General features: G+C 37.8%; 1 protein-coding gene across 1 annotated transcript; it reads left to right on the top strand.

The window, feature by feature from the left end:
- Positions 1–80,660: 80,660 nt before the first annotated feature.
- IGF1 (insulin like growth factor 1) lies at positions 80,661–141,049 on the top strand. Its single transcript, XM_063320692.1, has 4 exons — positions 80,661–80,837; positions 85,169–85,325; positions 122,663–122,844; positions 132,741–141,049. The coding sequence occupies exons 1-4, from the start codon at positions 80,775–80,777 to the stop codon at positions 132,798–132,800; spliced, it is 462 nt and encodes a 153-aa protein (XP_063176762.1). The 5' UTR covers positions 80,661–80,774; the 3' UTR covers positions 132,801–141,049.
- The last annotated feature ends 3,130 nt before the right edge of the window (positions 141,050–144,179 follow it).

Raw genomic sequence — 144,179 nt, 5'->3', positions numbered from 1 at the left:
GATCTCCTTCTATGACAAAGTGACCCACTTAGTGGATGAGGGAAAGGCTGCAGATGTTGTTTACCTGGACTTTAGTAAAGCCTTTGACATGTTTCCCACAGCATTCTCCTGGAGAAACTGGCTGCTCATGGCTTCATGGGAGTATTCTTTGCTGGGTAAAAAACGGGCTTGAAGGAGGGGCTCAGAGAGTGGTGGTGAATGGAGCTAAATCCAGTTAGTGGCAGGTCACAAGTTGTGTTCCCCAGGGCTCAGTATTGGGGCTGGTTCTCTTCAATATCTTTATCAACTACCTGGACGAGGGGATCCAGTGGACCCTCAGTAAGTTTACAGACGACACCAAGTTAGGCGTGAGTGTCGACCTGCTTGAGGGTAGAAAAGCTTTGCAGAGGGATCTGAACAGGCTGGATCGATGGGCTGAGGCCAATGGTGTGAGATTCAACAAGTCCAAGTGCCAGGTCCTGCACTTGGGTCACAGCAACCCCATGCAATGCTACAGGCTTGGGGAAGAGTGGCTGGAAAGCTGCCCAGCAGAAAAGGATCTGGGGGTGTTGGTTGACAATTGGCTGAATATGAGCCACATGGTGATGTGGGGGTCCGTCTCTTCTCTTCTTTTCCAGGAAAAGAGGAAATGGCCTCAAGTTATGCCAGGGGACATTTAGGTTGGATATTAGGAAAAATTTCTTCACTGAAAGGGTTATCAAGCATTGGAACAGGCTGCCCAGGGAAGTGGTGGAATTGCCATCCCTGTAGTCACTTAAAAGGCAGGCAGACATGGTGCTTAGGGACATGGTTTAGTGGTGGTTCTGTCAGTGTTATGTTGATGGTTGGACTTGATGATCTTAAAGGTCCCTTCCAACCTAGGCAATTCTATGATTCTATGATTCTACGCACAGCAAGGTGCAGGTGTTATAAAATGTGCATGCAAAATAAAAAGGCAATTGTAGAACAAAAGGACAAAACAGAAAAGACAGTGGGAGGTAACAAGAAATGTCCTTACTTGTACCTTTCAGGAACATCATATTGATATACATATTTTGAACATCATATGTGTCAGAATGCTGGTCAGAGGAAAAGAAGTATTTGTTATGCCTCAGAAAGATGTAGTACAGAGATCTTAGTCCAAGAGCACAAACCTGCCACCAAGAAAGATGAACTTAAGTCCTTGGAACTGCAACTCAACCACAGCCTGTAAATCGTGGGATTGAGGTCCAAGGTGCATATATATTTTTAGGTGTATCTGTGACAGAGGCCATGAGACAGAGGCCCTGATGCAAAGTTATCAAAATAAACAGATGTCGCCCATGGAGGACTATTCAGTGCACTTTAGGGACTGGAGTTCAAAACTCCATGTCATGGCAATACTTTGTTTTTCCTTAGCTATGATGAATTTGACCCTTTTCGCCTCCTCAGATAAAATAAGGTTTGCAATCTTCTTTCAAAATGCTCTGATCAGGTACAACTGTTGATCAATACACAGAATTAGTTCAAGTTACCGACAGCAGTCTATTGTGAATAATAATGTTTTCTTGACTTTTTTACCTTGTTGCTTTCCCACATTGTTAAATATTAGGATGGTAGAAGATAGAGGATTTTACACCTGTAAAAGCTTTCTTGAAGTGTTTGGTTTGAATCATTTGGGATCTATGTGATTCATTTTTGCAACAAAGAGCTACCACTTCTCTATCCTGCCATTCATTAGCTGAATGCACTTACAAAGTGCATGATTTCTTTTGCCCTAGCTCTGTTAACACTACTTTTCACAGGAAAATTTGAGGTGGTCACCTCTGAGGGCAGAGAAATGCAATTTATCCTGAAAAGGACTCACAAAGTGAGATACATGGAAGCATGTTATAAAACTTTGACAATATATGTACTAAAACCAAATTGAACAGAGAGAATAAAGTCAGAAGACAGCTGACAACTCATTCAAATCCAGATAACTGCCCATCGTTACAGTTTAGATTATTACATTGTCTAAATTATCATTAAAAGTGGTAGCAAATCTTCAAGCAGCTCTGCAGGGGCTGTGCAGTTTTGGATCCCTGCTGTTCAAGCCTGCTTACCTCTGCATAGGTCTGCCTCAAGTGGAATCTTGGTCCTTCGCATTTTTCTGTCTAGCACATATCATTTCACGTCAAAAGTGTTTTAAAATTAACTCCTCCTTGGACCCTGAAGAAAAGATGATATCTGATGTGGAGGCGCATCTTCATCAGAACCATCTGTGATTACATCTTCTGGAAAGGTACAGTTTAAACAGCAGGCTCTGCCTAATGACCCTCTTTAGCACTCCACATTCTTTTGAAGAATGATAAACAGAAAGGCAGCTAAAATACCATCCTCACAGAGAACATTGTCAGCTAGAGATTAGTGTCAGTGACACCGATTTTTTTCATACTTTAAAAATAATAATTCCCATGGTTTTATTTTTAGGTCTGCTGAAATGCAAAACAACAACTAAAAAAACCCCAACCTTTTTATTTTACGTAATTACATAAAGATTTATTTATAAAAAAGAAAATAAAGACATCTTAAGCTTTACTCTCTATTATTTAACCTAAATAAACAGAACTAAACCAAAGCAATGCCTGCCTGCTGCCCCAGGGTTTAAGATAACAGTTTACACCTAAGTCAGAGGCTTAAAGAAGACTAGTCTACTATTACCCTGTGAGTTTCTGAAGAAAGCCTACTGCAGCTGCCTATACAATGGCAACCACAAATGTCATTCAGCACTTGAAACACTGTATGGACAGCAGGAACGGTTGAACACTGGAATAGGATGGCAAGCCTATGACATATCTGTTAGCTGAGAATTTTAACCAGAAGGCAAAAAAAATGTTTGTCCAGAAGGACACGTGGGTCTGGTCTTGGGTCAGAAGAAACAGCCTGGATGGCCTGTATGAAGTTGGTCTTAGCCTATTTTCAATGAATTTTTTGACTAAAATAATAGATTGTAATTTTTTTGCAATCTTTGCGTTTGTGCTGGATATGACTATGTTTACAATGTCACCTGCTACACCAATCACATAGAAAGGTCAGGAAATGGGACGGGATTTCCTGTATTGTGAGTATCCAGTATCTTGCATTCGTGTGCTTTATATCATGTGATCTTTTTTCATAAGCCTGTTGACAATCATCATTAAACCAGTTGGTTTTCTTCTTTACCTTCTCCCTTCCACTGCCCTTTTAATTATCAACAATACAGAGGCGGCTAAAACAGCTTTTTAATACTTCAGTGCAGAATGCAAGGCTAGCAAGAAGTAAACTGCCAGCAATAGTACTGAAAGGCCAGTTTTCTGAGTTTCCAGAGAAGGAGGATGTGTGGTAGGCTGGTCCCAAATGTGAATGGAAATAGAGTCATTTGCCTGTAATGGATTATTTGGATTGTACGTGAATTTATACCTATAGGTCAGATTTACAGGTATTCTTAGTTTAAGAGCATTGCATCACAACCACAGCTGTGCTTGCAGGCTCAGCTCACAGGCAAGAGTAGTTTAGTGGATGGAAAATGCTGCCAAAGCATTTATCCCCCTGTTTGTTTGTTTATTTATTTATTGCTGATAAACACTGCAGTGCAATGCCGTAGAACAATTTTACAAGGGAAGCTCGAGAAGGGAAGGGTTCACAAGGTTATAATTGTGGTTTAAATCTTCCCTGAGAAGATATGATACTTAATAAGTTTACCCCAGCTGAGTTCTAGAGAAATTTTTCTGCAAGTCTATAAATCAATGAAGAGTATTAACATTTCTGGAGGAATCTAGGACAGACCGTGAATGCGATGATAGAGAATAATTTTCCTGATAGAATATCCTATATGTTCTTAAGCAAGATTATCATTCCCCAATAAATTCTGCAGGACTTTTCCATAAGAGGACATTATTAAAAGAAGTAATGGTACATACAGTGCTGGCCATATCAAAATGAGAATAAAAATGGCTAGATTTTTTTGAACACATATCCAAAGCAAATTCTCCACTGATGTAAATTATCCTGAATCAACTGAAGCTGATTAATAGTAGGTTAGGAACCCACTCCAAAATTCTATATTATTGGCTCAGAAAAGGCTTGCAATATTTATTTTTCTCCCTAAAGACAGGATTCATGTAAGTTGAATTTTTAAGGAAGGCCAACACATGGAGTTGAAGCTGACATACTGTCTATTTGAAAGACTGAAAGTGATCAAATAAAGATTTGTTTATTTTTGTTAATCCCAGAAGATGAGTTTCAGTGGGTTAAGCCTAGCTACAGGATCCTAATTTATAGCATACATTTCACAAACTCCTTGTGTCGTGACTTTTTTATATCTACAAATTAAGTGGCACTTGAAAAAGGTGCTCCCTTGACATCGCAAGACCTCTGACTCTTGAAAATGTTTCTGACCCAACGGGAGAAATAAAATGAAAAAGTAGAAGCAGCGATATTCATGTCAATTCACTGGGGCAATGAAGGAGGAACCAAACAATGAATCTGAACTCAAAATGAAAAGACAAAAAAGGGGACAGGCCTTGTACCCAAACACATGAGACTAATCCATCCTAACAGTCCAGGAGTTGCCAAAGGAAGGAGAAGATGAAGATGAGGTGCTGGCAATGGGTCAGAGAATGATTTTGGAAGCACGAATACCAGAGTGCTAGATGAAAGAAAATTTAAAAGCAGTGGGAGTAAAGTATTGGGTCACAGAGGGAAAAAAATGGGCTGGAGAAGAAAGGCACAGAAAAAAACATCTGCAAGCAGCACTAGTGATGGGGGAGAAAAGAAGCAGGAGACACACACCCAGGTGCACCATTGCCAAGCAGCCTGAAACAAAAACCAGCATCATTTGTGTGGGTTTTTTTTCTCTCACTCGCTCTTTAGATCAAAAGGAGAGCAGCAATGCAATCTGCTCTTTGCGCAGAGCACTTTCAGCCAAGGGAAGGAGAGTGCACACACTGGAACATCTGTTCCAAGAAGCCACTTGAAAAATAATCTTATAATAGCATGGGGAAAACATCTGTGCAGCATGCACCAGACCACCAGTAGTGCAGCAGTGGAGGAGTAGAAGGGGGAAGGAAGACAGGAGGGAGTGAGGGAGACAAAGTGGAACAGGATTAGGTCAGGGGCAAGTACCCCAGTGAGGGGCATGACCCACATGTGAAGAAACTGCTCATTTGGTGTCTTTTGTCTTCTAATCCTCAGCAAGAGGCAGACAGATTTCTCACCCACTGAGCTGTGTTTATTGGCAGATATTACTCAACATGTGCAGCTTTGAAAAATCCCAAACTACAATCAATGTGTTCGAGAGGCTGCACGAAAAGCTCCCTGCCCTTGGCCTCTAGTGTAGTCCCCACCTCTTCTTCCTCTACTTGCTCTATCTCTGCTGATACAGGAATAAACGTGCTAGAAAAACAGTCACTGCTAGCTCAGGTGGGGAGGACTAGGAAGCCAAAGCATATCTACATTGTGTGTGAATTTGACCTGCTGTGTCTTTAATAAGACAAGGCCACTTGTTTTCACCTTCAGTCTCAAAGCAAACAAACTCAGAAAAAAACACCCTAACCATCTCACAAACATACACACACACATGCAGCATGCAGTTTGTTCTTGGTTTCTCCCTTTCATCTGTTTTATTTCAAGAGAACTGTACACTCACAGCCACCCCTATCCAAGCATCAGTAGCATGACAGCAGTCAGGACACTTCTTACCCCCACCTTGTGACACATTTTACAGGAGTTTTTTAAGAAAAACACTGTCAAATTTACTCAGACATTGTTTGATTCTAGGTTCTCTAAACAAGAAAAGCCTTCCCAAATGTGTATCTTCTTGAAGATGAGAAAAAGAAAGAATCAACAGGTCTTAAACATAAAACCTGCATATAAACATTGTACGGTGGTGTGACTAGGCACTGGGGAGATACTAGGAGTTGAAGTACTACCTGTAGGTAGGTGCAGCCTTCCGTTTCGGTGTGGACAGGAGAAAAAGGCCAGCCTCTCTATCCACCACGTAATCAGATTTCACTGCGGAAAAAGTGATCGGGAAATGAGAAAGTTTGAGTGATTTTAGAAGTTACTTGTTAGGCGTAATTAACTAGATACAAAGACACATCAACAGTGGGAGGAAGAAGACACAGTACATATTAGAGACATAGCAAATATTGGGTGTACTGATCCACAGAGGCATGCATGGATGGGATATAGGGTAATTAGATTGCTACCTTGGAACAGATCCCTGGGCAAAATGTACACAGTTATAGTTAGTGAAGTGCTCCGTGCAAAGCTATTCTTTATACCAGTCTTGTCTTTATGCTGCTCTACATGCCCGTCTCTTCTATACTATGCCTAGAAAGGCAATAAGCAAAGAGACAAAAAATAGCAAAGACATGCTGGGAAGTTAGGAAGAGGAGCTCAGCAAGAGAGAGAGGAAGAGGCAGCTTCCCTCCAGATCCCAGACCAATAAAAAAATTAATATGTAGGCAAAGTGTGAGAAATCAGGGAACACCCAGGATCAAGACTCTCTTCTGTTTTATTCACAAGGAATAGATCTTTTTATCATGCCCCACTGTGACGTTCCTGGTGGAGGTGTTTCTCATTTCTAGCAATGCTCTGAGAGCTTTATTTCGATGGGAAGATAGGATTTTTCATTTTTCTTTTGAAATCTCAAAAATGTACAATGGAAGAAAATTATTTTCTTTTCAGTTCTAACAGTCATATTAGCTCTCAAAATTGTTTTATCAGATTAGCTTCCATATGCCAATGCAAAGTAATGTATATATCATAAGCTTAAACAATGATAAAAGGAATACTCCAAAAGAAAGCTGCCCTGGTTTGATTATATTGGCCTAAAATCTTACTTTCAGTAAGGCAGGTATGACTTGCTATGGAAACCAGGGTTTTGATTAAAAGCAGTTCCACTCCTGTCTTTTCTTTTGTGGGCCACAAATCCTGTGAACTGAGGTCATTTCCAGATAAGGGATGTGGGAGGGGGAGTCAGAGGAAATGAAACAGGGTATGTAGGCGGGGGCACACAATAAGGGCGTTGTAGGTAAAGATGAACAGCTTGAATTTGACATGGCAAGTGACAGGAAATCAATGGAGTGCTAATGTGTGGGAGGAAACGAATATGACTTTAGCAGAAACATTTAGGACAGATGTGAGGGAGAGAACAGAGGAACCGTGGGGCCAGACAGGAGAAGCTTACAGTAACCAAAGCAAAAAACATCTGAGACACTGACAGCATCCTATTTTGGGAGTTTCCTCTTTTCTCTCTCACAGACAAGTCAAAATTTAAGTGAGCTGTTAGGTGTTATGTGAGCTCTAAACCTTTAACAGCTCCAGGACTAATTTTATGTTATGGTGTATTGGGATTGTGCCATGGGTTTTCAAAGAGAGAGTATCATTCAAGGCCATATCTCCCCTATTCCCTAATCTCATTCATCTGCATGGTTATCGACTGGAACGTCATCCAAGAGATCAATAATCAGAATACTCTCCCCCTCTCTTAATTAGTAGAAGTATCAGAAATCCCACTCTTTAATCCCTTGGTTGGGAAGCATTTTCTCAGGGTGAGTCACACAATGTATTTCACCAGCATTAGTGTTATGCCTGTTTTTATCTAACCCTGAAGAAGCCTTCCATTAATCTAATGACTGATATTCCATGGAATCAGCATTTGGCAACTGCCTTGCACAATACCTCTAATGCAGGCTGGGCTCTGGCATGCTGGACATGATTACCTGCAGGAGGAAACGAACACATCTCCACCTCATTTGCATGCTAAAAGAACTCTTAGCAAAATGTGGATCCACAACATGATCTTTCAAATCTTGGTAGATTAGATTCCCCTTCTTGTATCTTTAAATTGAGTCAGAGGACAGAAGTTGAGCAGAATGTTTCTACCATTAGCTTACTGCAACATAAACAAAATTGCTTCTGAAAAAAATTATTTGTTGACTGACAAAATAAAAAAAATATGTTATAACCGCAGCAAATCTATCAAACTTACATTCCATACAGGTCTACTTTTTGAAATGGTAAGGTAGAGAAAAAAGAGAGAAAAAGTATGCAGTTCTGAATGTGAGTTATTAAAGAACAATTTTGATTTGACTCAGACATTCATTGATCCATTTTTTTGAAGCTTCTCAGGCTATTCAGGTTTTACTCATGGATTAAATAGCTGTAAATTTTCACAGACATACTTCATTTGACTGTAAAAAAAACAGGTTGAATGAGTTTAAAACAGAATACAACCTTCTGCTCCTCCATTATGATCACAAAAGCCCAAACCACCTTATGAGTTTCTGGAACCACTTTAAATAATCTTCTCAGGGTCGGGAAAGACTACAGACTCATCTCGAGGAGATGAACGTCGTAGATTCTGAGCATTGTAGTTCATTAGATCGCACTTATCTTTAAATATCCTTGCTGAATAAGATGGGTAACAGGTTGTAAGGCTGTGATCACACTGCAGAACCCTGGCCACTGACTTTTCCTGCCTGTGGAAAAGACTAGGGATAATAAGATCTGTAGGCACACAGAAGAGTGGACCCTGAGCTCAGGGAACTGAGTATGAGAGTCTTTCTTCTGAGAATCTCAAATGCAAAAAGCACCTCTTTGCAATTCTGAGGAGCTAAGAGGAGTCAGCTTTAGTGATGTTGTTGTGAATATTGTAAAACTTGTTCCTCACTCAAGGAGTTCAAGGAGGGGTCAGAAAACAGGAAGCCAAATGGTAGTGATGAGGTACCGTTGCTAATGAAGACTTATGCAGCGTGTACCGTTCTGTGACTCTGTAACTGTGTAGGAAAAACAGCCTCAGAATTTCTTTCGTTATGGTGAAAAGAGTGAAGAGAGGAACTGAGTTTGATTCTGGCAAAAGAAGGAGTTTTTCTGATCCTGTGAAATGTCACTAGAAGAATAATTGCCAGCGGCTGAAACAATGTGGAGACCTGTCTCTGAAGGACAGTCGGTCCCTGTGCAGTCACGGAGTGACAAAAAGGATCTATGCAGTTCGATCAATAGTTCTCAGAAGGTACAATTTTTATTTCGGTGGTTCAATACCAAAGGCTTCCTACTGTTCCTGATGATTTTGTATCATCACAGGAGCCCACTAACATATATCTGGGTTGAGTTATTGATACAAACGTACATCTGAACCTCCTCAGGAACAATATGGCTACAGCTGCACTAGCAAATAAAACACCCCAGGGACCATTCCCTGGCCTTTAGAACAAGTGGCATGTTCTCAAGAGCAGACTTGTGCCCTCATAGCTACACTCTATACCTACCCAAAACAAGGTGGTCTTATCCGTATTGTCTTGTAGGAACACTCCCTGGCCCTTTTTATCCCCTGAACCATAAATGAGTAATACTTTGGAGAGTACTAGTTGGCATGCATCTAAACTGTGCGAATAGTGTGTGCTATCAGCTGAACAATGTGGATTGTAAAAGAATGGTAGTCAAATCCCAAATCATGGCCCTTTACAGTATACTTCTATAGATGTAGCCTATGGGACCACTAAGTCATGGAATTTAAAAAGCAAGGAAGAGACAAGAGACATTTAATTGAAGAATTTGGATTGAATTATCTTCCTTGAACTCCCTATGCACTCTGTTGCACCAAAGGAAAACTACTCAGACATTAATGAGAAAAAAGACTTTCCAGTCATGGAGTCCTTGCCCTCTGAATTGTCCCACTGGTGTCTGAAGTTGTCCTCGCAGATTTCCAGTTAAGATAAAGAGACCCCACTCAAGATCTTTTCTAGCTGAGGAAGTGAAGGACCTGGAGGTAGCAGAATCACCAGAATAAAGGATTCTTCCTGACACGTGCCCTCAGTACATGTGATGGGAGGTGCAAGTTAAAAGACCTTGTCACGAAAAAGCCATGTGGGATAGGGGACTAAACTGTTCTGAGGCAGAGAACTAAAAGGCTATTGGAATCCACGTGGCTTAACTCAAACTGAAAATCTCCTCTTTTCCCTGTTTGCCAAGAGGGAAGTTCTTGGCAACAAAAAAAGTCCAGGAAAACAAAGAAAATTGCTAAGTAACTAATGAACAAACTAACAAGCAAAATGACAGAAAAATGATCACAAGGCCAAAAACATTGCAGCCTGTAATGAGAGAAGAGCTACATCTGAAGCCAAAGGCAGTTGAAGCAAACCAAGAAAGAAGAAGCTCACACCACTCTTCATGACCTCAGTGCAGACCACAAATAGAAATAGGGCATATATATGCTGTTTGGGCACTCACAAGGCACTTTGTCATCTCACAGTAGATACACACATGGACCAACAGTGGAAGGAACGATACGGTGTTTTACTATAATAGGAAAAGGCTCAGTTCTCACTGTAAGTGTAAAACAGAATGCAACCTTAAATATGGCCTCACAGTGGCTCCACCATAATTGCTAGCTCCCTGCTGTGCTCTCTATACAGCAGGTCTAGTACTGACATCTGGTACTAATTTAGGGTTCATCCGCTCTACAAAAACAAACATATTGTGGGGCCTCGTTACAGCATGCTTGTCCCTCAACTTGGTTAAACCCCGTTCCATCTTGTAAAGTAGATGTGACATAACTGTTTGCATTTTGGCCCTGAACCACACTACAGATGTTGCAATGTTCAAGAGCCTGAAGTGGCTTAGACGGCAATGCTGGGGATCTACTAGGAAGCAGCAGTAATTCCAGCTCCTTAAAGAGAGTGGCATTAACCCCTTCCCCCCACTCCGTGAGACTATTCCCGTCTCGTTAAATGTACTGATCAGCAAGAATCTAACATGAGGTAGCTTAATTTTAGCCATGTTTTAAGCCATGGTTATTTGATATAAGGCCAGAAAGTTTTATGGGAAGTTATTTTGGCCCTGCACTTGAACACATTTGCCATTTATATGTGAAAGGCTATACACAGAATTTTCAGGCAAGAGGGACATGGATATGGAGATCTCTCTCCATTTGTTCAGACAGCCAGATATACATATTCATTTGGATTTAAGCACAAAAGAACTGAGATTTGGGGCCAAACGAGGGACTGCATGAAATGCGCAAAACTTCATAGAGAGCACCTGAGGTGCACCCACCTGCCTTAGCAAAGGATTTATCCCAAATGCCTTTTTGAGTACCAGAAAATTCATTAAGATTTCATTCTAGGATATTTCAGTGTGTACATCCCCACTTACTGCTCCAGGGACTGCATGCTGACAAAGCTGCTCCAGTTCCAGCTATTGCAGAAACTTCTCACGCTCTGCATGCTGTTCATTCTCATGTGGCATTCTCTTTCACTTTTTTGCTCCAGCTACCGTTTCTCTTGCCAATAAAGATTAGCATAACCTTCAAGAAAATCTGGCAGAAGGTCACGGTCATTTCAGGGAGAAGTAAACAGAGTGAGAAAAGCATAGAATGGGATTACTAGAAGAGTGTAAGAACTCTTTGCCCACTATGTATAGGTCATGCTGTTAAGCAAGAATATATTGGTATTTAACTCAGTCAAAACTTACATAAACTCTGCTAGACATCTGAGAAGTTGCATGGGTCTGGAATTCAGGACTGCATTGGACCTTAAAAATATTCATAACCTACAGCCTCTTACTCAACACGAATTGTTTTTCCATTACTTGGGGGGTAAGCAGCAGAAGAAAGAATTTGCAAATATTTGGAATGTTTCTATTCGTCATTTTAAAATCAATACATTATCTTGTTATTCTCCATAGGGTTTCTCTCTTCCTCTTATGTAACTGGTAAAGCAGATTTTTATTTTCCCTTTAAGAAAAAAGAAGTTGATCATATCAGTCCAGGACTTTTTCCAAAAAACCTGGAGGGAGTGAGGTTTCCATATACAAGGGCCAAAATACAGATGTTTGGCCTAAAATTGGTTTTATTATTTTTATTTTGGATTTTGGAAAAACAAGCACACAAGTCTCCACAAAAGAACACAAGTACATGTGTTCTCTCTATTACACTGGAAGAAAATGTAGCAACTGAAAAGGACAAAATGAGCAGGCCTGCTTTCTCTAAGCAGAGCTCTCACAAATGGAAAAACCAAGCAGGCAGAAAACAAGTGTAATGAAGGGACTCTGACCCCGCAAGAATGTCCATTTTTTCCAAATGAACCAAACGGTTTAATAAAGGATATTACCTTCCCTATAAATCTTGCCTCGCAGAAAACAAAGGCATAATGATTTCAAAATGCTTCCCCAAAAAGGAGCAGAACCAGGCTATAGAGCAGCCAGGGCAGTAGACAGGGAGAGACCAAAGGTGGAGTTTAGGTGGTTTATCATAATGAGAGGAAAGAGCTGAATACATGGCCCAGCAAAATCCTCCTGTTTGGATCTTTTATGAACAATCACAGGAATGTATAATTGATTTTCACGCATACCGCCTAAGGTGTGTGATCTTCATCTGGTGTTTGAACTTTGCTGACAATTCTTGACACAGGATGGGACTGACTTAAACAATGAATAAAAGATAGCTAGTACAGACACTGGGAAGTATAAATAGAGGAGCTAGCAGCAGAGTTTCCATCAGAATTTGCAGAATAGTGTTTACAAGCTTTGCTGTATACATGTGGTTTTGCTATAGCAACAATTATGAACAGTCATCATTTTCTATGACCAACACCAAATCTAGCATTATCTGTATCCTGCCTTGTGAAGAGAAATTATTTAACCTCTACATGAGGTTCAGTCTGGTAGGCAAAATGAGGAAGAAGTCTGTGGTACTGAAGTTCATACACTGTTCATATATGGGATTTCCCAGTGGATCAGCTGGGATCTTCCAGTCTTCCAGTGACAAATAACTAATTCAAGTGAGAAAATACAAAGATTAGTCTGTTCTCACTGCGAATTTTAACAGTCTCTACAGTCTATTGTCCCAGCTGGAAGTATCAAATAACCACCTGATGCCGAGTAAGACATCAGAAAAGAACAGCCTGTAAGAACTAATGTATCAGTTTAGCAGAGGAAAATTCAGAAAGATGATGTTCAGCTCAAACCAGGGTACTCAGAAGTGCCCCAGCAGTATCTTGGGCATGTACCTAAGATATATTCCACAGTACACCATATGTGGCAGGATGCTTTCTCCCATCCCCACTCCCAATTGCCCACTAAAGGCAATTAAAGGGCTTTGAAGAAAGGAATATTTATTTATTTCAGGTAATTTTCAGCCACTAACAACACTCTTCAACCAGGGAGCTGAGAAAAGCTGAAAAAAGTTAACCCAGCCAAAACTTTAGAAATGTTAAGCTGTTTCTTAAGATGAAAAAGCAGGCAGAAGGTAGCAGCGTTTAATAGTGGAGGTGATAGATGAAGTAACGGAAGATTTTGGTTCAACAACAAGGTGACCTCTAAGGAAATAAAAGATCATATGTTTTTATGGCCTTCATCTCAGCAAAATATGTACCAGTCTTCCGGTTGACAGATGAAGTAGTCAGGAAGACTTAATCTACTCAAACTACATGAAAAGAGAGAATCATGATGACGGAATAAGACACACATATTCAAGCACATAAGCCAACTAAAAGAACAAATCTTTATGACAAAGAAGTATGCTGAGAGGTATTATGAATACTACTATGCGGAGCCTGGAGAGTCAATAAGAGTAGTTGGAAGTGGTCATGTAGGAGAAGATAAATGATGTGATTAGTAATAGAGAAACTTGATGGGGTATGTCCTATGGGTTTTGGAGGATTGCATTTCATGTCTGATGTGTTCCATAAAAGCTACAATGGAAAACCGGGTCAGATGGTGGTGATATTTTGTACCCAATATCCTGTTACATGATTAGAAAGTCACAGATGACTGAGTGGACTCCCCAGTTTTTGTGGTTAAAGTATTAATTAGTTAAACAAAAAAAATCAAATCAGGAGGTATCTGTAACAGACTACCACATTTCACAAAAATATAGGACGAGCTTCCCCTCAAAATATCTGTTTATTAAGAGCAGAAAGGAAAACTTTGCTACCATAAGTGTCTTTCATCCTGCAGGTCATTTCTCAGTCTACACAGCCAGTAACACAAGTTCAGAAATTTCTAAAAATAATGGATTTTTTTCTTAACAAAAAAATCCTGCATGGGATATCAAGTAACTCAGTAATGTCCATTATCAATTACTCACCATAATGGACCTCATTATGATAAATAAGGAACAGTTAATGGCTTTTATAAAAATTGAAAAATTGAAAAATTGCCTGATGAAATGAGGTTTGATTTATTTAATGCAAACAGGATATGTCACCAACCTGAAATATCTCTTGTTGGATCTTTTAAAACCTGCAGTTTTTGAAACTTAGAGGAACAGCTGAGATTAGGGTTGGGAACATGCATTTAACTGAAGAAGTGCTAAAACAACTGGGAAATTTTCAGGAACATCTTGCTGGATGCCCAAGAAGCCAAGATTCCTCAGACTCAAAAAAAAGATACTTGAGCCAAGAAGATATATTTCTTGGTGAAAGCAATGACAGAAATTGTGTATTTACACCTATATACACACGCAAGTATATAGTACATGTGCATATGTACATTTATGTGCATACATATATGGAGAGGGAATTCAAAACCAATAAAACAAGAATTATTGTAAACTACAAATAGAAATAGGTGTTTAACAAAGTCAGTAAGTCAAATGAATGAATGAATTATCATAAATCAACAAATTTTAAATAGTAAGGCATTTAAAAAACTTTCCAGAAGAAACAAAATCAGTGAATTAAGTCAATTAACTACATTCACACAGCAGGATGCAAGGAAAAGCCGAAATGTTCCCTAGGTATTCCAGTGGCGTTTGGAATGAATCAAGTTATGTACCTACTTCTTAAGGTATTACTGATAGATCAAAAAATTTGCCATGAGTAATAAAGGAGGATGTGAGGTAGTCTCTGTGACAGCTAAACATTTACAAAACCACAGATTCAGGTATCTTAGGTTCAAGGGTGTTAAATAAATTTGCTGAGGAAACCTTTAAATTACTAACATAATTTTCTGGCAAACATTGAAGAGCACTAGAAAAATTCCAGAAGATGGAGAATTAGTCAACATGGTCATATAGAGAATCCTCATCCTGAACAAAAAAGTGAAATTTACTAAGGCAAAATACTATTTTGAAAGTCATCTAAGATGAAAAAATGTGAACAGCAGACACCTGAATAGTGGCACTAAAGAAATTAATAACTTGGCCTTAGAAGACAAAATCAAAGGAAAAATAAAACAGCCTTGAAAGAATCTCATTGATAAAGTGTTACAAAGCTAAGCAAAATAATCATATAACCTCTACAATAGTGCTGATGAAAATAGCTTAATTAAAACAAAAATCTGAAACATCATAGTATTATATAGTAATCAAAGACAATCAGAGTGGAATTGAAAAAAGAAACTGAGACTCTTTCAGAAAGAAATTACGACTCCAATAATTACATAAAGTAAGCATAGACATTTGTCATGAGTTAATCCAATAAGCTGTCCTGTTTCTTTTCACCATTGCCTCTTAGAAAATCTCAGAGCCCTCAAGGTGTCACCTAAGCCTCCAAGGACAAGACACCTGTCAGCCTGCACTGTGAGAGGTCCAAATGTTTCTCCAGCAGGAGGATTACCCAGTAGAAGTGTTGTGACTAACTGTACAACTGCTGCTGGATCTGAAAGAACTGGTGATCAATGCTCAACAATGCTCATGAAGACGACTGGCATTTTCCTGAAGGAAAGGGTAACAAAGAGATTTTGGAGACTGTACAGCATTCCACTGCTACCAAAAATCTTGACCTTTTCTGGTTGGGAGCACTCCACTTACCCTGACATCTCGTTAGATGTCTTCTACCCTGTCTCGCAAGATCTTCACATCGGAGACTCTAAATAACAGTGCAGCCTTTCACACTGGTCTAGGAGCCCCACTACCAGACCCTGCACAACAGCCCTGCAAAGAAAGATTAACGCTTGGGAAAGCCTGCTCCTTGACGCAGACAGTATCAAGAACGCTGTGACAGTGTCCAGGATTCCAGTCTGGGTAAGGGTACATCTTCTTCACACATGTTCCTGCAGTGGAAGGAAAGGATCCTGAGAGATTTCTGGTAGAAATAAGGCGTTGGTCTTAGACTGGCAATGGAGATTAAAACCCTGAGTTTGATCTCATAGCTGACCCTGCTTTGAGCAGAAGGTTGAACAGGATAACCTCCTGAGGTCCCCACCAACCCTAATTAATCTATGATGCTATGATTTTTATTTCTTTGCTGGGGCTTTAATGCCTTTGCACTCAATTCAGTTAGTGGTGTGGGAGTCACCTTGCATTCAGCAGCTAGCCATGTCAGAAGCCATTCCTCACCCTGTATGAGTGCTTTTTTTCTGTCTCAGTGACTGAAAAAGTCACACACAGAACATGCCATGCTAATGCAGTGCCCAAGATATCTTTCCAAAGATCATTACCCTTCCTAAACACAGCACAGCACAAGCTTTAGAACCTACTGCTGGTGCAGGGAAGGTCTATAGGCAACATGGAATCAAGGACTAACAGACTTGCTTTCCTTAGTACCTGAGAATTCTCTGCTGAAGAAGAGCTCCTCCTGGCAGTCTCTTCTCCATTCCAGAAGTTTAGCCTCAGGGCCCTGATGCAGTACTTAAGACCTGAGTGTGCTGAGAATGGTGGTAATAAGAGACATGAGCAGCAGACTCCACAGCAGTTCTTGGGCCACCTAGAGAATAGATTACAGCACACTTGCCCATAGGCTTGAGAGCAAGATGCTCTGGAGAAATTGTGCGAGCAGTAGCTCCTGTGGTCTCCCTCCAAAACCCTGCTCCCTGGCTAGAAGAAATGAGCCAGCTGCAGGAGACACCAGAGGAGATGGGTCAGCTGAACCCTGACATGGGATCTCCATCCCCCCAGAATGAATGCTATCCATCCTCAGTTCTCAGAAACACTCCTTAGGCATCCAAATTGGCCCAGGGGAGCAAGGCATGTCAACAGGCTTCAAACAGCAGGGCATCTGCTGGGGCCTTCCTAGCCCTCCCAATAATCATGCATGTGTAAGAACTGCTACACTGGCATTTTAGGGGTATTTTTAGTCCTTAATGGGCCATGCTATCTTACCAAGGAATTTCTGAGTGGTGGTCATATTGGCTTCCCCAGTTCCTTTTCTGTCTTTCTCCTATTCACTCACCCTCCCAAAAAATCTCCCTCCCTCTTCATCCCCTGACAAGTTATGGGTCATGTTGGCCCTTTCAGGGAATAAAAATTTGTTGTTGTTTGAACACTTTTGCTGACCCATTTCTGTTGAGCTGCAGGTGTTCCTCCCACTCAGATTTTTGGCTGTTGCTTAAAGCTGCATGCCTGGGCCATGGGCTGTTGAACAGTGGTCCCTCTCTGACTTTGCAGGGGAATAGGCACGCAGAGAGCTTGGCTGCTGAATGCGTTGTGAGTGGGAGGATGGAGGTAGTTGCTGGGACTGAGGAGGTCCAGCTGTGAGGACCTTTAAGGCAGGGTATGCAAGCCATGGGGTGTTAATGGCCCATCATTAGGCTGGAAGGGCCTAGCAGCTCTAGGAATAGGTGATTCAGCCAAAAGCATAAGCACAGGACAGATTAATCATTTCACTGAAGTACTGAAAAAAAGAGGAACAGAAGGAGAGAAGCTCTTGCTTCAGTTGGGCCAAAAGGTTTCCTTTTTGAGGGTACCTTTCCACCCCACAGGGAGTAGTCAGATGGCTCTGTGCAGCTATCTTTTTTAAAGTCTTACACGAACCAAAAACAATACTTGCTTTATCCCACTTCCCTGCCCTCACACCCCGTTGTCCCCTGCCATGTGCCAGTGAAACGAAGAACAAGAAATACCCCTCCCCTCCTCTCTTGCTTTTTTGGTATGCTGCATTTTTTTCCCCTCAGTAAACATTCAGGCCATTATGGTTTTGTATAACCCTAGCTGTCCTGGGCTGGACATTGGATTGGAATGTGCATTCTGGTAACGCCATCCATAAGGTGCAGGAACAGATAGACAGTGAAGGTCTGTCTTTCAGATTGCTGTTTTTCAGATCATATGGTTTTGGTCCAGGGAACCTTACTAAATCTTGTCCAAAGTGAGATCTTGGAAATGTGGATAGTATATATGTTGGGTTCTCAGCACAAAGTGCTTTGCTTTGCATTGCTAATCTATTTGTGTAGCAATGCATACTTGCTAAAAAGACAGTTTATGAAGTACAGGGGATTCCAGTGCTGGATGCAGTACTGCAGGTGAGTCTCATGAGAGCAGAGTAGAGGGGGAAAATACCCTTCTTTGACCTGCTGACCACATTTTCTCTGGTGCAGCCTAGGATATGATTGGCTTTCTGGGCTGTAAGTGCACATTGCCAACTCATCTCCAAGTTTTCATCTACGAGTAGACCTAAGTCCTTCTCTGCAGGGCTTCTTTCAATCCATTAATCCCCCAGTCTATACAGATATTGGGGATTGCCCTGACCCAGGTGCCAGACCTTGCACTCAGCTTTGTTGAACATCACAAGGTTCACACAGACTTAGACCTCAAACCTATGAAGTTCCTCTGGATGGCATCTGTTTCCTTTAGGGAATCAACTGTACCACTCAGCTTGGTGTTGTCTGCAAACTTGCTGAGGGTGTGTCTATGTCATTGATGAAGATATTAAATAGTAATTGCCCCAGTACAGATCCTTGAGGGACACCAAGTTACTGTTTTCCAGTTGGACTGTTACTGGTTTCCAGTTGGACACTGAGTGATTGAATATAACTCTTTGGACGTGGCCATCCAGCCAATTCCTTATCTGTCTAACAGTCTATCCATCAAACCCATATATTGCCAATTTAGCAGCAAGAAAGTTGTTGTGAACCATATCAAAGGCCTTACACGGGTCTAGGTAGATGAAATCCACAGCTCTTTCCTTGTCCACTGATGCAGTCACTCTATCATAGAAGGCTTGTCATGCTCTGTCTGAGCCTTACATTGATGAATGTCAAGAGATACAATCTGCTAAAGGTTTCCATACCTACTTAGTGACATTTGCTCTTGTATTTTCAGGCCCTTCTCTCCCTATTTCCAGAGCCTTCCCGGCTCAGCGCACCTCCATGGTCTCCCTGTGCTGCTCTTCTCTTGCCACCTTCAGGATTCTGACTGTACACCCCTAGCCTCCTCTCCTCTGTCTTGTACGCCCTTCCTCCTCTCTACCTTCTCCACGCTGTTTCAGGAGCAAGAGCAAGATTATGGAGAGTACAGATAGGCTGTGGATATAATTACAGCAGGTAACGAAGAGACAACTAAACTGTAACTACCTAAGCCAGGATCAGCAGCAGTGCAGGGCAGCCCTATGTAGAGGCAAGAAAAGCTATATTTGCCCTATGCAATGTAGATATAGCCAGTCATTTTGAGGTAGCATGGAAACCACTAACAGTTTGCATGATGTAGACACTGTTCTTCATGCAGTGTCCTGGAAACAGCTGCATAGGGAAACAATTGGAATTATTTCCTCAGTGAGATTGAAGATGTTTCCAACAGTTTTAATTGTCCATTGGCTCTCTGAGCAGACAAGGCATGCCTAAGACATGGGGAATATTCATAAAATGCGTGTAAAAATTTGTTAACAAAACAGTACTGAGGATGTGTAAATTAAGATTATTCAAAGCATTACTCGTTGGACAAAACTGGACAAATTTTCAAGGGCAAGTAACTATCCCTCCCAAAAACTCGAACACTTCTCCTGCACAACAAGTCCCTGCCCCAAAGTACAAACTCGTGATCGCTGTCATGGCAACAAGTGTAAGACAATGTGTAAAGCTTATCTTTTGAGAAACTGAAACTTAAAATGAACAAAACCAGACACAGTCAGACAAGGGTTAAACCCAAGCAGTTAAATTTTAGCAAAGTTATAAACAATTAAAAAACGCATATTATAATGGAAAATGACAAATTTTTTTTGCATACAATGCCTCTAATACATCAAAAGAGCTTAAGCTATCTGTACTTCCAATTTCTGAAGCACATGACTAAGTGACAATAATTTCTTTGATGCTGTACAAAACACAAATAATTTTCCTTCCACATCTCGAATCACAGTGCAGAATTTAACATTGTATTATTTGATATTTATTGCATCGCATTGTTTGTAGTAACTTGGGTATAAGTCAAAGAGAATCCCTGACTCCAAAAATGATAGTGTTTGTAGATTCTGTGTCAGAAAAGAATAATAAAGGTGAAAGCAAGGCGAAATTAGAATGAAAAGAAAAAAAAATTCAGTTGAATTAGAATAACATCGAACACCTAAGGGACAACGCAGCAAATGAAAATATGAGAGATAAGAAGGGAAGATAATTTCACCTTTCTTCTGCACATGTCAAAGGATTTTATAAAAAAAAAAAAAATCCCACAAAACCCCAAAAATGTGTATTAACCGATATCACTACTTTTACATCCAGGAATATTTTCACCAATTTGCCTCTGTTCAGAGACATATTTAAAATAGCAGAGTGTCACACCATACACTCTTAAGTCCTATATTTAATTGCACTCTCCTACTCCCAACCTGTGTATTTGTCTGAATCAAAGGTCTCTTCCAGCATATATTTCATTATGTTATAAAGTTTCTCTTTTTTAAAAAACAGAGGAATTTGCATCCAAATCACCCCACTTTAATCAGTTTAAATTAACAGTAACTAAAAAGAACTCATAAAAAATGTGAAATTAACACTGATATTCAGCTTTTAGTAAGGTTCTTGTGTCATTTCATTTTTTCTATGCATTGAAGTAATCTTCAGGAGCAATAGAATAAATCTTTGTCCATTATTTTGTAACTGACTGAAGAGCTTTTTAGAGAGAGAATAGAAGTTACATAGCAATTTTCCCTTGGAATATGCTAACTTGCAAATGGATATAAAGTCCTTTTTTAAATAGAGGGAGAAGGGCTGAGAGTTATTTTGCCACTGATTTCCCCTACAGTTTTGTCTTTGTGAACGCACGTAACAATTTAATTATGAAGTAGCATCAGATTATTACAGAATTAATCAATTAATAAATAAAAAGGACTCTTTTTTATGGTATCCATCAAGCCTTGCAGCTTGGAAATTGTAAAGAATGTAAAATTAGTACCCTAAATAATTATAAATAAGTCATATAAATTTAATAATCTTCCAGTGTGGTTTTAGTAAATGGAGCCATGTCACACTCATAAATACTAGCATGAGAAGCTTCACAGCCAAAGAACACTGTAGCAAAAATATCTGAGCATAGAAGCCTTGAATCATTAAATCAGATTCTAGAGGGTGAATTAGTTAGTTATGTTATTAGTTACTTATTAGTTAGTGGATTAGTTCAAACTCTGACAATTAGTTTGAAACATGAAATAATACGAGATTTCTAACCTGAAGTAAGATTTCATGCTGTCCCTTTAGTGTCTTACAGACAGGTGTAACCTTGAACACAGTGAAGCTCAGTTGATCTGCACCGTATAAACCTGTGTTTAGAGCTTAAGCCAATGAGCAATCTTCACCAAAAGTGACCAAAAGTATGAATAAAAGTTATACCTCATGTAGAAGACCATGGCAAGAAAAAACCCATTAAATTCTATGTCAAAGATCAAGTAGGATTACTTTTTATTTTCAAAATTAATCACTAAATAATCAATTTTGAAGGCAAGAATCAATTTCCTAATTCTAGATTATATCTAAGACAGAAATATGCTGTTTGAAGTGCAAAACCACACTATAATTCATATGTTTTAAACATTTACATGTGGAAGGTAGTCAACATCAGCTTGGACATCATATGGTAACAATATCGTCAGTTAATTAGTATTTCAGTTGAGAATTTTCAGTTAATATTCCAGTATGTATTTAAAGGTTTTCAGTTCAGAAAACATGACAATGCCCGGTGTTGGCTCGCTATCAAGACAGAGGTAGAAATGGGCATTTGAAAATAAGCTTGAGCAAAACTAGGTTTTAACAACATAATATGCATAATTTAATATTAGCTGTGAGGAAATGAGAAACAAAGGTATACATCTGTCTCTTAGGCAGTACTTGTCAAGCTAGATAGTGGAGCTACAGTGACAGAAAATACTGACAGAAACCTTTTTCAAAAAGTATTTGAAAATCTCACCAGGAACAAGTGAAATTATAAATTCAAGGCTAGTAGCGGTGAAAGTACACACTTTTTTTCATATCAATGCTATTACCAGAACTAATACCATAGCTAAACTAAAGAATATTCTCAAGAGCTTTAGGAGATAAAGGGTAGCTCACTGTCTGTAGTTTGAGAGAGGAAATGAAACCCTTTCATTTAGCTGCTTCTAAAGCCTACTGAGTAAGTAATTTTGCAAAAGATGCTGTGGAGATAGTTTTGAAAAATCAGTGTAGTGCATCGGAAATGGTTACAGGTTGATTTTTATGGAACCTAAGGGTGAAATGCTGGTGCCACTGACATCAGCAGCAAAATGTGGATTTAATTCTAAAGGACCTTCGGCTTTACCTGAAGACTTTTTCTTCCACAGCACGGCTATAATACGAGCAGTAATAATGTACATCTCATTCCTGTCTGTATCAAACAAGAGACCTCAAAACAGTGGAGATAGAACTGTACTCTAGAGGAAAAGATAACTGTTTCTCCTTGATTTCTGGTGAACTTTTCAATTAAGGTTAATTCTAATAGCTCTTTGTACTGCATTCAAGTTGTGGGCAAAGTTCTCGCACAGTAAATTAAACTTCTGATTTCTTTAACTGCTCTCCAGATAATAAAGCATTTTTGTTGCTACAGAAAATTCAGTCAGCAACTCAGAGCTGAAAGACTCATTATACAGTAATAAAACCCATGAGATTATTCTTTATGAAGTTCTAATATCCATACTTTTAGAAATCTAGGAAACAGCAAACCAGCTGCAGGTTTGACACTTGTTGCTGCATGCTGCATGGTGTCTAAGTCATAGATTATGTCTAAAAAGTATAAAATTTACCCCGAAGTGTTATTTATTTGAAATGTTCTGCTAAAATGTACTGCTATAACTACAGTACTATGGCCTTTTACTGAATTATGGAACTAATATATTCCACACGTTCCTGGTATTCTCTTTTTCAAATACAAAAAAAAATTTAAAATAGACATCATACTTTCAGGTTTTTGAGGTGGAGTTAATTTCTGAAGAATTTGCCAAGATGTTCTGCAGATTTTTGCTGGTGCTGCACTTTAGCAGCAGAAGTAAAAAAAGATTTTTCAACAGTTTAGTGGAAAATCAATTATAAATTATGTGAGGTACCTCCAAAATTTTCCACAGAAATGGGAACATATCCATTCATTTTCTGTAAAACAAAATGGCAAAGTTCCCTGCAAATTTCTTCCAATTTTTCACCTCGATTTTTAACTAGACTCAATGATATTCTTGTTTCATTTGGGCTTCAGACATCTTTTTACAAGACAGTTTTGTTTGTTTTTCATGTGATGTTTTCCCACTTCACTTAGGTGGTAATTTTACTTAAGTAATGCCCATGAAATCTATTAACTCCAGTCTTTCTGAAATTGGGTTAACCTTTGCAGTGAATACCACGTGGATATTTTGGATACCTGGACAACACAGCTTGTTTGAATATTCATTCGAAAATGAAAAAAAATTAGACTTCACGCAGTTTTTGTTGTTTTTTTAATCGCAGTGTGGTGGAGGTCAGTAAGTTTGAAAGAGGCAGATGAGAACTTTGCATTTCAAATTGCCAGAGAAGAAGAAAAATATCTGGAAACAGGGAATACATTTATGTGCCTTGTCTGCCTGAAGAAATGATATTCATTCAGGTAATCTATTTATCCTATGAACCTTCATAGCTCTTTTTCAAATAAATAAAAATCCATTGTAATTGTAATTGGAGTCCATATAAGCAAAACGAAAAATAATCTGCAAATGCAAGTCAATGCCTTATACACATAGCCCTGGTGTTGAAGAAATCGAAATCTCCGGTTCTATCGGCCTAGAACAACTTCTGCTTGTATTGATGGGGTAATTTTAGAGCAGGCAAAGTTCCCCTTGAGAAGGAATCACAACACCCGGTCATAAGATATATGGATGTAGACTAGATGTATTCATAATATGAATGCAAGCTAGATATATTCCTTGTATGGTGGCCTAGAGATACTTCCATAAGGGCTACAGCTACTATATCTTCAGTTTGGTAAGTGTGCCGCTATTGCTGGTATGCTTACCATCAGTTTATTTGGGAAGACAGAGCAGTCACCCAAAATTAATAGAAAAAGAAAAATGAAGCAATATCAAGATGGGAAAGGATAGCTGATCTTGGAATCAAGCTTCAAAGAGATGAGAGGATAACTCAAAAGATTACTTCCTGCTTAAAATTGAGTTTATATTTAGATCATTTATGAAAAAAAAAAAGTGATTATTAAAACCCATGCTCTTTTCACACAGAAATATAAAAGAGCATTTAAAATACAAAACACGAGCAGATTAGAGGCCTTTCTCCCTCTCTGTCTCTATCACGCACAGTTTCAGGCTTTGTATGTCATAGACATCAAACTAACATAAATCCACACACTTCATATGCTAAATTACTTCATATTTTGAAAATGAAACATTTGTATTGACAGATTATTAGCTTCCAGTGTCACCAAAAGGAAGGAACTGCCCTGGTGCTGTACAAAAATTCACAGTTTCAAAAGCAATTCTACAAATCATACAAAAATAATTCTGCATACCAGGCCATGAACACAGCATAATCTTCTTGGGTGGTAGCCTACTCTTACAGTTCCAAGTCTTCAGGGATTGAAGAGAATATGAACTGTCACATTCACCCCATTCCCTCCAGTAGGAAAAGTTAAAGGATCCTCCGACTGAGGTTTTATTTACTGCATCCATTCCCTGTCTAGTGTAAACACTGAGGTTTTCATTGCCATCTTCAAAGCTTGTTGTTGTTTGAACGCTCACACTTTGGACAACTTCTTTTCAACAATATTCCTCCAACATATGTATCTTAATTCTGTTCTGAAGAGAACAAAAGTCAGGGATCTGCCTTTCTTCAGAAAAAAAAAAAAAAAGAAAGAAAAAGTTCTTCTTAACTCCAGACAGAATGAAAACAACCTTTTTGCCTAGACGTCTCAAAATGATGCTATGCCTAAAAGTCCGTTCTCCAGGTCATCTTTCATACTCCACCTTTTCTGTTCTTCCATGTTGCTAAATCCTTGGTCCAGGCCCTCATCATCTCATATGGGGATTTACTTTCTCCAACTATGGCCTGCTGAAAATTTATCTAATCCAAACTACTTGTTTTTCTTCTCTATATATACTTAGGGTATACAGACAGGTACATGTTCAGAGACAGATTCATCTCAGCCCAGAAGGGAGGTCTCAGATGGCAAAGACACATGCAGAGCCTGGATGTGAAGATTTGGAACAAAGCCCAACCCAAAGGTTATGCCTGGGTTCTGGGACTAAGTAAACAGATTAGCATTGCTCATACCGATTAGAACGAAGGTGAAAGGGATTAACAGGGAAAAGATTAAGAGTCTTTGTTTATCCATATCAGATTTGAAGTAACATCTGGAAATTGGTAGAAAGTTCTTAAAGAGACAGTAATTAAAGTCAGTAAAGTGAAGCACGTTTTAAAATATCTAGCTGGAGTGTGACCTTAATGCTCTGGCATTATTTTTCAAATTCAATATTTATTTTCATATAAAACGTATATTGGGATATTATAATAATTATCATCACCATCCAATGCACAACTACTACAAATCGCTTCTTTCTTCCAGATCCTTTCTATTGATGTCCAATGCACAGACATTTTTAAGACCTGGAAAATAAGTTCATGTGGCTTTGAGGAAAAAATGTTTTGGTTCTCTGCTAGGCAACAATATATATAGTTTCTTTCAATGTTTTTATTTAATCACTTTAACTGGCACGTCTCCTGTGTCCTACCACTGAAACTGTGTCATTAATCTGGAAAAGGTCAACCACAAAGTAAAATTTTAAATTGAGTTAAGCACTGTTCAGTTATATTATTCTATAAAAACTGTGAGACACATTCAGCACACCGAAGATTCATCTAACCTTTCTTTTATCTTTCCTCCTCACAAAATCCTTATGGGTTGGTGTGTCCCAGAGAGTCTCTGTTACAGTTCCTAGGTTTAATGCACCTCTAATCCATTGTGTCTTTTTCAGCGGCGCTATTGAAGTCTTAAAACCTTGAAATGAGACAAGTTTTTGGTAATGAGCCCTTTATTTCCCCCCATTCAGGAGGAGATTGAGGCTGTGGGTCTTTGAGATGATCTCTGCAAGTCTGAGTTCAGGGAGGATCTCCTATCCATGTATTACTGGGACAATGTCAGGATTAGTCATCTGTAACAGTGCTAGCTATCATCTACTCAGTACAATAAAAGCTTCAGAGAAAACAATTCATAAAGGAATGAAGAACTTCTATGCAGATCTAGTTTATCAGGCAGGCAATCATCTTCTACATGAGGAGTCCATATAGAAGTATTGGAGAGCTTGATTAAATTACTTCAGAACTTTCACCTATGTCTTTCTCTAATACAGACTTTTATCCTATTCTGGAATACACAATGTCAACTTTTCATCCATAAGGTTTGGTACAGACAGTTTTAAGATCACGACCTGCCAGACCTCTTTACTCTAATCAAATCAGTATGGGTTATTTCTCAGAGAAAAAAGGCTATGAATCACCCTTGGCAACTGAGGTTAATCACCCTGACAAGCCTCCCTGAATCCATGAACTTTCCCCTTTCCCCAGTAACCTTAGTACCAGCAGAAAATGTTCCTTTACCACCGCTTTTACGCAGGAAGATAGTTCCTGGAAATCTCTTAGAGGTATTTGACAAGCTTTACAGCATTAATACGATGCTTTGCACACACCATGCTTCCAAAGTATCTTTTTTTGCCTTCAATCTTCAATATGCCAAGCTCCATGAATTACAAGACAATGTCATATTCTAGGATATCTTCATTACTGGCAGCATTTTAGTAAAATTACTTTGTTAATACAGTAATTACAGTAGTATTAGTAATTTACTTTAATATACACTTGTGTTTTTTTTCCCAGCAAAATATGCATCAGCTTTAATCTGGATAGTTTAGAATGTTGCAGATGGTGTTAATTCCTGATTGTTCATAGGCTCTGTATCAGACATACATACCTCTGAGTTTACCCCTAGAAAAGCAGATGGGAAGGCTGAAGGCTTAAGATCCATCCACTCTGTTATGCAGAGTGTTCCCATTGCAAACAAGAGAGTTTTGTGTGAAGACTGAGTTACTGATTTATTTCTAAAACTCAAGAATACTCTTCTTTCATTTTCAAATGGAATGCACAGCACAGATGACATTTGACCATTTTGCATCAGGCTAACACTGTTTCAGCTTCCTGAAGTGGGAGAAGAGCTAGCCTTCCACTTATGTGACACTGATGACTATTGCTCGATTATAAAACAGTATTTGCAGTCAGCCTTAAAAGAGACAGATTCTAGCACATCCCCAAATTATACACTTGGCACAATGCCCATCACCGCAAATGATATCCTATCAATGTTTGCATGAAACAGAAACCAAGTCTAACGGTATTCTTCTGGCAAAACAAACAGGCAGAGATGCTTCCAAGTATTGCTTCTCTGATACTTACATATTCTTTTAAGTCTTCTGTCAGTTGGCTACCAGGCCCAAGCTGAAGACAGTTTTGTTCTGAACTAGGTATCAAAATCAGAAGTAGTTCCCAAGATAGATCAGTCTCCTGTTCCGCTGCCCCTTCTCCTGGGTACTACACTATTGACACTTGGTTCACCAAGCAGCAACTTTCTCTTCCTCTGTTCCTGTCATCTCAGACTTTTTACCTGAAGGCCACTATTTCCTCCATGTAAGTAGAGGACCAGTCCTCACCCTCACATCCCCATCTCTTCTGGCACCACCCAATATTGTTTTGACAGCAACCATGCTAAAATTTGGTTCATAAATTTCATCTTGTAAATGATTCAGCTGTCTATATCCTGCATAACCAAAAAAGGAATGATGGGGAGGGGAAGAATACTAGGTGAATCCTTTGATAAGGCTTAAAATCAGTGTAGTCCCAAAGCAAACACTAATTGTCTTTAATCAGCTTCCAAGAAGCATTATAGAACACTTCTAGCCATTAAGCACTTCTGTTCCTAGATACAAGAACAGCTATCCTAACATAGTCTGATGCAATGTGAAAAAAGCTTTCTCCATAAAATATTTAATAAATCTACAAAAGCAGAACAGCAGATAATGGGCTACCCCAGTAAATCCATGAAAAGTAGGATTGAATCATTAGATTTCATTGCTTCTTGACTTCCCAAACAGATTGTCCAAAAAACACAGCCTACTGCACATCAGAAAAAATAACCACATCCTAAAACTGAGATGAAAAAATATGTGGGGATGTTATTATAAGAATTTAATTTGTTTTCTTTACTAATTTGCAAAAATAGATTAGCTCCATCACCAATGAGATGAACAGGTTTCAGTTCTTGTTGAAATTCCTGGAAGGTCTACATGGATAAAGAATTATTGTGGTTATAAGTACCAGTATAGTATTAAAATATTGCCTATATGAATTAATTCAAGTAGGATAAATGTATATTATATGTAAAAATCTCTCCCATATAAACTAGATATTGAAAATAATCTTGCTCTGGATAGATATAATCCCTAAGGCAATGTTTGCTTACTTTACTCATCCCAAAGCAAGAAATGTGATAGAAGTTCCAGTATTCTACATAATGACACTTGTATAAATCAGGCTGGATTTGCCCCTGAAGTTAAAATGAAATAACTCTGAGAAGGACAAAGTAAAATAATTTACCATAGAACATATCCAACAATCAATAACGGAAAATCTCCTTAGTTTCCAAAGTCTACCTTAGAAGTTATGCATATTAGTTGGTTTCTCTTCATAAAGTTAGATATTTCTTTTAAATTCAGTAAGAACTGTGAATTTCCTAAAAATACTTATATAACATGTAAGAAAGGGTTGAGGAAAAAGTAAAACCCCTGTGAGCTGAAACTTAATAGATTGCAGTTGGTTGCTCCAAACTGTTTGTGGTTAAAAGCATTTTAAAAGCACAGTGTTATTACACTATGAGTAAGTCAGGTTTTCTTTCTTTTTTTGTTTTTCTTCTCCAGTGTAATTTTTTACCAGGAATTGTCACCTTGAGCAAATCTTACGTTAACCCGAAAGCCAGATGTTAATTTCCCTAAACTGTTTTTGTGTGACTGCCTTTCCCGAAGTATCATGGAAGCCATAAATCCAATTTCAGGGGTACTGAGCACCCAAAGCTCCAGCTAAATCAGTGGTGGTTGTGGACACTGGGTGGCCTTTAAAAACAGGTTATAAGGCAATGCTGCTGATATAAAGTATCCCTGGAAGCTCCTAGCACAGAGAACACCCATTGACTCATCTGGTATTTCCATACATGAAAGCTTGGAAAACTGCTTTCTGTTCTCAAATCTTTGGAGGCTCTGGGACTTCATTCAGTCTTATTATGGATTTTCTTAGTTTCCATCTCACCAATACACTTATGCATTTTAAAGTAAATTAAAACTAACCTCTGTGTTTGTGTGCGTTTCGGTGTCGTTAGATCTGTGTACATACATACACACATTCCTCCATATTGTATTTTGAGGTAACAAAGATAAACTCCTTTTGCTACTTAGAATCCAGCCCAAAAGAATGGAAACAACATGCATGTATATATTTTAATACCTTTGGCAATAATGAAGAGACGATCTGTCTCTTGGAGAAAGAGCAAGATAACAAACTTACTGCTGCTCACCTGCCACAGTATCACCACTATCATTTTGGTGAGGTCTTCCAGCTTTGAGAATCTGAGTAGATGTCTCTCTACTGGGATGTCATCTTATTTTTGGCAAATTCAGAGTCTTGCAAACTTTTGCTGTTCTCAGCAAAACTATACAGATGAAACAATTAAGTTTAAAGTAGCTTGCACCAATATTACTAGGAAGCTATTTTTTCAATCCGGGATTGCTAGAGCCCCATGCACATTTCTGTTAGCCACCAAAAAGGAAGAAAGGTGGAAGAAATGTGTCTGGTAACCTGTGGTTCACTATGACAGCTTTATGTGCATTTGGAATAATACAACAACTTCTTTGCATTGTCAGAAAAGTACAAGGAAGTGATAAAAGGGGTAAGTATGTGGACCTCAGAATAGGTGAGAAAAAACAGTGTCCAATAAGATGACAAAAAAAATTGACACTTAATCTGCCAAATGCCTACTATTATATTTCAAAACTCTGACTTTCAAGAGCAAAAAAGGCATTGTTTCTCCACTTACAGATGCTCTACAAAGTGAAAGGTATTTCAAACAATGTTTTAATGGAGAAAAAAACCTAAGACACCTGCAAAAATGAAGCTATCTTAAGTGCTCCTTAATTAAATTAGACAGTATTGAGCTGAGACCCAAATAGGTGTAAAAGGGATTTCTCATGCAAATATAGCCCTCACATAGTGTTCTGAGCAATTCCTTTTAGCCAGTGGCTGGCACAGGGGTAAGGTGTTCCAGATCTTTTGAGAACAGGCCTGAAAATCACAGCCCCTAAAATCTCTTATCTCAAGCTGCTTTTAAATGCTGATTTACACCCTTATGAAAAGATAAGGAACCAAGTAATTTGCCAACAGTTGCCTTTCCAAAAATAAGTCAATGTTTATTGGCTTTCTGGATATAAAACAAAAGCTTTTGAGTTACAAAAGTCACTTCAGCAAAGTTTTTGGTCAGACAGAGAGCAGGTTAGCTGTTCAAGATTTTTTCTGATCTCTCTGTGTCTGGAATACTTCCTTTTATCCAGCTTCTCTATGTGGCTATATGCAAGTTGTATAAATGAATGCTTTATGAATGCAAATGTTACAGTTCATTCAGTGATAAAGTAGAATTACAACGTTCCCGTCCACTCCCCTCTCATTCTTATCTCAACTGTTTATGGTGCTGCATTGTAAACAGATCACTGAAACAAACAAAAAAAGGGCACCCGGATAGCTATATCAGTGCAACAGGGGGTGAAGTTCCATACTTTTTTAGTCCAACTCATATGCAAGGTGGTATGGAAAACGATAGTGGAAAAGGTAGCAAAAAAGGGTCCATCTTCAGCCAGATTAGTTCACTGAGCTGATTTACTGAATGAATGGTCTCTCCCTAATGCCTGTAAAGGGGAGGTGGCAGGACAGGAACATAGAGGCAGAAGGCTGGGAAGGGAGAGATTGCTGTTTCAGTGACAGCCCTCACTCATGTTCCATTGAATTGACCCTAAAATCACTCCCTGAGAGGAAAACAGTGTACGGCATAGTGGTAGGGTGAAGCTTGGTTTTGGAACTTCCTCTTCTCTGCTTGTATAGGGACACAAGTAGTACCCATGGACTCTGAAAGATCTTCTCTTTCTTCTCCATTTGTCCTTGCCCTGTTCCCCTCACTTATTTTCTCCCACAGATGTCTCCATTCCTTTGGTTCTCATGGGTTCTATCCATATAGGAGAAGATCCAGCACCTTCCTCCTCAAGGAAGAAGCATATGGTCTGGTACATATTTTGTTCTTCAGGCAGTCAATCCTACACAGGATTTCTGTGGCAAGAATAGGGATTTTTTTTTTTTCAAAATTAAAAAAATCTCAAGCACATATGCAGGAGGAAGAGGATTCTTCTGGAAGCAATTTCACTTCCAGCAACAGAGTTCAGGTGTGTGCCCTGAGCACTCATCAGGAGGCAGGACTTCAACACAGGATTTATGTCAACATTCACATGTAAGCATGAACTTATTCTGCTATGTGATGTAATGTTACTCAAACAACTAAGGCCTATGGTTTCAATATGAAGACATATTAGACTACTTATAGGTAGAGACAGGCAGAGTTTTGTCAACGCGAATGCAGCCTCTAGTATTTAAATGTTCAAGCATAGAATAGAACAACTATGGAATCAGCAAAGGAAAATTAAATTAAAAAATCACATAACTGGAATGCTGTCATGGATGGCTATGTCCTTTTCAGGAAAGACAGGCCAGTGAGGCATGGTGGTGGAGTTGCACTCTATGTGAGAGAGCAACTGGAATGCATCAAGCTCCCACTAGGGGCAGATGAAGAGAGGCTTGAGGGCTTATGGGTAAGGATTAAGGGTCAGGCAAATATGAGGGACACTGCTGTGGGTGTTTATTACAGGCCACCTGATCAGGATGGGGAAGCTGATGAGGCTTTCTACAGACAGCTGAAGGTAGCCTCGCAATCACAGGCCTTGGTTCTCATGGGGGACTTCAATCACCCTGATGTCTGCTGGGAAGGCCACACAGCCAGGCATGCACAGTCCAGGAGGCTCCTCCAGTGTATTGACGATAACTTTTTGGCACAGGTGGTGCAGGAGGCAACAAGGAGAGGAGCACTCCTGGACCTGATACTGCCAAACACAGAGGGACTGGTGGAGGACATTAAGGTAGGGGGCACCCTAGGTTGTAGTGATCATGAAATGATAGAGTTCAGGACCATGGGTACTAAGCACAAAACAACAGGATGTAAAATTACAACCTTGGATTTTAGGAGGGCTAACTTTGACCTCTTCAAGAAACTGCTTGGAGAGATCCCATGGGCTAGGGCTCTGGAAGGCAAAGGGGCTCAAGAGAGCTGGTTGGTATTCAAAGACCACTTTCTCCAAACTCAGGATCGGTGCAGCCCTAAGAGCAAGAAACTGGCCAAGGGACACAGGAGACCTGCATGGTTGAGCAGGGATCTTCTGAAAAAGCTCAAGTGGAAGAAGGACGTTTACAGTAAGTGGAAGAATGGACTGACCCCTTGGGAGGATTACAAGAATGCTGCCAGAGCGTGCAGGGGTGAAACGAGGAAAGACAAGGCCACCTTGGAATTAAACCTGGCAAGGGATGTCAAGCTCAACAGGAAGGGCTTCTACAAGTATATTGCAGGGAAAAGGAAGACCAGAGAAGTTGTGGGCCCACTGTTGAATGAGACAGGAGCCATGGTGACAGTGGATGCAGAGAAGGCAGAGTTCCTTCTTTGCTTTGGTCTTTACTGCTCGGCCCAGCCCTCAGGAGACCCAGGCTTCGGAGAAACTAACAGGGAAAGAAGAAGACTTCCCCTGGGTTGAGGAAGATCAGGTCGGGGATCAGTTAGGTCAATTAGATATTCACAAGTCCATGGGCCCCGATAGGATGCACCCGAGAGTGCTGAGGGAGCTGGCGGAAGTCATTGCTGGGCTGCTCTCCATCATCTTTGAAAGGTCCTGGAGAACAGGCGAGGTGCCTGAGGACTGGAGGAAAGCCAATGTCACTCCAGTCTTCAAAAAAGGCAAGAAGGAGGAGCAGGGGAACTACAGGCCGGTCAGCTTCACCTCCATCCCTGGAAAGATGATGGAACAGCTCGTTCCGGGCATCACCTCAAGGCACGTGGAGGAAAAGAAAGCTATCAGAAGTACTCAACATGGATTCACCAAGGGGAAATCATGTCTGACTAATCTGATTGCCTTCTATGATGGCATGACTGGATGGATAGATGAGGGGAGGGCGGTAGATGTGGTCTACCTTGACTTAAACAAGGCATTCGACACGGTCTCCCACAGCATCCTCATTGGGAAGCTTAGGAAGAGTGGGCTAGATGAATGGATAGTAAGGTGGATAGATAACTGCTTGAAAGACAGAGCTCAGAGGGTAGTGATCAGGGGCACAGAGTCTAGTTGGGTTGGAGGTCAGTGATGAGTGGTGTTCCCCAGGGGTCAGTACTGGGTCCAGTCCTCTTCAATATATTCATCAATGACCTGGATGAGGGGATAGAGTGCACCCTCAGCAAGTTTGCTGATGACACCAAGCTGGGTGGGGTGGCTGACACACTGGAAGGCTGTGCCACCATACAGAGAGACCTGGACAGGTTGGAGATTTGGGCAGAGAGGAACCTTATGAAATTCAACAAGGGCAAGTGTAGGGTGCTGCACCTGGAGAAGAATAACCCCATGCACCAGTACAGGTTGGGGGCTGACCTGCTGGAGAGCAGCTCGGTGGAAAGAGACCTGGGAGTCCTGGTGGACAACAGGATGACCATGAGCCAGCAATGTGCTCTTGTGGCCAAAAAGGCCAATGGCATCCTGGGGTGCATCAAGAAGAGTGTGGCCAGCAGGTCAAGGAAGGTCATCCTTCCCCCTCTACTCTGCCTTGGTGAGGCCGCACCTGGAGTACTGTGTCCAGTTCTGGGCTCCCCAGTTCAAGAAGGACAGGGAACTGCTGGAGAGGATGCAGCAAAGGGCTACCAAGATGATTAGGGGAATGGAGCACCTCTCTTATGAGGAAAGGCTGAGGGATTTGGGTCTCTTCAGTCTGGAAAAAAGACGGCTGAGGCGGGACCTTATCAACACTTACAAATACTTAAGGGGTGGGTGTCAGGAGCATGGGGCCAGGATCTTTTTGGTGGTGCCCAGTGACAGGACAAGAGGTAATGGGCACAAACTTGAGCATAGGAAGTTCCACCTAAACATGAGGAGGAACTTCTTTACTTTGAGGGTGGCAGAGCACTGGAACAGGCTGCCCAGAGAGGTGGTGGAGTCGCCGTCTCTGGAGACATTCAAAACCCGCCTGGATGCGTTCCTGTGCAACCTGCTCTTAGACAACCCTGCTCTGGCAGGGGGGTTGGACTAGATGATCTCCAGAGGTCCCTTCCAACCCTATGATTCTATGACTCTATGACAAGAAAATAATTCCTAGTGTAAGATGACACCCCTTTTTTCATTAAAACCATGTCTTTTCATATGACTAAAAAAGAAAGGAGAAAAGTACAAAGATATTTTTGTTCATTTGTTCAGCTTTAACATAGAGGACAAATAATCTACATGTTGGATGTGGTATTAATATAAGAGGTATCATTCTAATTAGTATAGAACACTGAACTTTTATTAGAGAACAAGAGCAATGAGTGCAGAATGGTGACTTTCTGTTTAAAATATTTGGAAGACAGGCTCACACTATGACCTGCTTCCAGTTTCCAGTGGTATTAGGGATGAAGCCAGTATAAATCCAGTTGTCACAAAAGAACAAGTTATAGTATATATTAAACCACAAAAAAATACTTTCAAATAACATTAGGGGTATGACTTAAGCCCACAAAAGCTAGGAAATTCAGAGTTAGGGCTGCAACTCTGTCCTCAACTCACCCCTTTTTGTTTAGGTATTATGGCAGATATGGAGAGGGCTCCATGAAACATGATGGTTTTGGTTTACAAGGGTTAGCACAAAATTTAGCGTTCATCTGTGCTTTGTAGGATTTGCCAGTTAAGCTAGAGCTGACAAAGCCTTGCATGGAGCGGCAGATTATATGACGAATAAACCAGATCTCTGCATTAAATGTTAATAATAGAACGCATGCCTTTACCTGATTAACATTGTGATCCATGTTCCAGGACTTCAGATAATTAATTTCTTTTGGAGACATTTGCTGGGAGTCATGTGATTAGTGGGCTAACCTGTGTCACGTATACAGGTGTAGAGTGAGCGAGCATGTGATCACAGTGACTGATATTTGGGTGTGATGAAGATAGCAGCCAAAACACAAATGCAGCAAGGTGGGTTGATAACTAGCAATGAATATCTAATGGAGAATATGTGATCATTTGATGAAAGTGATGAGATTCAATAAAAAGGAGACTTAAGAAGTAATAACAGGTTAAGAGATGAGCTCAAGAAGAGACCAGAAGCAGAAAATTAGCTACAGAAGTGAGCTGAAGGAGGTTTTTCTCTGATACACAAGAGTATGACTTACATCAGTTTGAGTTGAAGTTGTGAGGAAAGAGAAACAGAGAAACATATGCGCATGTTTTATTTATCTCTACCTATGTCTTATGCTTGCTAAAGTGAAGAGTGACTGCTTTCTGGAACACTCAAAGTTTTTGTGTATTTGCTATCATGAGTTGAAAAATATTCAGGATTTTCACTTGGTTTGACCAGCCTTTGAATCAGTATAGCAAATATTCTGAGTAATTCCCACATCCCTGAAAATTCTCCATACTTCTTTAGTTTGTCTGTGAGATGTATTTACATTCTGAGGTGTATTTACATAAACAAACATACCTTTTTGCTGACATAACGCCGTCTACACAGGGGTTTTCATAAGTATTGCTAAGTCAGGTGACTTGTAATTTCTCCACACTCCCAATAATGTAACAAAATATTTGCACAGGGCCTTGGCTTCATGTTCTACGTTGTTTATGTCCACTAGGTACCCTGGCGCTGTCAGCCCCTCCACTGGATTTCACAGGAGCACATCGCTGACTTCATCATAGCAGAATCATGTGATGACTGATTTCCCCAAAGTTCATTCAGGTATTGATTCATGCTTTCCAAAAATTCAGACCATGAGTTACTTTAAGGTTTCCCAAACATTTCAAAGAGCTGTAATGGGTCTTGAATTTGCAATGAATTTCACAACTTGCAGAGTTTTAAGTAATTCCATGGTTTTTGATGTAAGCTTCATTGTTCTTCATAAAATACAGTAACCTGTGATTCTGTGCTTCTTTGCAAGAGCTATGCATGAGGATCTGAATAATAGTTCCATACTTCTTGGGTTGAAACGTGTATTTTAATTTCAAGACATAGCAAAGAGATTTAATAAAACTAACTGATATACAAGGGATCCCCTTTTTAAAATCTCCCAGTGCTACTTTACTTTGAAATTGTGGTGATTACTAAGAGCTCAAAGTACATTTCTAAGTTTTGATTTCCTTACTCCTTAAAAAAACTGAATTCTTGTAAACATACTGCCATCTATGTCTAAAAATAACGTAAATGAACTAACAGCTTTATTTTAGCTATCCTTGTGTCATCCGTTCTCAGAGTGAAGACGACAAAAGTACAAAGTTGTCATCATTCTCCCATTCACGTTTAGAGATAAAGCATGGAACCTACTCTTCCTATGAAGTCCAGTCTCATTCAAGTTTCAGAGCTAGGCAGAACAGTTGCCAAAGTTTTTTTCCTTTTCATCTAAGCCTGTAGCTTAACAGTGTCAGATCAAAAGGAAAAATTATCGGAAACAGGCAGGCTTTACACAGTTCCCCTCCAAAGAAAAAACTGCCCCACATTTGCTGGAAATCCAGCCTATTTCACCAAAAAGTTTGCAGCCTTTGTTAAATTCTGTGTAAGAGTTGGGGTCTGTTTACCAAAAGTTTCAAACTACTAAAAAGATAAAAGATAGATACTTTTTACAGCAAGCTACATTACAGGCATATAGACAACCAAGTTACCACGCACCAGTTGAAATTCTGTGACATTTTATGTTTGTTTTCTTAGCCTCCTTGATATGTGAGGCAATATAACCTTTTTCCTTGAGACTTAAGCTAGATTTTATTAATAAAGGACTGACTGGCTGAGAGGATACACAATTTCAGCTACCAAGACTGAACAAAGCTTCTACAATTCAACCATGTGCCCAAACATTCATGTTGGATGACCTTGTATTTTCTTTGAGCAGAAAACATCCTCCCATGCTGTAACTGTTGCTTTGCTGATGTATAATTTCTTGTTAAACTAATGTTGCTTTGTTGTGAGTCCTCAGTCTGACCATGCTGAACCCAATCTGTATAAGGCAGTGTTTTGAGAAAATTGCTATCACAAGTGCTGCTGAAAACTAGACGTCGGTTTAATTCCCTGTGGAGTCATTTTCACATTCAGTAAACTTAATTTAAATGAACTACGATCAGTCTGCCACTTACCTTCCAAATATGAAAATATTTTAACTTTTAGCTTCAATCAGTACCTCACCAGAAGAAAATGAACAGGAATTAGCTTAGAGTAGCATAATTTGAAACATTAAACAGCATAGTTCATTTAACTCGGGACAACGTTCACACCTGCCACCTGAAACCCTGTTAAATTCAGAATTCATTACAAGCCCTAAGTACAACCGATGTTCCTTGAAAGGGCCGCAAATATTCCGAACAAGCCATGACCCAGTTTTCAGCACAGTTGCGCCAAACTATTTTTGTGTTTAAATAAAAATAACAAAAATGCACATTTTTGCATAGTTTCAACACAAAATTGAGGGGGCAGAAGGGGAAGAACTGTGGGCTGAGATGAGTTTCACTTTACAGTTTTGGAACAACCAAAACTCAAAGTAAAATGAACATGTTGAGTGCATAGAACCACAGGAACCAAAACCAAAGAAAAGGTTGGAGTGGAATGTTATTACAGCTTTTATATCTATCAGGGTAGCTAGGTACTATCTGGCCCCTATCACATAGTATTTGAATAATGCATTTCCTTGCAATTTTTATATGTGATTCTCTACCAGCGAGGCCACTGCTGGAATAGTGTGTATAATTCTGATGCCCACACTTAAGAAAAGATATTAAAAAATTGTGTGGGGCTCAGGAAAGCAAAATAAGAATGAATCAAGGTGTGGAAAACTAGAATGATGGAACAGAAAAGCTCAGTCTAGTAAATTTGTCCAAGAGAAACTAAGTGACCTGATAATAGTTTATTAGTGATTAAATGAGAAGACTTTTGGCAGTGGTTTTGTTGATTTTTAAATTAGAAAAGATAGATATCCAGAACTAATGGCTAGAAATTGAAGCCTGACAAATTGAAAATAAGAATGAAGTGCATCTTTTGGATTATCAATACAATACCAAATAATTTACAAGTGTTATGGTGAAATTATTCACCACTTTAAGTCATTGAATGCAAAAGTGTCTTAAACCATTTTTCCTAAATCCATCAAACGTGATTTAAGACTAAGGTTATTAAGATAAGATTTAGAATATGATTATGAGAACCTCAGTCACAATGCAATGAAAAACAGAAAGGAAAAATTCCCATAAATGTCAGTATATGAGACCAACAGATGACACTGCAAGTTGAAATTCTCTATTTCTCTGAAATTTCCAATTTTTTTTTTTTTCATTCTGGTCGAAATTCCATCAAAGTTAATACAATTTTTCCTGATGACTTGAAAAGACATACTGTAAAGTAAATTTGAGGGCTTCTGAAAATCTTACCCTTACTCTCACAAAAGCTGACATTTGACAAGGAGCTGGCTGTTTTTCTGCTTTACATTCTTTTAATAATAAGTTCCCTAAGCAGTAAAAATGCTAATAATAGTTCCCCCATAAGGTACTTTTGCTTTGAGAACAAAGTAACAATGCATCCAGCCAGATTAGAAGCCTTAGAAAATAGTTTTTAAAGCTGTATTTCTTGCAGCGCTATTCCTTTCTTCCAGAAGTATTCCGGATCATATTGTTTACTGACTCTCATAAAAAGAAGTTGAGGGAGAAAACCCTGCTTTATCCATCAGTGAAATGCAACCATCCTCCAGTGCAGCACAACAAAATCTCCCAGCAGTTCGCTCATCCAAAATTACGGAGAATATGAGGCAGCTAGCTGGATTAGCAAAAGCAATCATCTTGCAGAATATGCAAGTCATTTCCTAGATTTTGTTTTCACTGAAAAACAATCAAGAATTTTACTCTTGGTCTCCCAGAATGCAGCAGTAGAAACCCAAAAACAAGCCTTCAGCTACTATAAAAGAGGTACTCTGCAACACCAGCAGTTGAGAATATTAAATCAGGCTGAAGCTAGGACATTTTTATGCCCTTTTAGAAGAAGGCTGTTAGTGACCCATTTTTAGACTCAGCTCCTCAGGATTAAGATGGCTTTCCCTGTGTATCTTGCAACGAGACTTAGTAAGCTACTAGAGGTTAACATGGGACAATGATTCAAGTTATGCAGTCAATTGAACAAAAGTTCCTCTCAAATTAGTGGGAGTTCTGCTCAGTTGAAGGACTCAGAATTTGGCCCAGTAATAGAAGGCCCTACTCTAATTAAGTTATTCATTTTTAGCCCTAAGCATTCCTCCTTCTCAGTGGAGCGTGCCAAGAAAACTAAAAAACTGAGCAGCACAGAAGTAGTATTAAACTTTAACAATGCTTTGCACTGACACAGAGAGGAATCTCAGAGCTATTTAGAAACAATGGCATGATCTGCAACTGGAGCCAGGGAATTCACAGTATATGAAACTTACAGATGTGCTTTTCATTGGGACCATCCCCTGTTCTCGTATGCTGAAGTTGTTCTCATGCCTTATGCTCCTATGCATAGTGCTTAACCTAACCACTTAAATCTCACCAAAGTTACTGTTAGTTATGTGCCAAAGGTTATAAATGCCCTGCTGAAAAGTTAGCTGCTTATTTCTTACATGTTACTCAATTGCAGCTAATATATTTCTACTTTTTATATTTAAAATATAATTTAATTGAACTGTATGTTAACATTGCTGCTTTGGCGTCAGTTCTACAAATACTTAAAATTTGTCTAATTTTTATTATGTAGGTAGATCTCTGATTCATTTGTTCCAGAAAAACGTAACAGCAACCAAATCATGACAATATTACTGTACACAGATGTCAGATTTAGTTTAACAACAAAAAAAATACTCATCAAGCTTTTAGAAAGTTATTTACATTTTGCAAGCATTATTTTTTTTCTAAAGTTTTGAATTTTTTTTTAAAAAAATATTTTCTACTTGTTCAAATCCTTTCAAGTTATTTGCATGTAGCAGTAGAACAACATGCTTGACTGACTTATATGTTCTTCCTAGTTTGGTTGGTGAGAGGTTACTGATTTAATTCTTCCAGGTACATAGGCATGTGCAACCTTTAAATTCAGGGAAATATGCTAATCTTGAATAGGAACAGTGTAAACTCCCATCTCAGATCTCTGTCTCATGGAGAGTGTAGCATGGATGACGATCCTTTAGGGATTAACTTAATGGCAATTCTCATTTTTGAGTGCTTGACTTTGAATAAACGCGTATGTTTTCAAAACACTAAAGTATGAAATTGGCAACATCCATCAAGTTGCGTTATTTAGATACCCACATGGGTAGGGCTGCTATATCTTGCTGCATAGCACAGACCACAATCATTTTGAAGAGGAAGGGAGCTAGTAGTTGATTGGTCTTACTGATTATTCTTGCCTTCAGCCCCTTTTATGCCCAGCTGCATCATGAATTTGCCAACCAGTTCCAGTCTTTCTCTGACCAAATCTCCTTGCCTAGCTAGTCCTTGAGTTTACCAGGTATAGATGGGTAGGCTTTTTGATTGGCTTCATCTCATATAACAGTGTATATGTTATCATGTGACTACTCATTTGCAAAGGATTATCTTTTTAGTTATTCAGTAGAGCAAAGTAAGCATTTCTAGAGTATGATTAATCCTTCTAAAGACAGATTATTGAAACAGGTCCCAATAACATTTCGTTGATGATTAAAGGGAGCCTAGGTGGTCAACTCAGTTTTCAATGTTTACGTTAGAAAGATCTAAAGTTAAGTAAAATTAATTCCATCCTTCATGGCCAAATTATATGTGCAAATCAGGTGGTCTGTAATTCAATAAAGGAAGTACAGCCATACAACAAATCCCTATGACTATCCCTGGTAATATTCAAGTAGCAGAAAAGGTTCACTAGTGGCATATTCAAAAGTTGTTGATGTTTACCAGCTATGTCTCATCAGCTAATCTCTATACTAACAGACTGTTGACTGCATTCAAAGATCATATGTAGTCAATAGAAAGGTGAGGAGGACATGACTGCTATTAATTATTAGTTTAAGATCATTTCAGGTGTTGACTATATGAGCCAGCATTCCTTGTCCCTGCCATAGGCAAGCAGTCTTACTCCCACTCCTGTGCTGGCATCTGCATGGCTGCAGTGTCAGCAAACTAATTCAGTCAAAAAGTTAGTAGTCTTTACCTGGATGAGTTCTCTAAAAGTCAAGAAGTGGGAATATGCCACCATGGTCTGGGGATAGGTGAGGTCAACACTTTTGGCAGAAGCATCTACTTAGATCATCTTCAAGTGATTGTGAAAGTACAACCTTAGCTACATGCAGAGAGATAATTCTGATTATCTTCTGCATTGCCACAGCATGTAACCACTCATTCTCAGATTCCTGCTAAAATGCAATGTAAAACTCAACACTGAGTATCATTTGTTAGTGTCTGAGAAGTCATCTGACAACTGGAGAAGGCCCAAAAGAGCACTGAAGAGGTAAAAACCTTGGTGTTCAAGAGTAATCAGAATCAGATCAGTGGAAAGTTTCATTTTTAAGTGGGAAGAAGTTAAGTGAAGAAAAGCTGTCAGAACAGCCAGAACAACTCATAAAATCCTGAAATTTTAGTTCAAAACTGAAAGAAAACAGACATCCAACATAAAGATCACCTTTTGACAAATTTTATATCCCTACTCCAAAATACAAGGGTTCAAATCTTCTCACTAAAATAGTTGCAATTTCTTTTTCTTGGTTTCTTAGAAATAACTGAACTATTCAGGGTAAAATTTGCTCAAAAAGATCCTGTCTGACATAGATACATATCACAGAAAAGTTTCCTTTAATAGTTAAAGTTCAGCTACTGAAAACAAGATTTTATAATCAGACACATCTGAAAACTTTAATACTAGGCAGTGTTTCCAGTCCCAATAATAATACTTTCATTGTACAAACCTGTGTATGAAAATTCTGGTGCTGAAGTGAAAACTGAGATGTACAATAAATATTGATTTTTTAAGTGTTCTTTCTACAGATGTTACATGAGCATCTATAGAAATACATATACTGAGTGCTGTGTAATAATAATAACGGTAATAAGCACATCCCATGTAATACTCATCCTTACAAATACATACAGTATACAGAACAACTGACACTCACAAATAGCCCTGTGGATTAAGCATATAGAACTATCACGGTGCAACTGCTTATGAACAAGTGAAACCATACCTCAGAAATAACTTCTAACTTTAGCTCTCATGTCCAATAAGTAAGTATTATTTATTATTAATTTATATCATAGTACTGTTTAGAGTGTCTAGTAAGGCAATGTATGGACATATTGAAAACACAGCCCCTGCCTTCAAGAGTTTACAGGATTAAGTCTGACCTATTTATCATAAAGATGCTGATCCAGATATTCGTAGGGATTTGCTTGAAGTAGTGTTTTGATTGCATGTTTCTCAAGAACACATATCACTTCGAGATCTTCTAGGTAATATGCTGGTAAAAGGAAATTTACCACACACACCCCTCTAAGCCTGCTGAGGGCCCAAGGGCTAATCAAAAACACTACAGGCCTTTTAACAACGAATCTGAATTAATCAAATCATCCCTGCTGGTTTTTGTTAATGTTTGGACAATCTAGCTTTTCTGCAGTATGCTCTTGCTGTCTGAGTAGAGGACAAGGAGCCAGAAACTCCTTGAGTTTTAATGCTGGCTCTGACACTGATTCTCTCTGCGGCTTTGGGCAAGGAGTCATTGTTCTATAGTAAAATGCTTGTATTGGCAAGATGATGAACTACTGTAGATGATCTAATAAAATTTTTCCATCTTTAATTTCTATGATTCTGTAATGCAATGCTAACAACCTAAGTTTCGGCCTCTCATCTGAAGAGAGGAGATAAGTCCTGAAGGGCAAAGGGGTCCAAGAAGGCTGGACGCTCTTCAAGAAGGAAATCTTAAAGGCCCAGGAGCAGGCTGTCCCCAAGTGTCACAAGTCTAAAGGGCGGGGAAAATGGCCAGTCTGGATGAATAAGGAACTTCTGATGGGACTTAGGAATAAAAGGAGGGTTTGCCACCTTTGGAAGAAGGGACAGGCAACTCAGGAGGAGTACAGAGATCTCGCTAGGTTATACAGAGAGAAAATTAGGGAGGCAAAAGCCCAGCTGGAGCTCAACTTGGCCACTAACATTAAGGACAACAAAAAAAGCTTTTATAAATACATCAACAAAAAGAGAGCCAGGGAGAATCTCCATCCCTTACTGGATGCGGGGGGGAAAGTTGCAACCAATGACAAGGAGAAGGCTGAGATACTGAATGCCTTCTTTGCCTCCGTCTTCAATAGTCAGACCAGCTATCCCCAGAGTGTTCAGCCTCCTAAGCTGGAAGATAAGGATGGAGAGCAGAACAACCCACCCATAATCCAGGAGGAAGTAGTCAGTGATCTGCTTCTGCACCTAGACGCACATAAGTCTATGGGGCCGGATGGGATTCACCCAAGAGTACTCAGGGAGCTGGCAGGAGAGCTCACCAAGCCTCTCTCCATCATTTATCAACAGTCTTGGTCAACAGGGGAGGTACCAGATGACTGGAGGGTGGCTAACGTGATGCCCATCTACAAGAAGGGTCAGAAGGAGGATCTGGGAAACTACAGGCCTGTCAGCCTGACCTCGGTACCGGGAAAGATCATAGAGAGGATCATCTGGAGTGAGCTCTCACGGCAAGTGCAGGGTGGCCAAGGGATCAGGGCCAGCCAGCATGAGTTTAGGAAAGGGAGGTGCTGCTTAACCAACCTGATCTTTTTCTATGACCATGTGACCTGCCTTCTGGATGCAGGGAAGGCTGTGGACGTTGTCTATCTGGACTTTGGTAAGGTCTTTGACACCGTCCCGCATAGCATTCTCCTGGAGAAGCTGGCAAATCATGGCATAGACAAGTGTACTCTTCACTGGGTTAAAAACTGGCTGGATGGCCGTGCCCAGAGAGTTGTGATTAATGGGGTGAAATTCTCTTGGCGGCCCGTCACCAGTGATGTCCCTCAGGGCTCAGGTTTGGGGCTGGTTTTGTTTAATATCTTTATCAATGATCTGGATGAGGGGATTGAGTGCACCCTCAGTAAGTTTGCGGATGACACCAAACTAGGTGGGAGTGTTGATCTGCTTGAGGGTAGGAAGGCTCTACAGAGGGACCTGGACAGGCTGGATCGACGGGCCAAGGCCAACTGTATGAGGTTTAATAAGGCCAAGTGCTGGGACCTGCATGTTGGTCACAACAACCCCAAGCAACGCTTGGGGAAAGCTGGAAAGCTGCCCAGCAGAAAAGGACCTGGGGGTGCTGGTGGACGGCCAGCTTAACGTGAGCCAGCAGTGTGCCCAGGTGGCCAAGAAGGCCAACAGCATTCTGGCTTGTATCAGGAATAGCGTGGCCAGCAGGAGTAGGGAAGTTATTGTGCCTCTGTACTCGGCACTGGTGAGGCCCCACCTCGAGTTCTGTGCTCAGTTCTGGGCCCCTCTGTACAAGAGGGACATAGAAGTGCTGGAGCGTGTGCAGAGGAGAGCTACCAGGCTGGTGAGGGGTCTGGAGACCAGGTCATATGAGGAGAGGCTGAGGGAGCTGGGCATGTTTAGCTTGGAGAAGAGGAGGCTGTGGAGAGACCTCATTGCCCTCTACAACTACCTGAAAAGATGTTGTAGAGAGGTGGGCGTTGGCCTCTTCTCCCAAGTGAATAATGACAGAACCAGATGAAATGATCTGAAGTTGTGGCAGGGGAGGTTTAGATTAGATATTAGGAGGAATTACTTTACTGAAAGAGTGGTCAGGCACTGGAACAGCCTGCCCAGGGAGGTGGTGGAGTAGCCATCCCTTGAGGTGTTTAAGAAATGTCTAGATGTGGCACTTCAGGGCATGCCCTAGTGGCAGAGATTGTAGGCTGTTTGGTTGGACTTGATGATCTCAAAGGTCCTTTCCAACCAGGAAGATTCTAAAGTGCTCGCCCAGTTTGCCTGCACACGAAGCAGGATTAAAGTTATAGGACACAGGACTTCACAGGACTGAAGCTACAATGCATAATTAGTATCTTGTTTAGTATCTTCTTAATCAACAACACCTATAGGGACTGTGTAACACAGAGCCAGATTGAGGAGCCTCCTCTCCTCTCTACTCATCATTGTCCTTGCTGGAGTTTGTTGGAAAATTCTGCCCGTAGCAATCTGGGGACCCTTCTTGTGTGTTTAGGCCTTGCTTCACTAGAATGTTTCTGAGGAGTAAAGAAACCACCAAACTAGCCAATGGTGGATTTTTTTTTCTTCTGGGAAAGGTAAGGGAAGAGGGTAAGCGCAATAGGGCAAAGTTCCTAGAGTGATGCTTATGCCAATGCATACAATGACACAGTTGTTGTACAAACGCCTGCATTCCCCAGCTGTTACAACCAGCTCAGTTACACTCACTAGTTGCTGACTGAGGATGGAGATTCTTATGCATGAGTCTAACTTGACCTAGGCAATGGATTGAAGAATAATAGCTCCGAGTTTAGCATAACCCCCCAAAAAGTCCAATAATAACAATATGCATCTGAAAAATGTTATTAAATTTTCTAGGTCTAGAAAGGCAGAAGGCATGCAGTAAAATGAATGGTCCTGCACATATAATTAGTTTCGTGTTAGCTTAGTTGCTTCCCATTTGCTGCCCAAAGAATGCCAGAAGTAGTAAGCATTGTAGTTTATGGACCCCATTCTACCCTTTCAATGTATGTGCCAAAAAGTCAAAGTGAGACTGCTGCTGATAATACATAATAAATCTTGCTTATCAGCTATACAGCACTATACGTATCACATAGAAGGAGACCGCAGAAAAGAGTAACCAGATCTACCGAAGGACTTTCTCATTGTCCAACCACAGTGAAAATTGGCTTTCTCACACCAGGCAATGCACAGGGGCAACTAATGAGTTATGACAATGTTTGTCGGGGATTTCCTGGCAATTAGCAGACTATATTGTTGTTTCCACAACTGAATTTTTTTTCCTTAACCTACTTTCTTTGATAAAGGATGTCACCTTGGTCCTTTGCTCCATTGCTATGCATCATACCAAGGTAGATAAAGCAGAAAGAAGCGTGATCCTTGCTTGAAGAGCGGCAATCTCTTTGCAGGGCCAACAAGTAGTCAGACTTTCTTTATTGTCCATGGGGAAAACAGGAGAGAGCAATATAGAGAATACAGAGATATACAGAGAAAGCTTGCTATCGTCGCAGGAGGATATGGTGATCTGCTAGATGAAGGCTGCAAGACAGCGTTCCATCAAACTGACAGGAGTAAATAGGGGTACAAAGATGATTAATGCCACTCTCCAAGTTACAGTGCATTTTGGCGTTCATAATGGTATGCCAACAGCCAGAGAATTACCCTTTGCAATCATGTGACTATCCTGACATGAACATACTAACACTGATGACACATTTAGCTTATAAACTGAAATTCTGCCAAATTAATTTTCAGCCCGGAAGAGATCTCTTTGACATACTGTTTTAATAAGTTGTATGACTTGTGTCACTAGACACTTGCTGCATTAAATTAGTCTGTAACATCATGACATCATCGTGAAAAATACGTATAATTACTGCTATTTACAGCAAATATTGGTGGAGTTGTTAAGTTAAGCAATCAGGCCAACTACAGAGGAATGGTTGGCTAACCAATTATCACATTTTCTTAGAAATGGATGCATAAACCTCAAGACATACCACAGTTAAAGTCTATTTCAGTCACTGGAAAACAACTGAAAGACATCTAGAAACCTCTGGAAAAGGATATCCCTCCCCCCCGAAAAAATTTACTTCATGCAAGTCACAAGAAAGTTATTATCCGAGCTAGGTCACTGACAAGAGATGTTATTAATGATCCCATTGAAATTATTAATGCATTTAACAATCACTTTGCAAACTATAATATTATATCCTGGGAGAATACTGAATCATGCTGGTTACTTGGATGAAGATCAAATAAGCTTAGGATGAAAAGATCAGACTCTGAGAAAGTTTAGAGCACTTTGTGATTAATAAAAATTAAATGCCAGAACTACTTGATTTGCATTTAAATCCACAAAAGAGTGTCAACTGGACTTTACCACAAGATTCAGAATTATACAATAACTAAGCACACCTCTGCACACACAAAATATTAACATTAATACAATATAAGGATGAGTCTACTGCTATAGTTATAAGCAAACATGATACAGGAATATTGCATGCAGGTGATGCATATTGAAACCTCTCTTCAGTTCACAAAATGGACATTACCGTAACGCCTTGGTAACACATAACTGTTATGGCACTTTGCAGACAAGAATTTCTTGATCTCTCTGTTTACTTCCAAAGCAATTTAAGGACGAATAGCCTAAGTTTCCTGTCTGATCATGTGATAATAAGATACTGTATGCATACGGATTTATATGGTGGCTTATATTTTACGGTAATTCTTGCAGCCTGTTATTCTGTAACAATCCTAATTCAATTTTAAAAGATCTCATTACATTTTAGATATGATAGGGACAGGGAATGAGAAATATTACTATGAAATAAAAATGTAATCAGTGTAAAAGAGGCAAGTGCTTGGAACTATTCTGTCAAGAATAATTTGGGGATAGTGAAACCTGCTGAGGAAATGAATACTGAACTAAAATGCAGTTTTTCTCAACCCTCTTTAGTTCATGTCTCACTTCCATTAAAAAATTCCTTTGTGCCTAATCACAGCATGGCTCTGAAACAAGCAATCACGAGGCTGCTTCACGTTTCATCTGCCATTGAGAGCACCTCCAAGATGGCATAAACTCCCTGGTTGCAAAGGACATGAGTAAATGTTCTCCTGAAGTCTCTTCCAACCTGATTTTCTAGAATATCCAAGTCCAGGAGTCATGTGCCTCCTGTTTTCTTTCTTCTTATTGTTTCTACTGTCACCTGTGCTACTTGTGCAAGCTCAGCTGATCTTCTACAGATATATTACCACATTCTGTTACCTCCTCATGTATGAAAAGAGAAATTTTCCCTATACCATGCTCTTCTCTTATTCCATTACTTTCCCTTCAGGCCTTGCATCATACTTCCTGGCATCCTAACAAATTACATCCATCACACTGGAAATTTCCTCCTCTGCTGAAATTAACTTTCATTGCTACTCACAGTCTTATTACCTGTCCATATATCTCTTAAATCAGACTACAATCCTAATCCAGATTAGGTAGGTAGCGACAGAAATATACTATTCACCAAATAGCATCCCTTGAGCAGTTCGCTTCCCTTTACCAAATAAGGCAGGCAATGTCTGTCAAACACTTGTCACAAGTACTGCAGGTCAACAGCTGCCACCATGACTGGAACCTTTTCCAGCAGAAATTTCACAGAATAGCTGTACCTTCACCAGTTGTCTCCGCTCTTATTCCTCTAGGTGGCCCCTCAGGTAAAAAAGAGGTACTTTGGCATGAAAGTGTGTGAGAATTTCATATTGCTGTTGCCTGTCAGGAACCTATTTAGGCAGTGAATGGATTATTTCTGTCCGGAATACAACAGAAAACTGGGAAATATATTTATTGAATTCTGCTCATAAAATATATTTTAAAAACCAACAAAATAAGTTTTCATGTGACCATATCTATGAAAGCATGAGTGGAAAGAGTACCGTTCAAAGAGAAAGAGCCCATTGCAAGGAAAAAGCAGTTAGTGACACACACAGTTAAATGTGCTGTTGAACAGAGATACTCCCGAACCACACACTTATTTTCTCTGCTGAAATTCTGCAGCCCCCCCTAAAACTCACATATGAAAGAGAAAAGGTAAAATCTCAGTACTACAGGTATTTCCCTCCTTCATGCACACATTTTCTACTCATTATCCGTTCTTAAATTATAATGAATAATCAGAGATAATTATCACATTCCTGTAATGACAGAGAACCTGCACATGCTAAGATAGTGGCATAATTTGATATTTATGAAATGCTTCTTTATTTATGAAGCATCTGTCTAGAAATTTAATTCCCCCCACTGCAGCGTTTCATTACAATTCTAACACAGATGAATAATGAACAAGATTCCTATCTAGGCTATTAAAATTTGAAAAACGAATACCCTTTGATGAATCCAAACCACCACCTCACCCAGCTACTGTATGAAGTTCTTAGTACTTTCGTTTATTTTTCTGTTTCCTATTTCAGTCAGAGAGGTTAAAATAGGAAAGCCAAAAGCTGGAAAAGAAACAAAATGAAAGAGGGACAAGGGAATGGGTGTGTGAAACGTTAGGGAGGTTAAATAGCAAAAGGTTCCGATTACAGTGCATAAAGAGGCCAGAGAAATATTAAAAAAATATGAAGTTTATAACATTGGTCAGAGAATTAAAAAAACATAGAGAAGCAGCATAAGAATAGATAGACGACAGCTGTGAGTGGATGAAGAGAGAGGAAGAATAGGAAAGGCCAGATCTTGTTCCCACAGAAGTCCATGGCAAAGCACTCGTTGACTTCAGTGGGAACTGGAGAGGCCCACAGTGAATGAAAACTCATTGCCACGAGGGAGCGAAAGGGAGGAGAACTGGCGTTAATAGAAGAATGAACAGGGGTAGGGAAAATAAGAATGAGAGCAGTAATTGAGGCCCGAGGTGACAGTCAGAAGAGCATCCGTAGCCAAGGCTGTTAGGGAGCTGAAGGCCCTCAGCACATCACAGGACTGAGGGCCTGGCTGAGACCCAAACTCAAAAGCCCTCCTAGCTTTGGCAGTCAAAGATCCCAGAACTGGGATCTCCACATCATTAGTGATTTTGGAAAGTTTTTTCACTAAATGTCAAGTCCTGTCACCTTTGCTTCATAGTAATTTAAAGTAGAAACCACTGGGACAGTTAGTCAGGTAACCTGCAGTTGACTGTAATGGATGGAGTAAGGGTATCACCACGAGGCTTTGAGTCGTTGTATGTAGCACAGGAACTGATGTCTACAGTGGAGGCTGCTCAGCACTTTTGAACCGATGACCCTGCTTTCTGTCACCAAATATGTTCTGAAATTTCACCTACTTAGACACTTTTACCATGCAACTTGTAATGCTTGGTGTTTTTCTTAAAGTAGTACTTTTTCAATTTTTTGCCCTCTTAGTTGCAGAAAAAAGTTTGACCCTGGGCATATCCCAAAGCTCTCAGAAATTCAGGGACAAATAAAAGGAAACTAGGCATCATTCTTAGGGTGTGTTTCTATATTTAGCCTATGACTTTCTTAATCTTTACCTTAAGACACCAGTTAACCTACTACCCCCAAGCCTCATAATTTCTTCATGAGCTAGCAAAGACTGTTAAACTCACCAGCAAAGTATGTGTATCCATTCCCCCCTAGTGGAAGATAAAAGCCTTCTGCTACAACAAATTACTTTTTTAGCTCAAGTGCTAAACAAACAGCTGTGTTACACATTTCAAGAACCCAGACCCACTGATGACCCACGTGAGGATCCGTAGTATTTCGCAGGATTGAAAGCTCGGTGGTATTTTAGTCCAAGTTTTGTTTGTGTTGTCACTGCAATCTAAATTGCTTTATGAAGCCGTGATGTGCCTATCTTGTGCACATGTATATGGATACAATCAAAGTCCATGATGATACAGCTCTTCAAAGTGAAGCCAGGCCTTATTTAATGTATGGTGCTCCAGGCTGTCTGGTGAATGAGAAGAGCTACTAGACACCTGCCATAAAGCATAACATTGAGACTGGCACATGCAGGAGGCAGAGGGATCTCCTCAAGGCTAGAAAAGTTAAAGCTTCCCTGGGTAAATGGATTCTGCCTCATCCACTCTTGCAGCCCTTCAGTGCCGCTGAGAAAGTAAAACAATCTGAAATTTTCTGAAGTGGACAAGGTGGTTGCTTTTTGTTTGTTGTGCAGTGTAAAACCACACAGCATGTGTGCTGAGCTCTTACTGCTGTACCTGGGGTCAGTGAGAGCAAAGAGGTCTCAAAATGAGCTCTAGTCCTCACTTAGACTATTCTTATAATGCCAACTCATCTGTGTCAGACTCGCCACCTTATGTTCTTTCACTGTTCTAGATATAGTCTGTCATACTTCTGTGATGATAATAGTCTCTACTGGACAAGACTGACACTAAAATGAAATCATTAATATTTTTAAAGTGCTATGGACATATTGGAAGCAATAAAATAATGACAGTGGGTCTTCATGTAAATTTAAGCCAGATCCTACTTCTAATTCTGAGATCCTCTAACACCCATTTCTGTTTCCACCCAATCTTAGAAACACCTCATCTCCTTCAGAGTCTCAATTACCTCACAGTGTAACAAGTACCTAAAATTCTGCTTCTGCATATTCACAGAGAGGTATGTCACTGTAATTAGGGTTTATTTCAATACACATGCTTTCCTCAGCCTGATTTGAATCTAGAAACTCCCATCTATGTCTATTAAAAGACTTACTCCCACTGATTTCTGCTAAAACCTAGCTGGCCAAGAGGGTGGTGCCTCCTGTTAGATAACAGTCTAGTCAGTATGGCATTTCTTATGGATGTAGGAGGTACAGACCCAATTTCCCCTTTCTTCTGAGGTGAGTCATGCTCAGGGCTTCCACACAATAGACTTTTGGGCAATGCGAGAAAGGGAGGGTAGAAACACTGATTCCTTTTGAAACTGTGCCACAACATGAAAGGAGGATGTGTATAAACTTTCCAGACAAGTTGTTAGGTTCCATGCAACAGCAGGGCTGGATTAGAAAGCCCTGCACTCCATTGTAGGTTTTTCATATTTTTAAAGTATTCCTTTTTAGGAAAAAAGTAAAATAGATATTCCCTATCTTACGCAGCAGCTGCTCACTCATTTCCGCTCCCATTCTCAACTGCATGTTCCAGCCATTAAATTAAGGAATTATGGTTAACATTGTCCTCTTGCTTATCTGATCAAGCAAAACTTAAATGCTTTTTTGCACAGTGGAATGGCTGTTGAGAACACATTGGATTCCTCTGTCAGAGAGAGATGGAAATTAACTAAACCTGGATTTCTACCATGTCAAGTGAATGCTTAACTAGTAAACTATTGCATCACCAACATCACCGCCACAGTACCATCAACTCCTTTGCTCCCTCCTCCTTTAGTCAAATTTGGAAATAATAGTGTTCCTTGCTCTTTACTCAAAGCAAGAACTTCGATACTTCACTAAGGATGAGGGAGAGGGCTTTTGTCCAAAGTGCAAGGATATGCTTTCCTGTACCCTTGAGTAAGATACTTAAGTTTCCATGGTGGAAAGACTTAAACTGCACTTTTGTTTTCCATAATCCTCTATGTGTCATCCCTGGACAGCAGTCTACTCAACTTGATAGTCAATTTGCATAGCCCCCTGAAAGATCTTTACTCTTCCTTTACCTCAAGTACAGAGTCTGGTCACATAACTCCAGGGTTCTGGAATCCCATCTAAGGTCACATATTCCTTTTGAACTAATCCATTGGCACTAATGCAAGAACCTAGTAGAAATATTTCTGTACATGGTAAAAGTGCTATATTCAGGACATGGTTTGGATGGCACAGATAAATAATACATAGGGTCATATATTGTAAAATGAGACTGCGAAGAACTACTGAATAAAGACCAATCTTGAATGAGCACCATTTGTCATTGCCATTAATGAGGCTGGATTTCTGTAGAAAGGGGACGTGGCTGTCTATTTGAAAGTGCTATGTAATTGAAACTGATATCATATCACACGTATGTAAGGAGAGCAAATTTCTGTTCAAATAGCAGCTTCCCTGTTTGAAGTTCCTATTTTCTTAGTATCCTTTAGTAAGCGTTTTTTTTTTTTAGATGACAGTGTAGAGAAAGAAAGAAAATTGTTGAAGGTTAATAGAAAGTTCACATGTAGATATAGAACATCTCTATATGTCTACTGAGTAAGAAACAGACAACACAGTGTACTGCCTTCAGGTCTTTAGAAGTTGTCTTGGGTTTCTTTTTGTTGTTTTTTCTTCCAATGATTCAAAAACACACAAGATGACCCATTTATTACAATTAATAGACTGCAATGGGGTGTTGTACTATGCTGATAATCTTACCCATTTTACAGAGATTTCATGAGGCTTAATGAATTTATTGGCCTGGTCTTGTTTTCTTTATGTACTTTCAAGACTGTTTTTTACACAAGTGGAACTTTTGGATAGTGCAAGATACAAACACACCTGTCTAACACATGAAACAGGTTTTGAAATCTTCCCATAAAAGAAAAAACTGCAACACCGTATACATTGTGATTTTAGCTTAAACCTCATTACAATACTCTTATTGCCATTGCTTATGCATTTTACCTTAGTCCTGTCACTCCCCAGGCTGTCATTTTCAAATCAAGTGTCAATGATTCCCAGTGGTCTGTATTAACTCTTTCTTTGTTGAAAGACCAAAGATTAAAGCCAAGACCACAGGGTATTATCAGATGGGAAATATTAATTTACTAAAGCATCTGAACATTTGGAGTAAATTTGAAAACAGAACCATCTGTTATATAAACTAATCCAATAGACTCCACACTTTGTATAGCCAGCCGCTGTCAAGTAACAGATTATGAAACCAAGTAATAAATCTTAATTCAAAAAATGTTTCTCCATTTGAAAGGTTTGAGAATTTATTCTTCCTTTCTTGCTTTAATGTAAACTTGATGCAAGTTGGCGGAACTCTCTGACCTGTAGGGGGTCTAGTATTCACTCAGATCCCTATGGGAGGCTGTGGATGAAGTCTCACAGAGGTCAATTGCAAGGCAAGTCTTGTGATACGTGCCTCTCGTGCATCACTTACTCTCATGCACGCTATGCGTGAGTTGCTGGGTCTGGTTTTGAGATGGGTACCCCAAGGTGCTGAAATTCAAAACATGGATTGTACCCACCTTTTTTGAGACTAGCCAAAATAATGGAAAAAAAATAATCTTTCCTGCAGCCAAGATTTAAATTCAGGCCTCTATTCATCCTGGACTGCAATCCCTGCTAGAGACAAACACCCTTTACAATAGTCAGGATTTAAATGGACTCCAAACAGACAAAGTTTCCCTCTTTTTGATACAGAGGTTATGGGTGCACATACCAGCCACCAGCAGGTTTCTTACAAGATGCCAGAAAACACTCTGTTCACGACAGCTGGTTCAACACACGTAGCCTTACAATTCCTGCGTCTAAGTCTGCCCTTTCCCCCACTCAATGACTTGGCAGAGATCCCTTCTCCTTCTCGTTTTTGGGTATGTTTTTTCCTCTACCCACGTCACATCAAACTGAAAGAAGTCGTGTAACCCACCCCCCTTCTTCTTTTTATACTAATTTGTGTGTCTGTCTGTTACTGACTTTGTGTGTTACACTGACGTGTTTACATATATTTATTTATTTATTTATTTTTTACTGAACAGAAAGTGTGTTTCCTAAGTACAAGAAGGATTTTAATCTTTGGTTCCTAATATCCCTGTCCAAAATATAACAATTGTGACATCATATTAGAAGAAAAATTGTATCTTGGTAGTTGCTGTGAAGACATTTTGCTTTCCTCATTTTTTTCTTCAGAATACATGAGCTATAGATCTCCTAACAGGTACAAACAACATTCTTATGTAGTTAGATAATTATGAAACCTGTGAAAAAAAATGGATATTAGTAGATGAGATACTGCAGATTCATTGGGGTTTAGGTTGCTTTGGCTTAGCTCAGGCTGCAGCATGGTGATGTAAGCCAACAATCAGATTACACAAGGGAGGAAACTTTTGAAAACACTGTGCTGATACACAGTGGAAAAAGGAAAATACTGAAAGAAGTTTTTAAACACGTTATTTCCTCCTCATCTTTATATCAAGAGCAGTACATTACTTCTCAAGGCCTTCTGCTGCTTTCAGGTATCCCACCTGAAGGGTGAGATACTAATTGTTACGAACAGAGGAAGTAGACTGTTTTCCTAATGTGATATATCTGATTAAATATGTATAATTGGGCAAATTCTACAAAACTTTGTAGCTTTCAGAGGAAGAACTATACTGTTAGCAGAACTCCTTTTTTAGTTTGTTTTTTTTTTTCCTTTTTCTTTTCTTAACTTCTTTACCTCTCTGAACCCACCATAATCAAAGACTGATTAATCTATTCCAGTATTCGCTGAATCCATTAATCACTCAGACTGCTTAATGCACTGTCCAAGATAGTCTTTGGGAATACAGCGTACAATTGTTTTTCACATAGGGGAGGCCTTTCTGTTGGAGTAATATCACTGACAATCTGACCGTGTTAGTGATTAAGTGATTCAGAGTTATATCATCTAGCCATTTATCAGCCCGCTATATTTCACAATTAGGTATGAATTTCTGCATTTCTACCCTGCATGAATTAGGCATATTCTATGTGGATTTTTCCAAAAGTTTGCATATTCTTAAAAATTCTAAATAACAAGAAAAAATTGTCAATGGAAAACTACTAAGAGACATCTGTTCTCCCATCGATTTATTCAACAATTTCCCATTAGCACTGAAGGGAGAATAGGCTCTGCAGAATGCAATAAAAATGTGTTTCACTAACTAAATAAATTCCTTTATATATTGTGGCAAGACAAATAAATAAACCCAGAGATTTACAGACAGCCACCTTGGCTGACATTTCAGAGAGCTGGAGCCTTTAGCAATATTTTTTGCTTAACTCCATCCTAGCAAAGCCCTATCTCTTCTCCCAAAACCTCATTTCTCAACTCTCCCCTGCTCTCCGCTTTCAGGCCCACTTCCCAGTTTCTTTCTCTTTTTCCTTCCAAGGTGGGATTGCTCTCTTTGCTCCCCAAAGTCTCTTTCTTGATTGTTTTGCTTTGCTTTAATGAGTCCAAGGCTTCGCTCTACTCCAGAAATTGCATTTACCCTTTTTGTTCCCAAGCACATCTGCCTCCTCCAAGCTTTCTCTCCTGTTCTGACCTTCCTGCACTTCAAGATTTTTTTTGCCAAGTTGATTTCCCCCGTCTTTCTAGTCTCTTTTTACTTGTCTACTCTTTTTCTACTCTCAGTGCCCTAAAACCATGCCACTATTTCTTTTTTCTTTTCTCTTTAGCAGTGACAAAATAAAATTTGAGCATGCAGATTTGTAGATTTGTAAATTTGTAAGCACAACAGAATAGCAGTCATTGCTGCATTTTTTTTTCACCCTATTAAGTACAGGGAAGAGGGAGGCTTGTAAAAACTGACCCAATGTAGACATCACTAAAAACAATAGAAACTTTCAAGCCTCATCTGTGATGTCCTATCCATAGTCAGAAATTAATATGGAAATGCCATTTGATTTTAAACTTACAATTTCCGATTCAATAATGAAATATTCAGTGATGAATGTAATAATACCTACTTATATAATTCAGATTTGATAACGTGGTATCATCTGCATGCTAATTCTTACAACTCCCTTGTCCTATAGATTTGCTATTTCTTTCATGTGTACTGTGGCATATGATAAAAATTTAAATTTCTTCTGCCTCTAAAATGACCAACATTCCTAGCTTGTCCTTGTCCTACTGACGGACATTACTAAAAAAAACTAATCTGTTAAAACTCTTACTATTTTGAGCAAAACCAACATGTTATAGGCTATTTGCAGGTTACTTTACATTTTACTTTGCTGCTAACAAAGGAATTAATTTATATCAGGGGAGAGGGGGTTCTTTCCTGTTCCCAGTTAATTCGCTAGAGGCAGGATTAGAATGTAGGCCAACAAAATAGATATTTCTTATTTAAATTCATTAATTTCCTAGTGCTCTATGCTACATTCCTTAGCCAAGCAAAACTCCTACTGACTTCCTGTATTAGGTCCATCTTCATTATTTAGCAGATTGACAGAACCAGAGTGGTACCATCTATTACTACTGGCAAATAACATTTGAATTCATCTTCCCCTTATTCACGAGATGACTCATTCTGTGTCGTACACACTTCATTTTTGATTTATGTAAGACGTACATTTTAACATCCTTGCTGAGACTCGCAATTATTTAATCTATTTTTGTCATTCTATTCATTCCCTTATTCAAGTCATTTTGCATTAATAATCAGTCTCCATTCTTCTTCATTATTTAGTATTATTTGGTATAATGGAGTGTGTGCCAACTACGACTTCTGGATGAAGCTTCTGGATGAGTGACACATTTACTGCTGAAAGTTAAAACATATAAAACTTCAGACAGTGAAAAGCAAGATCTTTTAAAAGTACTGTCTAGTTTTGAACATCATAATTGTGACTTGAGCCAAGTTAGTAATAATAGTATGCTTTTCCCAGCTATTTGTATCCATACAGGAAATAAATATGTTCTCCCCAACAATTCAGTACTGAGAACTAGAAATGTAGCTCTTCTCAGTTTTTGAAATACGTTGTTAGGTACGTCACGGGGAATGGGAGATGTTTCTTTAGCAGAAATATTATCTATGAAGAGACAAATAGACATAAACATCTTATTAATTAGACGATATATGTGGTCTGCTTTGCCTGTAGGACTGCCTTGTAAGGCTCATGAAAACTGAAGAACGCTGAAGTTTCAAGACTTTTTCTTTACAGACCCTGCATATTGTTTCCTATAAACAACTGAATGTCAAGACACTGCCAAAAACTTCTCACAGGCTAGAAAAGGAAAAAAAATAGGCTTCTTCCAACCAAGAACCCTAGCTATACCTCTATGCTACCTATACACACAATCAGTTCCCCAAAACCCCAGGAAAAGTGTCAAGGTTAAGCTCTTGAAAGTCTTTTCACAGAGTCATAGAATCATTTGGGTTGTAAGGGACCCCTGGACATCGTCTATTAACCCTCTAACAATATCAGCTCTTCTCCCCTCATCCACCACCCTTCTGGTATGAGCAGGGTCAACTGAAGCAGGTTGCTCAGTCACAAACCCATTCAGCCTTTTAATATCTCCAAGGATGGAGACTTCACAACCTCCGCAGGCAACCTCTTCCAGCCTTTTCAGACTCTCACTATAAAACCTTTTTTCTGATGTTTAATCTGAATATATTGTGTTTCAGTTTGTTTCCATTGCCTCTTATCATTTCACAGCATGTCACTGAGAAGAATCTAGCTTGACCTTTACTCCCTTTCCCCCTTACCACTTTATAAAATCCCCCTAAGCCTTCTCTTCTTCAGGCTTAACAATCCCAGATCTCTGTCTCTCCTCCAAATGGCAGATGCTCCAGTCCCTAAATCATCTTCATGCCCTTCACTGGACTCACTCCAGTATGTCAGTGTCCTTTTTGTACATGTGGGAGTCCAGTACTGGAGTGGAAAAAAGGAAAGGATCACCTCCCTCCACCTGCTGACAGTGCTTTGCCTAATACTACTCAGAAAACTGTAGACCTTCTTTGCCACACGAGCACTTTCTTAGCTCATGGTCCACTTGTCCACCAGGATCCCCAGGTCACCAGGTCTTTTCTGCAAAGCTGATTTCCAGCTGGTTGGTCTCCAGCTTGTGCTGGTGAATGGGGTTATTTCTTCCCAGGTGCAGGACTACACTTCCTTTGTTAAAAATCATGAGATTCCTGTTGACCCATTTCTCTAGCTTGTCAAGGTCCCTCTGAAAGGCAGCACAACCATTTAGTGTATCAACCATTCTAATTCCGCATTATCCACAAACTTGCTGTGTGTGCGCACTGCCCCTTTATCAAGATCATAAGTGAAGATGTTAAATAGTATTGTCTTCAGTATCCGGTCCTGGAGCACACAAATAGTGACTACCCTCCAGCAGGACTTCATGCTGCTACCCTTTGATCCCAGCAGTTCCGCCAGTCTTCAATCCACCTCACTGTCTGTTTATGTTGTTGTCCAAACTTCATCAGTTTGTCTATGCAGATATTACGGGAGACAGTGTTGAAAGCCTTGCTAAAGTCAAAATAAACAACATCAGCTGCTTTTTCTTTTTGTCCTTCTTGAAAACAGGAGTGTCATTGCTGTCTGCCAGTCCTTAGGAATCTCTCCCAACTGCCATGACTTTTCAAAGATTTTTTTAAAGCAGCCTTGCAATTACTTTGGCCAGCTACCTCAGCATTCTTAAATCGCAGTTTCCTCAGCAGTGTTACAACACATTTAGAAAATACTATCAAAGCATTCCTGTAATTAATTGATATGTATACATGGAAAACAAATCTTGAATTGTGACATATGTGTTTTCTGATTTATGTTGCACAGGTAAAGAATGTGAATCTCTTTCAGACCATTCTCAGCAAAGACAGTAATTACTTATTCTTCCTATTCTTCCCAAGATGATGAGAGTATCACCTGACTTGAAATAAATCATGAAACAAAAGCAGAAGAACATTCATTTCACCAAATAGGTGTCATTTTTTTAAAGTGTTCATTGTAGGAAAGGATTAGCTATGTAAAGGGTCAACAAGAGATAAGGTCAACTTGGCTGCTGCTCATTAAATGTTAAGAAAGTAAGCAAATAATTGAATATCATGTTAGCAGACCTTCACTTCTCACCCAGAAAGAGTATAGTTGGAAGGAGTAACTACTCAAATCTGGGATCCTCATTATGACAATGCTGGCCATTATTGGACATTGCCATTTGGCATCAAACGGTAGTTATCTTCATACACTCTAAATTATCTATAACAAGGTGTCAAATTTCCAAAGCAAAATAATATAATTCTTTTTTGACACAAACCTGTATGAATTAGCTACCTAGAAGAGGCTCGCTAATCCTTCGTCATTAGGCTAATTCAAACATCTCAAAGATAGATGTACTGTGAGCAGAGCCAAATATTTTTCTAAGGTATTAACAGTAATATCTTCAGCACAACTGATTTCCAGTTCCTGCATTATTTGTCCTATGTCACTGTTTTCCATATCTCTATAAGTGTTCATTTTCTGGCTTCTTCCACAATTGAAGTTCAAAAACCATCAATCACTCTGGTGACAGCAAGGAAACCAACAATGATAATCAGTCTTTTAGGGACATACGTATTCTTTTTCCTGTTTAAATTCTCTGATTCCAGTAACCCAATAAAATGTCCCACCATTAACACGAGCCTTGTTTTGTAAATCATTATATATGCATATAAATCAGCTTTCTGATTATAAATTATAAATCTAAGTTCTACAAGGCAAATAGCTTTTTAGAATATTTAGGATATCTTGCCATAAGGACTCAGACCCACCATCAAGTTGCTTGACATTATCATACAACATATCTTCTTTGTTTGCCAGTTCACTCTCAGCCAGAAATAAAGGGAAAGTATTGGGACTTAGCTTAGTCCAAGAAAACAACTTAAACTCTGACTCTTTTTTCCAAATGCCACAGGCTAAGAAGACCCACTTACATTTGCCACAGTTCAGCTGACAGCCAATAGCATTTTAACTTACTATAACCTGATCTGAAACTGAGGATGGTGGAATAGGACTAACAACATTGGACCTTCAGCTGTGCAGAAGATACAGGGCTTTCACTGCTGTTGGAAAGCCCTGCTTATTTTTGTGTCTTCTAGAATATTTTGTGGAAGAGAAGATGCCACCCAAGATCTTTAATTAGCTAAAATTTATTAACTAAACTAGTAGCCTGGATTACCTTCTGCAGCACAGAAGAGTAAGATTGAGAGTGCCAAAACTCATGCAAGATATATATATATAAAAATATTTATCTTAGAAACAGTGGCTATTTATTGGTTTGAGATAAAATACAGTTCCTAAAAACATTCACTCTCTTTCTCCTAGTTCCTTTTTCTCCAGATGTTCAATACAAGTCTTTACGGTGAGGTATTATTGAACTATAGTATCTCTGTGATTTTTCTGGATAACACTATGTGTAAAAAGTTCCCCACAATGAAGAACATTCCACGCTTGATCGGGGTGTTACTAGCACAACATAAGCTAACAAACACATAATAATAAAGTGTTTTAAAGTGAAACATTGTTATATGTTTCAAGATCATTGAAGCAGTTCAATTAATTTTGAATATTCGTCTAGTAATTTGAGGGGATTCTAAAAGTATTAAAGCGCTTAAGTTCTGTTTGGCTAAAATTTCACACAGTGGTAGGTTAAACCTTTTCAATGATCTCAGGATTAGCCTTAGCTTTCAAAGCTCATACAAAGGAAAGTTCTATAGTCCTTTCATCTGAGATCTTATTTTCTTTAGGATTATGAGATAATGCATCTGGAACAACATTCATTCATCCAGGTTTGTGGTTTAGCTGAAAGTCAGTCCAAATTCCTGTAATCGCAAATGACATCTGGCTAAACATGCACTTGGGTCAAGTTTAGACCTCAGCCACTATAAAGGGCTGTGGTTAGATAGCATGCTCAACTTGACACCTCCCAAACAGAGGAATACATGCTCAGTCCACACCAACACAAGAAGTTAAAGTTACACATTCTTTTTTTAATTTTTTTTATTTTTGTCCCCTGTGGCTCAACTTTTTCTTTCAATAGCCTTCAAGATTTATTGTCAAAAGTTTTTGTAGTGCTTGCATGGTGGTTTCCACAAGAACTTAAGCTAAAAAATGCTCACACCTATACCTGATACCTCCCAATGTTGTTCAAATCATATATCAGGGTTCCAGAGCATTAACCAGTAGTTCCATGTGTAAAAAGTGTGTTGCACAATCTGAGCAAGCAATTTGTTTATGAAATGGAAAAAAAAAAATGAACTACTTTGACAATGGAGAACATATCAGAAAAATCTGTAAAACCAGAAGCATCTAAAGTTCAACTATACTTTAGTCAAGTTGTAAAAAAACTAGGGATCTCCAGGTCTGCTTGTACCAAGTGTTTCAGATGAGACTTCTTAGAGACAGGTTCTAGCCTCTATCATTCTCATTACCCATTTTCTTATATGGATGCATATTGACCTTCTCTCATCATTATTTTCTTTGAATCTGCGTGAGAGACTGAATTTCATCTCATAGTTCCTCCAGGGCCTGGAACTGGTCAGTCTTGCTTACATTTTTAAGGGTTAATACAGAAAAATTACTCTTTTTGAATCAGCCAAACTGATAAATCTCTTTCTGCATCTTACTTCGCTGGAGAAGTGAAGAGTAATATATGAATGGAAACTTAAAGAGGATCAATTCCAATCCTCAGCTATTGAATGATATCTGTGTACTGACTATAACACTGTTCTGTTGGGTAAAGACCATGAGAAATGTAAAATGGATGATTGTGTCTGTCCAAAATGTAGATGTTATACTTCCAGTGAATACCTATGCTGTTACATGAAGTTCTATTGTGGATGTGTTTGATGGTTTGTTTTTTTTTTTCATGTTAGTTTTGATTAATATTTCAGCAAGACATTGAAGACATGCTAAACTATTTTAAGGCAACATAGAATTACAGTCCTTGCTGTCATTCCTCCTAGGCTAATTACACCACTCATCTTACATCTCTATATTTTCCCTTTATCTCACAAGATTTCAGCTATCGCTTCTTCAGTGGTCATACCAGGCAAATCTGTGTCCCATTAAGCCTTGGGCTTCCGAGTCTTAATATCAAGTGAAGACTTTTTCTGGCACAAGTTATTACCCATGGCATTCAATGACTGGACACCCCCCATATCAAAAAAATATTGTTTCATTAGAAAAAAAGCTTTTACAAGAAAAATCTCCTGTATACCACCTTCTACCTGAAGTTCACTATCCCAAATCCTCAATATGGTTGCAGTTAGTAAATAGCAGTGAAAAGGAGAATTTATGCTTAAGGAGGCAGACAGCCCATGGAAGTACACGCTAATAAAAGTGAAGAAGAGCACATAACAGAGGAGAACTAAGAAATACTTGCTGCACTGCTAAATATACAGAAGGAGAAAACAGAAAATTGTATAGCAAGAGAGAAAAAAAGGTGCCAAAAGCCTACTATAGGAAGAGTAGAAGAGAAAATTAGATGAGCCTTGTATTTAGGTTTGGGGTCTGGGGGTTTTTTGGTAACATCTGATTCAGCTTGACTTTGGACAAATCTCAAACTATTTCTACACTTTTCTGCTTCTAAAAATGTGCTTTTCTTTTGAAAATGTATATTTTCTATTCCTTATATGCTCTCTACTTACTCCTACTACTTTTATTAAGGTGGACCTCTATGTTATTATATTTACAGCTCTTTCCTACTCCTTCTCCCCAGAGCATGTTTTTAACTGCCTCCTTTTCCCTTTGGCTCCAAACTGAAAGTAACACCTACACTGTTGATGGCTTGGTCATGGTCTTATAATTACCCCCAGCTGTTTGTTCAGGAGGCTTTCTTTCTAGAACTTTAACTTGTTTGTTCATTTTTCTATTGGTCAGATATGGAAAAGCCTGTAAACCCAAATAACTGTACAGTAATTAATTTACTAACCAGATCACCTTCTATTTGCATATGATATTCACTTAGCATTCTCTTACTTTCTTAAAGAGAAGCTTCAAGTTCAGCTTTTTTTTTTTTTCATTTAGCATTTCCTAAAGGTTTTTCTGGGAGTTGGTCAAGTACCCGTTTGTAACAGTTTTCAGTATGTTAATATTTGGTAATACTGCAAAAAGAGTTTCATGAGGAACAAGGAGAACCCAGGCAGTGTCATTGAGAATCAGGACTTTTTTTTTCCCCCTAAACTTCTGTTTGAGATCCTGCGTTGCTGGATGCAAAAATCCATTCTACCATATGGAGTAAATGTAGAGAGGTAGAATATTTTAAACCAAAATCATACAGAAGTATATATCCTTAGTGAGATAAAACACTTTCCTGTAAAAATCAGTAGCTTACACAGAGTTAAATACCAGCCATCCAACTTTAAGGCTATGAACACATTCTTTAGCTCAAATTCTCTATCTTTTCTTGTCAGTATGATTAAAGGCTCAGATTCAATGTAACTGATGTCTAAGGAACTTTAATTTTCCTTTGATAAACTGACAAAAAATCATTTCTTTAATGTTAATCCAAAGGGCACAATGTTACAATGGACTCCTTGTGATACACTAAAACATGTGAAAATCTGTTCTTATCTTCAGAGCCCTTTACTAGCAGACACTACAATACCCTGCCAGATACACGGGTACATGCAGTGGATTAGTCTGGTGCAATTAGCTATCAACACTTGGTATTCATTGCTATGGTGGGGAGAGAGGCGTATATAATTTCCCACAACTATGACAGTAAAATAATAATTGGTTCAGAATCAATCTCGAAGAACAGGGAGCATACGAAAATCAGTAGGAGAACCTGAGGCCCAGCACATTAATGATATCTTCTCCTAACGAGTGTCAGGAGTGTGTGAGGGGGTACTAGTGGTGGTGTTTAATTTCTAGGTTCTACCAAATTCATTGCTTTTTTCTTGCTGTTCTTTCACAATTTTCTGGACAGATGCACACGCAGCCTTAAAATGTTTGTGCAGAGTAGGGCTACACTACTGCAAGCATTATAAGGGAATTACAGGATATGAAATTTATAGCAAAAGTGAAAAACGGAGTGTTGCCTTTGTGATTCTAGGCCAGTGATATAATGTAGGACCACATTTCTACCCTCTTCTCCGTAAATACATCTATACTCCAGAAACGTACATACCCATATATCCAGTGGATGTGTACCTGGCACATGTAACATTTATCTATATTTTAATTTGTTTCCTCTGATATTTTGTGCCTTGCTTCATTTAAGAAGAAATACAGCATGACAGAAGTTGGGCTCAAAGGAATTCATGTCTGTACCGTCACTGGAATGAAATGTCTCTTTCTCCTATCCCCTGTTCCCATTTTCATTCAAATTGGACGGAAGAAACAGCCCTAGCAGATTCAGCTCGTCAGCTATATTGCTGGTAAAAATCTGTTTGGAAACCAGATTCCTCCACATGAAAATGTGTGTGTTAATTAGCCCCTTTTGTGTCAGCCTGTTTCTGAGCCAAGTCTGAAGAGTCATTTGAGGGCACCGAATGTCTGTTCTGAGGAGAGGCTTACGTGATTGAGAGTGTCATGACCACTTGAAAAACTTTCTTCAAGGATGAGAACTTTTCTGTTGGCAACATGTTATCAGGAACATCTAGTCCAGCACCATCAAGGATTTTTCTGTTTATTTTAAAAACATGCAGACACTACAACTCCTTCTGGTTGTAGTGATACAGGGAATTGAGGGCAGAAGAAAAAACACTCAGGAAGAGATTGATTTAATGAACTAAAAGCATTTTATCATGAATAAGTGCCTGGATTTAAGTGCCACAAGTTTACCTATCAACTCCTGCTCCATCTGTAATGCTTTTAAGCACAGACAAAACCCAAGAAATACAGCTACGGCTTATGAATTTCAGCCCCTTCAGAAGACTGGCAATGATCGAGTGAGGGGTGTTGATCAACCTATTACCAGCAGAAAGAATAAAATCCAGGGGTATCTGCATGGTATGTGCCCATTTTTACAAAAAGGGGAGACTTAAAAACCTTCCCTTTTTGGCTTTTGTGGCCAATAAGGACAGTGTATTCCAAGCCATCCTGACTTCATTGGCTCATATAGGGCCCCAATCCTCTGGATCGAACTGGAGTGAGCAAGGAAAAACTAACCAATTTCCTAACAAAACCAGCAAGTTTCTTCATTTCCTTCCCCCACACTAAGTCCATGAACTCACTCTATCTTTCCCACAACTCTTGTCTCAAAGAGGCACAAGGTTTATTTTTTCTCATAACCACCCCAAACTGCATTTCTGAGAGGACGCTACTTCCTTCCATTCTCAGCAATTTCAGAGGCTGCCAGAGGCTGCCCCTCTTCCCAGAAGTCACTCACAAAGTCAACAAGCAGTTTACCCTCTAACTGTTTTGATGTTGGCCTGCCTTCCAGCAATTCTCAGTTGGCACATAGTTTCCTGCAGACTATAATCAGCTTGGCACATGTTAAAACAGCCATGCCAGGGCTATGGCCAGAACGAGTCGAGTCAACGGCTGTGTTGCAGTTACAGTTTGCCTTGTTAGAGTTTCAGCAGCACACTCAAGACCAGATTCTCCGACTGCCCACGTTGCCTAGCACTTCAAATCTCCTTTATGTTGAATTGAGAGCATCGCAGTTTTAATGTCAAGAAATAAACCTCAAGAGAACTCTCCTCCAGTGTGCTCTAAATTCTTTACACAGCTTAGATGATCTGCAGTTCTGCCAGCACACCCCAGTATTCCAAAACATCACACCTAACACAGCATAGACCATCCTGCCCTGAACTCATATCAGACTGTTAACCCCCGTACCTCTACACAAGATACGTCCCTTCAAAACCCTGCTGAACAGACCAAACTTGTGAGGCAGGCTTTTTTTCCTTTGGAGACAAGATATTCAAAACTGGGAGATGGGTGTGATCACGACCTCAGGGACAAGCAAGAGGAAGTGGACTACATCATTCCTTGGGAAGGGAAACGTAAAGAGGCAGATACCCATGTCTACAGTCGTGAGGATGCAGATAAAGGCAGTGGAACAGCTCTCCTATCTATATGGCCACAGTCCTTTTCCTGCTAAGGCACAAGGACAGCCTTGGTAGGCAGGATCAACATTCAGCAAACACGAACAGCCAGCACAGACTGAATTGGCCACTGTTAGTAGGATTAAACACAGAGCAGCACTACTCCAGCTCAGCCCACCTGTCTATCTACTGCAGTTCTGTACATATACAGCACCAGGGAGTCCAGGCAAGTGATTTTACCCACATGACAAAGAAGAGCACAGAGCGAGCATCCAGAATATCCTCAAAACTGGTCAGTAAAGTGACTGCTAGGTACAGGTTTCCCAAAGGATTATTGACAGTTGTGGAGAAAGGGCTCTTCTTGACTCTTGATTTTGTTTTTTGTAAGGCAGGATGTCATGTTTGCAGTCATATACAGGAACTGTGATAATAGACATTTTTCAATGAATGCTCAGTGGAGAATTCAACAGTCTGTATGACAGAGAATGCTAGTGGCACTCAGTCTTTGCCCATTGTTCTTCCACAAAACCAAGTTGCTGTTAGGGGATGCTTTTTTTCTTAAATACTTTGAAAAAAACTTGTCACTACATGACTCATATTTAAATTTTCTGGTTTTCCCTGATCGAACTGCAAAAAATCATTATCATGAATGAAAACATCCAAATAAGGCAGCCCATCAAAGGCATGAACATGTCACAGTGTTTCTGTAAAAAGTCAATGCTTAATCTGACTGTGATTAATATGGGTAGCCTTTTTATGTAGATTCTGACTGTGTTGGCAAAAAAACCATTTTCTGTTTTTTTGCAAGGGGAGTATTTGCATTTAGCAAGAGAGAAAAAAAGGTTTGTCTTTCAGGTTTCACTGCTTTTTAACAGTCCTTTTATCCATGTAAGGCTAATAAAATCTGCTTAAATTGGAAAACAGAAGTGAATGTTACACTCAACCAAAAAAACTGGCTTTGCTGTTTACAAAAAGACTCTATTATTTTGGCCTAATGCACAATATATGTTGATACAAATGGTATATTCCCCTTGCCTTGCAAGAGCAGTATCTACCAAGGTCGAGGTCTTCACTGCGTTGGAATAAACAACGACAGTCCAGGCTTCTCCCTACTGGCATTTTGAAGAACTCCGTAGTCCTGAGTGATCCCTATAGCGCTCTCCACACTGCCAGTCCACCTGCTTCATAGGCAATGCCTTTGTGCTTTGAGTGAACCAGAGGAAAACTCAGCAGACATGTGGCAGCTGTTCCACGTAGCTAAATTCCTTGTAGTCTCATTGTATGATGGTACCAAGGATGCTCACAATGAGCATCCTCACAGTGAGCATCCTCACATGAATGACTGAGAGACAGTTGGTCTTATGTTCTTGGTGCAGCAAAGAGAAACTGGGACCTGGCTAGAACAAGCACTGTCCATAAGACACAGTCCTCGAGATACGGTGACCGTATGTGCAGAGGGCAGAAGAAGATTGTTTTATTTCTGGTTCACCTCCTTCCTTGGAGCCTCCTGCTTCCTTCCTCACTCCTCTCTAACCTTGCTAGATATGACTAATCAGAACATGCAGTCACAGAAAGATCAATAGCAATGTTGAAGGGAAACAGTGAGAAAGCTCCTTTATGAAAAGTAGCATGATGGGCTACAGAGCGTTTGCTGTACAAAGAAGAGAGCAAGTATCCTTACGTGAGGTGCTATGAGAGACTATATCCCAAGGATAACCTGTGAACATGAATGATATGGTTGAAAATCATTGTGGTCTTGTACAGGTCCTCTGCCTGAGATATCCTTGTAGGGGAGGTCGTCTGGAGCAATGTAGAAGAGCTACATAAATATAGGAATCAAGGACCCATAAATAACTTCCTTTCTTGAGCTTGTCCTAGTGCAGGAGAGTTTCTGGGCCATCATACCTTTTCCTAATTTATGCAGAGAGGAAAAGTCCCAGAAAAAGGTATTTCTTACAGCCTATGGTAATGACTGAAGATATTTTCCAGTTACTACTGGAACATAGATATACGCATAATGTTTCACTGCCTCCCAAGATCCGGATTCCTTTCTTTCCTGAAGTTATAACCCTTAAAATCAATGTTTATTTAACATTATGAACAAGCCTGGACATGTCTATCTAACAGAAGTCTAGTAAAATGTATCCGTGTTGCCAATGAGCCATTGAATGTCAAATTTCTCTTGGAGGAACCTTTGAAATAAAAGCAACTAATAAATAAATAATTCTTTGTTAATATAGGTCACTCAATCTTATAGTTTATCAAAAGTCAGTCATTTAATGGTATGCTTGAATCCGTGTGTGGTTTGCTTTCTTTTTTCCTTTTGATACTTTTGGTATTAGCTCAATTTCAGAGTTCCTACAAATTTACTGTAAAGGATCTGTTTGACAATGAGAGAAGAAGTTGCCAGCCATGCCAATTATAGTGATTTTGTGGTGTGGGACTTTAGGCCACTGGGAACTAAAGGCCCATGCCAGAAAAAGAAAATGCTTTTCTAGGCATCTCTGCTTCTTTCACAATTGTATTCACATATCCAACTCAAGCTATGGCTTGCTACTATGTTATCTAAGGAAAGAGATAAGGTTTGCATTAGGACTTTTCCGAGTAATTGATATTAAACAGGGGCACAGAAGAAATTGGGGGTTTTTAAATCTTCTTTTTTTTTTTTTTCCTAGTAAAGTAACATCTGGAACAAATAGAGTCTTTAACTGATTATCATTAACACAATTGTGTTGTGTTCTCAAAAAGCTATTAAAAAGTGTTAACATGGTTACATCATGAACTTCAGCTGGTTCTTATAACACATGAATCAACTCAAACCAGAAGCGTTCACATAATGCATGTTTATAATACTGTATTGTAAAACATGATTTTGAGAACATTTTCATTAATATTAGCATTACTTAGCAGTTCCAACAGTTATTTTGAGGATAGATTTCACTACCCATACTACACTGAACAGTATTTAAGCATAAATATAAACATATTTGCAGTTCTTTAGGTAGTAAGCCAGCCATCAATCAGTTTGGATGGAAGAGACAAAAGCATGATTTTTTTCTTTTTATAAAACCATTCTGTCTCACCTGTTGTTCTGTAAACACTGTAACTTCTGTAAACACTGCCTTTAAAAAAGGATCACACATGATCAAAATCAAATACAGACTTAATTAGTTTTGAAATAAATTAATAAATATTCATAGTCAGTATGTGTCTCGGAGGGTCTATAAGAATGTTAAAAATGTCTCCCTGTATTAAGCCCCAGTGGAACATCACAGTTTTGAGTTTGGTTTTTTTTTTTTTTCTCCACTATGCTCAGCATGGTGTATCAGTGCAAGTTAGGAAGGAAAGAAAAACATAACCATCTGTAACTGCAAGGATAAATTCAGGGACCTAGGACCCATCATTAACATCTGCTAAAACCTACTCTTTGTCAGCAGTGTATGCCCTCACACCTTTATGGAGAATAAAAGTATCAGCTAAGCCATTTCTTTTAGCAGACAGATCTTGACAGAGCTTCCCAACTAATCATGAGAACACCTTGGTTAGTTTGCCATACATAGTAGCGTGTTAGCCAAAGGCCACATGCCTGCTGAGCTACAAAAGGACTTAAATGTGTTTTGAATGAAGATTGCTCTAGACTTCTCAACCCACCTGATAGCCATGAAAACCCAGTAGTAGTTAGCAAGTACAAGTAATTAGTATGCAATGCATCTGTATCACATCTGTTCTTTTTACATACAAGGCCACGTAATGGTTGCCTCCAGGAAGAACTGAGCCACATTACAATTACAGGAGGCTGTTTCCCAGGCAATATTTAGTCAAAGAGGTTCCTGTGACTACATACAGACAGTGAAACTGAGAAGCACTTCCAATTTCTCTCGTCAAGGTGCAAATCTTGAGCCTTGAGTCAAGCCCTGAGCTCACACCCTTCTTTGCTGTGGTTTCCAAAGAAAACCCGCTTTGTGAAGCGTAGACGCAGCCTCCAAAAACATCTCTGTTAAGCATGGCATGGAACACAACAATACAGGCTGGTTTTTTTTCCCATCTTTGGGCACTCCATGGCCTGTGCAGCCATGGAGAAGCAATAATAATTTTACTAAATGGTGATGAGTTACCACCTTTGTGGTAGGAGGAGTAAGGTATGAGCAAGAGGAGTGAGCCTCATGCTCAAAGCCCAAAAAATGACATGTTTGCAATTCAGGTGGATGTTTTGCAAGACTGCAAAGTGGTCTTGGAAATGCCAGACATGTGGCCACTCTTGTAGCCTTGAGTCCATCCTTTTATTAACCTGTAATTACTTGACCACACAGTATTTCCCCCGAAGAAATCCTTCTTCATTCAGGGAAGAAACAGAATGTACAGTGGGGGATGATGAAAGGGTTCACGTGCAACTGTAAATCTTATTTTTTTCCTATCATGTGCCCGATTTTTCAACCATAAAATCTCCCTTTTTAACTTAGTGGGGAGGGGATGTTATTTTTATATAGTAGCAATGTTATACATTCTTCCAATGGAAGAAATACTGGCAAAACAGACAAGTGTTGTTCCAGTAAAGAATTGAACAGTAAGTTTACGTGTATTTCAATATGATTAGAATCATGTATCCCTATCACAACAAAAAGTAGACAGAAAAGCACTCAGCAAAATTTTGTTGCCATATAAAGAATAGGTTTATAGAATAAGAATAGAAGAAAATTATAAAAATTATCAGTAAAGTTTAGAAAAAGAACCCAGAAACCTATCACACCTATCAGAGCACTGTAATCTTCTACCAAAAAATTCAAAGATAATTTTTTAAATAAAAAAAACCACAAAAACCAACTGATTCTACACCAGTATGTTCCAATTTTGCTAGAGTCCATGGTTCAATGATTAGCACACTCAGTTTTAGCGCTTATACTATATAAAAATATTCCAGACATACATGACACAAAGCTTCAAACAAAACTCACTGTGCCTGCTAAAATTTGCTCAAGTTTTGACAGATTAATTTTGTACCTGCAGTCTTTATGCCAGCTCACATAACAATTGCCTGCACCCCTCTAATGTTATGAAGAATAAAATACCATGTCTCCTCCAGCATAAAAATCATATCAACACTGAATTCTGCCCTGCCTTGTTCATCTGAAATTTGATCTTGTGTTCACAGCCGACCTGGCCTAGACCCGTGTTTCTGAATGACCCAGTAGCATATAGATCCAGTATTAATGATTATAGAAACATTAAAAAAAACCAAAAACAACTGTTAAAAATCCAATCATTCACCAAAAGATAAGTATAAAAAAAAACCCACAAACATTGCAAAGTATAGGTAGATACCATGCTTTTATGTATGCTTTCTTTTCTGTTAAAAGACTAAAGAATGGAAATAGCCATTTATAAAGAAAGAGAAATCTTTTAAATCAAACAATAAGCAAAGATTTTTCTTCCACTGATAAAATTTGCTACACAGCCTGCTACACTTTTCAAATCTCAAAGGAATGTTTTGAAACACTGATGATGTTTGGAAGCATCTAAAAACTGCACCAATATTCAGGTTTTTACCATAACGGCAATGTTGTTGCCCATAAAAAGTAAATTTTAAACAGTAACAGTTTTCTAAAGAAGCAGTAATAATCTTTGATCTAGAAAATATCCTACGTAATCAAAAAAACATGCAAGAAAAAGAAAGATTTAGCAAACTAAAGATGTGATAGCTGTAGAAGTAGACATGGAAACAGGAAATTCTGGTTTAAATAGGTAATGTGGAATATGAAGTAGACGTGTTCTCCTCTTAATCTTTTGTGAGAAAAGCTAAAATGCTGAACAATGAAATAATTTGGCTCAAGACTCTTTTTTCTCTTCATCATCTAAACTTCCGACACATTATACTTCTCACAGAACTTGCCCCTCTAAGGAAGGTGAAGCATGTTTTCTTACTTCTTTGTGTGTTTTTTCATGTGATAAAACCTTTCATATTCATGATTTTTTATTTTGATTTTTAAAAAGATCTAGAAAAATATTCTACATAACACTGAAGGAAAAGAGATTAAACTGTTCTGGAAAGGGTAAGATTCAAATCGATCTTACCGATCTGAAATGGTAATCACCTATTAGTATCAAAAGCAGTCAAGTCAGCGCTGCAGGTGCTCATTACCACTGAAAAGCAACCCAGACAAGAGCCTCTTTGCCAGCAAGTTTTTTTTCCACACAGGAGCATGGCTCAACCCATAGACAGGTTCAGAGACTGAAAAAAGGTTTCATGCTAATGAATCTGCTTGTAGAATCATGAGTTTATTCTATAAACCAACTATGCATACACATTTAGACCAAGGATTATTTAATAAATTGTTCCCTATATATCCCAAGCACTACATAAGTAACCATTGCTGTCTGCCACCTCATGGGATGCAATTCCCTTTCCCGTTATATTTCACTGTTTTCAGATATATTACTTCTCACCTACCTAAGTTTAAATAACAACATTGCTTTCTTGAACAGCAGAGTAATGAAACATAATTTTTTATCATACTTTAATATTAGTCTCCTATAAAGAACAATCATTCCAGAAACAGTTTTGCAAAGGTCTTTGATGAGAATACTTGTGAATGATGTAAAAGAAAAAATAAGAAAGTAAGAAAAAGGAAGCATCTGTTGGGAATTCTTCCAGCTATGCTTAACACTTCTGGAAGATGACAGAGACATAACACGCACAGGGCTAACACAGTAACTTGTCACTTCCTATAAACATACAGAGGTGTTTTTTGGCCGCCATGATGTTCTCCAAAAAATACGTGGTGTGGCTTGCTCTGCTTTCTCTCTACAAGTCTCAAAGTATGTTACAAAACATTTCAGAATGGTTATTCCTGTTTCACAGACAGGCAAATATGGAACTGATTGGGGAAATGGCTGAAGTGGCTCAAGGTAGTACAGTAATTCAGAGGCAGAAATGATAATAAGAGCCAAGTTCAATGCAGTCGTATTTAAGATACGTTAGAGGTCAAAGCTGCATTTTCTTTGGTTTTACGCATTCACATGCAGAATGCCCCAAAATCCAAACCCAGAGATTTGCAAAGTCAGACTCAATGGCCTAAGCCACCATTGCCTTTCAGAAAATCTAAAAACATACCCAATGACAAAATAACATTATCAAAGACAAAGTGGATGAAAATAAATATCTTTTATTTGGGGCAATTTTGTTATTCTGTGGGTTCCTTTTAGTAGTTCCATAGTTAAATGAATTATTCAGTAGTTTCTTAATGAAAACGTACTTGACCAAAGTCTAAAAATCATAATTAGGTGAGGTTGTTTATGGGTTTGGGTTATTTTTTTTCATTATCCTTAATGCTTTGATCAAAATAAACCAGACCATCACTGTAACTAATAGGTCAAACTAGAGGTGGCCAACGTATTTGTAACTTCTATTTGAAGAAAATAGAAGTGAAAATGTCAATAAGAGGGCTTAGTCTTTGAAGGTACAAACCATACTGGCTTCAGTCCACAAAACACTGTATAAATTTTATGAGATAAGTCCCTTCTGAATAGTAAATCGTGGAAGTGAAGAGAAATGAACCTAGAAGAAAGCGTCCTGAGCAATGCAGTAGGAGCCAGATTAATTGTAAATTAAAGAAAATAAAAAATGTACTAAGCAGATGTTCTTTTTGTTTAGAGACATCTTATTTAACCTCCAAATAGTGTTCGTTTATAAGCGTACACTTCAGAAAGTGTTCCTTATTGTAACTCATGCAAAATCTCTTCAGGCCAAGATAAAATATATAGGCATTTTTGCCATGTCCTCACACTGTCTGCTTTCTGTGGAAATATACAACCTGCTTGTGGCAAAATTTATAGTATTCACTTTGTTCTCTTCTATCGTCCTTTCTCAGTCATAAAACCAAAAAAAAACCAAAAAAACCATCACGCATAGGCATTAGAATTCATGTGTCTAACTCATGGAAAAAGCAAAGTACCGTTAAATATATCTGCTAGACTGTATTTTATAAAAATCTGTGAACATGGATTAACCCTTGAGATGACTTAGGAAAAAATGAATATGTCTCTACATTTCATCTAAATGGCAAGGTAAAGTTTAGGAAACGAAAGAAATGCCTAAGGCCATGCATTTTTCACTCTTGAGTGACTTTTCTCTTTTAAGAGACTTGCGCAAATCATCCCTCATCTACCAGGAAGCTATACACATAGACGTAAACCCCAGCCTACCACAATTCCCACTTGTTTTGCATTCCTTCTGTGCATGCAAGCATAAAACTTATGCAGTCATATTTCTCAGTTTTCTTCCTTTGTTAATTCTGACTTTTTGCTTCTTTTAGGAATAAAACAGAAAGCAACTTTTTGGAGCAAAGATGATCTATTCAGTGCTTAACATTGGGAAAGGGAGAGCAAGACAACAGACAGTTGAAACTGGGAATTTCCAGTTTAATGGAAAATTCTGGTATTCTGATTATTCTGAATCAGAACAAACTATTTCAAAATTTCCCACAAAACAGAAATTAAAAAAGCTAAAAAAATGCTTTCAAAAATGTTGAAACACATTTTGTTTGAGCTTTTTAGTTTTGTTTATTTAATATTACTTTTCATACTTTGGGGCTTTTTTACCAGTCAACACTACCCATTGTCTCATGCCACTTAATAATAATCAATAAGTAATTTCCATAACATTATATTTCTTTAAAAAAATTATGTGTTTAAATTGTGAAAATAATATACCCAATAGTCGATGTATATTTTGTTTGAGTAGGAAAATAAGATCAATATTTGGCTTTGCATTATTTTTACCAGCAATTGTTTCTAAAACCTAGGGAAACGAATGTACTAACACAAGGATATTCAAAACAGTAGCTACTTTAACTTATACCATAAATTAAAACACAGCATTTAATTTTATTCATCACAGCATTCTAACCACACACTTTCTCTGCATCGCAGTTGCAAGCAATAAAGTTCTTGCCTTCTTGTGAGCGAAGCTGTTATTCCTACTCCACTCAATGTGAAGTACTCAGTTCTTTCAGTTTACTAGTCCGTGGATTAATTCCGACCTGTTACTAGCGCCGATCGTTTCTACCACTACTACCTATAAGCAATAATTCTGGACCGAGGTTCTCACGTATCCATCCTGCTCCTGAAACACTCACGTTTTTCTTGATCACTGCATATGAGGGGGTTTCAATTTACATGATCCTTATTTAATTGTGAAACTTGCACTTTCCCTGTTTTGCCCAAGCGAGGAACTGCTTTTCATGGCACTGCTCTCTCCTTGGTGTCTCTTCACTATTGCCAATGTAACAACAGCTCAAACTGCATACCTTCATCTTCTCCATCAAATCTGCTACTTGTTTTTCATGTAGCCATGATGCTACTTAGGCCACCATGAGAAAAATTGTTTGGAGTTTTTTTTTAAACAGCCCATTAGCTCAAATTAATTAGTAAAATGATTTCTTTCTTCATTTCCTAACTTTTAACATGATAAAAGGAATTTTCCAGCATATACTTGACTTATCGCTAACGTCAACACAACATTCCATATTAATAAAATACTCTCTTTCACCCCTTTCTCCAAAGTTGTTTCCTAGAAAAGAAAGCCAAACTTCTCCAATAGTAAACACATAATATTTTACAAATAATTCACTAGAGACTATAAGAGCTAAACAATCATTTGTGTGTTTCAGGAAATAATATTAACATTGTAAATAACATTTTATCTTATCCAAAAGTAAGCAAGATGATTTACGAAGCAAATAAAAACAGGCAGCTCCAAACCAAAAAAGCTTAAACTGGAGGCTAAGCAAAGGAGAATAAGAAAAATATACACTCAGATCATGCTGAAATTAAATGAAAATTGTTGTATTCTCCACTTTAAAATCTCTTCACAAATAGATCACAAAAATAGTAAATGACAGAAGACAGAGTACCTCTATTTATGAGGAAGCCAAAGGTAACACTCAGGCCAAAGGCTGCACTTACAAGAATCCCAGATCAGCATGCCAAAGGAAGGCCTTATGGCAGGGTTCAGTTACCTGCAGGTGCTGAAAGCCATTTGAGATGCCCTAAAGTATGCAAGAAATCTGTATGAGGTCAGCAGATAGGACACAGAGACTTATGGGAAATAAGTATCATTCTGTAGTGGAAGCTGGGGGCATGAAGGATATCCCGCAGCACTAAAAATGACACTAGATTCAGGCAAAAATAATGTCTTTAATGTCTAATATCATGATTGGGACCTCAAAAAAAAAAAAAAAGACACAAAGAATACAGTTCCCATTGGCCCAGTGAACTGAATTCAGTAACCAGTCAGTAAGTTAAGGGAAGACTGATAAGACATCATTCCTTCAAAAGGCTCTTCTGGTTTTTGGTGGGGGGCTGGAGAGGACAGGGGCCACTTTACCCATGGCATTCAGTATAGCTCCATCATCTCTTCACACTGCATGAATCTTACTGCGTCCATGTAAGTTCTGTGCAGGATGAATGTCCTTAAACCAACATAATAAAAGGCAATCTTGTCTCTGCTATTTTCATATAATGAAGAACAGCTGTTCAACAGCCACTGTGCTTATTGTCTTCTTCCATCCTGTCTTCCACCATGCTCTCAGCCCTGTCACCCTCTCAGGTGATATCTATTACAGCGCTTCTGTCTTGGTTCCAGAAAATTTAATCCCAATGTAAGAAAAGAAACACCAGTTACAGATAACAAATAACTGCATATAGGTAACAGTGATCCAATATGAAAGAAATTGCAAGAGGATGGCATACCGGTTGCTTTACTACAGTTCAGATTTTTTCAGGCATTGCGGCAATGTTCTTACCTTTTAAGGAAGGATTTAAGGTGGGGGGAGGCGGGGGTGGTGGTGGTGGTAGTGGTAATATATTAATTAGGATAATTGATTAGTTGTAGGTTTGCTAACTGTCTTCTATAAAATGGAGTTCTTCCCTGAAAAACTGATACATGAGCTGTACACCATTACAGCGTGTTAGTGACATCAGGAGTATTAAAGTGCAAAAGATGAGGATCAGAATACGTGAATTCTTAAATATCTGACTATCTCACATTTTTCATATATCTTTGTGGCTATTGCATCACTACAGGTTATACTTAAGAAGTCAAAGATATATATGCTATTGCCTTTTAATGTAGAATAGTTATGCATATTCCAATTAAATAATTTTTTTTATCTGGACATCTTTTGTAAGTATTTTGCTGGCTAACATACATTCTGTAGTTTACAGATGCATTTTATTTAAGGTAATGTATGTAGCCACATAAGCATTCAATCATAAAGTAGTAGTCATACAGTACTTTATTCTAAATGCTTTATAAAGTGAAAGGTATTATATTTAACAAAGGAGAAATGAATAAATCTCCATTAATCAACAGATTGCTGTACTGACTAGAGTATTATCACCAGAAGAGAAGCTATATTTTAGGAAAGTAGCAATCCCCGGATGGATATGTCCTGAGGAATGTTGAATTTTCTAGAAAAAAAATGGAATTATTTGTTAGTGAAGAAAAGCACTGCATTAACAGTAAGTCTAAAAATGACTACGAAAAACCTCTCTTGAATCTATTCTGTTTTCCCGCCTTTTCACACCACCACTTTAAAACAAGAACTAAAAGAAAGACGTGAAGTGCATGAGAAACTTATGCTGGGTTGGGTGGAATGAGGAGAGAAGTTTGGTATGGCGCTATGGAAAGAAATAGTTTTAGCAGTTGTGTAGAGACACCACACGATTCTCTGGCTACTCCGAAAACCAAAAGTTGCATCTTCTACTGCATGCTGCTCTCATGACCAAGAGAGGTCTGGTGAAACCTAGGAGAAAGCAAGCAGTGAGGAGAGAAACGAGGGTTTGAAGCTCAGGCAGTGGGGAAGCGATGAATGAGCGGATTCCTTCTGTTACTTATGAAGAAAAAGTCAGAATTATGTGCACCCATCTGTACTACTGTAAAAGTCAAAAATAAAGAATATCAGAGCTTTGATAATTTGTCTTCCCACATTCTTCTATTAGGCTGGTGAAATAAGTGATACGTGTGCTACGAGTTGCAGCAGGCTACGTCAAGCTATGTATAGAATGGTGCCACTATTCAATGACCTCTGAAATGCAGAGGGAAGAATAAAACAGACGAGATTATTAAAATACAATACCTGAAGTACAAATGTGTATTAGAATACTTGAAATATTGGTATTACCTGAACTAAACAAATTTACCTCAAAGCCCCCCGTGATTCCACCATTATGCTACATTAGACGAAATCCTTCCAAAGATTAATCAGCTTAGCTAACCATACACCGTTTAAAACCGCACAGAGCAGCGTATTAGGCATTCATAGAGAACACAAATAACCAAATGTGTCCTTTCTGCCTGGCAAGCACCATATAGTTCAAGGTGGATCTGAAAAATGAGAATGGACCAGGGCCAACATGATCTCAATTGTTATTTTCAATAATAAGTACAGCTAGCACCTCAGCATGCAACCCTCACTTGAGTGGAAGGGGACAAGAACAAAATGCAATGTTCTGAAACGGCTTTTGGGGAAATCATGCGTTGTTTGTGACATGTATTTGGCCTCTGGAGCTGCGGTCTTATTTAATCCTCTACTTTTAAATGCCATCTTCCAAAACCAAAGGGTAACAAGTACGAATTGTATCTATAAAACAGCATCACAACTTTATTCTCAATAGCTAAGTATTGAAATGCAAGCATACATTATAAATAGAAAAACAGCTGGCTTGGAGCACATTGCAAGCCACTAGCACAGTTGAGGGATTTGAATGACATCATAACCCGTGAGAGCATGTTGCTGGCCAGCTGGTGTTATTTATAATATACTCATAATTGAGGAAAAATAAAAAGGCAAAAGTTAGGTATTGCAGAACTGACGAAGTTGAATTCTTTCTTTCCCAGTGTCATTTAAATTGTTATCAAGAGTAATTATGGAGATTACTACACAAAAGCGGGGAAAATCACTTTATAATTAGAATGGCACATTTAAGATAAATGTCATGGAAGCCCCCCCAGACTGGTCCACTAGTGTTGCTATATTCATAGTACTGTAAATTCTAGGAAATGATACGACTTCTCCTGTGTGGGTGCTAAAAGATCACAAAGCTATTTTGCCCTATTTACAAGTAGCGCTCAACAATTCTGTTATTTTTAGCAAATTACAAACTGCTATTTTAGGGTTAACAGCACAGAGAGTTGGAGGCTTTAATTGTTACTCAGCATATAGGCGTGCCAAGTTTAATAACCTAGAGATGAATTAAGAAAAAAGTACATAACCGACTGCCTGTCTTTCTGTGCTGTATAAAGAAAATACCTGTGCCCCTACGCATAAATAAAATGTGTACGTATACACAAAGGTATGCATATACACAAAGAATGCCCTTAGGTATGTAAGTTTTCGTATATTTGAAATGCAGACACACATACACACAAACAAATACAAACGCACACATAGCTATCTGAAAGTTAACCAGAACACATTTTCTTATTTTTCATGGCAGCACAAGCTTTTTTTGTCTGCTAGCCCCTCAGTCACTAATTCACATTCTTTTAAAGGGAAAAAAATATGCTTCTGTGCTCTAGTTTTAAAATGCAAAGGTATGATGTTATTTGTCACCGTGCCCAAAAAAGTCCTTACTCGGTAACTTTGCCAGAAGAGGGAGAGAGAGAGAAGGCAAATGCTCCCCCAGCTGTTTCCTGTCTACAGTGTCTGTGTAATGTAGATAAATGTGAGGATTTTCTCTAAATCCCTCTTCTGTTTGCTAAATCTCACTGTCACTGCTAAAATCAGAGCAGATAGAGCCTGCGCAATGGAATAAAGTCCTCAATATTGAAATGTGACATTGCTCTCAACATCTCACATCTCTCTGGATTTCTTTTTTCTCATCATTACTGCTAACAAATTCATTTCCAGACTTTGCACTTTTAAGAAGCAATGGAAAAAATCAACAGTCTTTCAACACAATTAGTTAAGTGCTGCTTTTGTGATTTCTTGAAGGTAAATCTTTATTACTATTTCAAATATTTTTTTTTGTTTTATTTTACTGTGTATTGTCTGCTTCTGGTTTGAAGAGTATTGTGCACTTTTCAATAACATTATTTTAGAACTGAGAATTATTTATAAATTGCTGAACATGCAATTTTATGTGATCTGGAAAATGGCTGTATGTAATAGTTGCAATTACATAGATAACTGTAAGGGTAAACTATTGCAGATACATGTCTTAAATTTCACTTCTATTCAGAGAACTTTGCAATATTTCAGTTATGTCATTATTAAAGGGTCCAATTACATCATTGTCTCTATTGTTAATTAATGCTTCTGAAAACGAGAACTTTTAGCTATTTTCTGCAGGTGCAGGGTTTTATAGGAAAAAAGGTATTATTCACATGTTAAGTTTCTGCAGTTTTATTATACACAATTATGGAAAAAAATGTTCATGCTTTCACAGGGAAACTTTTAAGGGATGTTGTCACTGCAGCAATTTTCTGGCAGCCTTGTTACATTTACTTGTTTTTTGCTTTCATAAATTAAAAGTAAATGTGAAGTTCAGTTTGTTTTCTACATTAGAAACCAGCTGCGACTCTTGCTGACCTTGCATATTTGTGTAGCTTAAGCAATGGTACATAAAGAAAATGGAAATTCCCCTACATGTTCATCTCCAAGTTTTCCCTTGCAGGGAGGGCTGTTTCAGGAAAGTTTGCATGTGAAGTTTCATGTTATGACCCTGTGATTTCTACACATTAATATAAACTGTCTCTAAGTAAATTTGGCTTCATTAGGTGCATTGACCTCTGTTTCTGTCAATTGGCCCTAGTTCAACTTTCCATTATCAGCAAATTTATATCCTTCAAGAACTTTTTTTCTTTCATATTTTGCAAGGACACTTATGTAGTTGACAGAATTCTTCTCTTTTAAGTGTTTAGGGCCTAATTATTTTTTTTAGAGTGTCTTCCACTTTAAACACACTTAGCTCATTCCTTAGTGGGATTCAAAAGAGAAGGTCTGTAATTGCAATGGATGAAACTATTCTCTTAATGTATAAATGGGCATCCCTTCCAATGTACTTGAAAGATGAAGCTGATTTTTTTTAAGTATTGAGCAAGGCACTAAGAGACATAAAAGTAATGTGCTAGCTCCTCAGCTGGTGCATCCTGCCAAGCTTCCTTGGAATCAATGGAACATATTGATTTAGGTTAGGATGTAGCTCAGATTCTTAAATCAGAGTTAGCAGTATTTAAACCTTGATTCATTCTAGGGTATATATGCTTTATTTATACAATAATTACTACTGAATACTGTTATTACATACTAAATACATACTTCTACTATGGCTTTGTAATCAGGTCCAACCTCTATGTAGCAAAATGTAATTTTGAATATAACTCTTGATTTTTTTTTCTATAGCATATACTATCCCTAAAAATGTTGCCCCTTTCAAGATATTTCTAATTATTGTAGATGGTCTTATGACCAAGCATGTGAAGAATCCTTATGCACGACTTGTGCCAACCAATAGTTTGTTAGATGAAGAGGATTTATATAGAAGAATTAAGAAGTAAAAGAGATGTAGAGTGTTCATATATGACATTCTTCTGTGGTGCCACTCTTCTGGACCATTAAAAGAGGAATGCAGCAAAAGCTGGTTATTTTACTGAAAAAAGAGGAAATTCCAGCTGTGAAAATATGGTCAGTCATTCTATGCAACTAAAAGAAGTGCTTAACCAGGCTCATCCTGAACCTGTATTCAATTTCCAAATGTAATTAGATGCTTCAATAAACCCCACCCACATGCCAATGCGTTTTCTTTTAAACTCTCAATTTTCTAGTCAAACTGGGGACGTTGCAAGCACCCTGCCTGTTTGTAAAGAACCTGAAGCAATATTGGATTACAACTTTGTATTTTCTTAAGAATATTCCCCTCAGAAATAAATGGGAACTTTGATTTTATCACAAACATATTGAATCAACTAATGTTATGTTTAATTAAAATGACGAAGTAAAGCTCAAGTTTTAAACTATGTTCTGGAATTAGTTTTGATGAAACAGCACTTAATTTAACAAATAATTGATTGAGCCCTAGAAACATGTGAGTCTGTTTTCTTTTCCCCAAAGTTTTTACTTGTTTGAAAGTTCTTGACTCTTTTTAAATTTGGAGATAAAGTTAAAAATTCTCTGTGGTTTATACTGTGCAGCCTTTTTGGCTTCCACTAAAGGAAAAACAGTAGATAATCTGTTTTGTTGTAGTTCAGTGCTGATATTTATCTGAAAATGCAACCCAGCTGAAAAGTCTTGAAAAATACAAAATTGTTAAATGGCTAAGATTTATGTTTATTCCTGGCCCAAACGTTATACAAGAACAAATTGTTAAATACAGGATGTATTTGTAATGTCAGCCTTCTGAGGCAGTATGCTAAACAGCTCTCTGCTTTACCTCTTCAGAGCTGGGAACCATCTTAAACTGCAGGTGCATCACATTCACCTTAGAAATGCAAAATTATGGCAGGGGAAAAAAGAAATTGATGTTGTTAAGATATGGAATCATTACAGGAAATAATGCCGCGTGTTATCATCATTCATTTATAGTCTGCTCTTCCTCCACCTGCCATTGAAGTCATGTCCATGCATTAAAACTTTGCTGGTTTTTGCATGGCAAAGTTGGCTAAATACCCTTGTGAATGGGAAAATAATTATTCTTTCTTTCTTTTTACGATATATCATGGGATTTAGATTTGTTCATTATTTTCACAGTGGAAATACCAGGGGGAAAAAAGGGGGGATAAATTCTGACTTATTTATAGATTTGTCTCTTACTCAGCTTTGATATAAGTTGGAAAAGGGAACTCATCCAGCAAGGTGCTAAGATCCCTTGCCAAGAAAATAAGAATTCTTAAAAATTATTGACTACAGAAGGCTCAATTCCACACTGGATGAGATCCCATATGAGCAGAAAATAGATAATTTCATCAGTTCTTCAAAAGTTCAGTGAAAAAAATAAGATTAAATGGTCCCCGAAACCCTAAAAGAAACTTTATGAAGATTAATCAATTTCCTCCAATTACTTTGCACTAGTCTGCTAATATAAAGCAGTTTTAAGCCATGGTTAACTGTATGTGCAAGAAAGATTTGTAACTTCTTACCTGACTGCAATACTAACATTAACCTTGAAACAGAATGAAATTTAATGCAGATTTACACCTTTTGAAACTAGCATTTTTGGCAAGTGACCTAAATCAGTTCAGAAAACACATTAAGCACATTCTTCACTGTCCTGCTACTAAACATAAATAGCTTTTCCTAGTATTTAAAAGAAAATGTTACCTTCTTTGACGTATTGGGTAAGATCTTTGGCTGATATAAATTGATATAAAAATAAGTAGATAAACAGAATGGTGCAAATTTACACCCATTGAGGATTGGCCTTTCTTCAAGCATAAGTCCAGGAAAAAGATAGTTTGTAACCAAATGTAAATGAGAAAAGAATTATCACCTCTGTGTATACCTCATAGCCAAACCTGACTAAGAGGATATAATGGACGTCAGAGAAAGTATAGCTGCTTCCATCAAGTGCAACTGCTTAACACTCCCACTAGTGCTCCCCTTAATTTCTTGAATCCTTCCAAATGCTGCCTTGCTAGTAAGACAGGATTGTAAGAGTCACTGAATGGGGTCCCCTACTATGGAAGGTCCCACGTTAACTCTTCTGTAACTTCGGCAAGCGCTGCCTTGAAACTTTTTTTGTCCTGGTATTTCCCTTTTTAAGGTGGCTGCAGAACCATGGAGTAATAATTATGAATCCTTTTCCTACTGGGCCAAGTTTCCTTCCATCCACTTTACAGCCATTTACTCTTGTGCCAGTGCTGTTCTTTATTTTAAATAGCTCTTGTCTGTCTATGCCACCTCCATCTCTCACAGTACGTTGTCAGGCAAATGTCATATTCCCTCTTAGCCTATCTGGTCTCAGACAAAACGACAAGGTTGTCTAGTCTTTCTCACTCAAGTTATTCCGGGCTTCCCCTTGCCTGTCTACTGAACTCTTCCGTATCCTCCTTTTGCAAGAGCAACCATAAATCATAGTTACTACGAGGTTCTCTAACTACGTGTGAATGTGAAACAAGAATATTCACCAGAGGAAGTAATCAGTTTACAAACTACACAGACTAGAATATGTACAGAGTTGCAAAATTATGGTGAGGCATTTCCTGATACTGTGTTTATTGTCTAACAAATTACAGCACCTCCACATCCTCAACTTGCAAGGGTGCAAGAGTCATTTTCTTTAAGGAACCTGTTGGGAAATTCTGACACTGCTTTTGCTTCCTTGGCAGGTGAAGATGCACACTGTGTCCTACATTCATTTCTTCTACCTTGGCCTGTGTTTGCTTACCTTAACCAGTTCTGCTGCTGCTGGCCCAGAAACACTCTGTGGAGCTGAGCTGGTTGATGCTCTTCAGTTCGTGTGTGGAGACAGAGGCTTTTACTTCAGTAAGTCAACCCTTTCTTTCATTCAACCACTAAACTGTGCCATGTAATCCATTGGAGTTTGCACTAAGTGGCTTAGAAATTATCAAAACAGGCTGCCAAGTATGACTGGTATCCTCTGTCTCGGAGATGCCCAAGTCTTCAGTGACCATGAAGTCTCAGTAAAGAATAGAGCTGTGCCTGTGTTCAGCCCCTCTGAGTTTCTGACAAATTTTCCTTTTCAGATATGTTTTTAACCACTTTCCAGCTGTTGCTGTTCCACCTGCCATATTGCTGCTTTCTGCTGACCTGCCACTGAAATTAAATGAATGAAAGCACACGGTAGACCCAAGATATTCATGAGGCAGAACTGCATGTACCTGTTATGTCAGACTACTCGTAAACAGTTTAAGTACACATTGTATCATATTAAAAACACACTAAGCTTCAACATCTGGTTTGGAAAAAAGAAAAGCTGGAAGGTAGCAAGCAGAAACTTACCACATCCAAGTATCCACACAATTCATCAGTTAAAGACAGGTGAAGGAAAATTCATGCATGGTGAGATAATGGCGATTAACACCCATACAGACAACAGATACAATTAAGTCTGTAACAGTGTAGATATATTAGTACTCGAGTAACTTTTCCCAGCAAGACCTACACTTTGGAAATGAACATCATGTTATTTTTCCTTTGCTGTGTTGTGCAAGGCTGGAGTAGTTAGAAAAGTAACTCTTCTCCCTTGGTATCTTTTTACAAGTGCTGTCAAGATCAAGAAATACACAACTTGTAAATAATAGAAATCTATTTCTTATTTTCAGCTATTTGCTACTCAAATAACATAAAGTTAATGAAACTTTTACCTAGGAATATATTAATTCTGAATTCATTCATTAAAATATTTATTCAAAACATGAAAGAATTTGTGCTTTTAGAGCCTCTGAAGCTAGTGTTTCTTTTATTAATAACATATACTTGTCCGAAGTTAGCTCTCCTTCAGGGCCTCGGTTACCTCTCCAAACAAGAATATAACTAAGAAAAGGAAATATGGGGTGGTTAGGCTATAAAGACAAGAAATTAACTGAAGGCAGTTTTTCCTATTTATTTTTGTATTCTTTGTGAGGCCCAGCTTTTCTTTTTTAATCTTTTTTTTTTTTTTTTTACACTTTTATAATCATCATTTTATCCTAATAATTCTTGCCTTCTAAGCTATCACTTTTGTTTTTCTGATCTTACCCACCCCATTCCTATTAATTTCTATTAGTGGAGTCATTGCTTTCAATGTTTCTCTCCTTGTTTGCAATAAAAATAGAACTAATGAAATCCAGATTCTCGCACCTTTAATTTACATTAAAACCTGATTTCCTCAACATACAAGCTGCAGACATTTGCACTATCTTCTTGGCACTTTCTATTGAAGTTTACCTTTGAAACTGTGAGCCTTAGTTTCATATATGCAAGGTAATTCACTAAAGAACCCTTCTTTTCTGTATTTAACACTTTAGGTATCGTTAATGAGCATCTACTCCAGGGTGCTGTTTAACTTAATATTCTGGTGCGAAACACAACATTAAAAATACTGGAATCTCTCATAAAGGAATTTGCATGTTCATTTGAACACCAAATCTGTTACATTTGTCAGCAGCTGAGTTACACTTAAGGGTCTATTTGAGTGCCCTACAAATACTTTCTCTTCATGGCTGGAAGGAACATAAAGGAAGACTTTCACCTCCCCCTCTTGTTTCTGCACCAGAAAACAATGAGACAATATACTGCATCCTTAGAACAGCATAGCAATCTATTTTATTTTTTTTTACTGTGCATGTGTCTTAGACATTTTCCCAATCATTCTTCTCCTGGAAAATTGTTTGCTGCTTGTTCAGAGAACTATCACACTTGCTTACCACAAGAGTGGCTGTTACTGCCAAGCAATCAGACTTACTGTTACGTGTACTCTTTGTGTCCCTCAAGGTAAGAGGACACGTGAAATTCTCATCATCGGCAATAACTCTCTCTGTTTTCAATCTCAGTTATTCTAAGGTTGCACAATCTGTTTCAAATCTGTACATTCCCTGAACTAGATCATCCTTACTTTATAATACCAAGATGGGTTTCTGAAGTTTTAAAGGAGATCTTTACCCTTGCAATCTTGAGGTTTATCTGCTGTCGGTAATGACCTCGTCTCTCAGTTTTCTTTCTTGTTTTCTTATGTTCTGAGTTTTCACTTGAAATCAATGTAACTGTTGACACCATAATGGTCTACCTTGTTTTGTATGAAAGGCTATGGAAGGTTTTACCAATGAATGACCACCCTGTTTTACAGAAGTCTTGCACTGTTGTATTCAACAGACTGCAATTGCAACATTCAACAGGAATTTTATGAAGTTGATACATGGCCCTTGGATGCTAATAGTGTGTGTCTTCTACCTGACTACTTCTGATTCATGAGGCAGCAATTACATCTGTTTTAGCCTTCTCCCCCTTATTTGTTAGTGTTTAGTCTAAAATATAGAACTATAGAAAAGTAAACTCAGTAACATTGGTAAAATGACTTAAGATCCTTATATCAAAGGTACTACAGAATGTATCATACTATTGGAAGTTAAAATTATTGCTCCATTTCATAGAACTTTTTAAGAATGCTGTATCGTTTACAGAAGTAAAAATCCAGTCAACTTTTTTCTTTTGTTGTGAAAAGAATGTCACTTTAAATTGTATTTTAAGCCTTGTATTCCCATACTCTTGTTCCTTTATATAAAGTGTAATCAATGGTAATGTTTGCCTTTAACTTGCACAGGAAATAGCTGTGAGTGATGGTTTTTCTTCCATCATTCTGTATTTCACTAGAGACTCCAAATATAAAGAATACCTTTTGGTTGAGGTGGAACCCCTGGTTCAGATTCAAGGTCAAAGCTTCTGATTATTCCTTGGGAGTTGTGGGTGGAAATGAAGATAGAAATAATTGAGTTACTTTCTGTTGAAACTCTGTACTCCACAACCACAAGGCTGTATCTATGTCTAGGACTGGAAGAAAAAAAAATTTCCTTTATATAATCTGCTCTGCCCAACTTCCCAGCTATAAAAGGAAATTCTTTACAGCTTCTGAAGAGATGCCCCAGCTGCTTACCACACACAAAGAAAAGTATCGACTTCAAGAGGAAGTCAAATGTGGTTTCCACCACTCCCTTTCTTCATGAGGTAGACTGGCAAGGAATATTGAAGTTTTTTTTAGGGGAGGACACTGCACAAATCCTGAAATGGAGCATCTGCTTTTTCCATTGGTCACATTTAACCCCAGCCAGCACTGGCTACTGCTTGGACAGCTTTTTCTCTCCCATGATTCACCAGTGAAGAACAGGTTTTTGCCACCTTTCATCTAGAAACACCTCTCTAGCACAACTTCTGCCACTCAAGTTCTTGGGTGCTAGCTTATGTTAGGAGAAGCCAACACGCAGAGAGCCTGGCCACAGATGCACAAATGGCTACACTTAAACACAACTCTTCTCAATTAATGTTTCCCCAGTCTCAAAAACTCTGGATTCAATAGTCATGAGGCAAAATGGGATGGTTGTTATGTTCATTTGAATTTTAATGCCTAGAAAGGTGTAACATGCCACTACTATTACAGAACAATGCTGAGGGCATAGAATGTCTGAAAAACTGGAAGGACACTTACAGGAAACTTACAGAAGCAGTAGCCCAGTAGGGGGGAAGTTTTGCTTGAAATACTCTAGTCTTATCCCAGGAATGACTGGGAAAATAGTCTAGTCTTATCATTTTATTTTTTTTTACTTCATACAAGCTGAGTTTAATGGATAATTGTTCACCCTTGCTCATGTTGTTCCCTGAGGACTATTACTACGATGAGAAAGGAAAGCAAATGTAGTTTGCCCCAAGGAGCAAATGCTATATTCTTTTTTATTTAGTTTCTTCTCCTTTGAAAAGATACCTTTTCCTTTTCCAATAAACTGATACCAGTTTGGCTAACAGCACACGAATGCCAATAAATAGCTTTCTTATTTCTTTAGACGCTTTTGGTCATTCTAATTACTAAAGCCCAAGTTAGATGGCAATATTTATTTGAAACTATGGCAATCAATTCCATTAGTTCATAACCACCTTTTTTCTGTTAAAAAAACCTGCTTTGGTCTTACCGTGAATCTTCTGAAGCATCACTTGTACAGAAAAGAAAGAGAATATTTCGACACCTGACACAATGGAGTTCCTCTGGTATTCTTCAGACAATGGAGAATGATGTGTCACATGCTTCCATATGTAAAAAGTGAATCCCATAAAAGAAAGGCTTTTCTGGTATCCACCCTAATGGTCCTTGTGTCAACTGCTTTGTGGAGAAGCATTACAGACTTTTACTACCTTTTTTTTCCACTAAAACAATCAGAATTGTGTGTTGTCCTTGTGAATATCCCCAGCTGTGTGCAACGTAGGACTATTGGTTTATAATAATCAGAAAATCAGGATAAGACAGTGAGCATGATTTTGGGTAATCAATCAGAGCTGTCACCAGATATACTAAGGTATATAGGGAGGAACTGCTGCCTTAGAGAGGAGGAAATAAAGGGCATAGCAATAGGCAATCATGTTTTGCGTTTTCCATTTCTCTTTAGTTAACAGCTTCTTGTTTACTTAGGGAAGTCTGCTTTTAAGATGTTAATGAAGGTTTCTAGGCCTGTCAAACCCATCAACTTAATTACAAGAGATGGCATGGCATTCAGTTCTCTAACTGCTCCATACCTGGAGGAGCTGTGAGTCATTAGCTCCTCTCTGGGTCCCTGATTGAAAGGAATGTTAATGTTACAAGCCCAGGAGACCCATGCTGAAAAGCTGTGGTGGACACACACAGCCTGTGGTGTCAGTGACAGTCTTACAAATCTTTGCAAAGGAATTCTGGTCATCTTGGCTATGTTCACACAGAAAGATTTGAGAGAGTTTTTAAGTTCCTTGGTCTGGCTACATGCCCCATTCATGTCTAAATCCTGTATCCATGTAAGAGTTGAGTGTATTCCTCAATCTTTATCCACAGGTTCCTTACTTACAGGAAAGCTAGCCTGGAAAGGAGCTAAGATATGCTTTACCAGACCGGAAGGGTCAGTGCTCAGGGCACCAGGACTATAGGCACAGTTATTGATATACCTCTGCAAGAAAAAAATACAGCTATGGCTTCTGGAATGGTATCACTGAATAGTCAAATAATTGATACGTAAGTTTGGTGTGGGCTCCGTAGCCATTAGTAGTAATCATTGAGGAATTTCTCTGAAAATAAGACAGTCTTTGAAAGAATTTTGTCCTTTTTTTACCACCCTAAGAAAGGTTAGGGAGTGTTCATAAAGGCTAACCTTAGTTTAGTGAAGTTAATCTTCTTAAGTTACCTCTTTAATAACAGAGAGAGTGGTTCTGCCTTTTTTCTCCATGGATCACAGAGTGGGTCTAGGAGGATTTAGCATCTAAAACACACTAAATTTAGACACAGCAAACAGGTCTCCTCTACAGCTAGTTCTCAGGTCACCAAGGATTTCATAATTTTGTGACCTTCTCATTAAGAGGGACTGTAGTAGTAATGATCATTTTAATGAGGTGACTGGAAGCAAACCATTGATCAAAATTTCAGCAGGAAACATCTCTGCAAAAAGTCTCTACTACCAAACCCAAACAAGTACGGTCTCTCCAGAAGTTCAATTTATATGTGTCCTTATTAGCTGTTAGATGTTAGAAATGCTAATGCTTTTTATGATGTTTGCCTTTATCTATGCACTAGATCAAGTTTCAAATTTCATCTCAAATAGCAGAAAGCTGTTATTTGACATTTGATTCCCTAACTGCTATATGTGTATTTAATACATTGTTTAGTCTCATGTTGGATAAAGTCACTCAAAGAAGCACTTGGCAAGATCAGCATTAATTCTTGGCATAGATGCCCCTCTTAGTTTTCCACTGAATCTTAAATACCAAGAAAAACCCTTCACTGACTTCAGTTGTGGCGTATGCTTTCTGCAATTGGCCAAAACCTTTGCATATGGACCTCTTCATTTGTTCTGGTATTAATAATGCATTTGCAATATTTGATTAACAGCAACAAGATTCGCAATGCAAATTACTCAGTTTAGCAGAACCACACAGCCTCTTAATTAAAACCTTTTGCATTAACTACTTGAGCATCTAGGGCAATCCATACAGAGTGCTCAGGCAAAGAACAAAGTTCATGCAGCCATTTCTCTAGAGCTTATTCAGCACTTTAGCTCTTATGCATGCTTCACACCCCCTCACATAATTGAAAATCAAAGACTTAAGGCCATTTTAATTTCAGAGCTTTGCTAAAAAAGGATGGATCTGAACTTGTTTATTGAACCATACCCAAAGGTCAATATTTCCCTATGATACAACCTTAATTGTTCAAAAATACGACGACAAATGAAAGGGTAACCAACAGTTAAGTCGTTTCTCAGTCTAGAAATCAAGACAAAAGAAATACCACAAACGCATGCTTATTGAAGAATTTATGCTAAATTTATCTCTGGTAATAACCACAGGAACTTCCAAGTCAAAAAGACGAAAAAGCCATTAATTCATACTTTCTTTGTGGTGCATTTAATGCAAAATCACTTCAAGATATAGCCCAAGTACTGAGTCTAATTGTTCAGTAATGACAGGCATATTTCATGTTTGCATCAGTGAATGAGTTTCTGAGAACACGAATTTGAACACATCCATAGCCTTTGGAGTGGCATAATGTATACTGACCAATGGGTCCCGCCAACTTATAGAAAATTTTGCATTGTCACTGTAAATAAAAGTTTAAAAAATTGAAACCAGCTAAATGCCTGTTTCAACCAAGAGGCTATACCTTAGGCACTGGTTAACACATAACTCTCAGAATAATAGGGTAAATTGCTTCTCTTACTATATCGAAGCAAGAAAAGTGAAATGCTAACTTCTTTTCATACTTTTTTAAGTGTTAGACAAATTACATTGGTGAGCTTATCTTGTCAATTTTATCTGAGTAACTCCTAGGTTAGATTTCTTATTGCCTCTCCAGTGTCAGTTCCTGGTAAAATGGTTTGGAATTCCTTTGAAAACTGCTTTAAATTCCTTAGTAAACTTAAATTCCTACAAAATCAAACACAAGACTGAGATACTTGCAGTATTTTCTGATTGAATCCCATGTACAGTCAAATTTAATATGTTTTCAATGTTTTTGCTCTTACAAAACAGAGTTGAATCTGTTTGTTTACTTCATGTTAAATCCTATGCTAGTGAAAACTGGAATAGCTTCCTTTTATCAAAGAAACAATTTAGAACTCATCCCTTTTTTTTTTTTCTGAATCTACAGCATATTTACGTATTTCCCATCTTGCTTTTGAAATTCAGCTGTGATCCCAGTTTTCCTTTCTATGTAATATAACTGCTCTAGAGTAAGAGAATGCCTCCAGAGAGAAGACACTTCTGCTTCCTTGTGTGCGCATAAAAGTGTGTAAGTAAGGAAAGTGTCCTGTTAAAGCACTTCCATTAGGAAATAGTGGCTCACACCCAAAACTGAAATTATATGATTTTTTTTTTTATGCAGAACTATTTTTTATAGTGTTTATGTCTTTGTGTGTTGGGCAGAAATTTACACAAGGCTGAGTATGCAGAATAAAGAAGGGGTTGGCTCAGACAATTCTGACTCAATCCAGCTCAGTGAACAAAACTGTTTTCTTTCTGAAAACAAATATTCTGGCAATGCTTATTAACTATTTCTATCTCCAAAAAAGTAAGCACTTAAGTAACACCCTCAGCTGCTATAAACAATAACTTCTAAGGAAAGTAAATACTACTGAAAATTGTTTTGAATTCTAAAGAATGTTAATTAACAGCCATATCTTACTAAGGCAACAGATAAAAGCTTAAATTACACACACAAACTCTGTATTCCACAACAAGTCTGTATTCTGAAGAATATTTCTAAATGTATGGCTTATGCAAAGGTAGAAAAAGTGTAAGTGTTGTGGGGAAAATTATAGAGAATATGTCATTATGGTTGTGGATCTGAAAAGATGAGTACATTCCCAATTAGCTCTGATGGCTGTGTGGTACTATGTATAATAAAGCCAATTTACAACAGAGGGATTTTTTTCAGACTTGCATTAACTATACTGAAAGTTTCTTTTAACTCAGCCCCATCAAAATGACTGGATAAGAACTTCTACTATTGTTTTTGTAAGTCTTCAGTGACTACTTTGAGTTACATGGAAGCTAATAAGGACATCTACTTTAAGTTAACATAGCAGGTTTAAGTTGAATATGTTTCTGTCTTGAAACTTCTGCAGACAAGTAAGATATAATAATTTGTTTCTACTTCCCCTGAATTCCTGAATTACTAGTCAACAGGTCTTCCATGAAAAAACTTAGTTTTTCCTACGTATTTCGAGTTTTATGTTTCTTTCCATTAAAGTTTCCAGCCTTTCACAGACATATTTAGTTTGGCAGGAAGAATCTGGTGACTCATAGACTGAAGAGATTTGAGAGCAAGCTACTGAAAATGTATCTAATTTCTTCTTGTGTAATTTGGGAGCAAGCTACTGATAGTATGTCTAATTTTCCTAGTTTAATCAGATGTATTATTGGCAAATACATGTCCTGAATAAAAGCCATGTTTATTCCTGAAATATATAGCTAAGTTTAAATGCAAAACCACCATATACATTTGCTTTTAGAACAGTTCTGCTTTTTCTAATTGTTTCTGGCATTTTACTCGAAATCAATAGGCACTAAACAAAAACAGAGGTACTATTGAAATAATTTGCATTATGACCCTACTTATATTTTAGAATTCAGTGATATCAAAGTATTCCTTAATGATGGTTTTTGGCGGTTTGGGGTTTTTTTCTTCTTTTTTTCAAGGGAAGATAGAAGTGTAGGAAGAATAGGTGATGTTATTATACCTCCATGATGCATGTAGAGAAGGACAGATATACTAGAAAAGCTCTCATTTGTATTTTATGTTGTTGATTGTATTGTTCCTTTCACCCCTTTTCAGGCAAAGACTTTCAAATTCAGTTCTTTATAGACAGACAATCTCTGACAAACATCATTTTCATTTATCCACATATAGACTGAACCTTCTGAGTGATAAAGACTAAACAGAGCTTGATCCAATATACACAGGGAGATTCTGGTTTAGATTCATTCCATCTACTTTTGGGCACGTAAACAAGGTATCTGAGTTAGGATCCTACTCGAGCTTATTGTATAGAGAGTGAGAGGAGTTAGAAACTTTCAGAGCTCTCTTTAAGTTCTGAGTATCATATAGGAGATACTTCTCCTTCTCCACTAAATTAAGCAAGGAAGCTACGGCAATTGTAGCCTTAAGTTAGTTAAGTCAGTTGAGTAAGGACCCTCCATTAAGAGCCTAAATTTTGGTGGGATGACTCTATTTAAAACCACACAGTGTGGAGATAAGGATGCACTCATATGGACCACATCTCAGATCAAATCAAACCCAAGCTTATTTTAGCTGTCGTGCGATAATACAGTTAAGCAAAGACCCAGAATGTGCCTTATGCAGGTAACCCAGTTAGAGTTGCTCCTTTGGCCTTTAAGAACTCCCAGGCTTTGTTCTTACCAAGTGTGAATCTTGTTCGAGAAAGCACTCCACTCTCAGAGAGGAAAAGTAGAAGGGAAAAGCTTATCTATTATCCATCTTAATAGAGTAGATAGCGTATACTCTTACATGCCATAATAAGTAACACTCCTTCGTGTTTTATTCCTGTATAATGAGACAAGGTGCACTTACCCATGCATAAATAATGAAGCAATTTTTTCACTGCTGTTCACACGGTTTCATGTCTATTCCTATGAATATACATGGCCCAGCAGTTTTTTAAGAAATTGAGACAATAATATTTAAAACCTGGAGTGACATCTAAATAGAAGGCGTCATTAAAGAAGCATTATCTCCATTAGAATGCTCTGCCATAAAGTATCACAGAATGATGCTCAAGTACAGTTTTGAGATACTCATTGATACAACAAGCATGCAGTTTTGAGATCTCAGGCAATCTGAAGGTTTAAAAAATAGCTACTGCTGACCTAATGAGCTCATCTATAAAAGCAGTAATATGACTGAAGTAAGACAGAACCCCACCTGAGGTGTTAGCCATCCAGTGAGTTGAATCAACAGCACAAAGTCCCTCTACCTTCCTTGCTTCAGTACCTCCCTTCATCCAAAGCAATACAGAAACAGTACAGAACCACTTCAAAGATAACAGCATTCCATGGTCTTCTCTAAAGTGACCCCTTTGCAGGGAACAGTAATTGCAGTAGTTAAAATTTCCAAACCAGATATGGGGGATAGGAACTGTACTTTAGGTTGTTCAGATCTTGACAAACCTTTTTCAGTAACTGTATTGTTTTGAAGCAGAGTACAGCACTAAAAACCAGAAAGGATTATTTATATTTGCTATGAACAAATATGTATATGATTTAACTTATTTCAGGCTACTCTTAATATTGTGCACTGTACCATTCTTAGTTAGCCTGGCTTGAGGGAAATGGGGTAGAAATGAGGGTAGTGTTTCCACAGCATTCTCTCACTCGACTGTTATGTATTGACTTCTGCATTTAGAAGTCACGAAGGGTGACCTTGTACGAGATACTCACATAAATGATTTTCATACGCTTGTAGAATTCCACTGCTATTTCAGGAATTAGATGCAGTAGATTTCATATAGCTATCCCAAGCTATAATAATTTAAAAAATTGGAGTGGTCAAGATAATACGGTCATTCAAAAAATAATAGAAAGATGGTTTTGTAGAATTTGATCCTTATCATTCTTTTTGCAAACAATGGAATGAAATTCTACAACTGCAGCTCTAATGGCATTATGTCAACTATTATAATTTTTGTTACACGGTCATCTTATTTTAGTTTTTGAAAGCAGTAGGAGTTCATGCAGTAAAAAACTACTATTTCCTGTTATCACTAAGATGAAGACTAATAAAATTAGAAGAATTCATAACTGGTAATATTCTTATTTCCTGCTGCTCTTTCAAATAGAAATCTACACTCAGGTATGAAACAGATAAAGCTCAGATCTGTGAAAAAAAGAGTGAATTTTTTTTAATAAATCAGGCTTGAACCCCCCATCAAGAATCAAATAACCTGCACCAGGTTTGAATGCAAAATTATTATCTTGGAAGAATAAAACAGTTGGGAGTGCCCTTTTTGGGTTTTTTAGGATATAATATTACAAAAAAGTGTATATCTGTACTTTCATATGGCAGAGAAGAGACATTGTCAAGGAAAAGCTGATATGTACTGTAATAAACATGGGACAAACATGATACGAAAAAAGGGGAAAATAATGATGTTAATAATCCAGGCTGGTCCTGTCCATGAGATTTTTCACTTCATAATCCACAATCAGGAGCCCTTGGATACTTACTCAAGGTTATCTGTTAACTTCAATTGGCTCTGGCTCAGTGCACTGAGGATAGCATAAGTGAATTTGAGGAATTCTCTGTGCTCACTAAAGAAAACATTGATCATTGATTTTCCTAGGTCTTTTGGCCATAAGTATCATTGCACCACAAATATTTTCCCTTGACTGGATTCCCACTGTTTTCTAACCAGCCATCTGTTTTTCCTAAGAACTACCAGCTGAACCTCTGATATTTTTCCTCCTGTATTATAAATATAGCAAATAGAGGCTCTTTTGAGCAATCAATAGGTACTACTTGTGCCTGATTTTAAAAAGGTATGTGCACATCAAAATCCTCCTCATTTTCAACATTCATTCGAACCAACCTGAAAGGTTTGTAGTGTAATTTTAAAGTATATCTATCATTAATGGTACAAACTATTAAAAATTATCAATTTTTCCTACATAAGTGTTTGCTGAAGTGTCTAAATTGTGCCTAAATCTACACTAACCTTTCAGAAGTGCTAATCTATTTTCAAAAACTAGTACGAGTCTCATGAAAAGTCAGTGAGACCTTGGAGGCTCCTAAAGGCATGTGACGCAGATTTTCAATGTTTTTTAGGCACTGAAGAGGCAGATGGACACTCAAGAGATTTTTCAAAAGCAGTCATGTATCTAATTTCCACTGAAATCAATGACAGGTGGTCCTAGGCAGTTGGGTTTTTTTAAAATCCTTCAAGGAATAGGTCCGTGGTTTTAGTCGCTTCGGTGTCTTTGGAAATATGAGTCAGGGTCCTTAGCTACTTGTCTAAATTTTGCTTATGTACCTTATTGACTACTTGTGAAAAAGCTATCACTATTAAAAACTCTTTAAAATAAGAATTGGCATAATGACTTGGCTTCCTCTCTGACGTTAAACATACTAATACGCTTAGTATGAAATCTTCTTATTTCTAGCATAAATATGTGAGGCATCAGATGAAAGCTAATAATTTCCCAAGTGAGCTAAAAATAATGAAGGCTGAATTTGAATAAATATTCTAAGAGGCATTCTGGAACAGACAGTGGTTAATAAGTACTGTAAATGCTACCTTTCTACTAAACTCATTTGCAAGATGCCAAAGCCTAAACATGGACCACAAACAATCTGGGATAAAGATCGAACATGAGAAAAATTATAATCATTGCAGGAAGTTGGAGGCAATGAATATTTTACCGTTTGCTTTGTCTTAGGATCAGAAAAATGTAATTAAAAAATCTCTCAAACTTCTTTAGGATGTCTTAATTTGGAGTTTCGTGTACTTGTGACTTAGACCTAGTCTCAACTGAAATGAGAGAGCACCTAAATTTACTGCAATAATTCTAAATACATTGTAACGTAAGGAGTAAGAGAATATGCAGGTTTTATTAAAAAATTTAGTTTGTGTAACCACAAGTAATGCAGGAATGTATGAATTAAACACACTTTTTAAACATGTGCTGCCACTCAAACAGAAGAGCTTAATGAAAGAACTGGTGACTTAAGATGTAGTTTTAAGAATCTCTTAAAATCAGGGAATATTAGCCTTCATTTTGGTCACAGGCCAATCAGTTTTATGTTATGATACAGTCCATAACTAAATGACTGGAGTCTTTAACAAAAAATTGTATCTGCAGTTATGCAGGATGCATACTTCTTGGGAGAAGCAAAAAATCATTCAAATATTTATTCTGTCTTCACTATGTGATGGGTGATCTCATGCCCTATTGACTTCCAAGATCCAAACACTGCAGACAATAAGAATTAATATTTTCCTCATAAACTCCTCTAGAGTGCTCATCATAGAAGTATTTGATTGCAGCACTCAGACAAATACATTATACCCTGCAATTTCCCAGGAAATCATCTGTTTCTCTAAGCATTTGTAAGTTGTTGGGGTTTTTTTCCACTAGTAATTGCATATCCAACTGGAGATTGCAAGAATTAATTTTCCAAAGTAATTTTAACATTTCTGCTAGTACATTGTATGTTCAAAACAGAATACAAATGTCAGTGAATTTAACCTAGAGATGCAGTTAAGTAGTACCTTCCCTTTATACATGGCAGACTGGAGCAAAAAGGCAAAAGCATATTTTAAAATATGCAGCTGCAAGTGTGCCACTTGCTCAATAGCAGCTTTAGCATATACCCTCTCCTACCTGAGCTAACAAAGCACTTCTGCCAAGAAAGCTGGAAACAAAAGCAATGCAATAGTTCTCTCTTTTTGTTCAACTGTAAGCATCTTTCCAGTGAATCATTAGCCTCTTTCTGCCTTCATTGGAGCGAGAGAAATCGCCTCATCCTTGAGAGCTGCAGAAATTCTAGGGCTGCTGCCGTGCAGGGCAGCAGCAAAGCATTAACCTGGAATAGTTTTTGTTGCCAAGTGGCTGGTGATAAATAGAATTCGGTGGTTCAGAATAATTTAAAATTTTAAATGATTGAAATCTCTTGGTCAAGAGATCTGACTTTAGATGAAAAGGTTAAAAACAATGAAGAAAGAACATAAAAACACTTCTTTTCCTTTACATCTAGTGAAGGAGCTCATGAAAGGTGGTACAGAAAAGCCCTATATATGTTCACAAAAAGTTCATCAAGTGCTGTGATTGCGTAAACACCTCTCAGAGTTGCATGCTAAACCTTCAGCTGGAATAAGTAATTTCCTTTCTTCAGTAATGACAACATAAATTTGGCTTATCCATTCATGGGTAGTCAGCTGAAACTACCAACTGGACGAGAATTCATTCAAGTGATTTTATGATGTGAGTGTTAGCAGAGACCACCGGTGCATTTCTCAACAGTCACTGTATAAACATAATGTTTTTCACATAGCAAGCTTTGTTGGCAATGGACAGTAAACTACTAAATAAAAAGCCACTTTATCTGTCAATTTGGGGGTTTTCCTGCTTTCCCAATGCTGCATCAGTATTGTATGCAACACTTGGAAAACTGTTTGTTCTGAACAACCTAAACAATAATATTTTGATAAAGTTTTCTTTTTGCCATTTCCCTATAGTCTCAGGAGATGGAGAGATGTCTCGGAACATTAAGACCTAATTTGTATCAGCAGTAGATTACTTTCTTGCTGAAACAACTATAATCACAGAAAAGTTGTGAGTGAAGCAGGCAGTTGAAATCTGAAAGTCCCATTGTTTCTTATTTTGAGCCAGTACAGAAAACCCACCTTTCCTTTGAACCACCTCTACCTCTTCGGTTTGCGTTATATCCTCATACCTTATTGAAAGCAGATTCATAATGCTGTTTTAAAATACTGCTTTGAATTCATTTTAGACACATATAAACTACAGTAATTTAGCTGATGGCTGCTTGATTTCACTGCAGCGAGTGAGAAAGCAAGCAATCCAATGACCCCAAGTTCACTGAGATTGCTGGAAAATAAAAACAAGGGTTTGGAAGGCCACTGCTTCAACACATAAAGAAATATATTGAGTACTTCAAAAGATATAAAATTCTTAGAACTGTTGGACAGGCTTCTGTGTGTGAACATTCCTGTCCAAGTGGCATTGCTAAATACCATGACACCAATCAGAGGGCTGACATCATGTTGTTGTGTAACTCATAACCATAGCAATGTCACTTTAAAAAATGCATTGTATGTGCATTCGGCGGCTTAAAATCTCAACTGTGTCAGATGTTAAATGAAGTACAATTCAGGAGATTTATTTTGAAATGTGAGCTCTTCATATTTTTTTTATACGGGGAAAAGAAAATGTAAAGCTTCTTAAGCCAATGTTAACACTGGAAGCTTGGATTCAGGCAACAGATACAGTAAGAACAGGTTTCATTGCCAATATAAGTCATAGTGATATAATCTGGTAAAAGAGCTAATCCTCATCATTTCAATGGACAACAACAAACATGAGCTTTTGCATTACAAAGGGACCATGATGCACCTAAATGTATACAGTCAATAAATAGCATAGTACTCCCAAATTGCTGAGCAAGCGGTTTATGCGTCAGTCCAAGTTAACTTAGTATAGGTTAGGTCTGACAACTACAAGTGATGGAGAACAGCATGTAACAGAAAATGGGAATGTAGTCCGCCTCTCCTTTTCTTCAAAACTAAGCACCCATCCAAAGAATCATTAGCCTCTTTCTGCTCTCACTGGAACAACAGAAATTGCCTCATTCTTGCGAGATGCAGAAATTCCAGAGCAGCTGCTGTGCAGGGCAGCAGCAAAGCATTGACCAGGAATAGTTCTTGTTGCCAAGTCACTGGTGATAAACAGAATTCAATATTGCCAGGTACTAGTAAAGGGAATGACACGTACCCTTTGCCTCAAGTGGCTTGTGATAGGGAGTATCTGGTGTTGTCTGTTACCTGCCGCCCTTTGAGAATATCAGTATATTGGAGCTGTACATCAGAGGCACTATGTTGGACTCATTGTCCCTTTATGGGACCACAGTCATCAGCAGTGGTATAATGTAGCCATTCCCCTCTTGATGATCCACTGACGAGACAACTCACACAGTTTTTATGATGCATAAAAATATGAAATAAAGGCTTATTATACCCCGTAGGCTGCATACTATTCAATGAGTTTTGAATCTATGCTCCAACAAGCTAAGGGATGATATGCCCCATACAACACCATCATCTGGGGTAGACTGAATTACAGCTTCTTTAGCAAAGATAAAAGGACCTGAATTTCTCTGGTAACAAATAACGAGACCACCATCTTTTCTTTCAAGGCTTGGCAATATAACTGCTACTTGAAGTGCACAAGAACTCTGTGCAAAGATTACTTCCAGTGTCAAACTCACAGCCACTTGATTTCTTGATATAGAATCATAGAATAGTTTGGGTCGGAAGGGACCTTTAAAGGTCATCTAGTTCTAATCCCCCTGCAATAAGCAGGGACATCTTCAACTAGATCAGGTTGATCAAAGTCCTGTCCAACCTGACCTTGAACATTTCAGGGATGGGGCATCTACCACCTCTCTGGGCAACCTGTACCAGTTTTTCATCACTCTCACTGTAAAAAGCTTCTTCCTTATATCTAACCTAAATCTACCCTCTTTTGGTTTAAAACCATTATGCCATGTTCTATCACTACAGGCCCTGCTAAAAAATTTGTCCCCATCTTTCTTATAGGCCCCCTTTAAGTACTGACAGGCCGCTATAAGGTCTCCCTGGAGCCTTCTCTTCTCCAGGCTGAACAACCCCAACTCTCTCAGCCTGTCCTCACAGGAGAGGTGCTCTGGCCCTCTGATCATTCTACGGCCCTCCTCTGGACTCGCTGCAACAGATGCATGTCTTTCTTGTGCTGGGGGCTCCAGAGCTGGACACAGTACTCCAGGTGGGGTCTCACCAGAGCCTTTCATCCACCAGTTCCCCCAAGACCTTCTCCTCAGGGCTCCTCTCAATCCCTTCATCCTCCAGGCTGTACTGATACCAGGGATCGCCCTGACCCAAGAGCATACGTGCTGCGTAAGATGATCGTGTTGCTAACCAATTTCTTATATGTACAGAAAATTTGTTTATTAATTTTACACCAGAGAAAGAAATGGTGAGATATTGAAATGCATGAGTCCAGCAGCACACAATTATGGCTAACGCAGTCCCTTTCTGTGCAATCCATGAATCCAGACTTCTGAATACGAGAAGCCTAATTGGTGTAAATTCTCTCTAACCTTTTATATTTCAGAGGACAGACCAAGTGCTTCTGTAGGTAGGCAATGGATAAAGAATAAAGCAGCTGGGAGGGCTATGGCTATTTCTAGTTCTGGGACTAACTAGCTTACATAACCTTGAACAAACCAATTTTATCTGTATTTGTCTTATTTTCACCATGTGTGAAAATGAGGCAATGATATTTATTCACCTTTTAAATGCTTTTGAAATCCCCCGATTCAGGTAACCATTCAGATCCATCCAAATACTATTTTTTAGAGGCTCATCCATATATAACTCAACCACTGGAAGGGTTAAAGTTTTAAGCAAAATGCCACATTTCAGTAAGGATGATAAATTATAGGTAATAGTCTATCAGACTAAGGAAGACAGTTCAGTAAATACAATAAAAATAGATCTGTTTATATAAGGGATAAAACTTGGCTACTACTTTCAAACTAGAAGTTAATGTATGCCATATTACTGCAGAGAATCCCTCAAGCCATTTTTAAACAATACTATAACAGTTACATAAAACTTAATGGCAAGTTAAGTAGATCACCCCAGCAGGCCCTCTGCTTACTGCAAGTATATGGCACAGAGTTCATAGGTTACTTGAGACTCATTCTCCGAGCCAAAGGAGTCAAACAATAACACTTCTAGGCACTGAAACACTTTTCCTTGGATTTCAGCAGAAGCAGATGTGGGGCTGACTACACGCTGAACAAAAAGAATATTTTGAAAAGAGGATGGCAGCAAAAATATAAGCTCAGCTTGCAGTTTATCTGTAATCATCCTTGCTTTTCACCTTGACACTAGCTTTATAATATTACCCTCTTCATCTGAAGATCAGTGCAAAGCTTCAATGAATCGGAAGCTCATTTCTTCATGTGTGCTTCAGATTCCTCCGCTGAACAAATTGGTGCAGTGTTTCAATCTTCATTTTAGTTTGGGGTGTAAATTCTGAGTCATCATCATTTAATTTTCTCCAAGCTCGTGTTTTCTGTTTTTCTTCCTGGATGTGTCATAACAACTGAATTGTACCACCCCAGTAAAACGGTAAAGCCCATAAGACATCTGCCAGCAACAAAACACTGTGCTCTCACTCTAATTCCCCACACATTCCACTTTTCACACCACTTTCCCTCGCATCCTCTCAGTAAAGTGATAGAGCTTAGTAAGCAATTTCTTTTCACTCTCCACAACACTCTGCCAATGCTAACACAGAGATGAGGCAATAAATCAAAAGATTCGCCTCAGAGAAGAGCGCACTTGCCTTGCATGCTCTTTTTCTAGCCCGCTTTCTATCAATATTCCCATGAGGTTAACTTCCCTGAAGTCAGTGACTTCCCCGCAGGTAGGATATCTCTCAGTTCTGGGTCAATACTGTGTTAATGAATTGTGAAGGTACTATTTTTCAGAATCACTAAGTAATTTTGATTTGGTAAAATCAGTTGAGAAAAGTTTCACTCTTTCAAATAGAAACTTTGTAGAAAAGTTTCCAGTATTGTTAAGGCAGGAACAATAGAAAAAAAAATCCCTTAGTTTGAGCTTTGACATACCCATCATTAATTTAAAGGTGTCATTAATCTAGTATATTTTTTTGAAAAAGAGTCATTATACACCAGAATTGTATGCAGAAGAAAAGAAGGCAAGACCTAGCAGTAAGAGAAAGCAGAAAAATTTCATTTGGAAAGAGGTAAAAATAATGAATCAAAAGAAAATATAATTTAAGACAGAGGAGCCTTTAAAAGTTGCTAATAAAGTTCTGTATTTGGCAGCTACCTTACCTGAACTAGGACTTTGATTCCTTTGAGGGTGAATCATCTTTGAACCAGGTTTCAAGGACAGTTCTCTCACAAACGCACAGCACATGCAACTGCATCCAATTTTTCTTACCAGCTCTGGGTTGGGGAGTGACTGCGCTGTGTACTAGCAATTGCATGTCAGTGGATAGCTACAGAAGTATCAATCTTGCAGTCCTGGTTAGCGCGGACTGTGAAGAGGAGCATCTCTACAGAAATACTCACACCAGATCCCCTAACCACATTTGGTTAACTTCAATCTCAGCAGAGTCCAAAAAAATACGTTTTTAAGAGAAACTTCACCTCAGTGTTCAGATGGGGAAATGTCGATATCGGCCAGCAGGTTCCATTATGGCAGCAGTAACAAATGATAGCAGCCATTCTAAAGAGCAGAAGAGTTGCCAGATGACGGCTCCTTGAAATTATCATGGGGGGGTTGTAAAAAGAAAAATGCCCAACTCGTCAGAGAACTGAACTGATAAATACTAATACCGTACTGGTAATTACCTATACCTACCTTTACTGATAAATACCTCAGAACCTTGAAAATTTGCAATTTTTAGGTGAATTTCCACATGGAGGACAAAAGTGCACTTGTCTGAACAAAGGCAATTTCCTTTTTGCCTCCTCACAGAAGCACAAGGGTTATTCAATAAAACAGCCATACACTTCAGAGAAGAGAGGATTGTGTTTTAATAGGGGCAAACCCATGTGGCTTCTAATCTTATTGTTAGAAATTACTCAATAGTTTTAGCTGCACCTTTCTCTCTCCCATTCCTTCACAAGAAGAAAACAAAAAAACCTCAAAAACTTATCAAAGATGCTCAATGCACAAAACCTGAAACTCAGACAGTTAAGGATTGGTGAAGTTATAACAACGTTAAGGCAGAGATTAATATTAGAAAGTGTCAGGCAATCTGAAGTTTAGGTGGTGTTACCTGCTCCAACAATTATTGTCAATGGCAATATTATGGTGCCAAATAACCATAATTTATATGTATTATTACCAAACTTTGTGTTCTGCTGCTCAGTTGATGATAGTGTTACAGGATATTTAGTTTGCTTTTGTAGAAGTATTTAATTTTCAAACACTTATATGCACTTTGTGCAATGAAACAGGATGAATTGTTCTTTAGGGATTGGGCTGCCCCTCACTGATTCCAGCTTGAGCTATACCAGATGCCATATAGCCCATCCAGAAGACCTAACTCTTAATCTTTCTTCTTCTACATCCACTAAATATGACTTTATATAATTGCGCCAAAGCACTGAGACAATAATGAATGAATGGTCCATGAAGAACTTTGGAGAGGTTTCAGCAATTTCTGTAAGGAAATGAGTCAAAAAGAATCTGAAAAAGATACAGAACATGGTGCAATAATGTCTGGTTTCTTCTGAACAAAAAGAAAGAACAAGTGTCCTATCACTGATATTTTATCTTGAGCCAGTATGGTGTCTAATGTGAAAATTTACAATGTGAAATAATAAATTAAGAACGTCTGTTCTATTAGGAAACAAATACAGTACTCAATAATTACTAACAGCTTCAACACTAAAATGTTAACAATATGTTTGAATTTTTAAAGACTGCATTTCTTAGCAATTTCACAGCGTATCACTTTGAAAGACCTTGTAGATACTTGCCAGATGTGATACAGTGGTAGAGGAACACTGCAGCAGGCAGCTTATTTATCCTTAGATCACCCCACTCTCTTTCTCTCAAACCAGAGAAATGATTTCTGAATTTCCTAATGATCTTGCAAGATAAACATCGAAAATTAGTAGAGCCAGAAATTACTACCTTAAAAGGAGTATTATATTCTTTAATTCTAGTGCTAAGAACATAAACCTTTCCTAAGTCCTACTTATCAGTACAATGACGTCATCCCGGAGTAGGGGGAATGATAATCTTCCTTGTTGCTGCATTATTGAAGAATGGCAAGGAGTTCTGATAAATACACTGCTCATCATGCACATAAGTTTAATTACAACCAATACTAAACAGTCTTTTGCGCAGGATGGAATATGTCGTGGATTTTAAACACCGTATATTCTTTTCTATATTTCTAGTATCTTTTCTCCCTACAATACAACAACATGTTCCAAGCGTTTTTCAATGCTCCCTCTCTGCTCTTTGCCTTCACTCCACCAGCTGTCACTCCACTGACATTTCCCAAGCATGAAGCTGACAAAGAGCAGGGTAGGGCTTAAGTGCTTAAGCTGGGGGATCAGTAGCAATATTTTAAAATATCAATATAACTCAGTGTTTCGGGGACTATTTCTGATATCGTTACTTGAATGGACAGCACTGTGTACTACAGAACCTCTTGCACTGAATACAGTTCAGTTATTTTAGAAACTTAAAAGATTACTAAGCTGCAGCACACAACTATTTTATCTGTAAATTTCCTGGTTTTCTACCATAATACTTCATCTAAACTAGAAACGAAGAAAGCCTAGCCTGATTAATACTAAAAATTTTCTGTATAGACAATTAAGAAAACTATACGTAATGCAGAAAAGAGGCCAAAGGACAGAGTACAGGACACATATTTGAGAAGTGTTTTACTTCCTGATTTGCATATCTTCTCTGCCAACTTGTTTTTCAAATTCCAGAACTGTATTTACAGGTCAAAATTATCTAAAATTCTAGTCTAAAAAACATCAAGAAGAGTTGTCACATGGGGGTACCTTCCTCCAACAAGCTTTCTTCTCACTTTCTAGTTCTTGTCTGTTATTTCAGTCACTGTAATCCACGATCCAAGTACTGACAGGAAAAACTACTGCAGCATGCAGAGCTAGCATAAGCATTTTCTTCAACCTGTAAAAATCCTGGTCCCACTGCTGAAATTAACTCAGACGCTCCAACAGCAGAAAGACAAGCCAACGCGATTTTCAATAGCCTCCAAAAATCTTACCTAGTGACCATAATTTTAGGAAACATTCAAGGTAAGATTTCCAGTTTGCCAGCAGGCTCGATGACAGCATTTACCATTCTCATGTGTATCTATAAACCGAACAGGGAGGGAATCTAAACTTCTCTTTGCTCAGCAATAGTTCCATAGGGTTTCTGCTCTTCCCACATTATGTGGTAAGAAGGAGGGAAAATGGTCACAAGCCTCTCTGATACTGCTCATGAGGCGACAATATCGTGATACGCAGAAGGAACATCGGTGAAGCAAACACACGGCGAGGCTGTTGCGTCCAATAGTGCGGACGTACCCTTACACTGCAGCATGTTTCCACTGCTCTGACTTGTAGGCGCTGCCACGCTGCTAACCAAGTGTGAAGGAGCCCTCTAGTGTAAAAAAGAAACTGAATCTACCGCCCATATTTTGCACACAAGTGAAGCAGCAAAACAATGACAGCAATGCCACTGTCAGTCTCCAGCAACACACACTGTCCAGAAGTTGCAACCATTCTAAAACCTCCTGGATCTCAACACTGAAGGATAAAAGGTATATATACTGACAGCTGGTCTTAATGGGCGTTACAGATAATGTGATTTTAAGGCTAATGTGTCACTGGCCATAAAACCAGTCTTAATTGAAAAAGGAATCCAAAATCTCGAGAATGATGCAGAAATAAACTGCAGGCCCTGTCAGCTAAATATTTAAATTTTTCACTACACCTTGAGGATAAGAACAATTGATAAAAAGCATTTACAGGACAAAAACCCTTTTGTAGACCCTGTGTACTAGGGTAAATTTTATCTATTATGTGCTGATCACTCAAATCTTTCAGAGGTGTAGCCAGTTTGCTCTATAATATAAATAATACCAGGAAATTCCAGTGCTCAGACCTATTTGCTAGTGATGCAACTTCATTACAACAGCTCGACCTCTTTATCTTGTATGATATAGAAAAAAAACCCCTATATATATCACTACAGGGTTTAATTCATGTAATATTCCCATAATATATATACAGTAGAAGACACAAAAAGCCATCGGAGAGGCAGCATATGCCCCTATGGTACCTGTACTATTCTATGAAGACACTGCATAGTAGCTGTTGGCAAAAGACCACAGTTATGCATGTAGAGAGACAGGCACATAGAGAGAAAATTAGAGATTCAGTCCCACACAGGTCAATAATATGCAGCTATTTGCTGCATCAAAACTTTTGGTTTATGATTGGTATCACTAAGATTAGAGAAAAACAGCTTATGATGATGCTTATGTTGATTGTATTTTATTGTCACTAATTCTAAATGAAATATATGTTAAATTTACCTGGTCTAAAACCAATATTGTTCTGAAGTTGTATAGAGAAAACCATATGCAATAGTTTATTTTTGTGTTTTTAATCTTTAGAGTGATCACAGTTGATTGCATAGCAGTTTTATGATGCTGGATGGAAAGTCAAAACAATTATGAAGTTTAAATTGTTAACAACTTATTTAATGCCCTGCTGTCTAACTGCTAGAGGGATAAACAAAGAATACCTAGCATGCTGGAATGAGTTTAGGAAATTCATTAGAAAAGTTATGAAGTGATATTAGAAGAAGACAAGAAGTAATGCATGAGAGGCATAAGCAACTGACAGATGAGGAGAGATTGCAAATAATTAAGCAAAATCACAAGAGATGCAGTTTAGATAATCATTTAGAAGCAAAGAAAAGAAAACTCAGACCCATTTTAGACAAACAGAATTGTAAAAGTGACTTCATTTTACTTCCAGTTAGTATTTTATCCTGGATGCTGACACGAAACTTTTCTGAATCTCACAAACGGAGAAAATGAGTTCTGCAAAACTAAAGTGTCACCCTGGTTAAGGCCGTCATGCTGGAAATCTTATGTGAACAGCCACTCTCACTAAACTTGCTGAACATGTCACTTCCGGACAGGCTGCACAGCCTCCTTGGGTTATTTTGGCACCTCCTTTTCTGGCTAGCAAAGAGGAGTTCAGAGGAATGCAAAAAGAAAAACAACGGGGAAAAAAATCCAACTTTCCCAAACCACAGAAAACTTTCATTTGGTATACATTTTGGCCAAAGGTTCAGTGAGAGCAACAGTTATATTTTATCCAAATATCACTCTCAATGGAAAGTACCCTAAAAAGTTTTGGTACAAAAGGACTAAGAGAAAGAAATACTGTACTGCTGACATCTACATACACACTCAAAGTCTATAAATAGTAAAAGTGCAGGAGGTTGCAAGTATTATCACAAATAGCACTTTTAGGAGGCAGAGTCAGAGGAAATTGTATAGATTATTCCACTTTTTAATGACATTTGAGTGGCTAATGACAAAGTTAATTGGAATATGTTCTTAGAAAAACCCAATTTTTAACTGCACATCTACAATATCTGAAAATGACTTAACCTCCCCTCAACATTTGCCCATTCATCTAGTCGTATCAAATCAGAGAGAAGAAGTAAAGCAGAAGAAATTACAAGGATTTTGGTGTTTTGGTGATTTTTTTTGTGTGGAAGTATTGTTTTCTATCCTATTTGATTCAGTTTATGTATATCAATATCAATTTTAATTGAAGGATTAACTAAAATTAACTACTTAAGGATATTTATTTGAAAATATTTGTGATCTTATTAAGTCAAATTTGGGTACCGACAGAGTATGCCTGAACATAATTTTCCTTTGTACAGCTTGATTCTTAATGTCATATTTGAATACTGGATTATTAATTTCAAATACAGCTAACTAACTTGTAACTACAGAACTAAATATCTAAAGGCTCACAAGAAAAACATTTGAAAAGGCCTTAATACTAATGCCTATGTCCAAGAAATAGCTTCAGACAGAACTCAGTATCTGTGCTTTCAAATGATCAAAAGCTTTCTTCAAAGTCCTCCAGGCTTTGAGATTTATTAACATTTAAAGGAATAAAAATTGAATGGTAGGTGTTGAAGGCTCGAGAATTAAAAGTGGCTGTGATTTCTAATAACCAATGCAGGAATAAAAGAGATTCTTTAGAAATGCACTTCACAGGAATTATTTGGTTCTACTTTCTCATTTTCTGTGATGCCATGTAGGCCCTCCACTGGCCAAGTATGCTTAAAACAAGTATTTTTTTCATTTTCCCACAATACTTTTTTTTTTTTCCCCTATAACCACCGTAGCTCCTGAGCAGGGATCGGCTCAGCCTGGTGAAGTGGATGTCATGATGTGCAAAATTACTGCCCCAGTGTTGAGAAGAATGATTTTGTAAACTGAAGTACATGTAACAGAGTTATCACTTACATAGGATCATAGAATCATAGAATCATTTAGGTTGGAAAAGACCCTTGGGATCACCAAGTCCAACCATCAACCCTACTGCATAAAGTTCTCCCTTACACCATATCCCTTAACACCTCATCTAAATGAGTCTTAAACACATTCAGGGATGGTGACTCCACCACCTCCCTGGGCAGCCTATTCCAGTGTCTAACCACTCTTTCTGTGAAGAATTTTTTCCTAATGTCCAGCCTAAACCTACCCTGCTGCAGCTTGAACCCATTCCCTCTTGTTCTATCGCTGATTACCTGTGAGAAGAGACCAGCACCAGCCTCTCTACAATGTCCTTTGAAGTAGTTGTAGAGAGTGATGAGGTCTCCCCTCAGCCTCCTCTTCCTCAAACTAAACAGTCCCAGCTCCTTCAATCGCTCCTCATAAGATTTATTCTCCAGGCCCTTCACCAGCTCCGTTGCCCTCCTCTGCACTTGCTCCAGCACCTCGATATCTCTCTCATATTGAGGTGCCCAGAACTGGACACAATACTCAAGGTGTGGCCTCACCAGTGCTGAGTACAGGGGGACGATCACCTCCCTACTTCTGCTGGTCACACTATTTCTAATACAAGCCAGGATGCCATTGGCCCTCTTGGCCACCTGGGCACACTGCTGGCTCATGTTCAGCTGCTTGTCAATTAGAACCCCCAGGTCCTTTTCTGCCAGGCAGCTCTCCAGCCACACTTCCCCAAGCCTGTAGCGATGCGTGGGGTTGTTGTGGCCCAAGTGCAGGACCCGGCACTTGGCCTTGTTGAAGCTCATACCGTTAGCATTGGCCCATCAGTCCAATCTATCCAAGTCTCTCTGTAGAGCCTCCCTATCCTCATGTAGATCAACACTCCCGCTTAGCTTCGTGTCATCTGCAAGCTTGCTGATGATACACTCTATGTCCTTATCAAGGTCATCAATAAAGATGTTAAACAGAAGTGGTCCCAACACTGAGACCTGAGGGACACCACTTGTGACCGGCTGCCAGCTGGATTTAACTCCATTGACCACCACTCTTTGGGACTGCCCATCCAGCCAGTGCTTGATCCAGCAGATCCAGCAGATCATATGCTCATCCAGGCCATGAGCCACCAGAGTCACCATTAAGCATACACATTAGGACACCAATAAGATAAACGAAAAAGTCTATGCCATTGTAATCATAGCGATTCATCCTACTTCTTTTCTGCTGAACTAGACTCCCCTGCTTAAGTGATTGTGGATGCAGAAAGTTTTGGCTCCAAAGAAATCAGTGAGCAGGTGTAATTTAAAAGCCAGATCAACTTCAACATTGCCACAGCCCTTTTAAAGTTTATAGTATTCCTGTATGACCCACAGAACAAACCTAGAGAAACAAAAGGATAGCAAGAATGCCAAATAAGAGAAGGCATTGAATAACATCTTTAACTGATGCGGAGGTTTCAGTCACTAATCAAGTCTAAACAACTTGGAAAGGAAATAGTAAAAGAAAGGAATAATTCTGGTTACTTAGAAAAACTTCTCTTTAAATGGAAATGAACTTATAAAACCTTTGAACTTCCCTGAAAAGGTCATTGAAACTTAGCAAGTGAAAACTTAAAAAAATTTACTCAGAAACCACATTCCCTTTTAAAAACTATGACTGGGGAGGGCATCGTCAGCCCTGCAAAAGAAGGATAACTTCCTATTTACTTCATAAACCAATTTTACTGCCTATAAGCACTTGCGCTTTTAACGATCCTACAGAAACTGTAGGTTTGGTATTTACGATGTTATACTGGAACCAATTTCTGCCTGCACTATACCAGTGTTTTGTTATAATCCCCCTGCATGTCTTCAGTAATAACAAGGTGAGCTGGGTGGTCAAGGAGAACAAGAGCAGTTTCATTTATTATTCAGCAGTGACTTCTTTTTCTTTATGTTGCTGCCACTAGAACTGATTCTCCTAGCTCCTACTGCAGTATTAAATCACTACAGAATGGAGCTACAACTGGTAGAAAACCAGTGTGAGTGAAAGGCGAATCAGACATGACAGTATATTTTAGTTAGGTTTAGTTCTAGATTTGTTTCCAGACACAATTCACTGTCCCTTTCTCATCCCAATGACTTCATCCTCATTCCCTAATGACTATGTACTCCACTGGAAAGTTTCACTTCTTCTTTTTAGACAAGTTTAACAGGAGCATCATGACCTCAAAGGAATGTTTCATTTCAAGATTAGATTTTTACATGCCCTACTGACTCAAAAATAAGGTTAAAGGAAGACGGGTATATGGTTTAAGTATTGGCCTGGTGCTTATTTTGATGTAGGTTCAGTTCCTGGCACTGTCACAGCCTTCTCCTGTACAAATAATTGAGATAGATTCCATAAATATTACTCAAAATTAAGTACTGTCTTTCTCTACGAAGAGCTGTTTAAATTTAGGATAAAGTACTGTTTAACATCAGTGAAGATAAAATAATCTGTCTCTTAATCTTTCTGTCTTAATTCCCTTTCTGAATGTAGTGGTTAATTTGTCCTTGCTAATCAGGAATCTTGTAAGTCGATCTTCACAAGTACCCTGATATGCCAAAAGTAGCAGACAACCGAAAATAAGTTTTCTGGAAAATAATTCATATTTAAAATGTTGGCCGTGAGAAAACTACATGCTGGACTTTTATCAAAAGCATGAAGTCATCTTACCATGTTTAAAGTAATTTTTGAAGTAATTAAAGTAATGTCATTCTGACTTGTACAGAAAGGTTCAATAACTGACAGTCTAAACAAGATTCAGACAATACTGCACAGGTACAAAGCTGAATCTTGTTTATTCCCTATGCTCTGTTGCTGCACCATTGTACAAGGTTGGATGCTTCTTGCTGACAAAGCCTTTGGCAATGATACCAGATCTTACTAAACAGAGCTTGTAACTCTAGAGCTTAGAGCACATTCGAGTAAAACCACTGAAGTTAACTGCGTTAGACAAATACAAAACTAGTGCAAGTGAGAAGTGAGCCAGGCCCTTGCTGTTGTCTTCTTTCACCCTCCTGCTTTCTTTTCTATTGTCACACTTGTTTCTAATAAGGGAATGAAAATTGTCTGCCTCTATAGTAGATAAGATGACAGTGGTCTGCCCTCAACGGCTTACCCTCCTGTAAGTGCTACTGCTGTATAAATAGAAATAAAAATTGTAATGTGTGTCAATAGGTGCACTCCTGGATAGTGTGAAAGGTATTAGTCAGGACTTACTTAATGCAACAGCCATTCACACCTTCTGCCTCTAACCACATGGTGATTCCAAATGCAGGAACAAGGGTACCATCTTTGTCATTTATTATTTCCTTTCATTTCTCAGAATACAGCTGAGAAAGAGTACCTATAGAGATAAAAATCTTGATTACACAGCGCAAAGCAATGTCCTGCTTGTTACGTGGTCAGTGGCACTAACCACATAGCAGTTATTCTGCTTCGCACTGCAGATCAGTATTCTTTTGTTCTTACCTCCTTCAAGGAATCACACCACATCCCTTCCCTGCAAGTCTTTCTAGATGCGACTGAGATAGTATTTACTCACTGAATTGTAAGGTTGGAAGACAAAGCAAGTGATTGTTCATTATCAGCCTGATGCAAAGCCTACTAAGGGCAACAGAAGTCTTTTCATTGACTTTAATAGGCCTCGGATCAGGTTATCTATAAGTAGCTTCTGGCACCTGATTCATCAGGACATAATCCTGAGTGCACTAAAATATTTCCCAGGGACTTCAGTGATACTAGGATTTCACCCCGATATGCTTTTTGCTTTGTTATTCACTTGGTAATCCAAATAAAAGGCAGTTTTATATTGGCTATGGGATAAGAAGGGTATGAAAGCTCCTGTCATGATTGATCATCCTTCCATCACACACAAGAGTAAGCAGTAATTATTTACTGTGAGAGCATATACAAGAAGAGGAAAGAATATATTCTCATTATGGATGGATGACTGTATTACCACTGTCCCTCTTGATGCACTATAAGGGGCAATATTCAAATGTAACAATGACCTACTGGTTTCTAATTATCTTGTCCTAAACCCCGATAAACCTGGCTATTCTTGCAACAGTGAATTTCTTTCCAGCAAAGCATTTCCCTTGCCAAAGCATATATTTTTTGGCAGCATCTGGCACTTTCCAGCCCTGGAATCTGACGTAGGCTTGTAAATTGTGCTAGGTTGGCAAGGTTTTCACCCTCTAGAGCACTGAATTGGTGTAAAATAATACATTATATTGTCTCCCACTCTTTCTGCTATTTTTTTTCCTCAAAAGAATTCTAAACTCTGAAATTTCCGTTTTGTATCCCAGTGCAATACTCACAAAACTCTAGGTCTTTCTCTTCACACGTTGCAACTGGCTTAGGAACTACTGTGTGAAGCATAATGGCTCTATCACATGCTTAGTATACTTAATGGCCTCCAAAGCAGCATGCCATAAAAAGGGCAGAGTACGGCGCAGCTATATGTGAGAGGAAATTGTTACAAGTGCTATGCTTTGGAAATAAGTTTAGGGGAAGAGGATATTTTTTTTTCCAATTAAATACACAATGAAGAATAAAAATGCTTCTGAAAGCGTATTTCTAGAGGAAAATGTTACCTTCTTCAACTGTGTGGCAGACTAAATAAACACATTGATATAAATTAAAAATTAAGACACCTTTTGGAATAAATCTACATTTGTTGGATAACTGACCTTAAAGAAGTGAAATAGTTGTTTTACCCTCCATTTGAAACCTCAAAGAGTTTTCATTTTTCGTAAGGTCAAGTTTATAAATCTTAATTATTCAGACAGAACACTCTGTGAAGTCTTGATAGATTTCTCTTATAGATTAGTACTAACTGAGTGCCTATGCTTTCCCAGTCTTACTCGCCTAGAATTTCAGAGCAATGAGCAAACATCTTGCCTTAAACTCAGTAATTAATGCAACCCAGGATTCCACAAAGCAGTAGCTGTAGTGCAATATCTCAATATTAACAAATGCATATGCTTTCATAAAGATTTTACTTGTGCATACTGATAAAGCTTATCCTCTATTCTCATGCATATTAAATTAGACTTCAGAGCTAGAGCATTCACTCATTGAGCATTTATGAATGCTAATATATGCTCATTTTGATGAATACAAACAAAAATCAATCTAAGCATAATTATTTTTTGGCACTAACAAAACATCGAAGGAAAATGGAAGCTAAATATTAAATATTGTAACTTCAAAATGCATGCAACTTATTTACATGAAAATCAGATTGCCTACTTTGCAACGTTTAAACCTTGAGGTATTTCTGTTAAGGGACTTTACAACAGTTCACAAGATTTGTTGTTTGCCTGTTTGTTTGTTTGTTTGTTTTAACAGTTCATAGAAGTATCAAAATACAGGCATTTCCTGCTGATTGAACATTGACTCATAATTTTCCAAATACAGATCAGAAATTCCAGAGTACCCTCAAGAAGTATTACCAATATAACATTAAACTGTTTGTCTAAGATCACGAGATGAAAAGTGATATCAACAATCTCTTATTTTGCATATGCATGCATTTATAATGCAAAAATAAACAAGAATACTAGCCTGATATTCAGAACATAGTTGAAGAGGTATGGAGATACATAATTAAACAGTAGACTGGCTGGTGTGCTTTTTAGGATAATATGTGTCATTGTATTTTACTGTAAAAATGGAAATAAAAGAGGATGGCTTTGTACTCCACTAGTGACATACATTTTGCGATTTAGGACAAATCACTTTCAATGGAATTCATTTTCTTTGACTTCGGTTACCTAGAAGTTGTGCGTATACTCAAAGACTAGATCAAGTATCTTCTTCTGTAGTCGATGAAAGAACATGGGCTCTTTCAGAGGACAATTCATTTCATTCGAACATTCAAAACAGGAATAAGTCACTCTCCAGACACACCTGCTTGTTGACTTGACCATCTTAAACTAGATCCTTAATTTTCAGGTAGTAAAGCTGAGTAAGGTGAATCTCAAACTCAGCATCCCTAGTCTTCCGTGCCACTGTAAGGCAGACAGTACATGCAACTCAAAAATACTCCAACCACCAGCTCCCAGTCTGGATCTAGCGTACAGGATGTGCTTGTTCGGTTACTACATTGTAATACAGCACACCACCGACTCTCAACCTGGTTGTTCAGGCCACAGAAAATTTCTGTCTGAACTACTGCGTCATAGTACGCTTACACACATGCAGATACTGTAAGCCACAAACTGGTAACAGTGGTAAATGAGCAAAAAAGTTTGTCACCGCACTTCTTTGGAGGATCCCTCACAGAGGTACCCCAAAATTGCTATCAATGCTTAAAAATTGTACAAATTATATTACCCTGATGTTTTGATAGAAACGTTTTGAGTTTCTCAGTACAAGATTATAGTACACTAATAGGTCAATAGACTTTCACATTACTCCAAAAGGTGCACTTACAGCTGAAGGTTCACTCTAATAGTAGGTTAGGAATAAGTTCACTGTTTTTCAGATTTATAATGTTTTCCTGAATTACAGTCTAAATGTCATTCTTGGGTTCTATTGCTGGCCCAAAAAAGATGCTATGTACAGCAAATATAAAGAGTCACATAAGAGCTCCAGGACACATTACCCCAGTTTTTCCTAGAGTCCTCTAAAGACTAGATTAGCTTTGTGTTTATCTGTGGATTAACGGCTAATTAATCATTTAATTTCCTAAAATGAATGCTACACCATCATTCTCCACAGAATGCCTAGATAGTTTGACAATTGAAACTTCTGCAGTCCACCTTCACCAGTGCTTCTCACATTGAAACCATCAGTAGAGCAGAACCAATAGCAGCACCACTGAGATATTTTGGAAGGAAAGGGGCGAACAAAGAAATCAAGAGTAAACAAGCCCTACTGAATTACTACACTGACTTTGCATTATTTAAAGGGAAGTACTGTTAGTACCGAAGCCAGCTGTTTAACTCTTGGAATTCTGTACCTTGGCCTGCTTTCAGGGGACTTCAGAACAGTGTGACTAGACTTTCTATCTGCTTGTAGCACATGGAAAGAAACATTCACATATTTGGTACAGTCGATTAAATGAGAGCCAAAACTTGTATTAAGTAAACTTTGACCTACATGATATGAAACCTCTTTCGAGCTAGCAACTGACAAAAAAGGAAAGAAACCTCCAAGGAAACCAGTGTACATCAGCAAAAATGAATGCCTAGGACTGTTATATGTCCACAGGCAGCACTTTGAAGGTTAAGTAAATATAAGGAACTTTTTGATAACAGCTGGAAGGCAGCACTCCAATTGTGTCAGAAAGATGAGAAAGAACTATATGGGTGCCCAGTATACTGACACACCAGGATCAGTCAGTATTTTAAAGCAATATCATAAAAAAAAATAAGGAACAGAAAACTGGTATTAAATGTGCAGAATCACCAGACATGTACTTACTAATATGGATTTTGGTCTAGAAATTAAAACTTAAGTGCTTAGTTATGTCAGTTCCTACGTAGGAGAGCACTCAGGCACGTGCTTACTGTTGAATATGTGCTTTAGTCCAACAGACCGTGTGGGAGCTTGAACATTTGCCTAGATCTAAGTGCATAGGTTGGTAACTTGATGAACTGGGACCATCTGATCCTGCAGTCCCTCCAGAAGAAGATGAGCCAAATACTGATAAAATCTGTAGAAGTGGTAGTGTCTCCTTGTAATTCTTTATCTCATCTTTGTCTGTGATAGCATCTTTTGTATACTGCAGCACTCGGGAGGTCAGCAGCAATTTAAAATTTATTGGTTTAAAATTAATTTAGACATCAGATACTTCTCAAAAGCAGAGTCCACAATCATGATTACTGAAAAAGAATCATTTTCCCTATTTTTTTCTATTTATCTGCTCTGTCTTTTGTACAGCACTTCAGGTAATACCACTTTCTATTTCACATGAACTTTAAGTATATTTGATTGCTTAGGTCTTTCAAAAAACGTTGGGAAAAATCTTTGAAGGAAAAAATCTTTGAAGGAAAAAATCTTTGAAGGAAAAAATCTTTGAAGGAAAAAATCTTTGAAAGAAAAAATCTTTGAAAGAAAAAATATAAAACTATTTGACTTCACAGCACTAATGTTATCTTTTTATGAAGGATGAGCATTTAGTATGCCATGTAATACACGAGTATTTATAAGTCAGTCAAGTTCCATTGCTGACCACATCACTGATGTGTTAGTGATTCCATTCCAAACTTGTTACATGTACATACAGGTTTTTTAAAGAGCTATAAGATATCATAGCCTCCTTCATAAAGTTATTATTCTGATAGAAAGGAAAACAACTCATATGTGTCCTTGGTCTGGCTACAATAAAAATAATTTTGAAGTACACTGAGATTTTCAGCTGAATTCCAGGATTCAGGATTTGTATTAATTATTTATGCATATGAGAGTGCAGGAGAAATGTTCCTACTGATAACTAAATGAAGCAGGCAATGCTTCAAGATATTTTATCAACTTCATAAATGGTTAAATCTATAAATGGTTGAATACAAAGGGTAAAATAACTTCCATGTAATCACACAACAAGATAGTGGCTCCATGAGAATAAAGCTCAGAATTGGCAATTTCCAACTGCCAAAAAAAAACCGTGTGAGTTCCTGCTCGACTTATAGCGAAGACATCATACACAAATACATAAGTGATGTTATTAAAAGTTAGAGTACATGGCTCTAGTTCCTCTACTTTATGTACCACCAAAGAAAAATCAAACATATTCCTGTTGAAATGACTCTATTTACCAAAAAGTCAAAAATTTCGTACAAGAAATGATACTGATAAACTGGTAGAATGATATATAATCCATTGCATGTCACTGTTTTTTCTGATGTCTTGAGTAAAAACTAATTAAGGAAAGAAGAAAGCATCGGATCATATAATTGAGCTAAATTTAAAATGGCAAAATACAAGCAATGCTGTATAAGTACAGGCTCAACACAGACAAATTGGAAAGAACTATTGATTGTTAAGAGAGATGAAAGATTATTCAAAAAAAATCACCCCTACCAACCATTTCATCTTTGGCTTTAATCATGACAAATCTAAATGTTAAACATATTAAACAACAAAATTTTGAGATCTTCCAAACTTTATAATTTGTTTGACTGTTTCCTTCACATATCAAAAGATGCCACTATCAGTCCTTAGTCCTCCTTAGAAGACCATTCGGACCAAAACATACCACTAAAAAAAATGCCCCAATAAGTGCTCTACAGAGTAGATAATTGGCTTCAGTAAAGAACAAGGACACTTATTTTTCTAACAGATTTTACACAATAAAGACATTTATAGCCTTGCTACTCATGGCACGAAGATTTCTTCTATCAAATTCTGTTGTTAACTCATGGAAGTTCCTGGCCAACACATTTCATACTATTGATTCTAAATTTTGTCACCTGGAGGTAATATTCTCTACCTAGCATGAATGTCATGAGGAGCTAAAATCTGTAAGATTCTTAGAAGTGCAAAATATTGAAACAGTCTCTTCTCCCAAGTAGCAAGCGAAAGGACAAGAGGAAATGGCCTCAAGTTGTGCCAGAGGAGGTTTAGATTGGATATTAGGAAAAATTTCTTCACTGAAAGGTTGTCAAGCAGTGGAACACGCTGCCCAGGGAAGTGGTTGAGTCACCATCCCTGGAGGTATTTCAAAGACCTGTAGATGTGGTGCTTAGGGACATGGTTTAGTGGTGGACTCGGCAGTGCCAGGTTAATGGTCGGACTTGATGATCTTAAAGGTCTTTTCCAACCTAAACAATTCTACAATTCAATTGCTACTAATCCTGAAATCTTCTATTGGATTGATAGCGTATTTTTTTTAATAGGTAACTAGGTAGAAAAGTCACAATAAGCCAGATGAAACTAACCAATGAACTGTCCATCCTTATTTTATCCTTAGCAGTAGCCAGGGAAACAACCAAACCTCTATGCCTGCGAGCTGCTATGAAACACTATTTAAAGGAAATTTTTTGAACAGAAGCTTTTAGAGTGTGTTTGCTTATGAAAAATTTGCAGACTGAGAAAAGTAAGTTAACTAATCAACCATTTGTACTTACAGCTCAGTTGTATCTATCAGGAAGAGTTACACCTGCATGTCCAGGAACAGAATTTGCCCTTCCAGGTTTTAAATGGGAGCAAGACAAAATGTGGAAGAGCTCTGGGTATCCCTTACAGTAATGACACTCCACATTTTATCATGACTGCTAAATTTTACAAGTATTAGGCTAAGATAACCTGATTAACAGACTTCAAAAAATCTCCAGGGAATAGCTTATATTTTATATTATAACTCAGTGAGTGAAAATAGCCTAGAAAAAAAAAAAAAAAAAACCACACCAAAACTCTGTGTCTTAATATTTATCATACTTTTCAGTGATACACAGAAAACAACACACACACACAAAGGCAAATTAAAATATTACTGTAATCTACTCCTGGCTTGCCTTTCTGTTCAGTCTTATGAAATAAATAATTTAGCAGGCAATGTACACTATAGAGGCCCTCAGTGGATTGCAATATACTAAGTAAGCATGTTTTTCTTTTTGTTTAATTTATAGTCCCTGGAAGAAAAGACGTTTAAAAACCTATTGTCTGGGTTTAAAAAGCTCATAGGGATAGTTATTTCTTAGCTGACTGTACTGCTGGCTAAAATGTTAGACATACTTTACCACTAGAGGTCTTTTCATTTATGGATGTACTAAGGCCTCAAGGGTTCTTCATGAGCGGACATATGTTTTAATCACAGACAATTCCAAAATGCAATGTTGTCTTCAAACTGACAACTGCAGGACAAGTACATGGATATTAACTTAGAATTTGCTGTATAAGCATCGGAGACAATAATTTCCCAAAGAGAAACGGAATTTTCATATTTTTTGCTACCCTTATCCTTTATCTAGCTTGAGTAATTTCTTAAAACGTAAACTTCTGCCAAACTCTGTGAATAACAGATTTTTTGGTCTCAGTGATAAAACTGAAGGGGAAAAAAAAGGCAAGAAAAAAAATTGGTAGAGCTGACTGAACTGAGTTACTTCATTTTTTGGATCTTGGTGCAATTTTCTTTCCTTTTTTCCATATTTTTGGATTCTTAACCACTGTGGATCACTTTGTAAATGGAAACATTTAATGCTGAAACTGTCAAAACAAAACATTTAACCTTTTCAGAATTTTACTGTCTGAAACCAAATTCTACCAGAATTTTAAAATAGATGTAGTAAGTAAGAAACTACAGTGTTTTTTTGTGAATTCACTGTTCCTTCATTTCTAGTTAGTCATAACATGGCAACTGCACATCCAACTGGGCTGCATACAAACAAGCCCAGGAAATAACAGGTCTGTAATCTTTGCACAGTATAGCAGAGAAATCAGCAGTTCCTAAAGAAATCATAAATCACTGAGGGGGAAAAAAAAAAAAAAAAAAAAAAAAAAAGAGAGAAGAGCGTAAGAGTTCTATGAATAAAAATGTCACCCTTTATTGCAGCTGTGTGAAAAATGCAAAACATTTGCCAATCAAGTACTTTCTACAGACGCCCAGTACAAACAAAAAACACAGGGAAGACCAGTCAGTCCCGATGTCAGTCCCAGTTCCCACCTTGTGCAAAGCTATAGAATGTAAAACCTTCTCCTTTTAACTCTCCCATCACCCATCTTCGTATTTTTGCTGTATTTCTTGGTTATTTTGTTACTTTATTTCCTGCTTCCCACTAGTTTTTGAGCTTGCAGATCTTACAGCCTGCGCAGTGGTATACAGTATTTATCTCCCCTTTGGAACACACTGACTTCACATAGTGGCTCAGTGTAGCCTTTTTCATTAGAAAACACTTGCCTACAACACAGGCATGATCTGTGATCTTTAAACACCAGCTACCTCAGTCAGCTCAACCAGTTTTCATCCAAAAACTAAAGGGCAAATTTCCTTTGCAAGGCTTCCAAATGCCAAATTGTAACTGCCTCCCTCTCCATTTTCAATGCCAAGACAGTTCAAGAAAATCTTCTAATAATACTTTTCTAAGAAGATATAATTTTGCTCAAAAGCTTAAATAGCAACCACCCATAGACAGAGATCAAAGCTGGCCATTTCCAGGAACATCTTTCGAAGCTGTATGGAGAACAGGGTCAGAATAGATACACACAAGCAGCCTCTACAACTGTCATTGGTTGTCATTCGGTTAAAATAATGCAACTTACTATGATTACTGCTGAGATCTTTGCATTTTCTTTCTAACATAAAAACTTTCCATTTGTGTTTTGAATAGGTAAGCCTACAGGGTATGGATCCAGCAGTAGACGCTTACACCACAAGGGAATAGTGGATGAATGCTGCTTCCAGAGTTGTGACCTGAGGAGGCTGGAGATGTATTGTGCTCCAATAAAGCCACCTAAATCTGCACGCTCTGTACGTGCTCAGCGCCACACTGATATGCCAAAAGCACAAAAGGTAGGCCAGGTTGACAAAAAAAAAAAAAAGCCCTACCCTGTTTTAGGGAAGGAAAATTCTGTCAAGGCTGGTAACATCGCAAACAACTGATGTGTTCTGCCTGCTAAGGACACTGAGATTTAGTGGGGTTTTGGAAATAGTGTCCATCATAGGAAATGGTGTATTTTATCTCATGTCCTAGAACACTGAATAAAATATGGAATCGCTAAGATAGTAGTTGCGAGGCTTTATCCTGCTACTGGGTAGTAAATGAAAAGTACTCACATCATCCAACCATAAATGGCACCTAAGACTTCTTTCAAAAGAGAAACCAAACACTGAATGTTTAACAACTGATCTATCCAGAAAGTCCTCACCCATCCTTCCTTGTCAGGAAGATGTAGAGAGAATGATAAGAGGGAAAACACAGCTCTACTGCTATTCATTTTACATGTAAATGAACAAATGATTTTTTTCTTTCCTCATTATTTTCGTGTTGATTTTTTTTTATTTATTTATCAGAAATAAATTAACTGGATAGTCATTGCAATCATGACATACTTCATTTTAACTATTTGACGTTTAACATGTATATTCTCCATGAACTTTAAATATTCATTGGTACTATTTGTATAGTTATAGAGTTCAGAGTATCCAGATTTTTGTTGCTGTCATACTAGATATACTGTGCATATATGTAGTTAAATCTCATCTCACCTCAACAGAGCCTATAGTTCAAAAAACCCATCTTAGACTAGGCTACCATTAAGCTCATGTCCAACTGTCTCTCCTGTTTGAGTTGTGAACATCTGTTTTACATGCTATCTGTCATCTGCTGTAAGCCTCTAGTGATATATTTTATTGCTGTTGACCCTGCCTGTCCTACACATACATTGGCCCCACTCCTACAGTTATCTGAAAATTTTTTCTTATAAGAAATGGAACTGCATGAAATCCAAAGATTACATAGGAAGTTAGGAAATCAGCACTATATACTAATTTCCTTAATATCATCTTCATGAAAAGAGCAATTGTAATTGTTCCAGCATCAGTTTCTTTTCCATAAGTCAATCCATAGAATGGAATCCTTTCACCTCTTCCTGAAGAGTTTTCAACCTTTTAAACCTATGGCTGTATGTTTCTTCCTGGGAAGTATCACCTTAGCCATGAACATCTCAGAAGGCACACATGACAACAAGAGAAGTCGTCTTCAGGTAGAACTCAACTATAGACAAGAAAACCCTCTGGCTTGTTTCTGTCTGGGCACACATATATTTAAGACTTGCGGGAAAAGAAGAAAAAAGGCTTGGCCAGTAATCTGTGTGCTCCTTCCCGTACTTGTTGCTAAGGTGATGGGTAAAACATTCTGTAACTTCAAGTAAAAGGAGACAAGATACCTGCCAGCTCTCCACACCACTTTCCTTGGAGGGCCAAGGAATTATGTCATTCTGTAGGCAGCTGTCCTCTTCCCAGCTCGAAAGATAGTCGGGAAAACCCTTTTCTTACAAGCAGGAAGGAACAGAAGAAGGGCCTTGCATCTTTCATCAGCAGCAGGGGAGGTGGTGTTCAAGAGGGGATGCTGGAAGAAGAAAAAAATTAGGGAGTATGCAGTAATTGAGAGAACCTAGATGCATAAGAATTCATCCAGAAAATTAAAAGGAGGAAAAAATCAAGAGGTGAAAAGGACAGTAAAAAGTCAATGAGGAATGAGGAGCAGAGTTAAAAAAAGGGGGAGGAAATTAGATCAAAGAGGCTGAGAAAACGCGAAATATTGAAGAACTGAATGATGCATGGTGCATCACACAGAAAAGACAGAATTTTTAGAAAAATAGAGAAAATAAAATTAGAGAAAAATTAACATTAAACGAAACGCCACCTTTAAAGAAAACACATGGGGAAAGGAGGAGAGGTGAACAGAAGCAGAAAAATTATAAATGCTTCTTGATGGGAACTTGGCAATAAAACAACAGAAATCTGATGGGAAAAACAAACTGAAGTTTTCATTAATATCTGTGGACGGAGAAAACTAGATTGAGGAAACAAAAATACAGCAGGGATAGGAGAAACTATTATTCAGATTTATGATCGATAAAAGGAAAATACAGGGAAGGGAAAAGGAGGGAAAAAGAATTCATTAAGAAAAACTGTGTCAAAAAGCTCTGGTACATATTCCTATATAATTATTTTTTTCTTTCTTTTTTTCTTTTTTCAGGCAGCTGTACATGCCTCTATTAAGAAAGATGATGCTATGCTCATACTTTCTTCTTTGGATAGGAATGCAATATGAATGCATTTAGCAAATTCATAGTGTTGCTATGTCACTGATTTTAATTAAAAAATTAGTATACTAAAGTCATATTATTTTTCAGTTCAGCAATGTTTTTCTGCTTCAGAATATTTTTCTCTCTTAATATTATATCTTATATAGGAGATACCTATCTTATAAAGTGAATATATATATGTAAGATAACATATATGACCTCTTTCATATTTTCTGATTTAGATATAAGATTTAAGGAAGGATTAAATGGAACATATAAGATGTACAGTTACTTTCAGATTTCATACACAATCAGTTTCTTAAGCTTTTCATTCTTCTAATGCAGTTTTTATTTGGCATCTCCTCATAACCTTTTTAATAGACAAATCCAGGATCTGGGTTTTGGTTTAAGTGATTTTGTAAGTGGTCTACTTTCCCAATTGCTTGAGGAAATCATTCTTCCAATGCGCAATTTGGTAGAATAACTTACTTCAGTGGAGCAGGAACGTTCTTCTGATTATAGGTTATGTGAATGCCGATCTTCAGTTCACTACATTACAAACAAGTGTTGCTACACTACTTGCACAAATCTGAATGATGAGGGCCAGGCAATGAATGATTAATGTGGGCTGGGAACCCCAAAATGCCTATTTGCTGCTATAAGGCCAACATCAAGAACTAGTTTTAATCCAATTACAGAGACTGTATGTGTAGAGTTTTGTTTGTTGCTAATGAACAAAATATTTGTTTCTCTATAGGACCATTATTTGTCCTGTTCTAAGACCTTAACCCACAAATAAACATGAAAGTATATTGAAAAGTAAAAAATAAACACTTTGTTATGATATACTTAAGGGTAATATATACATAACATACTTTACAGATTCACAAAAAAAAATGAAGAAAGAAGGCAGTTAGAAGCATTGAGGAGCAATTGAAGGAGCTGGGACTGTTTAGTTTGAGGAAGAGGAGGCTGAGGGGAGACCTCATCACTCTCTACAACTACTTCAAAGGACATTGTAGAGAGGCTGGTGCTGGTCTCTTCTCACAGGTAATCAGCGATAGAACAAGAGGGAATGGGTTCAAGCTGCAGCAGGGTAGGTTTAGGCTGGACATTGGGAAAAAATTCTTCACGGAAAGAGTGGTTAGACACTGGAATAGGCTGCCCAGGGAGGTGGTGGAGCCACCATCCCTGAATGTGTTTAAGACTCGTTTAGATGTGGTGTTAAGGGATATGGTGTAAGGGAGAACTTTGTAGAGTGGAGATGATGGTTGGGCTCGATGATCCCAAGGGTCTTTTCCAACCTAAATGATTCCATGATTCTATGATTTTGTTACTGCCACAGCTGCTGTATACAATGGAGAACATACCGAGCCTTATCTCTGTCTTAATTTAGATGCCCAGCTTCCACAACCTCTTTTGCACTCATCCCGTGACAAAATTACCTTAAACTATAGGAGCCAGGGAATGCAACAAACACACATAATAGCTTGCAGAGAGGAATCTATTATTGTGCATCAGAGCACAATGTGATAGCTACAGGCTAACCACCCTAAAGTCTTCATGAACAGATGGGATAACTCAGATTATCTTTCCGGCTGGGTTTCAGCACTATGGGCCTTGAGTAAATTGTGAACTACAGTAATATGTAGTTTCTGTTAGTGCCCAGCAGTTGAACATCCTTCTCAGTCACCTATCTAAAGGATATCAAACTCTCACCAGAACACGTCCTCCAGTTAAAACGAAGTATCACCCCAATACTTTCTATTTTTTAAGCCAAAGCCTACAGAGGTCACTTAACTATCTGAGTCAGCAACTCTGTCTGGGATGAAAAAAATGTTTGTAGTTTGAGAGGCTTCTGGAGCATTCAAATCACTTTCTCCAGTGTGAAACAATAAATATGTCCAAGCTGGGTTACAGGAAATATAGAGTGAAGTGGAAAGTCTGTTTTTAAAGCTCAAATCTGTCAGAAGAAAAGCTGTCTTCTTGGTGACAATTGTTGGTCAATGAGAAAATGCTTTAGTTTCATACAAATTTTTTTCAATAGCCTTCACACATTGTTGTAACAATCATATCTGAAGTAGATTTTATATAAAACCAACATACCTGGCTGAGATTTAGTAAGCCATTCACTTTATATCTTTTGTTTCTGTTCCTCTGAATTTGATCTGCAAAGGTAGATTGTTCCTTTAAAATAGAATAGAATCTATCCATATAATCTACATTCAGCCAATCTGTGTTCTAGAATATATTGCCCTGATCATTCAGATCCCTCAGCAGAAGAGCAGCTGACCAGAAATATAGAAATGAGACAAAATATGCAAGAATTACAGGTAATGCAATTAGTTTTCTCTAATAGACTTCCTAAGGAAAGCTGGGTGATTAAATTTGATTTTCAGTCTAGTATTCAGATTGAAGAAATAAAAAAAATAAAATTCAGGACAACTGTTCTGGACTATTTAGATAAAGGAATAGAATACTTTTAGTTCCTGTTGCAACACGAGACCAAGGGTGATAAAGATCGTTTTTCTTTTTTCAGTTTATTTAGTTTACTTTGATGTATATACCTTGCTAGTATTAATATTTATGTTATTAATGCTAATTAGTTCTCCATATCTCTACCGTGCTGAATGAAAAAAATGATGTTTTGAAAAGAGAAAGTCAGAAGTTTCATATTGGAACGGCTGCAATTGAATATTTTGGTATTTCCAAAGAAAAAACATTTTAATCTCAAGAAATCAAAATGCAGCTTTTTGATTTCTTACAGCTCTATCTTTTTTGTGGTGAAACTGGTCTTCATTAAGCTATTTTCAATCTCCACAAATTTCAGGGAATTTAATATTACTCAAAGTCCCCTTACTTTGCTTCTAAGCATTTTAATTAAGCTACTGAAATCTAGTACTTCACCATTTTGCATTAATTATAATTCTGTTCAAAACAGGATGCCAGTTAAAAAAACAGTTAAAATACTGTAAAAATTAAATTTGATTAAAACACTTGTACATTTAAAGAAATACGTAATTTTTTGCAAGATCACAATCCAGCAAATATTCCTATCAGTCTTGCAGCAATTTTCTTTTGTAATAAATTTCATTTGAAAATTTATGAGAATGAATAATATTTATTTTAAGAATAAGGAAAACCTAAACATTTGATCAAATAATCCAACCAACCTGCAGGATACGTTGTTCACGCATTTACTGATCCCTCACCAGTTATGCTCATCCAAAGCCTGTTTTCTTTACTTGCTTGCTATTTGAATACTCTGTTGAAAGCCTTCAGTAGAATTTTAACTGTTAAAAAATGAGAAATACTTAGGTATTCATCTTGCCAGAACTGATAAAAAATAGGAAGTGATCAACTGCATAATACAAATCCATTATAAATTCTATCCCAATTGCAGTTAGTTATAAGCAGAGATTATTAAGAATCATGTGTCACCATTTCTAAACCCAAGAAAGATGTCCCCGAATTTTTAACAAAGAGAACAGGTGTGAAACCAAAGCACATTACAAATCAAGATTTTTTCTGTTAACCTAAAACTATGAGAATAATTGTTGACATTCCCTTCAGTTTAAAATCTCATTTAATGAGCAAATACATCAGCTAGTAACGTAGGAGTAAAGAACAGGGAGAAACTTTTGTATTTGTGCTGGAAAGCAAACTAATGGTTTCACGCACTTTAACACTAATTTTATGTTTAGGCTTTTAAACTGTGAAACGGGAGCAAGAAGGGGAATTAAATTTCTGTCTTCAGTGTACATGCGCCCATCTAGATCTTCTTTCATTCGTTTCTTTCTCTTCTGAGAAATGCTAATAAAAGTTTAGTCTATTGACCCTTAAGTGAATTAAGTTTTAACAGCGATTTGGAAAACTAGCGAATAGAACTTAGAAAAACCACTGTTCTCTGTTCAAGCAAAGGAAATTGAGCTATTTCCACAACAACTGTGTACCTGAGGGAAGACTGTGACCTTTTTGAATGAAGCAGTATCACAGAATCAGTGGCACAAAGTTCTTATAAATTTAAGGCTACAAGGTACCTTGAAAAATATTACATGAATGTGAAGACTGGCAAGGCTAATTTTAAACTCCAGTAAATAAAGAAGGAAAGCAAAAAAACACAGTGCCGTGCCGTGCCATGCCCCCTGAGCAAAAGGATGAAAGAAGTGTACATCTTGATATAATTTTGCTCTTCCTCAGATTTTTAGTGCTTATTCTTCTTTAGGCCTCATATGTGGAAAATACACATAAATACATGTACAAACAAAGTATCAATAGGAAGCGGATTGTCTCAAAAATACATTTCAGATTTTATCTATGCTTCAAAACTTAAATAAATAGTAAGTAGGACTAAGAGAGAGGGAAAAATGTTAATATTTTTAGTGTAAGAAAATGCCATTAAGAAAACAGAAAAAGTACTGCATTATTTCTCATTAATCTTTCTAAGATTGGCAGATTCTTTTCTATTTGGCTCAGTATCAACTCACAGATACATTTACAGGCCAAAATATGCACAATGGCACTAATCCTAATTTCTATTACAGCCATGCCACATTAGCAAGCCAATGAGGCAACGTTTAGGTGTAACAGATAGAAGAATTTGGCCTCCTCAGAAAATTATTTTCTCCCATTGCTTACTTTCCAGCCTTGTTATTATGTTACTAATCACACTGCCCGCAGAACTAAAAAGCTTTCAAAGAGACCCCAGAGGGTTTGTAGCTAAGATATCATGCCTGTTACTACAAACATTAGACTTTCCACTTATTACCAATAAAGCAAGAGATCTTTTAATGCCAATATGAGGTTTGAATGTCCATCCTAATAGAACACTGTTACATGCTTCCCAGTACCCTCCCATCTTCGTTAAATGACCTCTGCTGTCACTGAGGTAGTTGTAATCCTTATGTTAAGGCTGCCCCATCTCCAAAGACCCAAGCTTAAGGTGACAGGTTAGCAGTCTGCGCTTCTCTGTTCACAAACTGACTTATGCAAAGTTGACATTTTGCATCTCATCTTAAAATACTTGTCTTTGTCTGGCTCTGAATATCAGCTCAGAGGATCTGATAAGGAAACATTCATCACAGATAGATAACAATTTTATTTCTAATTACCTTTTTGCTGAAGACTTGAGAAATCAGGCAAGCTTTTCTATACCAGTGCAAATGCAGATCTGAGAACCTGATTCAGGCATTCACACTTTTTTTTTCCCAATGGCCTCAACATTGCATACTTGAAAAAATGTGCTATATGGGTCAAAGCATTTTTCTGGCGTGCATGTTACAGCTGACACCACCAGTGCCACTTCTTTACAGGTATTCATCAAAATGCTGATTCTAGAGGAGAAAATGTTCTAAAAGTAACCTGCCATCTTCCCTTAATTTCAAAGGTAGCCTGTGAATTATGAAAGCTCTTTTTCCACCTACATGACAGTATTCAAATCTATAACTGAAACCCTGCTGCATCTTAGTATTTGCTTTATTTAGATGATAAAGCCATTTTAAACTCGGACAACAACAGTAGTGGAGAGAATTTGTATTTTCATTTGGGAAACATACAGTTAATTTTCAATCTAAGTGTACTTTGAAAGCCACTGCAATGCAAAATGGCTGTTGTTTCCATAATAAGGCTCTCACTGTCCATTTTTCAGATCACCAGTGTGCAGCCTTTAATAACGTATGACTTTCTGCAAATAAAATGTAGCATATAACTTTTCCTATATGCTGGTAAATTCCCTTCAAAGATGAGCACCTAGGGGCAGCATTAACAAGGATAGTTTGCTTTGTTGCCATGAGGAAAAAAACAGGGCAGATGAGTCAAGGAATTCCTGTTTTCTTAGTTCACTGTTAACAGTATAAGCATTTGTAGCGTAAGGCAGGATCCTTAACAGTGGCAGACTCCTGTGAAGTGCCGCAATGATTTTAGTGAAAATCAGTAAAAATTGAAGGGTTCATCCAGAATGAGCACTTCAGGGCAAAATTTTTATTTAGGGAAAACTAAAGGCAGAAAAGGTAGTGTTGGAAAAGCTGGATGAGAAACAGGCAACAAAACAGCAAAAATTATTTTAATTTATAGATAAGCAGAATTCTGTTGGCATTTCCACGCGAAGGAAGCTATTCTATAGCAGTATTAGCAAAATTCAGTGAAGTCAAGCCAGTATCCTACTGAGCTGGTCACAGGAACAGTGACTAGATGATTAACCTCTTCTTCATCATTTAATATTGCATTTCAACTGAGAACATCTAGAATGGCAGATTCTTAACAAAGACATTTCTTCATTATGAATTCTTTGCTATTAACAAATTTGGCTTGTCAGTCATGACACATCTTAGTTTGGCTCAATGTTCTTACCTGTTGGTGGTATAATTAATTTAACAATTACTAGTACTGCTTGGTTGGGGATTTTATATTCTGAAAACAATAATTCAACTCATATCCATTGGACCCCAATCCAAAACCAGTGAAAATTAATAAGCTCTACAGGAACTCAAGTTTTGTGACCCTTTGCCAATTTCTGATTTATTTTATGTTTAATAGATACTGGAGGCAAATGGAAAAGTTATATATAGAACAGCATTTTATATCAGGATCATAAAAAAAAAAAAAAACCAAAACACAAAACTACTGTAATCTACAAAATCAGCTTCCATTTCCTTTCTGTCATTCAGAAAAGCAGGCAAAGATTTCATTATTTTTTAAATTTTAGAGACTACATTTCCTTCTTTTTTTTAGGGCTTAAAAAGCAGATAATGCAGTGGTATAGCTGCATACACATGCTTCACCTTTCTCAGAGAGATTTTTTATTTTTGGCTTTTCTTTGGACAACAGACATGATTTCATTTAACTAGGAATTTTACTTCTGATGAGGATTATAAATACGGAGAGTCACTTAACAATTCTGCAATTCTGCCTCTAGTCTGGTACAGAATGTTCAAAGATTTGGGCCCAGCTAACATTTACTAGCACGGCAAATAAGGAAATCAAACTGAAAGATACACGCCACACCCATCACTGCTGCTGGAAACTGGCCTGTGCATGGAAAGACAGTGAAGTGAGGGCATTATTCATTCCAAAGAAATCTTGATTTGCCTGGCACATCACCCTGTCTCTTTTTGAAAATACAAATTATTTGGCTGCAGCTCCTGCAGTGAACCCCCAATTTTTATCCTCCTAAAGGCCTTATCCAACGAAAACCTTACGCATCTAATATGCCATTTATGCAAAAAGTAGGTAACAGAGTCCCACTCAGCAATTTTGAAAACCTCTGGCCACTGGGTACCAAAGCCCAGCAGGCACCATAAATCCTGCAGTTACAACTCCAAAATTCCCTGGCCCCTATACACCCTGCTTTTGCAAATGTCCTTGTTCTGAAAGAAAGAAAATTTTTGGTACCTACCGTATGTCAAAGCCCATCCAGGTTCCAGTATGCAGATGTTTCCTCTGCCAAGATCAATAATGACAGCAATCAAAGTGTTTATGCCTAGGAGAACAGGGAATTTAGTGTACAGAAGTTTTGTATAGTCCAGTCCTCTGTGAACTGGCAGAAGGGCTCTAACAATTGCAGCATTCAGGATAACTGTTTTCTCACTAACATAAATTTTGTGGTCATACAGCATACTAAAACCTATCTCGAATAATTGTTTTTTTCTACACCTTCAGGAAGTGCATTTGAAGAACACAAGTAGAGGAAACACAGGAAACAGAAACTACAGAATGTAAGAACATGCCATCCACAAGAATGAAGAATGAATGTGCCATCTGCAGGATACTTTGCTGTAAATAAATTATTTGTTAAACATTGGAAGACTTAAAAAAACCTATGGTTTAATAAGCTTGATGCAATCTCAACCGATGGGCATTCTCCCAGTGAACAATGCAACTAAACATTCCAATATTAAGTCGTTAGAGAACAGAACATTTTAACCAGCCCAGAGCTAAAAAATTCTGTGGCTGATATATTACTGTTTGTTAACCTGTTTTAAATGTCCTGCACAAAATCTCTTAAAGTCCTGTGCCCGTCAAAAGCCTAAAAAATTACGGGCCTTTGATGGCTCCAATTGCACTAAATTAACCTATGAACACTGGCTGCTGGAGTCATTCATCAGCCTTGTCTAAGTGGTGTTTTTTTTATTTGCACTTCTATACAAGCAACAGGCTGTTTGTTTTACAGTGTCTGATAACATTGTTTGTCTACCCCTTCATATTTGCACAGTTTGACATTCCCAGTAACAGCAGCAGTAAGGTAACATATACAGTTTAAAACATCCATTAATTCCATCTGTGGCATTTTGACAGAATATGGGTTATAGATGCATTTGTTTTAAGACAGTTTTATTTTTCCTTCTCTTGCAAAGATGCAGTTTATTGCAATTTGTGAGACAAAAGATTTTTAAAAGCAGTTAAAGCATACATAGGCTCTCAAACCATTAATGATTCTTCCAGGTAATTATTTTGCAACAATATAGGTAACTTCTTTCTTCCTCCATATAATGCAGTATGTAAAATTTAGCATATCAGTAATACACATATATCAAACAGTATGTTAAAATCTCTGTTTTATAGTACAACGGTGCTATTTTATAGTTTGTTACATGAAAGGGTCTGGCCAAAACGGTAATAGGTAAAAGCAAATACGGAAAGACCAAGCCAAAGATTAAATAACAAAATTGTTTTAAAAATATTCAGTTTAAATGAACTAAAATGGCTTCATATTCCAACATGGAAATAACCTTCCCATCTTCAAAAGAAAATTCAGATACTTGTTTCATTTTAGATGTTTGAATATTGGTGTTTCCACTTACACCCACTTATGTGGAACACAAATTCATAGATGCCTAGGCCCAGAGAAGGCAATCTGAAAAACAACCCGCAAGTGACTTCAAAGTGTTGCCCATCAGCGCCTAAATCTTTCTGAAATATCAGCATTCTATTCAAACGTAACAGAGGGTTACTCAAGTTTCTCTGCCATTTTAATTCTTCCCACAACCAGATGTGACTAAATTGACTGTTGATTAGGCTGCTGCATGTCTCTGTAAATTAGAGAAGCTAGTCTAATCACCAAATTACAGTGTAGAAAGAGTTCTCAAGAAGAGATGAGCCATAACGTCCTTCAAACTGCTATTCACAATAGCTATTCATGCACTCTTGTGGGAGACATATATTTCCAGATAACCTCTGCCGTGTAACCTTGATAGGTACTGCACTGATTCGACTCTGAATAACACTGTGTCCTATGCTCTATTTTAGTAAACCATCTCAGTGCTTGATGGGCCAAGCAGTAAAGGGGGATAGGTAGCCAACAGTGTCCCAAGGTGAGCAATAAATTTCTCTGTGAGGGAAGGCAAGAGAAGGCAGGGGAGAATGGCCTATTCCATCCTATCCAGAACTGCAACATGGTTCCACTTGGCTTCTTCTCCCCATCACCGTGCACGCAGTATGCTCAGACAATGGATGAAGGATCACCTGGTCAGCCCCAAAGAGGGCAGGGAGAATACTGTATGAAGCAAACAATTAGGGAGATGTTAGATTAGATCTGTAAAAGAAGTATCTCCTTCTAAAGGTTCAGATCTGCCTTACTTCCTGTGACATCCATGGGAGTAGATGACTGAACTATTGATTAAAACACAAGAGAAGAATATCTGTAGATTGCACATTGTACAGCTCCTCAATAGTTTCCTGTGAAACAGACAGGGAAGGTGGTCTTAAAAGTCTAACAAATTATTATAGCTCCTTTTTTTATTCCCATAGAAAATTTGGGCTTCGTATTTTTCCAAAGAAAGTGCAATGTATTCCTATGCAATTCTTTAAACCCCCCGCTTTCTGTGAGATACATGTTTATATGTACAATAGGCTGCCATCACAATGTAAAAGCAGAACAGTAAATGAATAAAAAGAATATGTCACAGGTATCACTGACTGAGATAGTTGTGTTGCACAAGGAAGAAAGTACAGAGAAACAGATGGGGAAACTAACCTAAATTATTTACCACCATTTCAATAAACAGAAGTAGCAATTCTGATATCTATCACAGCTCTTCAGGCCTTTTTTTGTCTGAGGGGATGGAGGGGCAAGTATTTTTACTTCAATGGCTGTTACGAATTCTGAAATGCATTCTAAGAATAAGCCACTATTTAGATGTCACAGACATAATACATATTTCCCTTTCATGTCCCATGACTCACTCTGTCCCCTACCTCCTCTGAAGTTCTAAGGGAAGAAGAGAGGAAAGGTGTGAGCACAAAAAGCAATTTGCACATCTCTGTGGTGGCAAATTTCTTTGTAGATAACATTTTACTGATGCATTGTTAACATAACTGAATAACCGTACATCATTGTGCTATTTAATTTCTGTAAATTAATTCAAATTTTGGTCTTATCTTGGGATTCATGCACTCACATTCATGCCACCGCATTTCTTCTGTTGAAAAATCAAATTAGAAAATGTCACTCAGACAGCAATATCTAACATCAGAGCTTGGCAACTGTCTAAACAAATTAGAACAACTCTTGAAAGAAACTACAATAAATAATGAATAGCTACAAGCTTCACAGGCAACGCTTTGCTTTACTAGAGAATAAATGTTGTCACAAAATTGAGAGTACCTCCACCACCGTAGAGGTGAGAAATGCATGGATGGGAAATGCATACTTGTATAAGAAATCTGCAGTCATATGGCAGGGAGCACATGATATACCAGTCAGTGTGAAAGATAAAGGGCTGCATTAGCTTAATAATCTCAATAAATCCGCTACTTAAAGGAAGTTGAAGCATGAGCCAAAACATCGCCCTCCCAAAAGTACAAAGTAGTCTGGCTTGAAAAACTTCTAATTAGAGAAAATGAAGGGTTCAGCTGGATTTTCAAAAGCACTCCAGATATTTAGGAACAGGGCTCCCACTGGATGCCACTGATTCTGATAAAACAATTAAGTGGTAAAGAAAATCCCACTCCCCATTCTTCCATATCATGTAAATCACATGACAGAAGTCACAGATTTTTGCATTCTAGAACAGACATAAAACTCCAATTATTACACAGAATGTCACTGAAGTACAGAAGTAAAAATGTAAATTAAACCTCATTATTTTCAGTTATTTCCAAAAGGACTGCAGATCTAAACCCACTGAAGTTAACATATCTCTTTCATCAAGGTAGCAAAACTTGAGACTCATCTCCATAGTAACCATAATTAGTCATTAAGAGTTTAAATGGAAAATGAATAAATTTCATATTCTGCTCAAAATGTACTTACAAACCTACACTTACATTTGTGTGAAAGACTTGTATGAGGCTCATTTGTACCATTCAGTCAAGATAGAAAAGAAAATCAAATAATGGGATACTGCATTCAGTCCCTGTAGATAACGTTACAGTAGGCTCCCTTTGCCCAAAACAGATTACAATTCCATTTTAGAGATTAAAGGGTAAATTAGTGCTAGGCTTTCTTTACAGAAGTGAATTCCATACACAACTAGTAGCTATGTTCAGTTTCCCCATGAGCTGGTTGTTGATTTAGTATCAATGGTTAAGGTTGATTAATGAAGACTCTAGGCCAAGCACTGTGTCTTCCTGGCTCTCCATTTTAACTAGCAAGTGCATGATAAGACAAGTTTAGAAAAGCGTATGCATATTTGCTTTACCTCTTACTGATTTGGCCAACAATGCCAAAGTGGTGCTATTGTTTTGTTTAAGAAAGTACTTGACTAAAATATAAAAGAAAGCATAAATATTTTTTTAATGTATGAAAATTACAATTATATAGGTATGGTTATTAAAATAGAAATAAAACTAGCCATAACTTTTCAACTTTTTGTCACTCAGCAATGGGAAAGAAATCTTAAATCGATGGAGATGGGGCAAGAATAAGAGTCAAAATGCCACAAAAATTCATAGACTTGAAATGCAATTCTGAATCTACTCCAAGTCAGAAATGCAGATGAAGAAAAGCATTTAAAGTCAAGGAACAATGGATATAACTGAAAGCCTGTTCAGATTAATGCAAGTCCTTTATCATACCAAAGATTTTTAAGCCATACTCAAGCCTGAAATCAGTGTAGAGTTTGGCTTAAAGTCAGTGGCATGATATGATCGAGATTTTCATTAAGCCCATGTGGTGGTTTTTTACCTAATTCCTTCTCACTCATGGCACGCCCCCAAAAAGTCAATAGTCTTTAAAAGAAAAAGCACAAAGAAGTGCATCTGGTTTTAACAAGGAACAAAAAAATAAATACTCCTAATATGAAACTGATGCTATTTTTAATTCTCACCAGTTTCAAATTGTGAGAAAAAGTTGAAATATATGGCTAACAGTCTGTGAATTTTTTTTAACTTTATGTGGTCACTATGAACATCCTAATGTGCAAAATTTCACATTTCATTGTTTTGTTTTGAAATGATGGTAAATTAAGCCCAAATAGAGATTCTTGGAACCTATAGGCTAGATAGAATACTTATGTTCTGACGAAGGTATAATCAATATATTTAAAATGTTTTATTTTTAGTCTGAAAAGGAATAGTAATAATTTATTTGGGGACTCAACCTATACTGGTCCCTCTTTTAAGGATACTGTTCAGTGCAAAAAAGTCTTCCAAACACCAAACCTTTATTCAAAACCAACATTCATTCCTCCCTCCCCCCAGAAAACATACTTAAAACATTATTGTAACATAATTTTATTGTTTGTCTGTTTGTTTTTGGGGGGGTGGCTTTGTTTCAATTCACTTTGTTTTGATTTGGGGGGCAGGGGTAAGGAGGAGGAGATGAGGCTTTCAAGTGATTAAGATTTTTTTCCTCTTGGGTACAATCCACAAAAAATAAAGAATTTGCCTTGATGAGATTACTAATTATCCAATTCCTGTGTGCAAGTAGCATTAAGCAAAGCAACTAGATTAAAGTTGTCTCGAAAGAAGGAAAAAAGTTATTAACACAAAGTTTTTACTTATTCTAATCCTACACTACACATTTTGCTTCTCACAGCATTGAAATATTCTACTGGACTATGACTGTCTGAACACACAGTATCTGATATATATAAATCTTCTTTGATTTTTTACATGAAGGGTGTTATGGAATATCTGAAACTTGATTACATATAGTACAGTATAGAGATACCAGTCTAGCAGAGACCAAAACAAGAAGGACCTCCCTGATGCTTACATTAGGAAATATTTTATTAGTTGCATAAAGGGTGTGTGTATGTATATATACACATATATATACACAAATATGTATGTATATGTGTATATATATAATGTTGTAAGGTGTGTATGTGCATGTGTGTATGCATGTGTATTTTATGCTTTTCTTCTTTTTCCTCTGAAGTAAAATTTGAATTTCTTGGTTTTTACACATTATTTCTCATGGATTATATTCAATAATCCAATTGGAACCTAATTTTAGAAGAACATTTTATAATATGGATGTCACAAGTCAGATCCTACCTTTGTTTTTTATGCCTAAAGAAATGACCTGATTTTTAAGTCATAAGACACGAATTGCTGTCATCAGGCAAATCTATTTATCTGTTTAAGTACAGATATAAAATACTAACTTTGAGAGCCTTATTATGAAAACATTGATTTAAAAATTTTCTTTTATTTCATTCTTCTCCAGATAAATTCTGTTAAGTGAGATTTTTTAAGTGTAAGCATCCCTTCAAAGTAAGAATAATGGGTAATATAAACAGAGAAGAATGAAAATTTCTGTCATTTAATTATATCACCTCAGTTATTCACTTGTCAATTAGATTTTTTTTTAAGAATAATTCATGCCTCTCTATAGCACCCTTAAATATTTCAGAAGTGGAAAAGACTGAGCACTGTAAATTCCTATATCCCAAATTATTTATAATAATTTTTGATTTCTGTGTATTCTTCAGTAACTTTTTATTTTGCCAGCTTGGCTCACAAAAGCATCAACGTGATACTTCTGCTGCTAAACATTCTTTCCCAAAAATATTTAACATACATACACCCACGTACAATATTTACTTACTCACATTTGATTGAAGTTCTTAAGAAACAGCATAAATATGGTTGGGAGATGTTTAAATTTTTTTTTCCCCACATTTTAAAGGTATGAATCATTTTTTTATCTAAATCAAAGACATTCCATCTTACTGTATTTTACATTCATTAGTATCATCTCATTCCTCTAAAGCAACAACAAAATACCTGCAGAACAAAAAGAACTCTGTCTTGATAAATAGGATCATGCTTCATGTGCTTGTGTTAAAGAAAAAGGTTTAACCAGATAACTATATTTACAACTGATTCAATGAAATTCATATTTTGTAGTGACATATTTAATTTTGTAAATGTTAAAATCAAATGAATGCTCCCCTCTTCCTGTTTTAGTGGCATTAACCTGGTTTATGGTATGAAAAAGCCCACTTCAACAATGATCAAAGACAAAGGATCCAAGACCAATAGACTAAAATGCTACCAATGAAAGAGGTACAAGGTGCTTATTTTGTGCACAGGGATGAATTCTATCTTAATTTTTTTTTTTTTAGATTAGAATTTCAAATCAAGTTTACAGGAATACTGCATAAGAATTATAATACTCTTCATTATTTCTACTTAGAGACAAGTTTAAATATAATAAAGCACATGCAAGTTACACTGCATGACACAGTATATAACTCTTACCTTTTCATTTATTACCATTTCTAAGGAATTAGTTCTACTGAATTCTATAGAAATCCTGTGCAAGATGAAAAAACAGTTGCTAAAAGTGTATAATGATAATAGTTGCCTGATTAAACTAAGTCTCATCAAACATGAGTCATAAAATGCTCCACTGAAAGCATACTGGTACTTCATAATGTTCTGAACATCTTCACCTGTAGCCTGACACTTCACGTTGCTTTTATCAGAATGTGATGGTTCTGTTTCATAGTTTCTTAATCCCTGGAGTCTTTGGGTTGAATATTAAACATGTTTATCAAGCCTCAGGATTTTAGGAAATTTAGGAAAGTTAAAGTAAAAGAAGCAGCACCACCTGCTGCTGATAATCAAATCATACACGAGCTTTCTTTCCTCCCAAGTTATCTGCAAAGCCACACAGAAGTGCTAAATGAAGAGATCAATAGCACTTGGTTTTCAGGAGGACACCCTTTCCAATAAGAATATTAACTGTACTCCCTTTCTTCAGTGTTGGACTTCAATTGGTATCCTGACTAAAACTGGGGTTTCCATGATGCAAGCATGAATGTGGATACATGAATTTCTGATTTCACTACTGAATAATGCTAGTATTAACATTTCAAGTCATTATAACCAAACAGTGACAAGTGTTAAATGTTCATTCACTAAAAACCATTTAAACTCTCGATTAAAGTTCTAACTGGATTTATTCTTTCTTTTTTATTTTCTTGTGCTTACTCATAATACAATGTCACTACTTGATGACAAATAATATTTCATACTGTGTATGTAACATCATTGTGTTGCAGAATCCCCCAAATACCTCAACAATGTCTTTGTTGCGCTATTCTCCCCATTTAGCACTTATAAGCTTTTCTAGTAACAACCAATAAATCAAAAAACGGAGCTCTTAATATGTACAAATATTAAAAAAAAAAAAATCAAGGATTTTTGCTAGTTTGCAGTTCATGTAATGTCATCTTGACCATTCTCTTCCCCTCTCTCTACGAGCTGTCTAGAACAGTAAACTTTGCTCCATAAATAATAGTGTATTCATGCTTTTAAAGGCTTTTATATGCATTTATGGTAGGTAAAGGTTGGAAGAGGTAGTTGACTGATTTTCACTTTTATCTACTTTGATTTCAGTAAAGGGCTTTGTCACTCTGTATACATAAAGGCTAATGCACCCTTCGGTTTGTAGAATGTACTGAAATGTTTGCAACCCTCTTGGTATCAGGTCCAAAATGTGAAGCATTACTGTTAAGAGGGTATCTTTCTAATGTATTTGTATGTATAGTTTACACCTCTGTGAGGTCTAATAAAGGATTATGGTTAATAAAAAAATGCGTTGAAAATTCCTCATCCACATAGATTTTGCAGTAATTCACATTCTTCCTTTCTCTTCCCTGGCGCGTATGTTTAAATTCTCAGAAAACACTAAAGTCAGGACATACCTTAACAGGATGAGCAGACTTCACTCCTAAGGTAGGACTGACATGGAACGTTAACGAGTGGCTCAAGAGCCTTCATAAAATGAAGTGTCAGCAGAAGTGAATTATGGAACCTAAGGATAAAATTAACAGTAATGAATGACCAGGAACAAACTGTATTCATTCACAGATGAAGATATCTGAACTCTGGTACACAGCCACTCACTCAAAAGCTCCTTGTTGTGTGAGAACTAGGTGGTAGCTAATGTACACTGACTCTTCCAAAGATATCCAAGGGACATTTAAGGAACTACAAACTACTACGCCTTATATCTCTCTCACTTAAATTGTTCTCAAGAATAGAATCTGTAGGTATACGAATAAATGTTATATGATAAATATGGTATCTTGAAGGAAAAGGAAGACTGTTGTTGTGAAGTTAAGCCTCAGAAATCTGCTGGGAGTTCTTTGAAGAAAGGACGAGCATGTAGTCAAGAAAGATCAGGATGCTCTTCCATTTCCAAAATTCTTGTAAATTACATCCCTCATCCAAAGTTCTTTAAAACACTAGACTGTCATAGAATGAGAGGGAAGTTCTTCATATGTGCATAGCACTGATTAAAAGCAGAAAAGATCAATCAGGAAAAATGTCCAGTTCATAGTGGAGGGGCACCATATGTGAAATCCTGCTGCAATCTGTTCTAGCACCCATGCTGTTCAGCCTTTTCCTAAACGAGCTGGAGAAGGGGTCAATGGTAAAGACAGAGTTTGTGAATGATATTAAGGCAATCGGGTTGATCAGGCATGATTATGCCTTGGTAAACCTATGCTGACTGTTTCACTTGTCGTCTTGTCCTTCATGTGCTTGGAAACAGGTTCCAGGAAGATTTTTTTTCTATAACTTTCCAGGTACTGAGGCCAACTCATATCTCCACGAATCTCGTCCCTCTCAGCTGGGTGCAACCTTTGCCTTTTTTCAGTCACTATACTCCCACAGTTGTCATAACCTTTCTAGCATGATGGAGAGCAGCCTCACAACACCACTGCGTAGCTCCTTCATCACCTTCATGTGTATCCCATGTGGTCCTGAGAACTTGTGTATTTCCATTTAGCTTAAGTACTCCATAATTCCACTTTTCTTTGGTGTGGGCAATGCCTCACTCTGCCAGTGAACTCATGGTTCTGGGAGGTCTGAGAACAGTCTTAACACTGCAAATGCAAATAGACACAAAAAACGCCTCTGGCCCAGGAAGTCCCTAAATTGTAAATCAATGAAAGGTAGGGAAGTTTCAATACATGTTGCCTTGTTCTAGCATTTTCCCCTTTTTTTGGCTACAGTGCAAAAAAGTTTCCTGGACTGGTTTTCCCATCTTATCTTTACTCTGACTTCTTGTATTTTTATCCTGCTGGCATTCTAGACTCTAAGCACAAAATCTCTAAGTGCACAATCCCTAAAGTAATATCCTTCACACAAAATTCTTTATAGTTAAATATTCACAGCCAATAATTTTTAAACCCACACTGTCTTACCATAATACTTGAGTAATTTATGGAGACTTCCATTTAAAAATAATCACCCAATAATAATAAACATATTTTCATATTTTCTTACTGATGATGCAGTTAATGGGGACTACAACAACTTGTGGATTTGGCATGTGGCCAAGGAACATTTTAAAAATCCATTAATTTGTATTCTTAATCACAGTTTTTTAAAGTTTTTAATCATATGTATTGCATACATTACCACAAGTTTTCAATCTTGCATGAACAACATGTACTTGTTAATAAGTACAACTGTATGGTAAACCATGCTAACACAATCAAAATAAGAACAGTCCACAAAGATTAAGAAAATGTCTAAGAAATCACTAATATTTCAGAAAAAAATTAGAACTTTAGTGGCCAGCTCCTTTCTTCAATTGTGCACTTCCTCAGATGCATATAATTTAATTTATAGAAATTTTTGATTACAGAGTTGCTGCAGATTAACCAAGCCTGGATATTGATTTACTGGGAAATTACCATATTTGTTGTCTTAACTTGGAACTGGTTTTAGATCACAGCTAAAGAGAAAAATCAATCTAGAAATCCATTGCTAATTGAAGGCCAGCAGGACTTCTGGAAGCTTAGTAAAAAATAGGACTATCAACAGCAGCTGTTAAAAATGAAGAAATTCTTGTTTTATTAGTGTAAAGTTGACATTGTGTCTGGAGAACTAAACTGATTATTTTTTTTTACTTGGGCAACTTCATTCAGCTATGTGTGGTTTTGTCCTGTATTTTCATACTGTTTTACGCTTAGTTAAAAATGCCTTTATTCACACATTATTGTCTTAATTTTGGCTTACGACCTTATATTTTTACTTGTTGTATCTTTTGTACATACTTTTTAGATAAAGTTGATTAGTGGTGATTCTAAGCCAATCTTTCATCCCTGTGGAAAGTAATTACCTCTGAGAAGTATGTTTTACCAACTGAGAGGATGACAGAGCCATTAACATTCATAACAATTTGCACATGTTGCGCTATGCATCAGTGGGACACAGATTTTCTGCTGGCTTTCTGAAAAGAAGTCATTTGTCATCTCTGTATTTTGACAACCAAAATGTTGAGAAGAAATTGAAGAGAAGAGGAAGAAAAGTGTTAGTGAAACTGAGATAAAACAAAGATTAAAGCAGGATCTCCAGATTACCGCTGGGTTGGTTTTGTTTGTTTGGGGAGAGCTTGGATTTAACCTTTAATAGAACAGCCATTTCAATTAAAATGCTCTGTCTCTACACCAGACTCCAAGCCCTCCACTACCCACCTTCTCAGCACGTGCTCTCCCCACTAAGTAATGTTTTCACTGTTTTGTTTGCTTTTTCCTTCTGTTCCATATATCACATATTCTTGCTACATAGTGACCCAGTGCAATAGGAAAAGCAGAAAATGCCTTCCCAGCCCTTCCAATGAGAAGAGCTGATAAGTTGACTGATTTGGGCACGATGTCAAGAAGTGAGAGGTAAAGGTTTGAATGCCAT

Source organism: Chroicocephalus ridibundus, chromosome 1 (genome assembly GCF_963924245.1).
Source record: "Chroicocephalus ridibundus chromosome 1, bChrRid1.1, whole genome shotgun sequence".
Lineage (NCBI taxonomy): Eukaryota > Metazoa > Chordata > Aves > Charadriiformes > Laridae > Chroicocephalus > Chroicocephalus ridibundus.
This window is presented reverse-complemented; position numbering and strand designations above follow the sequence as displayed.

What these genes read in the sequence shown, in the direction of transcription:
- IGF1 (XM_063320692.1), top strand. Translation starts at nt 80,775, where the DNA reads ATGGAAAAAATCAACAGTCTTTCAACACAATTAGTTAAGTGCTGCTTT. An exon ending in AGACAGAGGCTTTTACTTCA is followed by an intron (nt 85,326 to 122,662) that starts GTAAGTCAACCC and finishes TGTTTTGAATAG; the next exon opens with GTAAGCCTACAGGGTATGGA. An exon ending in ATATGCCAAAAGCACAAAAG is followed by an intron (nt 122,845 to 132,740) that starts GTAGGCCAGGTT and finishes CTACACCTTCAG; the next exon opens with GAAGTGCATTTGAAGAACAC.